This window comes from Chelon labrosus (genome assembly GCF_963514085.1).
Source record: "Chelon labrosus genome assembly, chromosome: 15".
In the NCBI taxonomy this organism is placed as follows: domain Eukaryota; kingdom Metazoa; phylum Chordata; class Actinopteri; order Mugiliformes; family Mugilidae; genus Chelon; species Chelon labrosus.
Window position 1 is genome coordinate 22,449,988 of NC_140348.1, and position 143,869 is coordinate 22,593,856.

The 143,869-nt window shown below is 43.2% G+C and overlaps 8 protein-coding genes across 11 annotated transcripts in view; 5 read left to right on the plus strand and 3 right to left on the minus strand.

The window, feature by feature from the left end:
* The first annotated feature begins 3,587 nt into the window (after window positions 1-3,587).
* On the plus strand, window positions 3,588-21,708 carry ikzf1 (IKAROS family zinc finger 1 (Ikaros)). Its single transcript, XM_084562072.1, is given in 9 exon segments — window positions 3,588-3,665; window positions 3,668-3,889; window positions 8,378-8,431; window positions 8,600-8,713; window positions 15,028-15,297; window positions 16,835-17,002; window positions 18,880-19,005; window positions 19,467-19,601; window positions 20,056-21,708. Coding segments are annotated over 9 exon segments (1,845 nt in total). The 5' UTR covers window positions 3,588-3,613; the 3' UTR covers window positions 20,760-21,708.
* A 3,107-nt stretch (window positions 21,709-24,815) lies between these two features.
* Window positions 24,816-27,925, minus strand: fignl1 (fidgetin-like 1). The gene is made up of 2 exons (XM_084562378.1): window positions 27,856-27,925; window positions 24,816-27,433 (listed from the first exon to the last, which is right to left on the minus strand). Exon 2 carries the CDS (start codon window positions 27,414-27,416, stop codon window positions 25,482-25,484), a length of 1,935 nt encoding a protein of 644 aa, XP_084418504.1. The 5' UTR covers window positions 27,417-27,433; window positions 27,856-27,925; the 3' UTR covers window positions 24,816-25,481.
* An 840-nt stretch (window positions 27,926-28,765) lies between these two features.
* On the plus strand, window positions 28,766-36,267 carry ttl (tubulin tyrosine ligase). The gene is made up of 7 exons (XM_084562446.1): window positions 28,766-29,483; window positions 29,652-29,730; window positions 29,865-30,097; window positions 30,344-30,479; window positions 30,579-30,848; window positions 31,354-31,497; window positions 31,757-36,267. Exons 1-7 carry the CDS (start codon window positions 29,315-29,317, stop codon window positions 31,953-31,955), a joined length of 1,230 nt encoding a protein of 409 aa, XP_084418572.1. The 5' UTR covers window positions 28,766-29,314; the 3' UTR covers window positions 31,956-36,267.
* Window positions 36,268-40,850: 4,583 nt separating this feature from the next.
* Window positions 40,851-47,022, plus strand: polr1b (RNA polymerase I subunit B). Its single transcript, XM_084561663.1, has 14 exons — window positions 40,851-41,114; window positions 41,732-41,899; window positions 42,021-42,167; window positions 42,248-42,380; window positions 42,476-42,612; window positions 42,729-42,952; window positions 43,066-43,237; window positions 43,389-43,560; window positions 43,645-43,926; window positions 44,048-44,352; window positions 44,439-44,595; window positions 44,751-44,947; window positions 45,022-45,272; window positions 45,380-47,022. The coding sequence occupies exons 1-14, from the start codon at window positions 40,866-40,868 to the stop codon at window positions 46,260-46,262; spliced, it is 3,477 nt and encodes a 1,158-aa protein (XP_084417789.1). The 5' UTR covers window positions 40,851-40,865; the 3' UTR covers window positions 46,263-47,022.
* A 181-nt stretch (window positions 47,023-47,203) lies between these two features.
* nanp (N-acetylneuraminic acid phosphatase) lies at window positions 47,204-49,608 on the minus strand. The gene is made up of 2 exons (XM_084561664.1): window positions 49,471-49,608; window positions 47,204-48,545 (listed from the first exon to the last, which is right to left on the minus strand). The coding sequence occupies exons 1-2, from the start codon at window positions 49,558-49,560 to the stop codon at window positions 47,904-47,906; spliced, it is 732 nt and encodes a 243-aa protein (XP_084417790.1). The 5' UTR covers window positions 49,561-49,608; the 3' UTR covers window positions 47,204-47,903.
* A 30,642-nt stretch (window positions 49,609-80,250) lies between these two features.
* Window positions 80,251-87,189, plus strand: cyp1b1 (cytochrome P450, family 1, subfamily B, polypeptide 1). 3 transcript variants are annotated; one of them, XM_084561167.1, is made up of 3 exons: window positions 80,251-80,325; window positions 83,030-84,031; window positions 84,613-87,189. In XM_084561167.1, the coding sequence occupies exons 2-3, from the start codon at window positions 83,037-83,039 to the stop codon at window positions 85,217-85,219; spliced, it is 1,602 nt and encodes a 533-aa protein (XP_084417293.1). In that variant the 5' UTR covers window positions 80,251-80,325; window positions 83,030-83,036; the 3' UTR covers window positions 85,220-87,189. The 3 variants fall into 3 exon arrangements, with proteins under 3 accessions (XP_084417293.1, XP_084417292.1, XP_084417291.1); XM_084561166.1 differs by lacking the exon at window positions 80,251-80,325 and adding an exon at window positions 82,203-82,912 and having other exon boundaries at window positions 83,033-84,031; XM_084561165.1 differs by lacking the exon at window positions 80,251-80,325 and adding an exon at window positions 82,203-82,912 and having other exon boundaries at window positions 84,613-87,188.
* A 2,157-nt stretch (window positions 87,190-89,346) lies between these two features.
* rmdn2 (regulator of microtubule dynamics 2) lies at window positions 89,347-120,271 on the minus strand. Of its 2 annotated transcripts, XM_084561802.1 has the most exons (11): window positions 120,237-120,271; window positions 118,257-118,702; window positions 107,795-107,972; window positions 107,605-107,707; window positions 105,681-105,741; window positions 96,393-96,468; window positions 95,740-95,817; window positions 94,209-94,307; window positions 92,922-92,975; window positions 92,752-92,832; window positions 89,347-91,439 (listed from the first exon to the last, which is right to left on the minus strand). In XM_084561802.1, the coding sequence occupies exons 2-11, from the start codon at window positions 118,691-118,693 to the stop codon at window positions 91,386-91,388; spliced, it is 1,221 nt and encodes a 406-aa protein (XP_084417928.1). In that variant the 5' UTR covers window positions 118,694-118,702; window positions 120,237-120,271; the 3' UTR covers window positions 89,347-91,385. The 2 variants fall into 2 exon arrangements, with proteins under 2 accessions (XP_084417928.1, XP_084417927.1); XM_084561801.1 differs by lacking the exon at window positions 120,237-120,271 and having other exon boundaries at window positions 118,257-118,928.
* A 22,525-nt stretch (window positions 120,272-142,796) lies between these two features.
* The window catches only part of cdc42ep3 (CDC42 effector protein (Rho GTPase binding) 3), a 6,844-nt gene continuing 5,771 nt past the window's right edge, over window positions 142,797-143,869 (plus strand). The window contains exon 1 of the mRNA XM_084561487.1: window positions 142,797-143,478. The gene's annotated coding sequence lies outside the window, so the exon portion shown is untranslated. The remainder of the gene's footprint in view (window positions 143,479-143,869) is intronic.

The window sequence follows — 143,869 nt, forward strand, 5'->3', positions numbered from 1 at the left end:
AGTGATTGTCTCTAGACCGGATTAGGAGTTCAAATATTAACCGTGTTTCTCTGGAACGGATTTACTCACCTACCACAGATTGGGAGCTGTCAGTCTAATTTGTCCCGGAGCAAACGTCTCCATTAAACATCAAGTTAAGAACAAGTTGATTCTTAAAGTAGTTGCCAAGCAAAGCAGCTATTGCCAACATGTACACCGATCAGGCATAACATTATGACCACCTTCCTAATATTGTGTAGGTCTCCCTTGTGCCTCCGAAATGACTCATCAGAGAATGGACATGGGCCTTCTGAGGGTGTCCTATGGTGTCTGGCAACAGAATGTTGTTAGTGGGGGGGCCTTTGAGGGGAGGGGCCTCTGTGGATCATCCCGCAGATACTTGATCAGTTTGGGATCTAGTGAATTTGGAGGCCAGGTCAACACCTTGTGCTGTTCTTCATGTTTTTTTTGAGTTGTTCCTAAAGTGTTTTTGTCTATGTGTCAGGCTGCATCCTGCTGGGGATGGCTGCTGCCATCATCAAGTGTCATTGCTATGGGGTGGGGATGCCTGGTCTGGTCTAGGTGGGTGCTACTTGTCTAAGTAACATCCACATGAATGAATGCCAGGTCCAAAAGTTTCCCAGCAGAACACGATAATTGTCACAAGATGGTCGATGTTATTCACTTCTCCTGTCAGTGGTTTTAATGTTGTGGCTGATCGATGTATACTGACATATGCAGCAGATTTGTTAAGATTGGCCCTTCCTTTGTACTGAAGTCAATCCAGTGAATGTAGAGAGTGCATCCTTCCTGTTAGCCTGATATCAGCTAACAGCTCTGTTGGTGAGTGACGCCAGGATTTCTTTTAACCACAACGTCAAATGATTTAGAGAGTGTAAACTAAAACTGATTCATTAATAGTGATAATTTTTTATCTAAAAAACAAAAATCAGTCTCGTTGTCTACCTCTCCGAATACAAGCATCGGGAAAGTTCCTAGTCGCTTTGTTTGTCGTTATGTTTAAGCCCACTAAGGATGAGTAAACCCCCTCACAGCAATCATAACTCTATTTGCTAAAAAAGCACCCGCCGCCACCTCCTCCTCCTCCTCCTCCTCCTCCTCCTCCTCACATTTTCCAGCCTGTGGTCTGAATCTCATCACTGGCTCCTTTTCAAAACAGGCTCACAAACATCATGATTGATTCAGCCACTATCCTCCAGGATCTCTCAATGCCTGCCTGGGCTGGAGATTAATTTCCTTTTCCCCATCTTAATTTTTACTCATCGCCTCTCCATAAAAAGGCTAAATGTCAAGCATGCCTGACTCCTTCTAGTGACACGTCTATTCCAGCAGATAATTACCATAAGGAAATTGATGCTTTAGTGTGCAGAGGGGAATTTAATTTACTCTGACATCCTCGCAGCATAATGCATTCCTAAAGAAAGGGAGTTTTTCAGTTTGCAATTGACTTTTTAGATAAATTGGACTATTTAATGTGATTATCAGTCTTGAACGTCTTTGACTTATTAAGGTGTTAAAACCAATTAAGGGTTACATGCAGCCCGTGCTTCCAAATGTGAAACAGTGAATACTGCTTAAAGATCCATGAAATAAGAACCATCCGGGGCCCATTGTTCGCTAGTCAACCGGCTACATTACCTGATGATGTTTTGAGACTTGCGAGGTAATGATATTAATTACAGCAGCAACACGGCTTGCTTGAGGTTGTGGATTAACCTGGAGGTGCAGGGGGTTGCGTGTAGTTTGAGTTGCAGCCGTGGATTACATCAGTGTCATTTTTATAAACTGGAGAATTACAAGAATCTCATGAAAGGGGCTTTGACATGGCCGGTAACATTTTGAAGAAGTTAAATGTGAGGATAATGATCAGCAGCTGAGCTCAGTATGGATCCCGCTCGTGTGGGAACTTCTCTAAAACTTCTGCTAAACCGTTGCCCTGGAGAGCGAGTGAAGCTGCTGTGTCACTGAGCAGGACACTATCTCTGGGTCACGGAAGATCACCGTCATCACGGGACACCCTTGCGTTTAGCTTGTAACGCTGAGTCACATTTCAGTCCTTGCATTCCCTCTGCACGGCCTCAGGAGTCAAGCGTCCTGCAGCTTTATTTTTCTTTTTTTTTTCTTTTCATACCTGCGTGTCTCCGGGACGTGACCTCACTGATAAAGCAGCGTAGGCCGCGGGGCTTTGAGGAAGTCAGCGAGAGTTGCTGCAATCCATGTTATAGCCGTGAAGACACAGCAGGCCACAGTGCTCCAGCCCAGAGTTCCTCCTTTTGCAACCAACTGCCTGAAAGTTGTGCTTCTTAGGAGATAAGAGCAGCCTCCCACGAAAGGTGACTCAGCAATCCAGCACACGCAGCCTCTCCTGAGATAAGGGCCGTCTCAGGGGGCCGAGGAGGACAGCGGGATACTGGGAAGAACTGTCACAAAAAGGAGAAAAACAACTTATTTTCTAAAAACAGAGAATGAACTCCTGTAACTAAATCAGCTGTGAATTCATAGATGTCTATTGCTGGAACATTATAGTCTGAGGGTATAGCTGAAATCCAGTCAGTGGTAGAAATACAGCAATTAGAGAAAAGACATTATGAATGTCCACTCTGACAACTATTCATATGAGATAATAACGATGGGAGATATTTCAAAATGAGTTTCTTTTCTCTTTTTTTTACTCAAACCAGACGCGTAACTCATTATTTATTTAGAAATGCCATCAATATTAATCCACAATTTATATTTCTTCTAATAAATTCACACCGTGTGTATGTGTGCACGCGTCACTCTGGATTAAATATACAACTGACACCCAGATTGGCGTTACAGAGTGGTTATTGAGAATATTAACGGGGTCTGGATGGCGTCCCGTGGCCGCACGAATGAAGGAAAGGAGGTGGACGGTGCAGATGCAGACGCTGAGCTCAGTGTGTGCCGATGGTTTGCTAATTTACATTTGATGATGGGGGGTGGGGGGGTCTCAGTTTCAAGTCACTTCCAAGCAGTTTTGAATTTAGATGATGGACTCCTGCTGGAACATTTCTAATCTAATGTAAGAATAATAGTAATGGCAGCAGCTGAAACTAATAGATATCTCTGAAGGGTTTGAGGCCAGCGTCGGTTTTTAGATTCCTATGCACCAAACTAGAGGGGGAAACCACATAATACTCATTTAATGCACAGCTGCATGGTGATCTTCTGCAGGACTGAGCCAGTTGCTCACTCAGGATGCACTATATACATCTAAAAACAGAAAGTAATCAAGAGTCAAATGTTGAAAAAAAACAAGAAAAAAAAAAAACAAGCTCAGATTCAAACACAAGCCCACAGCTGCTCTGTGATAAGACAGGATGTGAGAAGGAACCAAATAGAAAGGGTAAAGTCAAATGGATGAAACATTAAAGAGAGAGAAAAAAAACTCATTATATAGGAAAGAAAACACTTGGGTTAATTTCATGGACTACTTCAGCGTGCCAAAACAGGTGACAGAAGGGGAGCTGTCCAATATGCAAGTGAGGAGACCCCCCCATCAGCTTCCTCGGTGTGAATGAAATAAATAAACAATGAATGGTCCACTCTCCTCTCTCGCCTCATCCCATCTCATGCATGGCTGCCAGTAATGGTCTACTGGGTGTCAGCTTTTATTGGCACGGCACAAAGCAAGTGCCAGGGGTTCGGTGGCTCGACTCCCCGCCGCAGACTGTGGATAAAAGCAAGCAAAATGCCTCAGCCGAGCTCAGAGACATAGTCATGTTGGGCTGGAACGAGGAAGTGCAGTGGAGAGGGGAGGGACTCAGGGCGCAGCTCCATGGGGCCGCCGCGGCGCTGCGACCTTCTGCACATGGAGCCGGGGAGAGTTGGAAGAACTTCATACTGCAAACTCAAGGAATAGCAGGTAAAGTGACTTCCACCGCGCTTTTCAGCTCGACACTGCTCTCAAAGGCTAGCGCAAGACCTCTAAACTCAGCTCGTTCGCTCTGAAGCTTTTTAGGAAACATTTGCACCTGACTGGAAAAAAAAAGACTCTCCTTATAGTTTCGATGCAGGTGCGCCGCACCATCAGATCCCGTTTGGTGCGCGTAATGTTCTGCTGCTCCAGGGCATATAACTAATTAACAATGAGAAGTATATTTAAACATTAATTACAAGGAAATAGATTCATGTTGTTTCTACATAGCCAGCAGAGCAAATTACGGGAAGTAGTGGAAATGTTCCCCATTTTCCATGTGTCTTTTTTTCTTTTGGGAACATATGGATAACTTATTTCCCAATCACTTACATTTATATAAAAATCCAACTTCTCAGCTGTGACTCTAATTACGCGTGTGTGTGCCATTTTATCCCGTTTAACGGTTTTTGCTCTCCTGTTATGGCACCTGTTGCAACAGATGTGCGCTCTCGGTGAAGTTCAGATAGTCCCGCAGTACAAGAAGTTTAATAAAACCTAATTTAAAAAAAATAAATAAATAAAACGCGTTTTAATAAATACTAACTTTTCTTTTTTTGGTTTGTTTTTGCCAAGACATAAATTTGTCACGGGGCAAAAAGAAAATCAGCCCGTACGTGCAAATACTTTAGCGCTGCTTAAACAGGAAATCATGAGCTTTACGCACCGAGCAACGCTGCGCCTAAACACGCTTCTCTTAAATTAATAATCGATAAATCCGATAATCTCCCATACCGTTAAGCTTTGTGTTCACCTGTTTGAAACCGAGCCACAGTCTCAGTTAGTCGTTACACGTCTGTAACGTGTGAAGGCACGAAAAAAAAAGAAAAAGGAAAAAGACATATGTAGGCAGGACTGATGAAACTTTTTACACTGCTGACACCGAGGTGGAAAGTTGCTCAGTTGCTCATCAACGCCCAGACAAGAAACCAGAAAGATTCACCATCAAACTGCTGAGGAAATAAAGTGTGTTTCTTTTTTAACACGTTACAAAACCCAAAGTTCCTGGTTGTAGAGGACGAGTTTCCGCATAACAATATTTTTACGCCTCACTATTATTATTATTATTTTTTTAAATCATATTTTACAAGAATATTTACAAAGAATATTTTTGAAAATATTTTTACCCATTATTGATCTTTAATTGTGTGTGTGTGTCATTAATTTGCTCAAATCTGCTGCATCTTAACTTCATGACATTTGATTCTTTGCTCTAACAAGAGAGAAACGTTTAAAATATCAAGATCCAGTCGAGTGAAATGCTATTTTTAATTAGTGTGAAGCATTTAAATTAAGTTTTAAGTTACTTTTAAAGTCGACGCACTCAAATCAGACTAAAATCTAAACACACAAAGAGTAGAAAGCTAGAGAGAAATAAACTGGATTTGAAGATGTTAAAACTCAGACCCCCTACAGTACCTGCACAAATAGGACTTTTTCATATCTCAGTTGGAAAGAGAAGTGCTGCAAATCTGTCTGCAGATACATCATCGTTTCTTGTCAGTATAGAAACACAAGTAGGAGGGTGTGGGGTGTGTGTGTGTGTGTGTGGTGTGTGTGTGTGCTTGGGGGGGTGAGGTGCAGAGGAAGACAGACAGTTATTAAAATGATTGTACTGTCTGAATAGCAGAGTAGCGAAGTGTGTCAGATGCAAATGAAGGAAACTTCTCCTCAGCGCACCTTGACTCTCCCCCTCACCCCCTTCGACAGGCTCCCCGAACACATCTGCTAACTCTGTCTACCCACTTCCACCCATACATTTCATGAATTACTGATGAGAGTCTTCTCCATGTTGCATGTGAACAAAAAAAAAAAAAAAGGTGACCATGCACGGCCCGGCTTGCTTGGTAGCGCACGAGCACCTCTCTTCCTATAATGGCTGATGAAGAAGGCGCCCACGGCTTCATTACTTCATGACAAAACCCACAGACAGAGAGAGAGAGGAAGGGGGGGATTGTTAATTCTGATAATTTCATTCATTGTCAGAGAGATTGTTTCAGTAACTCCCCAATGTGGAAACTTTTAGTGGAGTTTGTGAATAGTGGTTTGTATTGTTTGTGAATCAGAGTGAGGTCAGCCTTAATGAACTCATGTAGTCGTGATAGAGAGCTGCTATTTAGATACTGATGTATTTAAAAGCTTTAACAGCTCTTAAATTAGTCTTTTAATGTTTAAACGTCCGGAAAAAAGTGTGTAAGAAACTCTCTCTTTTTGAAATAATCCTCTCCCCGTTTTTTAATCTTGCGCGTTGCTTCTTGTATTTCCAGTTAGTTTTAAATGTGCTTCATTTATATCTAAATACACACACACACACACACATGCACGCACACACAGCAGCAGCGTAGAAGCTTTCTTTCTCCTGGGTATCCAAGCTTTGCTGGTGTGGTCCTCAGTATCTGTTAACGGTTTCGTTGTTTCTCATCTCCACCCTGCTCCCTGGTGTAGCTTTGCACCTCGCTATGAGCAGACGCCTCTAAACCTCCTCCCTCCCCCCCCAACTTCGACACACCACCGCCATCCACCAAACACACACACACACACACACACACACACACAGGAGGAAGACCGAGAATTCTGTCAACCCACAAGCCTCTTCCTGCCTCTCCTCACTTGACGTACTCCGACCAAAACTGTTCCAGTCCCCCCCGTCTCTGTGTCAGAAGTCTTCTCTGTGACTTCCATTTCACTGGCTGAAAGATTCCACCTGCCCCCATGTCTGTACGCTCGTATACATTGACACTCACACAGCGCCGCGCTTCCTACACACTTCACTTTGATAGTCGAGGAAGTTAAGACAGGTTGATAATGTTTTTAATTTCACAAGTAAGTAAGTAAGACTTAACTTTGTGGCGAGGACAATTCCAGTTTGGATTATCAAGCTGAAGTTCAAATATAAGCAGTAGGCCTGTAACTTGTGGAAAATTAAAACAGCACTGAAAACTTTGTGCCTGAACAGAACAGCTACTTCCTGAATATTCTACTCGCACCTTACTTTCCACAGGCCTACGCAAAGTGGGTTGTGGCTGAGTGTAGGAACTCTCTTCTTTATTTCTGTCGAAGCCCCGCCACCAACACATCCGTGTTTCCCCTCGCACCATCTGCCCAGAAAAAAAAGGGCACATGAGAATATACCTCCCTCTGCCCCCGACCTCCAAACTCCAGATGCTGAAGAGCGCTGCTGTGGAGTCGTAGCTCGGCAGATTAACACGCAACACCCTCGTGTTTGCGCCGAGCAATTCATCTGCACCAGTGACCTTTGCCCCCCCCCCCCTCCTTCTTCCTCCTCCCTTCACACTTGCATCCTGGGTGTCTATAGGCCATCGAGCTCCTGACTTGACTCCGCAGAATATTGTGCGTTGCGACAGAGCGGCCCGGCCGCTTCCCACTATTTGTTCCAAGTGTGTGGAGCCATCTGTCAGTAAAACAGGAAGGCCTAGGTTCCCCTTTTCCCTTGGGCTTGTTTCGCTATTTTCGGGAGCTTCACTTCTCCCTGTGTGGCTGCTTGGACTGGGCAGCGGCCCCACCAAGGGCTTCTTGAAGTGGCGGAGCTGGGGCTGAGGCTGTCGGGCCCATCTGCTGCAGGCTTGAGGGCCATCCATTATTAATGGGGCCACGAGCATTGGTGACTCCTCAGATATTCAGTCCTGGCCGAAGGATCGCTTCTGGACTCGACTGCCTCTTCTCACTAAAAAAAAAAAAAAAAAAAAAGATAAATTAATAAATAAAGAGAACTTCTCTGTCCTTCCGGCCTGCTTTTCTGTCTCTTTTCTTTTTCTGTACCTTCCTGTTGCATTTGCTCTTCTGACATCTAGCCCTCTGGTCGCTATCTACCTCTCTGCCTCCATATCTTACCGCCTCTTTTTCTTTTTCTTCTTCTTCTTCTTCTCTGCTCTCTCTCTCTCTCACTCCCTCTCTTTGTTTCTGACTGTGGCTTGCTTGTGTCTGTGCTCGGGCCGCGGGCTCAGCGATGCATGTTCAGCAAATTAGAGAGAACACGAGCGCCGATCAGCTGGGCCACGGCAAACACCCGCATCCTCGGTGACCTGGGGGCCAGTTAATTTTCTGCTTAATTTTGCGGCAGTCAGTTTGCATTTTTGGATGATTACGTGGCAGGAAATTAACAATAAATAACAAATGTGGTCTGAAAGCCCATTCCCGGCGACCCCGCGCCACCAGCGGGCTCCATCAGCCCGAGCCAAGCCACTCTCCGATTCAGTCTCTCTGTCAGACTTGTAATGAAAATGTCTGTAATTCTTTGTAATGAAATGCGGGGGACAGTGGTATGTCTGCGGCTGTGACAAGAGTGATCTCGCTGAGGTGACTGAGTCACACCGAGAAGTACACGCTTTACTCCACTCTAGCTTTTTATAATGTTGTTTCTCATCCTGCACTTGATTAAACCTAGATGCATCTAAATCTCCATCTCCCTCCCATTAGAGTACCTGCACCGCATGGAGACAGAGGAGGCCCAGGAAATGGCCCAGATGCCAGGTAAAAGCTTACCTACTGCATGATTGAGCTGTAGAGTGCACAAAGTAGATACAATAGGCCACAAACAGGGTCTCACAACACCCGGAGGTAATTTTGCTTCCCCCGAATGAGTCGCATCTTGGGGTTGCGCGGTGAGTGATGGGTGTTTGCTGGTGTGTGTCTCCCCAGGCAGGGACAGCCCCCCTGCCAATGAAGCGTCCGAGGAGGCAGAGGAGCCCATGGCGGTCCCTGAGGACCTGTCAGCCAGCTCCACCCACCAGCAGAACAACAGAGGGGACAAAGGTACGAGGCGACTTCTCACCAAGCGCACCCACAGCCACTCACATCACCACACATGCTTGAGTAAATCCAAAAATTAAATAAACAAATTAAGTGCTACGTTAATCAAAATGAGTCCAAACCACTGAAGCGCCTTAGTGTGTTCATTCCCAAAGCATCCAAATCAGGGTAAAAGAGTTAAGTGAAGGTTATGTCAGGATCAAAAGAGCAACATATATATGTATTAGGAGAAAAAAAAGAAGCATCAAAGTGTTTTTATAACTTAATCCCATGAACATCCAGAGGGAGATGTTTTCAAATCCCTTGGAAAAATTAATTTAAAGCTGCAAAGAGACACATTTAGGTCATTGGCAGGAAAGGTGAAAGAAAAAAAAAAAAACTTTGATCCATGGCATGTCATTAATAAGCCGAATCTTAAGGAATAGCTAATGTGGCCTTGATTCGAGTTTGTGAACAGCAAGCCAGGGAATATCATGGTGAAAATAAGGATGAAGCACCAGTGAGAGAGGGAGGGAGAGAGGGGACTCACACCAGTGGCGTATATTTATCTCCTAAGATGGACGGTTTGTAATAAAAAAAAAACAGGGCTGCTCGGTTTTCATGTGACATTTAGTTTTTATAAGATCAATAACGCGGGCGTAGCTTGTTAACGCTGTGAAGCAGACTGTGGCCCCTGAACGTTCCCAAAAATGTTAGCCCACATGAAAGTGAAGCTCGTTTATTGAACTAATTTGGTAAAAATCTTCAACAGATGGCACGTAAGGAAGCTAGGGATGAACAGAAACAGTTAGAGATGCAAGAAGACTTGGAAGAGGTGATGAGAAAAACAATTGTTTTCGTTGTGAAAGAAAAACCAGCGCGATGGCTCAAATTTGACCGCCCCCCCCCTCCTCGCGCCCTCCTTTTTTGTCAGCGTCTTTTCGCTCCTCCAGATAACGGCAAAGATTGGCAGCGCACGGTCAAAAATAAGATGCGAGAGGAAACTGAAATAGGATGTGTAAGAGTTTCCTAAGAAGAACTTGCCATCAGACAGTTTCAACACTCCTGGAGATAAAGAGTTCAGGAACACGGCCAAGCCAAGAGAGAGTGAGAGAGAAAGAGAGAGAGATCAGCACATCACTGCACCACATAGGTCACACACCTGCACACACACACACACACATGTTTACTCACAAAGGCCCTATCTACTCACAGATAGGGCCCAAGTCAACGCAGGCTGCTGAACATGCGATGACATCGGAACAATTAAGAAACCCTCGAGTCAGGAAGTGTGTGCGGAGTTTTAAAATGTCTGTGTTCATCTCAACTAAAAATAAATAAATATCAGTCAAAATCAGTAGATGTTTGAATTCTACAGGCAGCACATAAAGAAAGAGGGCAGAGGTGGCGGGCTGGATGTCTGTATGACCTTATGCATGAGTTTCTGTTCATTCCCTTCACAGGCGTGTGTGTCTATATAGGGACAGAGAGAAAGAAGGGAAGTGCAAGTATCTGGTACATCTATGCATCGCTGCCTCTGTGATAAAAGCCCGAACGAGTTATAATTATCACCCAGGATCATGCGCTGCTCAGTTCTCTTTAGTGAAAATAGGCAAAAACAGGGGGACTATATGTGGGACACGGGACCTCAAAGTATCGAAAGCTCTAAACCTCAAAACCAGGGTAGTTTCCTGTTGCAAATAAGCTTTCACAGCCTGGGATCGTTGTCGCACATTCACAGTTCACAGTTCACAGTTTGCGCAGCTCGGTTTTCTACTGAGTTAATCAGAAATGCCAATCATTTTATCGCACGGTGTGGCTTGAACGAAATAATAATAATAAAAAAAAATAACCGCAGAGACGTTTTTGGTCAAAGTCACAAGGCAGTGACATGACCCCCGCACAACGTCCCAGTGAAACGATTTCTCTTTCACTTTCAGTGATTCAGACGGAGCCTCTGCTATTTCAGACACATGAGACATGATATGTCTAGTTCCCGAAAACATGGAGGCAATGTCAGAAAAAAGAAAAAGAAAAGAAACCGTGCAGAGGAGGAAAAGCAAGCTGTTTTTGGTGTTCCTGCAAGTTGTGTCGAGTGTGTTGCTGGGGTGGTTTAACACATGTGGTTCCTCTACCTTGCACACAGGGTTATTTTCAGGCAGTGAGAACAGCACAAGTCAGTAACAGGAACCTCCAGCAGGCTCCCTGCGTTTCCCCGCTGCAGAACTAACACGTTTGCTAGCTTGCTAATCTACCATTAATCCTTTGCCAATATGGCTTGTTTATTTCCACTTTACACGCCGTGCTAATACTCAGACGTTTTTATTCGTTTGCCACATCTCTCTCTCTCTCCCTCTCTCTCTTGTCATTTTTCCATCCTCTGCTGCAGCATGTGCTCTCCCCAGTCTGCAGATTAGCTCCACGTCAGGTCGTAACCAATTCACCGAGCTCTGTTTGTCTGCCGCGCGACCTGACACCTGCTTCCCAAAACGAGCAAATCAGGATGTGTGATCATGACAAACATGATGGTATAAAGTAAAAGCCTTCTTCCTATTCCCAATTTAGTCACAACTTCCCCATATCCATGAGAAGTAGGTGTCAGCCCAGCGTTCATGGTTCCCTTCTGTCTGTCTTCAGCCGCCTGATAACCTGAAAGCTTTGCTGGTGTATAAAATGACATCAGATACAGGTTTCAGCCACGCTGTTTCCTGAAAGCATACAGCTGCTTTAGTGTTATTCTTGGATCGGTTCTGCATTTCCACGGGCAGAAAAAAAAAACTAGTTTAGAAAGATGCATTTTTATTCATTAATAGAATTTTATAGCATCCATTGATATTTAAAAAAAACCCTAAATTAAATAAAGGGTGGTTAAAGTGGTGCAGTTATCAAGTTTTGCTTTCGAGCTCTATGCAAATAGATGGAACTTTATCATTTGAAAAAAAAAAAAAACCTCCCCTTCTCTCACTTACATCATCAATGAAGATCCCTGAAGTTAGTGGTTCAAGTGAGAACTTCGTAAACATGCGAGGCAACATGTGCAACGTAGCCCGACAGAAAGCTGACTGTGAACGTGCAGGTTTTATTTCTCTTTCACATTTGCAACAGAAACATGTCAGGTACTTTCTTCAGGAAGTTCTTCTCTTTTCTTTCTTTCAAGCGTGCACAGATTTTTGGACTAGCTAACACTATTAACATTAAAGCAGTTAGCTAAAAGTCAGGGATGAGTAGTTAAAATAGTAAACAAGCTTAGACATGGCTGTCATGACTTCTGCCATTAGCTTGTAGACTAGCTTTTTGAAACCTCAGCCCAAAACCAATGTTGGTTTTTTGTTGTTGTTTTTTTTTCAAATGGGACGTGACCACATTTGAAAAATGACTCAGAACCGGGGGACTACTTGAGCCTAGTCATTCAAAACCATAAACTAATTAGAAAAACGTTTAATGCGATAATAGAGCAAGGCTACTTTAGCCTGATGTAACCCAATTTTTATCAGAATGCCCTTGGGATTTTATTATGGGACGTCTTTCTATCACATTTGGATAGTCCTACAACCAATCAGAGCAAAGAAGGATGTGACAAATACCTTAATTGCTGTTAATTGCTCGTCCTTTAAAGTTAAGGACTCTGAGCTGCTCGCTTTTCCAATGACAACCATTTTGTTGTAAGCAAATCCAACTCCACAGCGCACAGAAAACATGTACGACTATGTGGCTAGCTCATAAAGTCCTCCAACATGATTTTATCGGAACGACACATCGTTGCAGGAGCATAATAAATTCCCAACGGAGCCACTCCAGATCAACTTTCAGGCCACAAAAACAAAAGAAAATTGTAGGCTCTGGCTTCGAGGCTAACACGACCTTCGCAGCTGAATAATATTGTGAATAAAGCGTCGCCCCCTGGTGGCCATTAGAAATAATGCAGCTTTAAATTACTTCCAGACCAGGAGGACTCGTCCACAACTTTTATATATTATTATATTTAAATTGATCAAATTAGCCAAAAGTAACAGATAAATGGTTAACGGGTTAGCTAAAAGTCGTGGATACAGCAAATGTTTGTAAAAATGGTTAAATGTACTAGTTAAAAATAACAGATTACTGTTAAAAGACTGTGGTTAAATAGTTAAAAAAAAGATAGTGGCAGGAATTTTTTGAAAAAATATTATAAATAACAAATAAAAGAGGAAATAGTTGAAAGCCTCAATTCAAAAAATAGAGAAATATCAAAAAGGAAAAGAATAAACTGGTTAAAATGTATAAATAGTAGTAAATGTAGTAGTAGTAAAATGATTGCTTTAGGAGTTGAATTAGTTTGCTTAAATTTATGGATAAATGGTTTAAATTAATTAATGGTGTTAGTATCCACTGTGAGTTATAACACCTAAAACCAGGGAACTTGTAGGTGAAACTAAAAGTATTATGTCAGAGTGTGTTGACACAGTAAATCCCCGCTTACATACACTGATCATTGTCGCAATGCAGAGACATTTTGGATGCACATGTCCCATGTTAACCTATTCAAACACACATCTGTAACGTAGCTATTCCTCCGTATAGAAAAGCGAATCCTGTCCGTTGCGTGCACGGCCGGTGCCTCTCTTATCTCATCTGCACTGCAAAACGACAAGAGTTTCTCCACACGAATTCAACAGTTAAAACGTGTCGTGCAAAAGAAAAAAAAAAAAAAAGAGTTGCATGGAGATGGACGGTCGGATTATGTGGCTTTGATCGGAAAGGCTTTTATCGACAAATCCTGCACAGTTCTCGTGTTTCTCTCCACCTCCGGCCTCGTATGGGAGATACGTACTTTATGGAACCTGCAGTGACTCTTGGTGAAAGCAGGACTCCTGCAAAACAGAAAAAATAAAACAAAACCTGTTACAGTTACAGGCTGTTTTACAATTCCTTTCCCATGCTTCCCTTTCTGTCACTTCTCCATAATTCTTAGTATTTCAGTTAGACAGGCCCTCTTTCTGAAGCTTCCCCTTTTCCATAGATTCCTATATTTCATGATTTCCACTTCTTCCTCTTCTGTTGTACAAACAGAGGTAGAGGCATGGGGAAATCAGGCTGCCACCGTGACATGCAAACCACAGGTTGGTAGCTGTGGGACTTACTTGATCTGTCAGTTCTCTTAAAATATTGCTAAACCAGTCTGGTGGGAAAAGAAGGAGCCGGTTATTCTTCGGACACTTCTCCTTTCTGATCACTTTGGGAACACCAGACAACAAATAGACACTGCAGTTCCACAAATAACAGCTGGCTTTTGTTGCATTTTCCCTTTTGTGCTTTTTTAAAAAAAGCTGTAAAATATTTAAATTAGACCCCTGTAAATGTACAAGATTGCGAGAAGGCCATGTGTGAGTCTGCCGGAGTGTGTTTGCCTGAGCTCATGCTCACTCCGCTGCTCTCATAGACACCGCGCTCGTCCTTAGTTTCACACTGCTTCCTGTGTCTCTGTTTCCTGTTTATCTTGCTGTCAATTCTTTCACCAAAGTGTGATGGTGTGAGATGATCGGCGCCTCTCTTCGTCTCATCGCCGACATCCCCACTCAGTAGACATGCTATCCACCTGTAAATAGTATGCGCAGTTTTATCAGAGAGAAACCGACGAGCTTAGGCTGGTCTCGGCTTGATCCTCGCTTTTCTGAGTTTTCTCAGGCTCGACTCGCGACAAAATTAAAATAAGAAAGGGGGGAGTTTTTAACGAAGTTTTGATGCAGCATCCCGCTCCACATGAAAATGTCACAACGTGCACTAAGAAGGAGGCTTGTCATTGCGAAACCGCTGCTGCCCTAGTTTGATCGCAGTGCAGTTCCTGTGTTTTCACATGCAGTTTCTATTCCAACAGTAGAAATAGGGAATGAGCAGAGCCACACTGACTAAAATACCAAACTAAATGAGTCCAAATAAAAGCCATGAGGCCATATTTAATCATAGTGACAAAATTAAAAGGTCAGTTTCACTGCTGCAAATCATGTGATCAATGAGCAGCTTCTCATGTCATTTAAATATACATACTTAATGTAGAACTACCTTATTATAAATTGTGCAGATATTTTAAAACAAAGACAATTAAATGCCACAATTAGAAACAATACTTAGTGATAATGAAGAAAGGTTAGAACAAGCACTTTTAGAGATGATGAAATATTTCTTAATTTAGTGAGGAAAGTCAAACAGCTTCAGAAAAGGCTTCAACACAGTGTTAGTGTAAACAGCTCTCTGTTCTCATGTCACACTGGTTAAAAAATCTCTAGTATTTAACATCATGACAGAACCAAATGCTCGTGTTCTAAACCGTGGCCCCCCCACTCCCTTGCCCTCTTTTCCAGCCTGTAACATTAAAGTTGAGGCTCGCAGTGATGAGGAGAATGGGCTGGCCTGTGACATGAATGGCGTGGAGGAGGAGGAGTGCGCGGAAGACTTGCGCGTGATCGATGCCTCGGGGGCCAAGGTGAACGGCTCACAGCCGAGCCCCGAAGCCAAGGCCTTCTCCTCGGCCGGCGGTATCCGGCTGCCCAACGGGAAGCTCAAGTGCGATATCTGTGGGATAGTTTGCATTGGCCCCAATGTGTTGATGGTGCACAAGCGAAGCCACACCGGTAAGCCCTACCTTTGCACCCATGCTCACTGCTCCTCCTCTTATTTAGAGCAGGTCTTTAGACTTAAAAAAAAAAAAAAAAAGCCAAAAAGGAAGATCTTAGAGTAGTTGTCTCCTACGTAGCTTAGTATCTTCTTCAAATACAGACAAACATCAGTGATAAGAGTCTTTAGAAATAAACTTCATGTGTTTGCAGTCCCCCTTATACTCACTTGTAGCTGCAGTTAATGGCATGCTTGCGTTTGGCTGTATGCGTGTAGACACTCCTTTCGTGCGTGAAATAGGCTTGAAGCATACCATTAGCGTTCATTACTGTTCATCTAAAGGTCTCTGAATTACCACATGACAATCAGCACTGACTGATCAAGTTATTGCGCGATAAAGTAGCAGAAACAAACTTGGTCCAAGAAAAATAAATAAAAAAAAATTTACAAAAAAAAGGAAACAGTCGAGAAAAAGGATATCTGCAGCAATTAAATGGAAATCTCCACGACGTGACAATTATCTGGCTATTAAAAGTTTTTCAAATTTCAAAATTGATATTCTATTGTAATGGAGCCAAACCAGTGGTGGGGAACATTTGTGAAAAAGGCACTTAACTGTCAAGCTTTAGAAACTAATGAAACTCAAAATGGAAGAAAGGAACACTAGACTAATGTAAATGCAAAAGAAAGTACAATAAAAGATATAATGAAGTGCCTCCTATTTAAATAGAAAATATTCTGTGGCGAGTCTTTGCTCCTGAAATGCATTTTTAATGAATTTCCTTTTTTATATATTTTTGCTGCTTCACTGGTGACTCTTATTTTATGTGGGGCCTTTGAGAAAAAAAAAAAAAAAAAAGCCATATTAAAACGTTCTCACAGAATGCCACAACACTCGGAGAGGCTGGATATTGGTTTATTCCAGAGGCGCTGATCAGGAAGACTGGCTCTCAACACAAAGTGTTTCCTCCGCTTTATTCAAATGAGGCTGAATTTGCATTGTGATGTGCCGCTCTTATTTTAGAGACGAAGAAGAGGAAAAAATGAGATTTTCAGATCAAATTGACCTAGGCAATGGTGCATTACGGAACTGGCAGGCTGAGTCTGAAAGGCTCTTGTTCGATCAGAGCGCCAGAAGTCGGTGGGGCAGGGGGGAGCATGGAGAGATGGAGTGTCACTCTGCTGTGAAACCCTCCCACAGGCTGCTGGATCGCTCTCCGCCCCGGAGACGCTCCATCATCCAGCTTGTTCTGGCGCTCGGCGTGCTTGTAGTGCAGTGACCTCGCATTCCCGCTGCAGCTTCACAGTAGTCGCAGAGAAAAGACAAAGACTTTGCGCTTTTATTGTTGTCAGTGGAGGGATCAGACTAGTCTAGATTAGTCAGATTAGTTAAATCCACAAAAACACAACAAAATTACAAACTGCCTGATCAAATACTTATAAACATATGTGTGCCAGTACATTGACATTCAAGTTATTCTTGTTTTCCAGTGCGTTTTTTTTCTTCCGCTTTGCAGTAACGTGTGTCTGTTCTGTGTCTGCTCTCGTCCTCAGGAGAACGTCCGTTCCAGTGCAGCCAGTGCGGTGCCTCTTTCACCCAGAAGGGCAACCTGCTGCGTCACATCAAGCTTCATTCGGGGGAGAAGCCCTTCAAGTGTCACCTGTGCAGCTACGCCTGTCGCAGGAGGGACGCCCTCACCGGCCATCTACGCACCCACTCGGGTGAGTATGCAAAAGGTCACCCGTACTGAAAACTTCTGCTCTCATGGTAATTCTAGGCACGCTGGGTGGAAGCCTTTACAAAAGGGATGGCAACTTCTGCAGCGCACACAGCGAGACCTCCGGACTATATAAGGGGAAGTTGACAGGGTGTAGATATGGTGTCACTTTTTTTTTTTTTTTTTTCTTTGCAAATGTTTTGCAGAAGTATGTGTTAATGAAATTTGGCTGTAAACAGTGCGGTTGTTAAGGATAGTTTAACAGAGCGCTGGAGGAATAGCCTGCAGGACTGCTGTTGCATTACATTTGTGGTCAGAATGTGACAGAACATAAGTGACAAAAATGAAAGCATTGTGATGATGGCCGGCTTGCACAGACTGCTAAGCCCGATTAAATTAAAAGGCTGCACAGAAAGCACCAAAGGCAAACTGTGGAGGGCTGTACCTATGATATTAAGCATGAGAATAATATTATAATGATAGTATTATGTAATAAATCACAAAAGCTTCCTGTCTGTGGGACTCCACTCTTTGGTACCTATTGTACACATGAGTAGCAGACATATAAAGAAAAGTCTGAATAATTTCTTTTACATTTTTGCAAACAGGACTAAGCATTGCCTTTGCATTTACCTACTTTTAGCTGCAGAGTAATTCGTATCAGGTCTTCACGACACCCGGATGATGTACGACAAACTGATTCACAATGATGCGACTGAAAGGACGTTTTATGCCTCTGTGACGTATAAGCTGTGGCAGTGATTCATGCCCACGGCTGTAGCCAGAAAAAGTCTCCCTCCCCCTCCTTCCCCCAAGATTTGTTTTTGTTATCATTCATATTTGTCACATTTCATTCATTCAGTTGCATTACCACCAGCCGTCAGTGCAGGATCAAACGTAAGCCACAGTGCTGAAACAGCCACTCTTTATTTTACTGTGCTGGTGCAAGACAGAGGAAATTACTCACCATGATTTAGTTTTTATTCGCAGAACAAAAGTCCCTCGAAACTTCTTCCTGAATTCCCCGTAAATATAGAGGATGTGACCCGCAGTCTGACCCTGAGCAGTATTTATATAACAGCAGCAGCCTGGGAAATATAGAACGCACGTAGCATACGCAGTAAATAAAAAGTTGACGCGACGGTTTCAGAACCATGGACAGTGCTGACGTAGATGAGAGGGTTAATGTGTAAATTGATTATGATGATGGGTGTTTTTTTTAACCAAAGAATTATCTTAAGTGGGCGGCACAGTGGAGTGGTGGTTAGCACTGATCCCTCAAAGTATCTTTTGCTTATCCTGTAGAGGTTTGCAGGTGGTCTGGAGTCTATACCAGCTGTCATAGGGCAAGAGGCAACCTGGACAGGACCTGGACTTGTCATTCATGACTATTAATAAATTATTTGACTACATGGTCTACCTCTTTGAAATGGTGGAAATACAAAAATTTTAAAGTCTACTTGTGAACTGTTACTGCCGGGTCTGTTGCTTGGTTTTTCTGTTTTTTTCTGTCTTTTCTTTCTCCGACCACAGTTCATGCCAAACACCTAGTCTGTCCTTTTCTTCTTCTTCTACTTGCTCAAAGTGGAAGTGTAACACTCATCCCGTCCTGTGCTCTTCCAGGAAGGAGTTTAGAACAACACGCTCGGTTAAACCTGTCTCAGTGTTGGTATATGGTCTACTACTGGTACTCAAAGCCCTTTACAGTCACAATGACACATCTTCCCATTTGTTCACAAAAGCGCTCAGAAATTCACACGCAACTGCCTCCAACTTGGAGCATCTCAGAGTCCAGTGTCTTGCTCAAGGACACTTTACTCAGCAATAGTTGTCACTCGTACAGTTTTCACTGATGTAATGTTGTTGTTTTTTTTTTCACAGTTGGAAAACCCCACAAATGCGCTTACTGCGGACGAAGTTACAAGCAGCGCAGTTCTCTCGAGGAGCACAAGGAGCGGTGTCACAACTACCTGCAGTGCATGGGCCTGCAAAATAGCATCTACTCAGGTTTGTGCCGCACGAGGCGCTCTCTTAACTTTCACCCAGATCTAATGACCTACTTAACCTCGGGCACGGGACTTCTCTAGGCACGCGGCAGTGTACCTTGCTGACTGTGTTGATGTTGCTAAATGTGCAGACGTTTGCAACCGTTCTTTGGGTGTCCAAAACAACTGCAGAGCTAATTAAGACCGTTTAACCACCGCGTTTGTCCATGTGTATTTATGAATTATCGTGCAACTCCATCTTAAAGTCTAGCAACCCATCTGTCATCATCAGTGCGCATGAAGAAAACCTATATTTTTAAACCAAGTGCTTCACACGTGTCAGTATAGTCCGCTCTGTGCTCTTGGGGAGGGGAAAATAAAAAGCAAAAACCTTCAGGCATGTGTTATCAGGCACCTGTTCATCACTTTAAACAGGACAAGTTACTTTGACTCTGAAATCTACTTCTCTGTCTTGCTTTCCAGTAGTAAAGGAAGAAAGCAACCAGAATGAGCAGAGGGAAGACTTAAGCCAGACGGGATCTGACAGAGCCTTGGTGCTAGACAGACTAGCTAATAATGTAGCTAAGCGTAAGAGCACTATGCCACAGAAGTTTGTGGGTAAGGGCTGAATATCTGCTTCCTTTGTGTGAATACAATGCTACGCTACTCTTGCTGAAAAATAAATAAATAAATAAATAACTGCTGCACCTACAAAAAGCTGCATTAGGTGAAGCTGCAATGTGTTTTGTGTTCGTTAGGTTTTTCTGAGCCAACCCTGGTTTCTGCACAGTGCATGGAGTACAGCCTGAGCCTTTAAATCTGTTCACTAGATAAAGCTTTAACATGTCTGATCTGTTTCATTCTTTATGTTCATTTTAAATAATAACAATAGTATTTTAAGACGCAGAGGGATGTGCTAGTATCACGCTAGAAATAAGACCAGTGACAGCAAGTCAGTTTCAAAGCCAGCTAGTGAAGTGCAGGCTCAGCATGAAGATGGTGAGATGACAGGATGTAGGTGAAAGTTTCAGTTTAACCTTCACGTTACACTTGTCTCCTTTTGGCCCCTCAGGAGACAAACGTCTGTCAGACCTCTCTTACGACGGAGGAGCAGGCGAGATGATTCAGCCCCACGTCATCGACCAGGCCATCAACAGCGCCATCAGCTACCTGGGGGCCGAGTCGCTGCGGCCTCTGGTCCAGACCTCCCCTGCCTCCTCTTCTGATGTGGCTCTCGGGTCCATGTACTCCCTCCACAAGCCAGGCACAGAGGGCCACTCGGGGACGGGCTTGTCAGCTAAAGACAGTGCGGCTGAGAACCTGCTGCTGCTCTCAAACTCCAAGTCCGCGTCCAGCGAGAAGGACGGCTCGCCCAGCCACAGCGGCCAGGACTCCACGGACACCGAGAGCAACAACGAGGATCGCCCAGGCGGCACGGCCCCCGGCCTCATCTACCTGACCAACCACATCACCTCGGGGGTGAGGAACGGCGTGCTGCCCCTGGTGAAAGAAGAGCAGCAGAGGCAGTACGACGCCATCCGGGCCAGCATGGAGATGGCCTCCGAGGGCTTCAAAGTGGTGACGGCGGACGGGGAGCAGGTGAGGGCGTACCGGTGCGAACACTGCCGCGTCCTCTTCCTGGACCACGTCATGTACACCATTCACATGGGCTGCCACGGCTTCAGAGACCCCTTCGAGTGCAACCTCTGCGGCCACCGGAGCCAGGATCGATACGAGTTCTCCTCCCACATAACGCGGGGCGAGCACCGCTACTGAGCCCCTCCGACCAGAGAACACACACACAGACAGAGAGGATTGGAAAATACGCCACACTCACTCCCTCACAGACAAACTCCTGCAATAAATGCATAGAAATACATCATGTAAAATACACTGTTGATGTCTATATGTTGTGTTGTTGTTTTTTTTTGTTTTTTTTTTAAACAAGGTATGCATGTTTATTGACAGATTAATGTATACAACTATTAAAAAAAAGTATTTTCATTACAGTAGGACTGGCTCATGTAAAGAAACAAAACCCTGAAAACATTACAGAGTTACTGTGCCACATTCTTCATGAATCCAGTATTTATCGTTGCCAGAAATATATACGTGTGCAGACGTGTCCTTTCTTTTGGGAAACAATTTTTTTTTTTTTTAGAGAGATTTAAAATACATATTAAATAAAATACAAAAAAATTAAAAAAGAACAAGATATGCATCTTCACACTGGTATTAAATACAATCAGTAAAAAAACCTAACAATCGATGTAGATAAAGCCGCAGTTCTTTACCAGGTTTGACCCGTTCTTGTGTTTGTAATAACCTACATATTATTTATGAAACATTTACACGCCTGTCTGTTTTTTTGTTTTTTTTTGTATTTATTACAGTGATCGATGTTTGTCTTATAGAGTAGTAAAAGATGCATCTTTTCGACTGTGCTATAGGTGTGTTTAAGGTGTTTAAGGTGACACATGACTGCTGCTGGAAGCCATTTTTAGTTTTATCCAAAAAAAGAAAACAGAAAAAAGAAACATGTTACCCTGGACTTGTTGTTTTATACCTGACGATAGAGTCGTAAAATGAAAATAACCTCATTTGAAGGAAACTTTCTGCTTGCAAAAATATCAATAAAGGATATTTTATATATGCACACAGAGCTGGGAAGTGTTTTATTTATTTAAATTATGCCTGTACAAATAAAGATGCCATTATTAATGTGTTTTTTTTTGCAGATATTTTTTTGTGGCAGATGCTTAAAGGGAGTATTTTGTATTGGAAACACTGGCCAATAATAAACACTTGTCAGAGGATATGGAAATGTCCACTTTAAAATGTTTGAAGCCTTTCATAAATTAGGGTCGAGAACAATAATTCCTGTATTTAATGGACGGACTTGACGCTCCTTTTTCCCCCTCTCACACTCAAACTTTCTGAAATCATTAAGTTCAGACGTCATTCAGGATGCCGCTCGCTTCTACCTGTCAAGCAAGAATGAGTGAATGAATGACTGGCATTTGTGTAAAAAACACACTGCCAGACAATTAGTGTGTGCCTTCAAAATGCAGTCTGCAAATAACAACAGAATGAAATACTGTTCTATTCTTCTGTGTTTTGCATAAAGCATTTTACTTCATTTTATTTAGTAAACTAGCAAAAGGCCAAATGACAGGTACCGCTAGCCTGACACATCACAATGGCATCTGTCTGCACAGCACAGGGACCCTTGTGTTAACAGAGTGGTGGCAGAACAAGCAGCACACACACAAAAGCATGCCGACGTATGCCTCGTCCACGACCTGAAGAGCCTCAGCCTCCGAGGAGCGGCGGCGGCAGCGGAGAGCAGGGACAGAGAGGATCAGCCACTGGAGCAGAAGGCAGGGGCCGGGGCTCTGAGGGCCAGGCCCGTCTGGAGAGGCTCGCCGAGGGCCGGCGGAGGAGCTCGGCAGCGGCGTGTGGAGACAGCCTCGTCCAGATGGCTGCTGTGTGATTTAGCAGAAACGGGAAGCAGCTGTGGCCAGCGCCGAGTCCCCCACGCTTGACTGGGACCCAGCAGTGGGAGGGGTGGGGTGGGGTATTTGCATGAGAGGGATAATCTGGCCAACCCGGTGTGGCCCTGCCAGAATCCCAAATCTCACTTGCCCTTTCAGCCCAGCTGACTGAAATACTCCTTCAAGAACCAGATTTACCAAAAGCTGTTGAGGGGATCCAACAAGACGACAGCACTCAAGATTATTTTTAATGTGGAATTATATCTTTTTAATGGATGAAGATAAAGGAACATTTCCTATCAGAGTTTCTCAACATACACAGTTAAATTATATTTCATTGTCTCTCTTGGCATTTCATCACATGGGTGTCTATTTAGGAATGCAAATGACAAAACGACAATATTTTTGCATTTTCTTTTCACTTTACTGCATTTATTTAAATCTTTCATTCATTTTCAGGTCGAGATTTTGCATTAAATACATTGGATTATATAGTTAGAAATGAAATCCACTCTTATGACTTGGTGCTTCTTGTACCGTGGTCGGAGCCCCTGTCACATTTTAGATGCCTTTAAATTAGTTTGTCCACCTCTCTTGGAACCTATTATATGGTTTAATTTGAAAAACTGGTCCTTCATTCATTCAATCATCTTCTGTAACCGCTTGTCGTGTGAAGGGTCGCGGAGAGGGGGGCTGGAGCCTATCCCAGCTGTCATCGGGCGACTCACATGAACACCTACGGCCAATTTAGAATCACCAATTAACCCAACGAGCATGTCTTTGGACAGTGGGAGGAAGCCACAGTACCTGGAGACAACCCACGCCAGTCACGACAGTCGGCCTGGCGATGTCAAACTATTTTGAGAAACAAATGGACAAAAATAATACATCACTAACTTTTAAGTAACAGCGTCGATAGTAAAACATGTAGGTGTGATTTTTTTTTTAGCTACTCGGAGCAGGTTTTCTTCAGATATGTTACAATCCTAAAGATTTCCGACACGGTGGGTTTGGCGACACCTGTGGCCACAGGTGGTAACAGCAGGGGTGGGTAACACGAAACATGAAAACAAATCTTATTTCAAATTATCTTATTTTTGTATGAGTTTATTATGAATGTGAAGGGAATTTGAACTGTCACGAACAATCAAACCAACAACTGTTGAAAGAAATGCTGACTGTAAATATTATAAATATCACAACGAGGTATTATTTTATGGAAATCGACTTTAAATAATTATTTTTGATAATATACCCAATTTAAATTTTTTCATCACACAGATTATTTTATTTGAGTAAACTCTATGTGAAAGTATGGGAACGGTGCAATATTCATTCAACATTAAGCTAATTAAATAAATCATCTCAAAGTTAAAATTTTAATCACCACTATCCAACCTCTAATTTTGTTTTCTCCATTAAACGCACTGTTTTTATGACCACCCCGCCCCAGATGCGACCGCCGCTACACAGCCGCACTCAAACTGAGCTACAAGCCGAGACCATATGGCTCAGTTCTCAGTCCGTACTCGATGGACTCTATAGATCCCGTCAGCACCAGAGGAATTCTGCACATCTGTCCCGGTCCAGCTGTGAGGAGTCCCCGTCTTCGGAGAAGCCCGCGGGGGGGAGGAGGAGGGGTGGGGGCGGTAGAGGTTGTGTGACTACTTCTGGCTAATTCAACAAAGTTTCAACACAGTGGCCAAACGCACGGGTCTGAAATATTTATCAGGGACTTGACAAAAAGATGAAAAATAAATGAAAGTCTTTTTTCATGGTCTTCCAGATTTTCAAAGATTTGCTCATTAAAATTACATGAGAATTTCATTTCATGTGTGCACAATCTATAATGGTGTCCGTCCAGGCCAGTGAGCCGTTCAGCTTGAAAGAAAAAAGAAAAATTAAAAATGTGTTGACCAGAACGACAACAGTGTGCTGGACACTGACGGAAGAGAAATCAACTGGATAAATAGTTTGAAGTGTATGAAAACCAGTCATGGGCTGCATGGATGAGGATCACTGCTACATAACGGTGCATACGTTGTCTAATAAAAGGGATGTATTGCAGTAACAGATTTTCCTGTTGAGTCCACTGCTGTCTTGAGACATGAGACCCAGGATAGCGTCAGTGTTGCCCAACTTCCGTGGATACGATTGGCACATCTGGCATCAGGAACATTTCAGGACAACTTCACTCAAACTGCCGGAACACTAAAGATAGACTCTTGGTGCTTGGTTTCAGATCCGAGACATAAATAGACATGAGCGGATATTAAGGGTACAATTTAACTTTATTAGGACCAAAATACACCATGGCAAAAAAAAAAAAAAAAAGATGTACCGTGTATGAAAAAGGTGGGATTAACTCAATATCACAGCTTCATCTGGAACAAAGTCCATGCACACGTCATGGAGCCTAATGCGTACACCAAATAACAAAACAACAGGAGAATTAGTATCTGAACAAACCAGCATCTAACACAAACACCTGAAAATCATCTGAATGCAAAATGCAAATTCTCTCAGCACAAACCGTCAGAGCAATTACACCGATCAGGCATTGATTGATTGGGATCAAGTGAATTTGGAAGCCAAGTTTTTGTGTATGTGCTTGTGTCAGGCTGCATCCTGCTGGGGATGTCTGCTGCCATCAAAGAGTGTCATTGCTATGGGGTGGGGGTGCCTGGTCTGTAGGTGTTGGCACTGAACTGTCACAAGAGGGTCAATGTTATTTACTTCTCCTGTCAGCGGTTTTAATGTTGTGACTGATCGGTGTATGTGTCTCCTTAGTGAGTTACAGCCTGAACATATGGATTAATGTTAATAGATCACAAGACAACAGCTTGAACAGAATAACAGAAAAATAATAGAAACCCCTGCTTAAATAGTGTAACCCACGTCTCTGGACTATCTTTTTTGCATTTAAATCTTTTTCTAAACTTAGTTCCAAATATTGTCCAGAGCTTGAACAGAGGTAGATGATAATCAAGCAGAAGAAACAAGTTTAACGTCCACATCCGAAAGTCTTATTCCACTCCTCGTACAGCTCCAAGTCCTTCGTTGAGACACTCGGTCGTACAGTCTTCAGGGCCTCCTGGAAGTCGCCGTACAGGATCGGTCGCACCTGATCTGCGGTGATAGTGGCGATGTCACTGAGCTGGATGCTGCGTATGGGCCCCAGCGCTGCCTCCCGACACAGCTGAGTCATGTCGGCTCCGGAGAAGCCCTGTGTGGCTGCCACCACGCTCTCCAGCTCTTGCTCTCTCAGCTGATTCTTCTCTCGAGCCATGAGGTTTGCCACTATCTGCCGTCGGGCAGCAGCTTCAGGCAGGGGGATGTACAGCCGCTTTGCCAGGCGTCGACGGGCAGCCTCGTCGATCTCCTGGGGCCGGTTGGTGGCACCCACCACCAGGATGCGGTCCTCAGCTGCCGTGGCCGCCCCGTCCAGCTGAACCAAGAACTCGGTCTTTATCCTGCGCGATGAGTCGTGCTCCCCGTCTGTCCGCTGGGACAGCAACGAGTCGATTTCATCAATGAAGATGACAGCGGGCTGGTGGCAGCGGGCGATAGCAAACAGGGCTCGCACCATTTTTTCTCCCTCGCCCACCCACTTGGATGTGAGCGATGAAGCGCTGATGCTAAAGAAGGTGGCGCCTGATTGACAAGCAATACATTTTCCTATCAGTGTTTTTCCCGTCCCCGGGGGCCCAAACAACAGGATGCCCTTGGGTGGACCGCGGAGGCCGGTGAAGATGTCGGGTCGCAGCATGGGCCAAACCACAATCTCCTTTATGGTGGTCTTGGCAAACTCCAGGCCTGCTATGTCATCCCAGGCTACAGGAGGCCCGTGGTCCATGATCTCACTCATGATCAGCTCAACTATCTTCGGCTCAAAGTTTTTCAGACGCTCGTCCAAGATTTGAGGTTCCTGATTGGAATCATGCCTCGACGCACTTTCTTCCTCCTCCTGTCTTGGGATGGGAGACACAAACTTAGAAAATGTCCCTCGAGGTCTGTTAGCACCCAGAGATTTCTTCACAATTGCTGCCATCCCAGGGGGCTGACCTCTCTGGGGCTGATGGGAATGTTTTTTCTGCTGGTCGACGACGAACTGCTCGCGAGCCGTTTTGAAGTTGCATCCAGGTCGTGGGTCAGCGCCACCTTGAGCTCTGTGTTGCCCCCTGCCACCATCGCCACCATCTGGGTTGTAGAAATTCTTCCGCTTTGATGGGTTTGAGGTGGGGAAGAAGGTGGACTGATGGTTCTGAGCGCTCACTGCGGGGCCGGGGTTTACCTGAACTGAAGGATGATTAAACACAGACTGTGGTCGGGCTGGAGGTCGGGGGAATGAATTTAAATTACCCGAGATCCAATCAGAGGCTCCTGGCCTCTCAGCTGAAGTATAAGCAGGATTACTGGCAGTGATGTTAACCTCTGATTTAGGCTGTGGTGGTCCTGTAGGTTTGAACAATGCAGTCTCTGCCCTGACACCGGTAAAGGGAGCAGAGAGGAGGTTGCCTCTGCTTTGCTGTCCCACGGGTATGTTAACATCTGCTGGTGCAACAAGGAACCCTTCGCCCCCTGTCCTGGCCTGAATCATCTTCTGCACGCAAGGCAACTCCATCACACTCTCCTCGGTGAGGGACGACTCCCATTTGTCGCTGTAGTTCCTCTGACTGCGAGCCAGATGGAGCGCGCTCTCTGCATAGTTGTTAAGCCCAGTGCGGGGGTCATCCGAGTCCAGCACTGAGGCGTAACGCTCCGAGTAGGTCCTGAGCAGGCTGGCCGCGCCGGCCTGAGAGAGCTGGGAGCTTGCCCATGCATACTGAATGGAGAGGATGTGGGCCCGGTAGGCATCGGCCGTCTGTTCAGGTGTGCAGGTGCCAGATGAAATGTCAAAGGACCTCCTCTGCCATTCGTCCAGGTGCGCGCCACTCATGCCTGGTCTGCTCCAGCCTGGTGAAGGAGAAGGGGACGAAACTGATTAAAAATGCATGACCCCAGTAAAAGCCAAGGCACACGTCACCCCTTGACCCAAACGAACAATAAGTTGCATGCAGTGTAATACCGTTTAATTTAGAATTGCTTTTCTATATTGATCACAGATTAAACAAAATCCCAGCCACTTCCATTCACAACGCAGAAGGTGAATTATTTAGATTTTTAGTCATTAGTGGCATAAGTAGCAGGGATAAACTCTAAACAAACATACAACAGCCTTTACAGCATGAATAGCTTTGACATAAATGTGCCAAAAACAAATTTGGACAGTTCATAAGAAGTTCTTTTAATCCACCTAAAACTCATTCAACCTCCATTAAATAAAAAAATAACCCACAAAAAGACACAACACTACGAGTAATAGGGACTCCACTTACTATTAGTTATATCTTCTTACGTAATTATGACAAATTAAAGAGGAGCTACGGAACAACGGTTATACTACCAGTGCACTGAAAGCTGTTGTTTACATCTGTGGATGTTCCCGCCACCTGTTTCTTCTTCCTCTACAACTTCCTGCCTCGTTCCAATTCGGTGTCAGCCAGAAACTACACCAGTGTTTCCAGCATCGTTTTTTAATAAATACAGGAAACCAGAGCAAATCGTGTCGGATTATAGATTTATAAATTGACAAAACGTCGACTTAAGTTGAAAAGACAGCAAAAAACAGTGATACCGCGAGGCAAATAACTTTTTCTAAAAGTATTGGAACGGGGCCCGTAACTTGTCACAACTAGGGAGTGCTCCATTTATCCCCCAGTTCGGCCCAGCTGACTAGACAACATCTATTAATACATTATTATACCGCTTTAATATATCACACGTGAATAATTTCTATAGCTTTTAGTTAGTTGTGAAGTTTGAGGCATATACTGAGAATATTATCCCGAGTTTAAAAACTTTTTCAGCAATACTTTTTTTTTTCAACCCCGCACAGACCCTGCTGACTTGAGGTCTACAGCGACATCTTGTGGCCACAACACGCTAACAGCAAACGGGTCGCTTTGCCGCGTTGCATTCTGGGAAATGTTGTACGTTTGTTGTTGAAATTAATTGTCCGGCAGTGAATATGACATAAATTATATTAAAAGAAAGTATATTTGCACATAGATTATAACACAATATGTATTAATTTGATTTTGTATTGTATTAAAAAAATAAATATAATTTAATTGTTATATTAACGTAGAGGTAAACTACATCAACCACAATTGTGTTGCTTTGTGTTTATTGTGTCGACAGTGGATGACAGAGACCACTGCTGAGCATCAGAGAATAAAGCACACGCCGCTAGTGGGAGGAAAAAATACTGTTGTTGTGGCGTTGTGTAGCTAGCTGTTCAGTTTGTGCATTTTTTTTTTTTACTGTATTTATGTTTGAGGAAGGATACCGGAAGAGTTTCCCCGCATAACTGGTCACAGTGGGCGCAGACCGTTAGCTATAACGTTAGCTTCACCGGAGACAGGATGTAAATTAATCCAGACGGGACCAACCCCAGGAGCCGGTAGCAGGAATCAGTCAGTCACACCCTGTCTGGGGACACTGAAAGAACCCTGTGCGCTTTGCAGCATGAACTTTTCCTCCTTTACATGTTGCGGTGTTTCATACAAACGCACGTTAGCCTCAGACCTTTGAATTTGCACCAGTTTTGAGTTTGAACTGGGAAGTGTGGACTGGATTATGACTGACTCATCATCATGGCACGAACAGAGGAGATAACCCTGAACAGTCTGTCTGCTGCAGTGTCAACTAGATAGACAGCTAAGTTACTTACACACTTTATCGTTTTATTTGTTTATTTTTTTTATGTTTTATTAGTGATATTAACGTGGCATTATGAACGCACCGATGTACACATTCGTTACCCGGGACGACAACAGCACTGTTTACGCAGAAGTTTCCAAAATCCTCCTCTCCACTGGACAATGGAAGAGGCTGAAAAGAGACAATCCCAGATTCAACTTGATGCTTGGAGAACGGAACAGATTACCCTTTGGGCGTCTGGGTAAGCGATTCGCTGCGGTCTCGTAAGAATTGAGTTTGTTTGTGCTATTTTGGTGTCCACCCGTGAGGATGAGACAGCAGCCGTGGCTGTGCAGAGCTGCATCCTGTGGAAAGTCTTATTCATATTTGAGAAAAAGACTTCAAAAATGTCCTCACTTTGACTTTGCAGGCCATGAACCTGGACTGGTGCAGCTGGTGAATTACTACAGAGGCGCTGACAAGCTCTGCAGGAAGGCATCCTTGGTGAAGTGTGTACCTCTCTTCTTGAATGAACCATCTGTGTATTTAGTTTGCCGTTATATTACTAATGCACTTGTCCACATGTAAATTATTCAGGGGGCAGGGGTTACATCAGCTGATCATCTTCCCTCTTTGCCATTAGGCTGATAAAGACCAGTCCAGAGCTGTCGGACTCCAGTAACTGGTTTCCTGAGTCCTACATCATCTATCCTACTAACCTCAACACCCCTGTTGCTCCAGCTACAAATGGCATTAGCCATCTGAAGAACAACCCTAAGACTGATGAGCGGGAAGTTTTCCTGGCCTCCTATAACGCTAAAAAGGAGAGTGGGGAGGGCACAGTGTGGATAGCCAAGTCCTCTGCTGGAGCTAAAGGTCAAATCTATTATTTATGTTTGATTGGTTTAAATGTGGGATACTAGTAAGCCTGGGTCAGTTTTCCCTTTAATGCATGCTTAATACATCCAGTGTCGTTACGTACTTGATCATTTTTATATGCTAAAGGTCATATGTTCCACAATCAATACCCTTTACTGCAATCTACTGCTTGTATTGTTTACAGGTCTGAAACTGAGGATGCCGTAGCAGCTTGATAAAATATCTTTTTTATTATTGCAACAGGTGCTGGTATTTTGATATCCCATGATGCTAATCAGCTGCTGGAGTATATTGATAATCAGGGACAGGTTCATGTTATTCAGAAGTACCTGGAGAAGCCCCTGCTTCTGCAGCCAGGACACCGGAAATTTGACATCAGGCAGGTTTTCTTTTTTTAATCCATACCACGAACACACACAAAAGTCCAAACGCATTGACACGTTTTCTAACTTAGCTCTTTGTGTTATATTGCTGCTAGGAGCTGGGTGCTAGTGGACCATCAGTACAACATCTATTTATACCGGGAGGGCGTGCTGCGGACTTCATCGGAGCCCTACAACAGCTCTGACCTCCAGGACATGACCAGCCACCTGACCAACCACTGCATCCAGAAGGAGCACTCCCAGAACTACGGACGCTACGAGGAGGGCAACGAGATGTTCTTCGACGAGTTCAGGGTGTACCTGCTGAACACTCACAACGTCACCCTGGAGACCACCATATTACCTCAGATCAAGCAGATCATAAAGTAGGTGCCGTCTTGCTTTGCTTCTGTTTTTACTTTTCAGCTTCATCTAAAGCCAAATACTAAAGAAGTGTTTGTAATGAACTCTGGGCCGCTGACTATATAAAATGATGGACAAGTCTGCCTCTGTGAAGCTCAGTTTGGGTGGTACCGGTTGTCACCATCTTGGCAGTGCCGGACTCCTCGTAACTCCCAGCTAATTTAAAAATGAGCAAAGAGGTGGAATGTGAGTGGAGCTGAGGCTGGCGGGTGACCCCTAAGGAGACAGCTGGCAGCCTGACCGGGCACCCACCTGTCACTCAAAGCCACCACCCTAATCCTAAATTATGCAAGTCTTAAAGTCTTCTCTAAAACAAAAGTAGCTGGGTGTGCTTGTGGGAAACACAGAGTCTTCACATGGGACTCCTCATGTGTAAACAGAGTTTGTTTGTGGAGGTAGTCTCAAGTTGACAGCATTTATTATTAATGTTCAAACAATCTGAAATGATTTTTGTTTCTGCTTTAACAGGAGCTGTCTGTCATGTATTGAGCCTGCCATCAGCACCAAGCACCTGTCCTACCAGAGCTTCCAGCTCTTTGGTTTTGATTTCATGGTGGACGAGAGCTTCAAAGTGTGGCTCATTGAGATCAATGGAGCTCCAGCCTGTGCACAGTCAGTAACATTTATGTTAAAATGTCCCTTCTTTGCATCCCAATCAGTTGCGTCATTCTTTTTAATCGACAAATCACTGAACGTTCACATGTGTTCCTCCTGTCTACACATTTAGGCACATTTCTAGCCTCTTCGTACAGTTTTAAATGTTTACTAAAAGTGTCATGTGATTGGATTTTCTGTCCTAGATTTTCTTCGAGTCACAAATAGTTATTTAGTCTCACAAATGTCACACCTCTGCTCCCCTTTTGTCCTCCAGGAAACTCTACCCAGAACTATGTCAAGGCATTGTGGATGTTGCCATTTCCAGCGTCTTCACCCTAAACAGCGGCAGCGACCCGTCATCTGCTTCCTCTTCACCGTACTCCTCCTCCCCGTCCTCAATGTTCACCACCAACTCCTGCTCCTCTCCCAAACTGAGAGGGCCTCTCCACGTGGGTCCTTTCACTCGGCTGTAAGCACACACACACACACGCCCCAATATGCCCCCCACCCCCCTTCCGTCTGTCCTCTGCTAGAAGCTTCTTCCATGCTCTGTCCTCACTCCTAAGCTGTACCTGAGAAGTAGCACACGCCACCAAGTCAGGCCATCCGTTGTAACTTGCCTGTCTCGGCTGGAGGGGAGATTTCTTCTTGAGGAGTTCACTGAACCGGCAGAAATAATCATGCGCGTTATGAATGTGAGGGTGGCAACGACGTGTTCACGAGATGTTCTGGGAGTTTCCGAATGAGGACCGACACCCTTCAAACTCAGTTCCGCCGCCAGATTCTCCCCAAGCAGGTTAAAGGAGGTGTGAAGGATGCAGAGACGCTCCAACTGAGACTGTAGTGCCTTACATTTCCAACCATGCTCCCTTAAAAAGACTGCCAGTTAGCTTGCTCTGTCACAGTGACTTGTACTTGTTCTATCTCGTCCTATAAGCCTTTGCACTGTTGCGCTTGTAAAATCTGAATGGTCAAGATCAGTCCACAGGCAAAATTGTAAAACAGGTTCCTTCATATTTGAGATCTTTGGAAGTTTTGAATTTTGAGTGTTTTTTTTCCTCATCAGGCACTTTCTTGTTTTTTTGTTTTTTTTTTGTTACCCATTAATTGTCAGAGATAACAATGATCATGAAGACGCAGAGATCAATATGTTTATACTGATAAGAACTGTTTTATATTACTTCTACTAGCCCCATGTGTCTGATGAGCTAAATACTCAAGATGTCAAGGTTTGCCTTGAACAGTAACATTCACCATAACTTAATCATGTGGACACTATATACACCGATCAGGCATAACATTATGACCACCTTCCTAATACTGTGTAGGTCTCCCTTGTGCCTCCAAAACAGTTGTGACTCATCAGAGAATGGACATGGACCTTCTGAGGGTGTCCTGTGGTGTCTGGCAACAAAATGTTGTTAATGGGGGGGCCTTTGAGGGGAGGGGCCTCTGTTGATCATCCCACTGATACTTGATCAGTTTGGGATCTAGTGAATTTGGAGGCCAGGTCAACACCTTGTGCTGTTTTTTTTTATGTTTTTTTGAGTTGTTCCTAAAGCGTTTTTTTTTTTGTGTGTGTGCCTGTGTCAGGCTACATCCTGCTAGTGTCATTGCTATGGGGTGGGGGTGCCTGGTCTGGTCTAGGTGGGTGCTACATGTCTAAGTAACATCCACACCAATGAATACCAGGTCCAAAAGTTTCCCTGCAAAACACTGAATTGTCACAAGATGGTCATAATGTTACTCACTTCTCCTGTCAGTGGTTTTAATGTTGTGGCTGATCGGTGTATTATTTACATTCAGGTCAGCTGGGTAGCATTACTGAGCAGAGACGGAGAGAACCCTCAAAGACAAAACCCAGGTTAAAGTCCGTCCCTACTGACTCTATTTAAGTGTCCCTGAACTCTCAGTTGCTGCATTTACATGGACGACATTTCTTCAGCCCTGACTAAAATTGTTTTGATCAGAGATTCCAGCTTAACTCTTTACTTGGACACTAAATAAAAATAGATGCCCCACTCCCACATGGTGCAAACGTGCACAGACAGAATGTGTTTCTTCCAGAAAGAAATGATTGATGATTAGGCGCAAATACTTTATTTTTGAACAGCTCAGAGGTCAAAGGTTGTCACCACCCCTCTTTTTTTAGATTGGACCAGTCTGTTCTGACTGAAGTGGTTTCATGAGGCATTTTTTAGCCTTTTATTCAGATTTTTAGTTGTATACTTGTGTCCATGTAAATACAGCAAGTGACAGAGAGTGCAAAGGGACAAGAGGATGTCCAAAAGTATACATTTTTCTTTTAGGAACAAACTCTTTATGAAATATTTCAGACAGTTTGTTTTCTGTTTGAAGAGAGCATGTTTGTGTGATAGCATGTAGCATACAAGCCCCTACAGCACATTTCTAGCTGTAGAACTAAGAACTGCCCTGATGTCTGTTATATTTCTTATGTACGAAGACTGTCGTTGTAAAGTGTTGTGTGGATTATGTTTTTGAACCGTTGAAATGAAAGTAGAGTAGTTTGTACAGAGTCTCATTGATTATTTAAGAAATCATGTTTTAGTCATGGTTTTAGTTTGGTTTCGTTCTTTTAAATATTTTGTTGTTTTTTTGTTTTTTTTTTCATTTGAGAAAAATCTTTTTGTGAGTAGACAAAACCTACATGTGTAACTGTCCCAAGATGACTTGTGTCAAATATGTTTTCTGTTATTATTTGGTAGAAGTTAGATGTTCCTGGGGCTCATCTGAATGTCAAAATAAGTCATTAGGGTCCAAGCAACAAAGCTCAAATTTCTTTCTTGTCAGTGTCAGTCTCTCTGCTTTAAACCTTTTTCTCAAAAGAATATTTAGGATTTCCTGTCAGAAACTACAACAGTTTCCCCAATTGTCCCAAAACTGCGTCTAAATCATCTATAGACAGTTTCAAACATTTGCAATAACTTGTTAAATGCATTGAGATTTCAACGAGAAGTTTTTTTACCAGTACGAAAAGTTTAAATCTGCAAAATCCAACAGTCGCCCAGATTTGCATGTGTGTCATCGCCTCAATTTGTGCGATGGTGCGTGGAATAAATCGCCTTCTCTCGGGATGCGGTGGTCCGGGGTTTATATGCTCTGGTGACCAAGTCCTACTTACCAACATCGCAGCGGTTCATGCATCTCTTGAGGCAATCTCTTATTGAGGTTGTAACAGCTCCGAGGTTGTCTTCCCTAACCCTAACCTCATGAAAATGTATTCTCATTTTTCTTATTTTTCTCTGCTGGAACCGCTTGTTGGGTTGGAGCCTATCCCAGCTGTCATCGGGCGAGAGGCGGGGTACACCCTGGACAGGTCTCCAGTCTATCACAGGGCTAACACAGAGAGACAGACAACCATTCACATTCACACCTACGGCCAATTTAGAATCACCAATTAACCTAACGAGCATGTCTTTGGACGGTGGGAGGAAGCCGGAGTACCTGGAGAGAACCCACGCAGACGCAGGGAGAACATGCAAACTCCACAAAGAAAGCTGCAGGTATTTGGGAAACAAAAAATTCCACTCTCCACTCATAGACACATATAATGACACTAACTGACCTCAAGGTGGTGCTGTAGTAATCAAGTTTCAGGTTTATGTTTGCGCTACTGGTCTTCTACCCTAAAAACGTCCAATTATGCAATTCTTTTTTTTTTCTGTAATTCAAATGTTCACAGTCTGCTTGGACCCCGATGCTGTTTGCAGCTGGTTTTAGTTGGTGTGACTTCCCTGCTCTTTAACCTGTGCTCAAAAAGGCTTTGCTTCCTATGTTGCATGTGACCTAAGGGACACCACAAGAGCATTTATTTGTGTTTTTTTAACCACTGTGTATTTATTTTGTGTTTTTTTACAAGATGACTCTTAAGAATGAAGGATTTGTACGTGACCGAATGACGGAAAGATGGAAGGGCAGGTGACACTGGGGGTGTAGTACACTAATCCCAGTAACTCAGTACAGATGATTAAAAGAAAATGAATGTTTGGAACGAAATGAATGGAAGTGTTGGAAGAATTAGCGATGACTTGTGATTTTGGTAATATCAAAAGCATGTATCAGTATTGTTTTTAAATGTGTGGGGAAATTTCCATCAAAGGGAAGGGTGCCTTAGAGGGAGTTGCATATTCATTCATTCAAAAAAAAAGAAGCAATCGACCTCCAGCGTTTAAATGCACCTTCATTCCTTGTAGTGAGGTAAATTCGCCTCTTTCATTGTACAACCTTTGTCAGAGTCAGTGATGTAATATCCTCTTATTTAGAGTTTCTTTGCACATATTATCGTGTTTTTCCTCATGTGTTTTATAAATTTTCTTTCCTCATCTTTACCAAAGATAAAATCCCGTCCGTATCTTCAGTGTGAAATAATGTTTTGTAGCTTTTAGATTCTGGACATCATCGCATCGATTGGCCCGACGTGATCTGAAATCATATTCAGAGGGATGTGTGCCGTGTCTTTGTTGGGAGGATATTTTGTCCAAAATCTTGCATGAACGTTTGTGTTTATGAGAAGCAATATTATTAGAATAAAGGATATTACTATCATCAAGCTTCTGTTGTGTGACTATATTTGTACTGGACAAACACAAAAAAAGATTATTCTTAGTGTTTCCTTTAATAAGCCATGTTCTGGTTTGAAAGCAAAACACTGAACGGTAAGGTAAGCCTGAACTGTAAATGCAGCTTTTGGGTAAAAAATTAAGGTACGAGGAGATTAATCTGATAAAATAATAAAGTACTAACAGTGTTTTTGGCTCATTTATTTGGTATTTACTGGCTTCTTGCATCTGTGTCACAAGCCTATGGGTAACCATTATTTTGATTAATTATTATTCAATTAACAGTTAAAAAGACCATAACCATTCTCTAAAGGCCAATATGACAGATTTTCTGAAAAAGATCCACATACTGTGTATTCTGTTTCCCTCAGACAAAGACAAGGGAATTAAACAAGTTTTTTTTCTACATTAAAAAAAGAAATCGACTTAATAATAAAATCTGAATTTACACATCCATACATACTTTTGTCAAAATACAATTTCAGACAATTTAATCCTCGAAAACATTGCTTTCGAGTTCTCCTTTTGCTTTAGACGTAGCTGTCTGCAGCTCTAACAGTCAAGAGCAGATCTTCACTTTGATGGAGCCCACTGTGATGGATCAGCTGGACACTGCAAGAGAGCTGAAAACTCCATAATAAACAGTTGAGGTCATAAATTACTGATCAGCTGCAGTTTCTCCTTTCGTCACCAGATGTCGCTGCAGCGTGCTGCGTGATGACGTCACCTGAGGAAAAGCCCAAATCTTGAATGAATGAAGGAAACTCTCGCCGGGTGCGGTGGCGCGCGCCTGTAATCCAAGCTACCGGGAGGCTGAGGCTGGCGGATCGTTTGAGCTCAGGGGTTCTGAGCTGCAGCGGACTATGTCGATCGGGTGTCCGCACTAAGCTCGGTGTCGATATGGTGCTCCTGGGGGAGCCCGGGATCACCAGGTCGTCTAAGGAGGGGTGCACCGGCCCAGGTCGGAAACGGAGCAGGTCAAAGCCCCCGTGCCGCTCAGTAGTGGGATCGCGCCTGTGAATAGACGCTGTAGTGCAGCCTGAGTAATACAGCGGGACCCAGTCTTTTTAACACTCTACGTACTAGTACATAAACTATTATCACATCACACACCATCAAACATCAGCTTTTACATCTTAAAACACCTTCACTACTCATTCTTCATCTTCTCTTCTCCATTTAAAACCACTGCTGCTTCTTGCTGCAACACCGCCTCCACCTGGAGGACAGAGGTGGTCATTCCTCTGTCCTCCAGGTGGAGGACAAGTCAACATTGAACACAAAAGGTGAAAAGCCGCCTCCACCTGGAGGAGAGGAGCAATGAACACAACAACAGTCAGACCAAATGGGGCAAAGTAGAAAAGAAAGATACAGCAGAGATGATAAATTATTCTGAATGGTGATTATTTCAGATAGAGACACAATCAAGTGAAATGCATCCAGCTTTACTATTCACATTATTATAAATAGAGTGTCAGATAGGGCCTACAGACTTAGAGCTTTAGATTTAACTACAGGTTGAAAGTGATTTTCAAGTTATTTTTGTTGTTTATATGAAAAAGTAACCAGGAGATACATTTTTAATTCTTATTTATAATGTCTGTCTTTAAAGATTTAAGTCGTGTTTATTGTCACTTACACAGTATGTTGAAAACATACAGAGGAGTGAGATTTTTTTATGTCCAACTGTTTTACTTGTGGTTCTTAAGAGTTGTTATTTTTTTTATGTGCAACTAAGCTACTGTGACCAAGCAGTTTCCCTTGTGGATCAATAAAGTTGATCTAAGTCTACGATAGGCCTGTAATCAAGAGGCTGCAAGTTTTGGTTTTATTTGTTGAGGTTTGGTTTAAAGATGTTTGATTCTCAGATTTCGGCATCTGAATAAATACAAGATACATGAGTGAAAGACCTTCCAGTGGGCAGCTTTACAGAGGAACTATTTAACACTAAACAGTGGTCACAGTGAAACTATAAACAGTGTAATGTGTGGGTTCTCCTTTCATATTCATCATGCTGGTCACTGGTTCTATACAGAAAATGCAGTTACTTTTAAAATGTCAGTTTTCAAACTTGTACAAACCAAGTTTTATGACTCAGATGTATCTGTGTCTGCAGCATTGACCAGTCCCTGCGTTAAAGACTTGTTCTCTACTCTGTGGCATCATTGTGTGACAGCTGGCTACTGCAAGAAAACAAACTGCAGATATAAACTGATTTAAAGGAACATCTAAATAAATAAACTAACACTTTATCACTGAACAGGCCTGATCTTTGAACACTACATCTATTAACGATCAACTGCAGTTTCTCCTTTTCGTCACCAGATGTCGCTGCAGCGTGCTGCGTGATGACGTCACACGAGTAAAAGCCCAAATCTTGAATGAATGAAGGAAACTCTCGCCGGGTGCGGTGGCGCGCGCCTGTAATCCAAGTTACCGGGAGGCTGAGGCTGGCGGATCGTTTGAGCTCAGGGGTTCTGAGCTGCAGCGGACTATGTCGATCGGGTGTCCGCACTAAGTTCGGTGTCGATATGGTGCTCCTGGGGGAGCCCGGGACCACCAGGTCGCCTAAGGAGGGGTGCACCGGCCCAGGTCGGAAACGGAGCAGGTCAAAGCCCCCGTGCCGCTCAGTAGTGGGATCGCGCCTGTGAATAGACGCTGTAGTGCAGCCTGAGTAATACAGCGGGACCCAGTCTTTTTAACCGACACTCTACGTACTAGTACACAAACTATTATCACAATATACACCATCAAACATCAGCTTTTACATCTTACAACATCTTCACCACTCATTCTTCATCTTCTCTTCTCCTTTTAAAACCACTGCTGCTTCTTGATGCAACATCGCCTCCACCTGGAGGAGAGGAAGAGGATCAACCAATCGTACATAGATGTTGGCTGTTTGGCCTTTATGTTGTCTAACAGTAGAGCAATTCAGATTCAGATTCAAAACACTTTACTTGTTTCCGGGAGAAATTTTAAGGCACAAGTAAGCAGCACACTTTTAAGGAGCAGTACAATGAATAAAACAAAATAGAACAATACAAAGTATTCCTCTTCTATACCCGCTTATTCCTGTTAAGGGTCGCGGGGGTCTGCTGGAGCTTATCCCAGCTGTCATCGGGTGAGAGGCAGGGGCACACCCTGGACAGGTCGCCAGTCCATCGCAGGGCCAAAATAGAGACAGACAACCATTCACACTCAATAGAAAGTATTATACAAGAAAAAACAAACAAACAAAAAATGATGCCATAAATGTATTAACTATTCAAACTGTCCATGGAGGATGTAAACATGACTATAAGAGTAAAGTGAATACAGTGCAAATGTAAACAGTCAGTGTCTGTTTGTGTTTCTTATAATTACTGTGCACTGGTGGAAAGTGTTACATACAAATTATCAGCCTATATGCCTCAAGTGTTTGTAAGGACCATCACCAGATTGTGTGTGTCATTTATAAATTAACAATAAACTGACCAACAAACATGTTGTGTTAGTTTCATGGAGCCTTTCAGAGCACCCTTCATTAATTCTCTGTCTGTTTCTGTTGCAGATCAACGACAGTCTATACTGCTTTTAGCCATGACATCCAGACTCTTGGACTCGCCGTATCCTTGTTTCAGTGTGACAGAGACTGGTTTTATTTAACACAACCCCATTTAGACATACACAGAGTCCAGTATAAACTAAAAGGCAGGGCACAATTAGACTGTACAGTGAATTGCTTTTGCTTGGCTTGTACTAGCACAGCATGTTAATATTTCACTGCAAACCATCTGTTATCGGCATTTTCTATGCATTTAGTCATTTCCTTCACTTAGTTTATGTTAGTTGTTTATTTTATTTGTGTGTACATGACAATACACTTATTGAATTTGGAATTACAAGAGAGAAGCACAGATATTTGTGCAAAAACACACAAAGTGACTAATGTTGCACATTTCTGTTCCTCTGCAAAGTCTTTCCATATTTTGTAAATTGAGACTGAAAGCAGAGCACACAGAAAAATGGGACAGTGATGCTGAATTTCATAAGGAACACTAGATGTCGCTGCAGCGTGACGACACCGGAGGAAAAAAAAAGGCCAAATCGTGAATGAATGAAGAAAACTATCGCCGGGTGCGGTGGCGCGCGCCTGTAATCCAAGCTACCGGGAGGCTGAGGCTGGCGGATCGCTTGAGCTCAGGAGTTCTGAGCTGCAGCGGACTATGTCGATCGGGTGTCCGCACTAAGTTCGGTATCGATATGGTGCTCCTGGGGGAGCCCGGGACCACCAGGTCGTCTAAGGAGGGGTGCACCGGCCCAGGTCGGAAACGGAGCAGGTCAAAGCCCCCGTGCCGCTCAGTAGTGGGATCGCGCCTGTGAATAGACGCTGTAGTGCAGCCTGAGTAATACAGCGGGACCCAGTCTTTTTAACACTCTACATACTAGTACATAAACTATTATCACAATACACACCATCAAACATCAGCTTTTACATCTTAAAACACCTTCATCACTCATTCTACATCTTCTCTCCTCCTTTTAAATCAACTGCTGCTTCTTGCTGCAACACCGCCTCCACCTGGTGGAGAGGAGCAATGACATGATTTATGAAGCTACAGTTAGCTTCATAAATATAATTTTACACACGAATAAAATACTCATGTAGAATATTGTTTTATAATTTTACATTTTTAATTTTTAAAAGCTTAAATCACCGGATAAGTACTGGACAAGATATGCAGCAACAAATCTAACCGCAAGATGGCGCCTTGTCATACAACTTCAGTAAAGACGAAGAAGAAGACTTACTTCCGGTTCATGAGGAATGTACTTCCTGTGTCCGTGTGCACATGTGGTAAACAAGCGTATGTATTCCCCGGGAGTGCAAGCATGGACTTTTCAACCAAGTGGAGTAATTTGCCCAAAGGTCCGAGTTTAAAAAATCTGACAGAGGGAAGATTTGGTGAGCTGAAGGACACACAACACGCCGCTGTTCAGGATCTGACTAAAGCTCACATCGAGTCTTTTGACCAGGCTGTCACTGAAGGACTCAACCGCGTTGTGCAGGTCAGTTGAAATGTCTTTACACAAAGTTGTACACATTATAGCACAGTACTGTTTAAAGACCGACAGTAAACCTTTACTATCGGTCGTAGAGACTCATTTAAGATTTTATGAAACTAAGTCACTATTAGCTGGTTATGCTAGCATTCGTTCAGAAAAGCTGTTTAACTAAGTTTATTTAAATTCGCTGTTTGAAGAATGCACACATTATAAGCCACCTACAACACATTATAGTATATCTGAAATTGTCAAAGCTGAAAACATTGTTAAATATAATTTTAATGTGAAGTGAGCTACTGTAAGCCACCACGGTACCCTGCTTATCAACAAAGTGAAGAATGTGGTTTGCTTGTCTACCAACATCTATATTCAGTGAAAACTATAAACAGAATTTACCTTGATCTCTGTGTGAAAAGAACTATTTACTGCAGACATGTTGACTTGAAGTAAAAAAACTGCAGTAGAAGGTTTAGTTGATGATCATTCAGGTGTCACAGAAAGCCTTGACAGTGACATGGTTGCAGCCATGTTCAGCTACTTCTTTTCACTTTTCTCCTACATGAAAGCGTCTCTGCTACGGTTTATCAGTTTCATGCAATGTGATGTGATGTGTTTCTCAGGCGATCCCCCCCTTGGAGTTCACATTCAAAAATGACAGGATCAGCCTTGTGTTTGTCGAAGCCACCATGCACAACCCGGTGGTCGCCAAAGGCAGCATCTGCAGGGAAATGAAGGTGTTTCCAGCGGAGTGTCGGGGAAGAAGATGTTCCTACAGAGGAAAGCTGGTGGTAAGACACGCGTTCTAACGGCGAGATTAACAGTTATCATGTCAACCTTTTCAGCTTCACCCCTGAAAAATGACATGCAAGGTGTGCGATCTTTGATTCGAGTGTTTTGTCGTAATCTCAGGCAGACGTCAGCTGGTCGATCAACGGGATCCCCAAAGGCATCATCAAGCAGTCCCTGGGTCACGTGCCAGTCATGGTGAAGTCCAAGCGGTGTAACCTGTACGGCATGTCCCCTAAAGAGCTTGTAGAACATCATGAAGAATCAGAGGTAGGCTTTGGTAATTAGTTTAGTATACTCAGAAAAACTTAATGTGTCCCAGTTAATCGATATAGAACAAACTTTGACAGGAAATGGGAGGTTATTTCATCGTGAATGGAATTGAGAAGGTAATCAGGATGCTGATAATGCCGAGGAGAAACTATCCTATCGCCATGTCAAGACCTAAGTGGAAGAGCAGGGGTCAGGGATACACTCAGTTTGGTAAATATAAGCTTTCAGACTATGGTCAAAATAATTCTAACCTGAACGATTCGAGCTGCATGTCCCTCAATATGGATATCTTTTCCTACTCACAGGTATTTCGATGCGCTCTGTGAAAGATGAGCACACAGCCGTCAACATGAATCTACATTATCTGGAAAATGGGACAGTGATGCTGAACTTCATCTACCAGAAAGAGCTCTTTTTCCTCCCTCTAGGCTTTGCACTCAAGGTATTAATTAGGGTTTATGTAATTTTTTTAAACTAACGAGACTGCAGCGTTCATTACACAACAAACTGTGATATAGATATAATAAATATAAACTCATTTTCTCTCTTGTTTTTCAGGCCTTGGTGGACTTCACAGACTTCCAGATCTACCAGGAGCTGATCAAAGGCCGCGAGGACAATTCTTTCTACAAGACCTGCGCGTCAGAGATGCTGCGCTTGGTGACGGAGGAGGGCTGCACCACCCGCAGCAAGGTGCTCAATTACCTTGGAGAGCGCTTCAGGGTGAAGATGAGTCTTCCTGAGTGGTACACAAACGAGCAGTGTGCCAACTTCCTGTTAGAGTAAGCTCTTTTTTTTTTTCCCTTCTTAATTTTACAACCTTATGAAAACAACACAATCTGTTTTAGGGTTTACTGTGTATTTACTAAAACTACCTGTGCTCTGTTTTGATCAGTGAGTGCATCTGCATCCACCTGAAAACCGACATCGAGAAGTTCTACCTGCTGTGTCTAATGAACAGGAAGCTTTTCACGTTTGCCAAGCAGGAGTGCATGGAGGAAAACCCTGACAGCATTATGTGTCAGGAAGTGCTCACTCCTGGTCAGCTTTACCTCATGTTTCTGAAGGCAAGTGTTTTTTTGAGCAATGCATCAACGATTTATGTTGCGAAGCACAAAAGGTGCCCAGCAGCAATATTGTGATTGCGTTTCAGTATAACGAACCAGGTTTTATTTTCTGTCTTAAGTCATAACTGTATCCTGTAAAATATTTTCCCAGGAGAGAATGACTGCATGGTTGGTGTCTGTGAAGCTGGCCTTAGCCAAAAGAGGCAGCAAAATGTCTGGGGAATGGAGTGCTGAAAATATGATGAAGATTTTCAACATGGGCACCGACCTGACCAAGCCTTTCGAATATCTGTTGGCCACTGGAAACCTCACCTCTAAGACAGGTATATATCCACAGGAGTATGAATGAATATATGCTGCGGTTTAAAAACTCGGCTCATCTACGTATGTGTTCCCTCTTTTCACAGGTCTCGGCATGCTGCAGAACACGGGCCTGTGTGTCGTGGCTGACAAGCTCAACTTCATCCGCTACCTGTCCCACTTCCGCTGCGTCCACAGAGGAGCGGCGTTCGCCAAGATGAGGACCACTTCTGTCCGTAAACTGCTGCCAGAGTCCTGGGGCTTCCTCTGTCCCGTCCACACTCCAGACGGGGAGCCTTGTGGACTCATGAACCATATGACGGCCAGCTGTGAAATTGTGGCACCAACTGTTTCCACCACAACCCTGCCTGCTCTTCTGTGTTCCCTCGGTGAGACAACAATTCTACAAACACACAATGGACCAAAAGTTAATCTGTGCTTAAACTGCTTCAGTTTTGTGAAGTGCATTGATATTAGTTTAAAATATTTCCTGTCTCTGGTGTCTGTCAGGTGTTACTCCACTGGATGGAACTCCTGGCCAGGCCTTTTCAGACTGCTACCCAGTGGTCCTGGATGGGGCTGTTGTAGGCTGGGTGGAATCGGATTTAGCTCAAGCTGTGGCTGACTCACTGCGCAGTTTCAAGGTTCTAAGAGAAAAGAAGATCCCTCCCTGGACTGAGATTGTCCTGGTGCCTAAAACGGGAAAGGCCAGCTTATATCCTGGCCTGTTCCTCTTCACGACACCTTGCCGCATGGTGCGACCTGTCCGCAACTTGGCTCTCGGCAAGCAAGAGTTGATTGGTACATTTGAACAGGTACGTGTTAAATTGTAAAGGCCTACATCAGAAGCACGCTCCTGAAACTTTTATCTAATCACCTTTTCTTTTTTGCCCTGCTGCAGCTTTACATCAATGTAGGAATCATGGAGGATGAGGTTGAGACGGGAGTAACGACACATCAGGAGCTTTTCCCCCACAGCATGCTCAGTGTAGTGGCTAACTTTATCCCTTACTCCGACCACAACCAGAGTCCTAGGAACATGTACCAGTGTCAGATGGGTAAGTCAGATGCCACCACTAAAAAACCCACACAACATACAATATGTACAAACCTTAAATAATCACATATTCAAATATTTTTATTAACATCTTTAGTTTCTTGTAGAATCATAAAACACTGGATTAATCAGATATTAAACTCGCTCTCTATTCAGGTAAACAGACGATGGGTTTCCCCCTGCAGTCATTTCAAGACCGCTCCGATAACAAGCTGTATCGGCTCCAGACCCCACAGAGCCCACTGGTCAGGCCCTATATGTACGACCACTACAACCTGGACAACTACCCCAGCGGCACCAACGCCATCGTGGCCGTTATATCCTACACAGGCTACGACATGGAAGATGCCATGGTGCGTAAAGTATGCTAGTTATTTTTTGTTTGCCCTCATGGGAATGAACTCCTCACCCAGTTTGGTCTTTCTAGATTCTGAACAAGTCATCATGGGAGAGAGGCTTTGCTCATGGGAGTATCTACAAGACGGAGCTGGTGGACCTGGCAGACAAGGTGAAGGGAGACGACGGGGTGGTGTTTGGCACCAAGCCAGGTGACCCTAAAGTAAATGAAAAACTGGATGCTGATGGACTGCCTTTCATTGGATCAACACTTCAGTACGGCGACCCTTTCTACAGCTACATCAACCTCAACACAGGACAGACCTTCATCACCTACTACAAGTAAGAGTCAACCTTCTGTAGTGAAGTTTTTAACACTTTCTTATTCTGAAATTAAGAAGTTGAGTCCAGTAGATTTAATTTAGCATCTAAACGACTCCTCTTTGCAGGAGCCAAGAGGCGTGTGTTGTGGACAATATAAAGGTCTGCAGCAACGACAACGGCTCAGGCCGTTTCAAACGCGTCTGCATCACTGTACGAGTGCCACGAAACCCCACCATCGGTGACAAGTTTGCCAGCCGCCACGGTCAGAAGGGCATCCTGAGCCGCCTGTGGCCGGCTGAGGACATGCCCTTTACAGAGAGTGGCATGAGTCCGGACATCTTATTCAACCCTCACGGCTTCCCTTCTCGTATGACAATCGGCATGCTGATCGAGAGCATGGCCGGTAAGTCCGGCGCCCTGCACGGCCTGAGCCACGATGCCACCCCCTTCACCTTCTCCGAAGAGAACTCTGCGCTCGAGTACTTTGGCAAAATGCTCCGGGCGGGTGGCTACAACTACTACGGCACGGAGCGGCTCTACAGTGGAATGAGCGGCCTGGAGCTAGAGGCAGACATCTTCATCGGCGTCGTCTACTACCAGCGACTACGTCACATGGTCTCTGACAAATTCCAAGTTAGGACCACAGGAGCACGAGACAAGGTGACCAACCAGCCTGTGGGAGGAAGGAACATCCAGGGAGGCATCCGATTTGGAGAGATGGAGCGAGATGCCCTGCTGGCTCACGGCTCTTCGTTCCTGCTCCACGATCGCCTCTTCAACTGCTCGGACCGGTCAGTGGCTCAGGTGTGTGTTGACTGTGGCAGCCTTCTGTCCCCTCTATTGGAGAAACCGCCGCCCTACTGGTCGGCCATGCGCCACCGACAGACTGTCTGCACCCTGTGTGGCAAAAGTGACTCTATTGACTCTGTGTCTGTTCCTTACGTCTTCCGCTACTTTGTGGCTGAGCTCGCAGCGATGAACATCAAAGTTAAATTAGATGTCAAGTGAATTTTGCAAGAGGGTGGGTAGAGACACGTGCCTTAAAGATCCAGTGTGTAGGGTATAGGGGGAAATATTCATAACTGTACTGTGCCCATCTCAATATTCTAAATAAAAATGACTCAAAACATTAATGGGTTTTCATGAAAGTAGACAGAGAAACTATTAAACATATGAAACAGACATTTATTTATTCAAGAAAATGAATCATTTGTGCATATCTGTACATAGAGAGGTAGCAAGTCCTCCTATATGGAGCCAGCCAACGTTCACTGACATGTTTCTACAGTAGCTCACATCAGACAAACCAAAGATCATGTTTTTTAAGATCTCTAACTGGATGTGGAGACGACGGTTGCCCACTTGGCTGCAGTCTGCAACTCCACCACTAGATGTCGCCAAACTTCACATACTGAATCTTTAAATTCAAGTGAGAATCAGAAGGTGAAAAAAAATTGGTCTTGGTAAAGCTGCTAGAATTATCTGTGCACCCTAAACCCGCAATTTAAGAGTAGCCATGTGCCTGAAAAGTTGTTTATCTTTGTGTCAATTTTTTTTTATTAGCCAAGAAATGACTGTGAATATGAAATGAAAGTGCTAAATCTGTCATAAATGATGAATAAATGATATACTGTAGCACTGCTCTTTTCTTAAAGATATTTCTTATAATGCAGTAGAATTGAACAGAGTATGACTATAATCCATTACAAGTAGCTTATTTTCCTAAAAAAAAGAAAGTGTCTGCATTAAATTGCCCCCTATGAGTGATATTATTAGAATAGTGGTACCAGTAGCATATTACTGTGGTGGAATTGGCTTTAACGCCACTTAACTTCTATAAATGTACTTTTTTTTAGTTTTGTTTTTTACTGGGAGTCTCGCCATAGCCAATATTTTTAACAACATCCAGACCGGCTGGCGTGATTATGCAAGCAGCGGCCAACGTGCGCATTGTTTACAGGAGGGAACAGCTGATCGCCCTGCGTAGCGCTGTAGTGTTCCCTACGGACAGACATGAGATCCCCACGGAGATACTTCGTATGACCCGCCGTGGATGCAGAGCAGGAAAACAACATTGAGAAAAGAAAAGACGCTTCACTTCTTCAAGAAGTTGGATAAGATCATCAGGAAGTCCAGCTCTGTCTCTCTGGGCTGCCCCTTTGGACTCGGTGGGGGAGGTGGGTGACGGGAGAGTTCTGGCTGAACTGTCCTCCATGCTGTACGATGAGTCCCACTCCCTGCACGGTGGCCTGGCGGAGCTGAGGAGCAGCTTCAGTGACAGACCTTATTCACCCTCGATGTGTGAAGGAAAGATATAGAACGTCTTTCCTTCCTGCTGCTGTGTCTATCATCTGTTCTATCTATCATTTCTGCATGCTGTTGCAAACGGCAATTTCCCCATTGTGGGACAAATAAAGGTATTCTTATTCTTACTTCCCAGATTCTGAGTGGCCACACTTGTTTTTACCAAATCTTCCCACAGAAACCATGTAGTTAAAAATTTCAATGGGAGTGTAAAAATTCCCAAGTATCCCCTGAAACCATAGAAACCCAAAGTCTCATAGTTGGAAAAACATTCATGGTAATCATCCTTAAATATATCCATAATTGACATAACTGTTCTCATCATTCACCCATCAACAGTTGTCCTCATTGTAGTTGTGCCAGAACATCTGGCAGGTCCAGCACAGTAGCGATAGTGTAGTCTGGTTTCACTGAACCATCTGACACAGCAGCTTTTGCTCTGTTAATCCAAACTGTGGCTCGTACTCCCACATTAAAGCCCCCCTGAATATCTGTGTCCAGAGAGTCTCCGACCATTACACAGTCCCGGGCGTCAACCTTCAGCATCTTGAAACACAGCTCAAAGATGGAGGGATGTGGTTTCTGCTCTGGATGGTCTCCCCCAATCACGACTTCATCAAAGAACTCTTCACATCTGACTGCCTCCACTTTCTCTCTCTGGGTCTGACTGTCTCCGTTGGTCAGCAGCAGCAGCTTGTATGTTGTGCGCAGTTGTTTCAGGAGGTCGCACACTTCAGGGGAAAGACAGAGCGCCTCCAAACGACTATTTTTCCACGTGTAGTAGCACTGAGCTCCCAGGGAGGGCACGGAGCAATCACCCACGGTCTCCTTGATGCTTTCCTCCCAGTGACACACACGTACCTCGTCTATGGACCTGCCAGCCGAGGGGTCAAAGTTCTCGTGGAGAAGCTTTTGCTTGAACTTCGCACAGATGCTGGAGATGGCGCCGTCATCAAGGCCCAGTGTGGTCTTCAAAAGGTCACTGCACTGTAAGAATCACACACAGTAAAATTAAAACATAACTATGCAATTCAGAAATAGACAAGAGGTCAGCCTCAAGACTGTTTTAGTGGTTGAGGCAGAACTATTCTTTACTGTTCTGTGAGTGCAATAATTGTAGAGCAATACCTGTATGTGCAATAACCACTGTGTATTTTTATACATTTTTAAGTGTGTACATTTTAAATATTGTGTGTATTTAGTAATTATTCTGTTTTAATAATTTTTTATATATAAAAAAGCTGACTGAGAGAACTTTGCACAAGAGTTACCTGTACTTTCTTGTACCCGTATATTCTATTTTAATTGTTATTATATAATATATAAACCAAATAAATAAACAGATTCTTGTTTTACACAAGTACAGGAGTTTAGTCTTTTTTAATTAAATGTTAATTTGTAAAGTTGGTTAGGTTCATTAAGTAATTTAAATTGCCTCAGACATGTACTTAAATTACTTTTTACCACTTATTCTTTGGGATCCTTGTATGCAATGGGCGCCCAAAACCTCTGAGGAGGTTTATTTACTCGTGTGACTGGATTAAATACTTACAAATATAATGCAATACAATATTTACACCATTATATAAACTGAGACTTTAAACAATTAGCTGAATAATGGCGATTATAAGCGCTCAGTGAGCATGACCCCTCCCGGCCCCCGTACTACGGCAAACGAGCCAATCAGAAAATGGTCGAACACCGGCTACAATATCACTTAACGTAGACTTTAAAGTAGTCGGAATTAAACACTTATTATAATTATTCAAGTACATGTATCGTCCGGTTGTGAGAAACAGCTCAGTTGTAATCTACGTCCTTTTAATGAAACGCACAGACTTGGCAGACGTTACGTTACAGTCAGCCTACGGAAGTTTAAAATGCTCCACGAAGAATATCCAGACTTTATTACCTTTTGTATCGCCCCTACACCCGCCAGACTCGTTTCAATGAGCGTGTTGTCCAAGTCGAACAACACTGCCTTCACAGCTTTTCCGTCCATTGCCAGTAATGAGCTATCGTTCAACGTTTACAAAAAAAGTCCTGTTCGTTTGCGGAAGTACTTCCGGGTACACTGATTCACGGGAGTTGTAGTTCTAATTGATACTAAATGCATGCCGCATTTTACCTCGCGATGGCGCAATTAAATCAAGATATTAACATTGACTGCGGGTATAAAGAACTTTTTACAGTTGTGGTGACATTAATTTTCAGCTGCCACACTTAATATGAATTAATTAATTCGATTTAAATGGATGTGTGTCTTACTTAAAGGAAAAAGCCTGCCATGTACACAAATGTTAGCAATGCTACAAGTGTCGAAATGTTAATGTATAAAAAAAACAAAACAAACAAAAACAACTATTTACTTAATGGTTTAATCGTCCTGTAAGGTGAATATTCACTAATAGACGTTTTCTTATTTAAACAAATAAACAAATAAAAAAATCAAGTATTAAGGAATTCAGCTATACACACTAAACACAAAAAAACAAATAAACAAAAATCAGGAATATTAAAATAATATGGCCACAATGGAGCCGTTTGCCTTATTTGCCTTATTTGACTTCACTGTTACGCTGCGTTTCAGACACCATGCACCATTTTCCACTGGCTAGTTTTCCACTTGGTGGCTGCACCGTGGCCGGAGCCTGCTCACTGTATCCATCAAAATTATTTTTAGAAAGGCGCTGATAATGCGATTGAAACCGTCGGCGCTGTCACTCATCTAAATGAATGCCCTACGTGACTCTTGACCACACATATCGCCAACTTAAAAACCTATTCCGTGACAGACACTATTTCAAAAATAAAAACATGCCTCAAATCTTATGCAACCTGTCCTTTAACTCGTCTCTTATCTGGCAGAGGGCCAGAGGTTCACACGCAACAGTGTGTAGGCTTGTTGCACTACTGTACCAAACCCCATCTGAAATCACGACAATTCTTTCTCACATTACGTGAGGTGCTTGTGTCTTTAAAAACTTGGCCTCATTACCTTGGTTGAAAAATGCCAAAGATAAACTATAAAGTAAGAAATGTTTTGAGAGGCCTAACCTACATTTATCTACCAGAGCCACAACACCTGCTGCTTGCATGCGAAGGATAGGCTTGTTTAAATGACAGACATGCAAATGATTTCAAAACCGTTTTTTATTACCCTTAATTTAAAAAGGGAAGCGAAACATAAATAGTTGATGCGTGAAGAGCAAAGTTACAAGTGTAAAGATGGAATTTCCCATATCATATGGAGGGAGGGGGTGGAAGACGATTTCCTTTACAGTTCATTTGCTACTCTTCCAAGAAAGTTCAGGCATCTTAAGAACTAGTGAGCCCGGGTTGTCTGCACAACACCATTCCTCTTTTATCTGTGTGGGTGGCTGAGAGTTACACGCTATCTCTCAGCTGGGCACGAATCCCCTGCAAAGACCAATTTGTTAAGGACGTCACTCCTCTGGACACCTCATGACCCCTTCAAAGCACGAATATAACACCTGAGTATATTTGATCTGTTTTATTGTCCCAGTAGTTCTTAGAATTTACCGATTATGTTCTTGTGACCTTCTCTTGGTTCACTAGATATGGGGTGTTCATCTGTTCATCAGATCTACAGGTGCCTATGAGTGTGCAAGCATGCACCTCTTTCATGACTAATTCCGGGTCATGCTTAGATGGGACAAATGTAAGCCACAGGGACAGGTGAGTCTTTAAGCCGTCAGAGGAAGTAGGTTATTACTTGGGCTTCAGAGGATTTGGCAGGTTCTCCTCATAATTAATGACAGGTGATCTGCAGAGACAGGAAGCCTGGTATTATTGGCATGTCCCGAACTCTACGTGACACCAGCCATGTAAAATATGAAGTATCACAAGGTACAAAGGATTCCCTCACACAGATATAGCTCATCCCCCATGTCACGCTTGACCAGGTGACCCCATATTCATATTTGAAGGTTTCCTCAATCCTGAAAGATTTGGATCAAATATGCCTGCGATGCTGCTGCGATAGACGCTGAAGCGATAACTGGAACGCAGGTCTCCTTCCTTTGTCAAGGTGCTCCCATCTAACCTTGCCTCTGATACTGAGACAAACTGCGGCCACACACACACATAGATGCAAGATTTTATCGAGGCCAGGGGAATGTATGAACTACAGTCTAAATAGAGAAACACTGTTGTGCCAAATGGCACTTTTCATGGTAACGGGGGGGAGTCTGGCAACCTGCACGTACACACAAACAAAAACAACATGATCTGGGCCAGGATGGTGCCTCTTTACGCTGTTATGTAACGCTCTCCATGATCAAGGAGCGATATGCTTTTTCTGCAAAGTTTATGTAAATTGCGTGTTGAGGCCTTCTGTAGACTCCTGCTCATAGCTTTCTGCAACTTCATGTGTAAGTAAATATTTTGCATCTGAAAAACGTACAGTGACAGTGGGTTTTGTGTGGATGCTGTGAGCGTTCCCGCTTCTGAGAAGACAGGACCTCCCGCAGGTTTTCTGGTTGGTTGCCAAGGCTTCCTGTAGCCCCTGTCTCTGTGCGGATACACCTGAGTTCTCCTGACCGGCCACTGAACCAGCTCAGCAGCAGGGATGGAGGCAAACTAAAAGGAGTATAGCACTGACAGCCAGGATGAAGAAGATCGTCCCCTCCAGATCCAACTCGGCCTGGGACAGCGGCAAAGTCAGCGTGCAGAGGGAAGCGTTTTAACATGTATTACTCACACAATCCTTTCACGTCCCTTAAAAATTTGGTCCCCACAAAAATGAAGGGTGAAACTTATTGTGTGGTGCTGGGATCTAGAATTTGACTGCATGTTGTTCATTTACCAAAACTACGGACTGTATTATACATATGAAGCATTCAAAATTGAAGAAAAAGTGAAATTAGAAAGTGCTGCTGCTGCTTTGTTATTAATGGTATGACAGAAGAATATCCTCCAGCTTCCCCTTTTCTGTAAAAGGTAAAATGCTAATGAATGTTGAAGAAAAAACTAAATCTAAACTAGAGCAGCAGCAGCAACTAGGGTATGTTTACTCCAGAAACACTGCTGCAGTGTTCATAATGCAACTCTATATTTTAATACACGCTCTATGCTTTAAAATGCATGCAGGTTTTCTTTTGACTTCTATTTTTAGTCCTGTAAGCCTGAGCTTAATGATATAATTATCAGTGTATGCCATGTAATTTCAAGATCAAATGTGCCATATGATAAGAATAAGATACGAAGAACTGCAGTGTAATATATGCATAATTGTGCTTATGATTGTCACAGTATGTGCTTTTTTGTATTATATGTTAATAATATATGTTGTTTATTTGTTTGCTACTTGTTACTAACATGGTGGCAGTTACATGTTCTGTCCATGAAAGAAATAGGTAACGTTTTGTGTATTGTATGGTTATGTATTGCATGGCATTATTGTGTATCGCATCGTACCGTATCGTATCATATCGTTATGTTTTGTATCGTATCATTATGTATCGTATCTCATCGTATCATTATGTATCATAGTGTATCATTATGTATCGCATCGTACTGTATCTTACCGTATCGTACCGTATCGTATCGTATCGTATCGTATCGTATCGTATAGACGGGTTTCCTGTTTACAAACATTACTGGGTGCGCGCGCATCCAGGGGGCAGAAAGCCAGACTGACTTATTGGTCCCCTACGACAACAATCTTAAGTATTGAAGTATTGAAGCTTTTTTGTTTTGTTTGTATATAAATGCACAACTGCAGACTCAATAAAACGTGATTTTAGTTGGATCTGTTTGTCCATCTTTAATTTTGCAATGTTACTGTATATGTATGGCTATAATTATCATGTTAGGCGGGTAATGTAAAACGTAGCCAATTTTAACAGCGGCATCAATCGGACAGCCCGATTTTACTTTTAAATTAAAGTTAAGAACCCTTCGTTTTTCTTTAGTCACAGAGCTTACCTGGCTTGCTCACATATCTTGAACATTTAACTGAATTTACCTTTTTGTAGATTTCGAGCTCTTTGTCATTTGACGTGCAGGCTATGCTAAGATATGTTGACGTGCAGGCTACTTGCTAAGATATGTTGGCTAATGTTTACGTATTTCGTGTTTTAAGTATTAAAATACAACCTGTAGTTAAGTTGAAAGGGGATATCTCAGAAGTAATGATCCAACCGGCATGCTATAACAACATTAGCACTCGCAAACGTGATATCAGTTAGCTAGCGCTAGCTGCTAGCCTGCTACGAACAGATTTACTGAACGCAACGTCTTTTGTTTACAACTTTGTTAAACTTTAACATGAATAAACGTGAACATGGACGAGCATGCAGTGCTAACTTAAACTCATAGATAGAGAATTAAGATAGCTCTAAAACAAAACACCATCTGGACCCCAATCTGCCCTTTTTATGGCCTGAAGCCATAACCTCCTCCGGTTTTTTGCAAAAGTATGATTCCCCCTAGGAATATTAAACATCTGGCACTCATCACTGGCTCTTTTAGCGCAGCCAACCACACAACAACTCCTTGGCATTTTGACTGTACTACTACTACTACTAAACGAAACACGCAAAGATTCAGTCCTCCTCCGTTATCAGCATTCTCTGAAAAGACGTCTTTCTGCCCCCTGTCTGCGCGCGCAAACACTTGTGATGTTGCCAAGAAATCCATGTATCGTATCGTATCGTATCATTATGTATCGTATCGTATCATATCGTTATGTTAGGTATCATATCATTATGTATCGTATCGTTATGTATCATAGTGTATCATTATGTATCGTATCGTACCGTATCGTATCATATTGTATCATATCGTTTTGCATCGTATCGTTATGTATCGTATCGTTATGTATCACATCGTATCGTTATGTATCATATTGTATCATTATGTATCGCATCGTATGTATCGTTATGTATCATTTCGTATCGTTGAGTACTGTACCATATAGTAGCATAATATCTAGTAGGTTTATTTGAACTCTGTTACCTAACAATGTTGTTTTTACAACCAACTGACATTATTACAAAATAGGAAACATTTTTATGGAAACATTTGTTTGTTATTGCCTGTTTTATTGATCTCCTGTTACCGAGAGGGAATCCCCTGTCCCAGATTTACAGACGAGCACGCCTGATAACGAAACTGCAGTTGACGCTCAAACTGATCTTGTATTGGCTGACACTCTCGATTGATCAAATCCTTTCCTCGTTTCGGTTTCGACGGGAAACATGCCACACGAATCAGTCAAAGGGGTAAACCCCGGTTATAAAAATGCTGTGTAATTGTGACTTTAAATAATGTATGTTTCTTGATTTCTTCCTCTGGCAGTGCTCTACTGCTGTATTAATCTAATGTTATCGCTCATTTTACGCTAAAAAAACAGTTTTGGCTACAGTCTGAGATGATGACCTACCCCAATACACAGTGAAATAATATAATGTAACATTCTTTTTGAGACTCATCATAAGGTGTGACTAGCCTGGAGTAAATCAATAACAGGATGCGTGTGATGGAGAACCACTAACCCGGAGGAGTTATGCTACAAATTCTGCATCACATCACTGTATCCCAAAGGTGCAATTTTCAGGCTGGCTGGACGAGGACGAGATGGGACAGGCTGAGACAGGTGACTGGGTGAAGTGGATCAGAGGCTTTGATGCTTCTCTCTGACACACGCAAGGAAAACCACAACACAGACACAACCCGGTTGTACTGCAGCCTGTGAAAAGCAATGTAATCCCTTATCAAAACACTTTATGTAATGTTTCTGCTATCCAACATGGCTGCATTGACAATGCAAAAAAAAAAAAAAACTTCAATTCTGGGTCATGTTTTTAAAGTTTTTTTTAATTTATATATATGGTGGGAACTAAAAGAATACTGTACTTTTTTTAGTACACAGCAGCTCCAAGTCAGACTGAAAGAAAAAGGGTGAAAACATCACACAACATTAAAACAAACAGAAACAAAGTCGACACTGCGGCCAAGACGTCAGCTGACTTTTTTTAAAAGTGATCTGCATCTCATATTTTCCTGTGTAAACTTGAAACTCTGACATCATGGGTTTGCACGCATGCAATTACCTTGGAAAAACCCTAGTGCGACAGTTTCAAAGTGTCAATTGACAATCAATTGAAAGCACTTTTTCTTACCAAGAAGCCACATCAGACTCAGACTGACTCAGACTTAGATTGATAAGACAAAGGTTTACAAAGTTGTAGCACTCTTAAAATGCTTCAGTTTTAATAATGGTTGTTAACATGTAAATCTCTGATTTTGATTTGTGTTGCAACACAAACCTGAGGGAGGCAGAATGATGACAGACGGGTTAGGGTGCAATCCAATAGCTTCTAGGCAATTCAGAACTCTGTTTATGTGTTCATGCTTTCCTTAATTATTACACATTTTCACTATTGAGTTTTTATTGAACTGTTTTATGCATTTGGTAATAACGTATTTGAAATAGTGTGTTCCTTTCAGCAATTCAGTACATATATAAACTGATCAGGCATAACATTATGACCACTGACAGGAGAAGTAAATAACATTGATCATCTTGTGACAATTCAATGTTCTGCTGGGAAACTTTTGAACCTGGCATTCACTGGTGTGGATGTTACTTAGACATGTAGCACCCACCTAGACCAGACCAGGCACCCCCACCCCAAAGCAATGACACTCCTTGATGGCAGCAGCCACCCCCGGGAGGATGCAGCCTGACACAGGCACACACACAAAAATTGTTTAAGAACAACTTAAAAAAAACATGAACAACAGCACAAGGTGTTGACCTGGCTTCCAAATTCACTTGATCCCAAATATCTGTGGCCCCTCCCCTCAACCCATAGGACTCAAAGGCCCCACTAACAACATTCTGTAGCCAGACACCACAGGACACCCTCAGAAGGCCCATGTCCATTCTCTGATGAGTCATGCCTAATCAGTGTATGCACATTAGCAACTTGGTTTTGAGTCTTATCACATTTTTTGGGTTCTTATTGGTGATATGAGGTGTTTACATTGAGCATGAGAAACCTGGCTATAGGGCACTCAAGTTTCTTATCGTGTGTGTGCCATTTAATTCTCTGCCAACAAGCAACGTTCAAGATACGGTAAGATATTAACACGTATTAACACGGAACTTGGTTTCTTAAGTACTCCTGCTATCATAATCAGATTACTCAAATCCCAGTCTGGGAACCCACGGGCTACTCCCACAACGAGACAGTTTACACCTAACACTCTCAAATCCCTACAGGAGATTTGTTTAAGGTACTTTTAGCATGCCTTGCCGAAAGGATTTGACTGAGCGTTCTGCATCTTTTGCTCTTTGCTTTCCTGCATGCAACCAAAAGCCATCTTAAACAATTTACAAATGGAAACCTGAAAACATCCAGTAATAATCCTGATCCTGAATACGGTTCCAGAAACCAGAATGTTTACGGACACAACACTGTCTCCTCATGTCTGTCTCAGGCGGCACAGTGGCGTAGCGGTTAGCACTGACACCTCACAGCAAGAAGGTGGGTGGCTTCTGTGTGGAGTTATATGCTGTCCCTGTGGCTGCTCTGGCTTCCCCCCACACATTCATCCAAACACATGCTTGTTAGGTCAACTGGTGATTACAAATTGGTCACTGATGTGCATGTGAGGTTCTCGCCTCTCGCTCCAATGACAGCTGGAATAGGCTCCAGCCCCCTTGCGACCCTCCAGAGGACAAGGTGATAGCAATTGAGTGAATTCCAAATGTCTATCTCGAGCAGCTGGTTAGCTTAACATCGAACACAGACAGGAAATGTACAAACAGCTAGTCTGGCTCTGTTCAACTAAGCAATAGCTTCCACCTAGCAGCATCTCTAAAGCTCACGGATTAATATCTTATCTTCCTTGCTTTACTACATTAGTGTTTGCCAGTTTTTAATTTGGTCTGAACGGCCACATGAATAGAAGTTTTCTCATGTTAAACCTGTCTCGCACTACGCCCTCTTTGTTTATACCCTGCCATCTGCCCCTGGTTTACACTGGATATTTCTGTGGTGCTCCGCTCAAGGATGAGAAAACAAACCCAGTCTCAGGTCTCTCTTTCCTTGCACTCCCTGATTGGATCATCGTGCTGAAGTACAGGGAGTGGAGGGAACAGATGGCGCGTAGCTGCTTGACACTTTCCATTTGAAGGTTTTTTCCTTCATCAGGGAGGAGTGTTGATGACATGACATGCCCAGTGTCAATCGCAGAGGGTTTAAACGAAGCATCCAGATGGAGGGTCTGGCGCTGACGTGGAGGAGACGCGACTCCATATGTATTCTGTGTGTCATTCCCGCCTGTCCTTGTGTGTGGAGTTCACAGAGAGATCATTCACCCGTCACCTCGGACACATGACTTTGGCATGAGAGTCGAGACAGAGGTAATTGTTTCCTCGTCCCTTATGGAATAAAACAGTGCTTCACAACAAACTTTTCTTTTTACAGGAATCTGAAGACACACGTGTTGCTTTCTACCACCATATCACGTTATGAAAATCCCCTTCGCCTGCCTGCAGATATGACCCACCTTCAGTTACATAAATATTTCCAGGTGCAGCTCAGTTACAGTAGTAATTCCCATGCCAATACACTTCCTGTATCTAATAAAGTTCTCAGTTTCTGTTCATGGTGCCAAACTTTCGTGACTTTGGACGCTACGCTGCTAACAGTCACAGACAGAGTGCCAGGGTTGGTCTGAGCTGTTCCTTAGTAGAAATAAAACGAAACACAATGACATTACACCCACATAGCACCTGCTCACACGCATAAGCAAACAAACACGCAGGTGTTTAATATTCCACTGTTACACAACATTAATTAACAGAGAGAGCAGCTCTGTGCAGACGAGTTGTATCTGAGCGGTATAACACCTAATGATTGCTCTTCCCCCGCATTTCAGATCTCTGAAACATCTTGAGATTGTTGTAATTGACCCGATTTTGGATTTATGATCGGTCTGCTGACCACCATCCAGAGGTCCCAACTTCCTGCGTTCCTAGACAAACAACAGCAATGTGGGGTTGTGTTCCCAGAAAAACATTGAGAACTTGTAGACTTAGTATTAAAACATACAGTCGAACTATAAAACTTTTCTCCGCATTTCCCGTCCACAGCGAGGAACGTGTATGTATATAACGTTATATATAGGTGTATATGTTTTTATTTGTGTGTAAAGCACTTTGTAACCGTGTTTTTTTAAAAACTGCTAACTTCTAAAGTTAAATAAAGCCTTAATTACTCGAGGAACTTACCGTTATGTCGGACTTTTCTCTCGCACTATCGTCTGCTTGCGCTTGCTGTCACACGTAACAGTCGAATTGTTTGAGTACAATGACAAAAAAGAATCAAATTGGTTTAGTACTATATACTTTAATTCAAAAATCCGTTACGATAACTTAGAACATTTGTGGTAAAATAGCTTTTTTAAAAATTCGAGTTAATACAACCCGTTTTCTTTAACAGACTTGTACTGTTCGGGTTTACAGTGTAGTATTTTGTCTAATTATTTGCCAATGTCAGAATGTCTGGTAACATTAGCTGTCTGGTCTCCACCTCTAGACTCTATTTCTGAGGGAGTTGACCCATGCATTAACATTACTTGTCTAACTGAGTAGTAGTAACATTGGATATCAGGGCAGGGAGCCTCTGCTTGATGGTCAAAGGCTAATTAAAAGGCCAGTTTAAATATTTTCAAGGTGTTTCAGAGATCTGAAATGTTTCTGTGTGGAGTTTGCATGTTCTCCATGTGTCTGTGTAGGTTCTCTCCAGGTACTCCAGCTTCCTCCCACTGTCCTAACCTTAGACGGGGTAGGAAGCCAGAAGGACAAGCGGTTACAAAAAATGAATGAAAGAATATGTGTGTTACATGACATGACACGATTCTCATTATCTAAGCTGTCTTGATCCTGTGCTATGATGAATATTGACGCAACATGAATAAGTTGAAAATAAAACGTAAGTGCATTTAAAGCTTCTGTCATGGAGAATCCTCCTGTCAAGCAATTCATTCACCCTTTGACTTGTTTCCTCATGTTTACATTTGGGGTTGAATTATGTCTAAATGATGTAATGGCAGACATGAGATGCACGCTCGTATGATGCAAAGAAAGTGGTTGTGATAATTAAGATTACACGTGGAGTCGCGTTTCCCGTGCGTCCTTCGCCTGGGGGAGTTGGAAAAGTCTGCAAAGGTTTCTTCTCTCAGCGGTGACTTTATGTCTTATGTCATTACATAATTGGATCAAGTGGATTTTGTTTCCAGGGCAGTGGAAGCAAGCATGCTCCATTGACACACAACTGCGAACACTGTACAAGTACATGATGAGAATGTGTTAATTACACAGAGTCTCGGTCTACAGCACATAAAGGGAAGACAAATAAACATTTCATGGTAATTTTAAAGATCGGATGTCTCTGTGGATATAATCAGAAAAAGACGGTGGATTGAATTCCACACTGAACATCCTGGAGTTTTTTTTTTTTTTTACGAGGCGCTCTCGCATGGAGCAGGGATACCCGATGCTGATAAGGGCTGGTGACAGATGGCCTCTGGGGAGATTGATAGCCGGGCCCTTCTTTTATCTCAGCAGGTTGAAAAGAGCAGGGGCCTCCGACCTGGCTAACAGAAGCTCAAGAGAACCTTTGTTGTCAGCACATGGCACGGCAGCACAGATGGACAACAAAGAAGCTCTTCTCCGTCTGGCTTCTCGTCAGAAACTTCTGCCCTGACGACAGTTACACCTGCGTCTCTGTGTAGTCTGTCCACGCTGTGGGTACAGCTGCAGTGTTTATCTGAGGTAGATCAAGTGAGCAGCCCTGCTATGGCCCACTAAGTTTGCACCGCACAGTATGCTAATAATAATAAACTATAGCGTGCAGCCATGAGATATAAGGGATATATATATCCCTAAGCAGTTGGTAGAAAAGTCACTTTACAGTTATTTGGAGTCAAATTAACTTTTTGACAACTAAAAGATCACAGCTAAAAGAAAATTATATAGAAGTGTACATTAGTGGACATGAAAGATAAAAAAGCGTAAGCGTAACGTAAAAATCTTAGCGTTTTCATAGGAGCTCTTATTTCTGTTGCGCTAATAGCAAACAAAATGGGCTCAGGATGCGTTACAGGACTCCTAAAAACTTCCCTTTTAACAAGAAGTAACCTCAGGCATGATATGAGGGGGCCGATCTGCTTGAGGTCGGACGTGTAGAGCAGATATGTCAAACTCGTGGCAGAAACACCAGTCGGTTAACATATATACTAATATACAGACACACTGAAAGTGTCCGTTAGCCAAATAGCAGGAGCATGTTTAACGCGACTTTAGCATGCTAACGTAGCTCCACTCTCCACCATACAGTAACCACCACGTTTTATTCTGGCGTCAATTCATGGCGTACTTTCCATACTGCAGACTGTTAATCTCACAATGTCTTATGAAAAATAGCATCGTATTAGCCCCAGCTGGTATAATAGTCCGGGGAAAGGTTTTTGGAAGACAACTTTTATTCTATATTCTTTATTATAGCTCGGAAAAAGTTAAATTCATATTTCTGTATGAATAATTTCTGATAATACATCTGAAAAGACAAACAAAAGAAACAAACTGTGGCTCATTTTAAATAAATATCCATTCTGGTTGGCCCATGAGTCGGTTTTTAACACACACACACACACACAAAGCGATCTGGGACAGAAGACGAGGAGGAGAGGATAGAGATTCGTTGCTAACAATATTAACAGCATTTTGTTAAAGATTTCACTTTAAGCTACAGTAGAGGCTCATTTATTTAATCCAGAGAACACATCAGTTTTTAAAAATGACCAATTACAGAACTGTTTTATAAAAAAATTGCTGTCTTTAAGATAATAAAATATAACTTTTTGGTTATTTTTTAGTTTAAAAGTTAATAAAAGTGTGTAATTTTGTTGTTTTATATGAATATATGTAAAATATATATATAAAGCATTTTGCCTGCATCAACAGTAGCAGTGGCTGTAATTTCCGAGAACTTCTGCCGGTGTTGTAAATGATCCATAACCTGAGGGAACGTAAAGCTGAAAATGATTTTAAGACTTAGATCATTTTTCCATGACTAAGAAGTGATGAGTAGGCTGGTAATGATGTGTTGGGACTTGGGCTGCTATGGTGTGTGCTAGTGAGCTAATAATGACGACCCAGACCGTGGTTGCATTCCTGGAATGATGTTACTGTGAGTCAAAATGGCTCTGCAGAGGAACATCATGTTTAGAGTACAGATAATTGCTGGGTCTTATTGCCTAATCCCACCACTGGATTAGGTTTCTCATGACACGTCTCTGTGTTACGTAGTAAATATGTATAATGAATCTGCATTGCTCTGTTTGTGTCACTGCACCTGCAGACTTGCAGTACGAGAGAATTTCAACACACCAATAGTTGCTTAATACTGACCTTATTTGCAGAGGAAACTGTATCTACAACAGGGGTGATCTCTTTGTATTGGTTTTGCAAAATAATATGAGTAATATGAATGGTTCCTTTGTGGCTCTGAGACTTTTTCGTCTTCAAATTTCTCAGTTTAGGTCCAACTTCTTCTCCAGTATATTGCAGCCTTTCTTTTCTGGTCAGTCACAGATGCACACACAATCCCTCGATGCATTCCACCTCGTCGTTGAACTGTAAATCGTAACAGAACTGGCGTAGATTGAAGCGCAAAAGATTTTCTTTTTTTAAACCAGGAAGCTGTAAATTGTTTGATAATAAGAGTCAGACAAAATGGCACCACATTGTTGTTGTCTGTACCTGGCCTGATGGTTATTTCCAGCACGACATCAAAGCGTCAGACCCGAGCCAACTGTGCAAACACAATGGCAGCCACCAGCGTTAAAAATAAACATGTGGCAATATCACGTACTGCACAGGTAGACAATCACTTTTAGGGAAATATGCATACTGGTGCAGGGGGTTGGGCGGGGACGCGAAGACCGTGACGCGTACTTTAATTTTATCGCCCTTCCCTACTCGGTTTCATACCAGGTTCCAGATGAGATACACTACGTTTCTGGGTGGGACAGAGATCTCTTTAATACGCTTAGGTGCTTCTTAAAACATTCTATCCATAGTGGTGACAGTGATGTACAAAAGTAGAATCACGTCATACTTAAGTGTACTCCACTCAAACCCACTGGTATTAAAAGATAATGGAAAATAGGACAGGGATGGGAATATTACACGTGTATATTATTCTATTTGATGATTCATGCATCGTTTTAATAATGGCTCATCTTTACGTGTTGCATGTGCTCATGGGGCTTCTGGATTACATTTACGCTGCAGGCGGTGGGGGAATGAAAGTGGCAGATGTTGACATGAATTAGCAACGCGTAAACATGAGAAAACAAAGGTGTGTCTCTCTAAGTTCTGTGGAAAGTGTTAAATTTGGCACATGCATGTGAACAGTAGTACGATGAGAAGCTGTCAGGCTCCGCACTTCCACAATTACCAGACTCGTCTTGCAGTTGGACTGGTGGAGGAGGCCTGGCTCAAGATTCACTGAAAAGGCCTCGACTACAGAGATGAGTCTGTGATTATTAACTTATGGTACATGTCTGCTGTGAAAAAGCGCCAGACCAAGATACCAAAATCTGCAAGATTAAGCAAAATGACTTAACAATGGATCCCTGCTTCCTCTCCTGCTGCGCACAAAAGTTCATGAAATGACCAAGAGACCTGAAAACTGGGGTTATGAGCAGCAACATGACTACCAAGAAGTGCAAACCAACAAGACACAAAAAGACTGGACACACCAAACTGACATCCAAGACAACAAAGGCCAACTGTGACGTCGCCCAGCAGATGTCAGTAATTTGCATTCTTCATTCAATAAGGGGAAACCAGAGGAGTTAGCATTAGCTAAGAAGCTAATCATACTGAGTCTTCTGAGACCAAAGTTGGTCTTTGTTTCATTCATTCAGGACCATGATGTTGTAAAAACAATTTGCAGATCAAAATGTTCATATGAGAGGAAGATGAGTCGTCCGTGAACGCGCTCTTGGCGTTGTCGTTTGCTTACTCACATCATTTCTTGCGTTAACATCCGTTCCGGGGAACTGGAGCACCGGTCACGCACTGAAGATGCACTTGAGTGACTCGATCTCTGACACATACATAATAATTAATAACTTATGTGTGGTTCTCTCCGGGTACATACCATTTCTCTTGTACATACCGTTTCTGTTAAATATTCCTTCTGTACTATGAGCCATTGTACCGAAATTTATTTTTGATGAAAATCAAAATGACAAATAAAGTCTGTCTAAGTCTAAGTCTAAGGGTACTCTGGCTTCCTCTCACCATCCAAAGACATGCTCGTTAGGTTAATTGGTGATTCTAAATTGGCCGTAGGTGTGAATGTGAGTGTGAATGGTTGTCTGTCTCTCTGTGTTAGCCCTGAGATAGACTGGAGACCTGTCCAGGGTGTACCCCGCCTCTCGCCCGATGACAGCTGGGACAGGCTCCAGCAGACCCCGCGACCATAACAGGACAAGAGGTTACAGAAGATGAATGAATGAACTTAACGTGTGTGCTATCAGTGACAGAGAAACTTTGCAGCTTGTTTCAAAATATATATATGTCATGACACACACACAAGAAACAGAAATTGATTTAATATTCTACTATTTAAAGCTGGGCAATGCGACTGAATTCAGAAATTGGATGTTAAAGCAAAGTCTGGAAGGATGCCTCTTTGCTTTCTCTTTTGGAGCACTGGTTTGCTAAGATGAACAGAGTGATCTGTCTCACCGACATCCTACATCGGAGATTTACCTGAAAAGAACGTGTGAAAGGTCCGACTAGTGCAGGACACACTGGCAAAACTAGAGGTCACCGATGCTCACCGATGGCCCAATACCAGTCACACCATCAGCTTGCTCACCGATGGCCCGATACCAGTCACACCATCAGCTTGGCGTGTCAGGTGTGCCTGAGAGAAAACCAACAACAAGAAAAAGATGCAAAATAACCACGGAGATAAAGACGACCACAAAGCCACTGACCACACACTAAGGGTACTGACTAAAGAGATGCAAATTGAACACAAATGGATGCAAAGAAAGTCAAAAGGGCTGGAAAACATGCAATTTTGCCTCTTGTGTGTCTGTGCAGCCTGTTCTCTTCCCAGGGTAGAGCAGAGGTTCTTCGTAGGTTTTCTCTCTGTTTATCCTACGCCCTCATTCTGTTTCTCGGTAGCGTAACAAGAGAAACTGTACACCGTTGCTCTTTTTTTTCTCCGTCGGTTATGTTTCTTTGGTTTCCCTGCAGTATACAGATTCTGAAACTCTTTGACACGGTGTTTTGTCAGTTTAGTCTAGAAAGAAAACTGGCGTAACCTTTGAGGAACCGTAACCACAAAGGTTTCACTGTGAGGCACTTTTAATTCTGCTTGAAGCTCAGTATATTTTGCAGGAAAACATTGTCATTTAAAGTCTAATTGTTACAAATTAGGCTCGGCAGGCGAATTTTGTGACTCATGACGCGAATGTTCTCTATGTGGTTGTGTTGTGTTGTGTTTTTGGTTATGCTCTCTGTATTTTCAGTGCATTTTTTTCTAAACGTTTTCATCTTCTGTAGTTTTTCTATTTGTATGTATTTTCTCAAGCACATTGCACTGTGTTCTGTCAAGACACCATTTAATGGATCATTAAATGCAGCAGGTCTGTGGTATTTAAAAACATAACACTGTCCCACTGGGGCTAAACTTGGACTTTCTGATAATACATACTGTGTGCAACTTTTTTTCCCCCTACTATTTTGGAAGCAAGTCTTTTACATGTCACAGAGTATTTTTTTAAATCATAGGTGATCATAACAACTTTTGCTACTGCTGTTCCTTGGAAGCTGTTCATTGGGATGATGGGTGGACTCCTTAGAAATTGGCAAATTATCTTGCATTTATGTATTGCCTTTGTACCCACTGGTTGTCAAAGCGCTTTTGCAGTCACAGTGACACATCTAGCCACTTGTTTACACAAAAGCACACAGCAGCTTGGGGTTTAGTGTTTGGCTTAAGGATTCTTTGGTAATGTGGTCAATGCACTGGGGAGCAGACTCTGGTTCGTGGACAACCTGCTTTACTGAGCCACAGTCGGGTAATTTGGGATTCCAAGAGTTTGTGCCCGTGGATTCTGGGTTACTGGGGATCAAATGACATTCAGACATGTATAAAAGTGTCAGATAAAACTGTATGAAACCTCCTCAAATTACCCTTTTGTCTGTGGTTGCTCAGTTCGTGTCTCTTTAAGCCTCCCCCACCCCCCCATCTCTAAAAGCATAATTTTCTTCTGGCAGCCTGCAGAGCTGCGACACTCAGTGCTTGTGAGCTGTTCAACTTAGTACCGTGGGTGTTCTGTGCCTGAATCAGGTGTAAGATTAAAGAAATTTGCAATGATGTGAATTTTTTCTGGGTCTTCGGATTAGTCTGAAGATTGTTTTTTTGTCAGTCTTTGTACACATGAACATCCTGTAAGCACTGTAACATTATATGTGGGACAGAGAATAAGGGAAAGCATAATGGGTCCCCTTAACATGTCTTTATTTTTAATATAAAGTGCAGAAGCTGTTGATTCTTGTGTTGTAGTAGTATTGTGTTTGAGTTCTTTTGCAAAACCCTTAACTAGGTGATAGGTCTCTCTCTTTGTAAGCATTTTTTTTTTTTCCTCATCGTCCTGAGATTTCCCCTCCGGAGTCTGTCCCAGCTAAATCTTGATATCCACGCAGACTTTCCATTTATCTGATGTCACAGACTCCTAATAGCTGCTTCTGAAAGATTCTTCATTAGATATTGCACTGCTCTGCAAATCCTCCCCTCCCTCACGCGATCTTGTCGTGAGAAGACGGTGCACCAGAGAGTTGTCAGGGCAGAGCCGCCGCACGTGATGGTTGCAGTGTAACAATAACTCGTCGACAGCTCATCTTACCACTGAACACCCTCATGTGCTCCCATTTACTACTGTCCACAAATCACACACGGTCTAGGAGCATTTGGAAAACAGGCAGTTCCAATTGTTATAAGAATAAATCTCAAGGGAACAATGAATGCATTTACAATTTTTTTCTTTTTATCTCTAAATCAATCCAACGACAAATGTGCACGCTACTTTCAGATGCATTTTGAAAACGTGCGCTGCTGCAGGAAAAAAACTTCCTCGGTGCGGGTTCGCGTGCATACATGTGTGCTTCTGCTGCTGCAACCTTGTCCGTCCAGTTTGGTGTGTTCCACTCACCCTGACACACATTCAATTACCTGGATACAAACAGGAATGTAAACTACAAAGAATGTCAATGACAAAAAAAAGGAAAAAAGAAAAACTCAGCACGCAGGGCAGAACACAGAGACTTTTATGAATGGAAAAAGCTGTACCATTCATAAAATCGCCTGAATGCACTGTACATACAGAATAAACTGAGCCTGGGCTGTAGAGAAGAACACAGAACACACGTTGCACAGCTCACTGGTAACAAACTTCAATTGCAATGGCTATTTATTCCTCTTTAAAAAAACACAATACGTGATTATGTGCCCTGCGTTCTGCAGGATGAATCTTAACACAGAGAGGAAGTGTATGTTCTTCCAGCTTGCAAAAGTTATCTGAGGCTGTCAGCGCACATCAAAGCCTTGCTCAGACAGAAGTAATCCAGAGTGACAGGAGAGCCTTTCACCTCCCTGCTAGAGTACCAAAGCCATGACAACACTTCTTTTTTTGCCCTGATCTCAAGTCAGAGAAACAAACAGTCCCAGCAGTGCTTTGTGCACCTTCTTAGCACCTTGGCAACCACAGCACCCAACGCTAAACTTAGAGCAGAGTCAGCGTAGGAAACATGAAGCAGAGGATTCCAAAATTATATTTATGCAATTCTGTTCAACAGGTCTGTGTCACGCTGCAAAAGGAGGATTGAGAGTTGCATCTGTACGCCTCAGTGGAAATAGAATGCAAGTTGTCAGTGTATGCTCGTTCTGCAAGCCGTTGGGGACAAACAAAAAAACGGTGGGACTCACTATGACCAAGTGAAAAGCCGGGAACGCTAGGATTTAATTAGAGTTCAGTCTGGGTTATTAGAGCATGTCGACCGTTACACGCACCCAAACAGTGACGATTTGGCCTCAATTAGACTTGAACAATTAGACGTCAACACTGGTATTGTACGTTCATCTGCGCCGTAGGTGCCGTCATACACATGCACTTTGTAAATTAGCCCGAGATGTAAACATGGATTTTGAGAAGAAAGGAAAGTTATTTGGGAGATGTGGCGCTAATTCACCCCCAGACAAGAACTAAACATTAAAATTTGACTGGAACCATCTACTTTAAAAAAACAAAAAAAAAATATTCATGCACATTTGTATCGTTGATTAAAGACAAACATTTATTTTAACAGAACATTTAGTTAATGCAGTATCCATTATTTTTATTTTCTACCATCTACAAATAGTGATTAGCATACGTGTCAAACATACAGCCCAGGGGCCAAAACCAGCCCGCCAGAGGGTCTAATCTGGCCCGTGGGATGAATTTGCGAAGTGCAAAAATTACATTGAAGACATTAACTGCAATTTTTCCAATAAAAGTAACTGCTATTCCAGGGATTCACACAGATTTAGTAGGAGTTGTGGACATAACACAACACTGAGACCGGAAATTGTACTTCTTTTTCTTCATTCATTCATTCATTAAAGGAAAACATTTTCATAATTTACTTCTTTGCACTAAAACAAAGGGAAACATTTGGAGTTGTCGTTATTTATAGGTAAATATGTTATCGTGTTACTGGTCCAGCCCCCTTTACATCAAACTGGGCTTTACGTGGCCCCTGAACTAAAATGAGTTTGACACCCCTGCTCTAGCTAACATACTGTATTTTAGATTCTAACTCATTTACACCTATCTATCTACCCGAGATAACTTCTGTTTCTGGCCACCGGACAAATATGATACGTATTTTAGCTCTGTTTTGGTCTCCACCAGTTTAGAGGAAATTTTTTACCAGCTAAATGCTTTATATGTCCAACAGTAACATGCTAGCTAGCTTTGTGGGGTTGCTAATAGTAAACCTGATGAGAACTGTGATAATAAACCAAAACATTAAAATATGTGTGTTAAAAAATCAAAAGAGAGTGCAGAAAGATGCTAAAAGAGTTTGCAGAGCTGGGTTGGGTGATGTTTCTTTGAAGCTTTATTTCCATGCACGACTTCTTCCACGTTCTTTCTGCTCATATCGTTTGATCAGATGTCAACGTAAAAATGTATAAGCGCAGCCTATTTCTCTTCTTCCACTTAAATTAAACTCTTAAAGAGTCTTTCGGAGCGACCGTTGATGGAACGGTTCACTGCTCCCTCTCCCATTCCCCCCCCGAAATCCTTCGCCACTTTTCAGATTGATTGCTCAAGTGTGCCCGGACCCCCTGCGTCACCTTTATCTGCAACATTTGAGGAGCTGTGACATTCTGACAATGTTGTGGCAACATGATGAGAACGTCATGCTTGAGAGATCCGTCGCCACTGTCTCACAGTCAGCTTGGAGACTTTTTTTTTTCTCGAGTGTGAGAACGCTTCCTCCGGACACAATAGGGTCTCTTTTGTTACTATAGGGGCCAAACCGCGTTAACTCCCGGAGCCATCCCGTGCCTGGAGGCTGAGATTTCAGAGCTCAGCCTTATCACAAATACGACTCATCAAATTGGATTTTGAACGCTTGTCGCTTTGTTTGTTGAAGCTGCGGATAATGTAGAGTCAGCCCAAATCTAAACACAACCAAGACCGGACAAGCACCCGTCAGACAAGTTTAAAAGCTGCACCTTGTGCCTCTTTATTTTTATCCAAGTAATTTCTTAAAGTATTCATTAGAGAAAGTGTGCCATCCAAAATAAACACAAGAGAACAACTTTATGGAGAGAGCTGAATCACGCTGGCCTGTTGGACGTAAGCCTGCACACACAGTACGCAGCCTCTGCAACCGGTGATAATGAGAAATCTTATCTTGAGATCTGAAGAATTGGAACCGATTCCTAGGCGGAAGTTGTTTGTTGCTCGAATCACGACAAATCTAAGTGCTAATGTCAAGACGACACTGCCCGTTTAGCGAATTAACATCTCCCCTTTTGATCGCACGGTGCAAATGAATTCAGTACGTGCGTGCGTGCGTGGCCCGGTTGTCAGCTCAGATGATAAGGTATGTTTTGCTGTGTTGCTCTTTCATTATTCCTCCGCCCTTCCTTCTCTCAATAGACTCCGATCCACTGGGACTGGGATTTTATTTGTGTCAGGGGTTTTTTAGTCTTTAGGAGGGAAAGGGGATGTGGGTGGAGAGGAAGTAGCTTGTTTTCAGTGTAGGTCGTAGCAACACATTACAGAGTGGAATTTATTTCTCTTCCTTTTTTCTTTTTTTTTTCTTTTGTACATTACACCAGCCACATATTCAGATAACATTAAACTAAATAAAACAAAGGATGCAATCACTGAGAGATTTGACATATCTTAAAGCAATAAATAAAAATAAGTATAGCTCTTTGCAAAGGGAAGGCATTATTACCCTATTAAAGTGACAATTACGAGACAGCAAATCAAATGGTAAGAACAAAGAGCAATGCGCACATTTATTTTTTCCACAAATGCATGTACAGACAGATGCATACTGCACATAAGCAGACACCAACACGCACACATATCCTTTCATGCATGTCTGCCGGATTAAAAATCAACATGCCATTTTTTGTAAATAAAAAATAAATAAAAAAGTTTAAGACTAAAAGACACTCGTAATCTCCTTTTTACTTTGTCCTAATCTGCTTTCTTGCTTTTATTCTTCTACTTGTTGTTGTTGTGACTGCACTGAATCCTGTTGCTCTACACAAAAAAAAAATACCTCAACAGAAATTTAAAAGAACATATCTGATGATTATTATGTTTAAAATCAGGGTAATGCATAGCTGTCACTAAAGTGTGTGCAATCATGTAATAATATCAGAAAATAATACATATTTTTTTTTAAAATATTTGTATTTAGTTCGGTGTAGTTTTTGAGATCGATCTCCTTTATTTTTCCCAGACAAATGTTTTTCCGCGAAGAATCCGTCTACATGACCTAATCTGCCTCCCTCTGTCTGATGGACCATGAATGCTGTATCAGCAGCAGCCACAGGCTCAGAGGAAATACCAATCCCCCAGTGAAACAATAAGCTAAGAATATACAGTCCACAGCACTGAATGGACTGTTACAGAGGATCTCATGCGGGCGGCTTCCTCCTCGAAACCTCAAAACACCCATGCCCACGCAACGCCCTTCATGACCTGCACACAACGGCGTGCAAAGTGCTTGCATCAGTTAATTAATTAATTTTAAAAAAGACAATATTATCTGTAAAATAACCTGGATTACTTTACTTACCCAGGCACATGTCAAGACTCTTCCATTACAGTTAGAAGTCATTTCCTGTTTAGTTAAAAGCACAGAAATATTAGCAGTAAAATATAGCGAAAGCATTCACGTAAAAGTACTGATACTCCTTTTATATGTGGCATAAATACTTCAGTGATACTGAAGGATCAGTGTGTATGCAGTATGTTACAGTGGTAGCTGATGTGAACTACTTTATATCTGGTTTTAGAGACAGCAGATAAATCTGAGGGGTTGTGAAATGATTAGAGGAGAGGAAAAAATACAGTTCTGGTTCACAATTTGTTTTTTCAGCTACTGGATTTCTTTCTATAGTCTTTGTTTTTTGTTCTCGGATGTTGGATCGTTTGAACATTTACCTAAATGTAAGAAGTTCAGGGGCTTAAAATCACTTTTTGTTGGAGCTGTCAACATCTCATAGACGTCTGAAATATTACCTGACCACACAAAGAGAAAATGTTTTTAATCTTTAACAATGGGCTGCAATTTAAAAGCTTGTTAAAAGCAGTCGTCCGTATTCAGACTTACAGCATCAAACTGAAAAATAGAGGATGAATTTATGAGGGGATCTGATTTATTTTGCAGCGATTCAAGGATTCAAGGATCCAAGGAGTTTTATCGTCATTTCAACACATGTTGGTACATGAGGTGGAACGAAATTAGTTATCCTGGTCCCAGAAACAGTATAGGTAGAAATAGAATAAAATTAGCTAACTAAGTATAAAAAAAGTAAGTAATATAAATATAGAAAATAGAAAGCACAACAATATACAGCTGAGCAATGTACTGGAAAATTAAAGTGACAATTGTGCACTACTAGAATCTGTGCAAAATGTATCTGTGGTTGGCTTTTGGGGTGGAGGCTACAGGGGCTACAGGGGTCCTCAACGTTTGAAGCCACTGTTTTTATCTTTAACAATGAGTTGTATTTTAACAGCTTCTCATAGTTAACTTTTAGATGTAAGCAAAATAAAGAAAGTAGCTTAGAAATTATGGTATTTTCGCTCTGAGTGGAATATAAAACAAGAACAGTCCAGTAAAGTGCAAGTGCAAACACCTCGACAGTGTGCAGCACTTAAGCAAATGTTCTTCCACCACTAAATTTGTTTTTTAACTTAAAAAAAAAAAAAAGCACAAGCACAATCCTGGATAAATGCAAAATACAAGGTTTAGTAATTTATTATATAATCCACACTTCTCTGATCACTTTTCAAGCCCAATTCCCCAACTTTAACAAATCCAGTACAGTCAGACAACCTTACTTCCAACAGACATCGTTCCAGGCTTTATTTCATGTAGCTAACTTCCTGCATCTCCACGGTGCCTCTGCACAGTCTGCTTCAAACCACGACACAGACGCTGCAGCAGATTCTCCGTCTATTTCTTTCCACTGCTATTATCCAGGACGCCAGAGTCATCAGACGGAAACCTCGGGTGAGCGTGAGCGGTCCGAGGAGTTGTGGAAAACTTGAGGACAGCTGCGGAGCATCTCTGGAGGTAGAGCCAAGGCTGTCTGGAAAATACAGAATGCAGCTGTAGACCTGTGGACCTGTGAGTCCTCGGGGAGATGTTCCGCTAAAAACCCAGTCCTTGTTTCTTTGACACTGACATCGAACATTAAAAAAAAAAAAGAAAAAAAAAGTCCATGCAAACAAATGCTCTGCCTGTAACTCTCACTTTCCAGCGCACCAGGATCGGATCGCTTTATAGCCGTGGCTGGGCGGTTTATACACAACTTGTTTACACATGACCGGCAAAATAAGTCACAGTTTAATGCTTCAGAGGACTGATGCTGGGTTTGTTTGGGGTTTACCAGCTATGACACAGACATAAGACAACAATCTGTAGTGTGATACAAAGGCTGGGGCATCTGTGTCCTTTACTTCCGAAAACTAGCCTGAATTATAACTCCAGGTTTAGTTGTTTGTTGTTTAGATTTGATCTTAAACACACAGCAGGACTGATAACCTGGATAAGGTCTGCCGTGGCTCTGGAGGAAGATATTCAACTTATGAGAAAGTAACAGCGATGAATTTATTGGTTTGGCTCCGACATAGTCACAAAAGACTCTGAGATGCGTCGGGAGAGTTTGAAAGAATTTGGCATCACGAGGGAGCTGAAATGAAAAGATGCTGTTGCGTTACGGGTAATATGTTTTCCAAACTTGGCCCATACTTAGAACTTAAAGTGGGTCCATTGATTCGGGAGGCTTCCTCACAGGAAAGTTTCATCTGCACGTTGCAAGACATTCAGGTTGCATAGCTTTCAGCTGGGGCTAATCGCCGCTCATCACAGCTGCCACGCTCCCCCCTTCTTGGTAGATAGGAGCCCCGCGTGAGACAAGAGGCCGCATTTCACGTGACTTCCACCTCCGCAGGTTTCAACCCATCGTGCGTGACTGTCGGTCATCATTACTTTCTTGTAAAAACACCAAAGACAGGCCCGGGGAGGGGGTCGCCGAGGAGAGGCTTAGCTTCCCTTTGAGCGCTGCTTCACCTTTGACCTCTCACAGTGGGGAAGAGATAAACACAAGGGGGGAGACAACTAAGCTTCAGTGACTTTTAATGAAAGACCTGGTTCGGGTTAGAATAGCAACTATGTCTTCACGCTGAGACTAGATAAGTTGAGGCCTCATCAGGCACGGGAAGGAGAGGTGGCAGCCTTTAGTCCTCTGTTTGCAAGTGAAGCCGAATGTGCATTCACATGCACATTATACATCATCATCATCATCATCATTATCATCATGTGGATTGTGTCTCACACCGTTTCCTGCAGGAAGCCACCATTTCCAAACGCACCACTGCTTGGAGCAGAAATTACCAGACGGGCTTTGGGACACAACTCACTGAGAGCAAAAGTGAGTCTTCATCTATTTTTACATCTGAGCTTCCGATCAAACTTGTCATCCGCCGTTGACTTCATCATTCCTTTTACAGAGTAATCTGCAAAAACAAAAACACCTCCGCCGTCATTAGAAGCTATTCACATTCTATTCTTGTCAGTCTCTTCAATTAGGCCAATAAAAACAATGACTGACGACAACAGTTGCGAGCATGGAAGCGGGCACGGCTGTTTTTAGTTGGCGCGGATCTGAGAAGCGCAGTCATGCGGCTGAACGCGCAATAAGCCTCCCATTCTTCCCAAAGGAAGCGCCAACAGTTCATCCGGACCCTGCGGACCCCTGAAAAGATTTTCCTCGAATAAGACAAGACCGATTCAGAATTCAGGGGGAAAATGCCCTTTTAGTGTGAGAATGGAGGGGAGACGCCTTCACGGGCTGCTGACTACGCTTTGGCAAGGGCCTCCAGAGCACTTGGCCGGACAAAAAAAGACCATACAGATAGAGGTACCTCAATGAGCGCTCAGTTAATCTGCAAGGTCATTAGGATACTTGAAAGACTCATTAGCATCATTCTCATGAACTTACATGGAAAGAGCATTTTTTTTTTTTCTTCCTAGCATCCGTAAAGAAAAGAAAAACGGGATTTGTGGACTTCTGGGAAATATCGCGGTGGGAGTCGGTGGGGGAAGTTGTTGTGGGACAGTTTGACATTTGGAGTCACCGGGGTCATTCAGTCGTAATGAGGCGCTCGCGGTCAGACCAAAGTAAAAGAGTTTGCCCCGGCGCTCAACTCTCCCTGACTCATCGCCAAGCCACATGACCGTTTGGTTTGGTGGTAGTCCGACCGATCACACGGCGGCAGGTCGATTCATCTCTAATGGAAAATAATTAACAAGACGGGGGCCGTACGGACAACCCTGATGTGTGTGTGTGTGTGTGTGAGTCCACTCATTGCACATACCTCCCTGTCTGTTAAAGCTTACAGATGGTTAAAGTGGACAAGTGGTCGACAGAATAATGTAAACATCTCATTAAAAAGGACCTCAGCCTTGAAGTGCAGTCGTACGGTGGGTCACATCAGAATCAGAATCAGAATCAGAATCAGAAAAGACTTTATTGCCAAGCATGATCGTACATACAAGGAATTTGCTTTGGTGTTGTTACGCCTAAAATAAAATAAAATAAAATATAGAAACTATATTATAGAATAAATATAGAAACTTCCTCTCAGATATATAAAATATAAAAATACAACAAAATACAAAAATATATACACAGTATATGTATGTATATTCCACCAGAACATTTACTGTGGGATGGTAGTGGGTTTGATGTGTTCATGGGGGGGGCTTGGCATTGTTCAGCAGACGGACTGCGGATGGAAAAAAACTGTTCGCCATGCGAGTGGTCCTACACTCGCTGGATCGCAGCCGTCTGCCAGAGGGGAGTCTGTTAAATAGTCCGTGTCCAGGATGAGAGGGATCAGCCACAATCTTAGCTGCACGCTTCAGAGTCCTGGAAGCGTACAGCTCGTCGAGAGACTTCAGACTGCAGCCAGTCACCTTCTCTGCAGAGCGAATGACACGCTGCAGTCTGCTCTTGTCCTTAGCAGAGGCTGCAGCATACCAGGTGGTGATGGAGTTGGTGAGGATGGACTCAATGATGGCAGTGTAGAAGTGAACCATCATTGTCTTTGGCAGGTTGAATTTCTTCAGCTGCCGCAGGAAGTACATCCTCTGCTGTGCTTTTTTAATTAGGGCGCTGATGTTCAGCTCCCATTTGAGGTCCTGGGAGATGATGGTGCCCAGGAAACGGAGGGACTCCACAGTGTTGACTGTAGAGTCACACAGGATGATGGGGAGGAGTGGGGCTGTGTTCTTCCTGTAGTCCACGATCATCTCCACTGTCTTGGAGGCGTTCAGCTCCAGGTTGTGGCGGCTGCACCAAGTCACCAAGCGGTCAATCTCCAATCTGTAAGCACTCTCATCTCCACCTGAGATGAGCCCGATGAGGGTGGTGTCATCCGCAAACTTCAGGAGCTTGACAGACTCGTGACTGGAGGTGCAGCTGTTGGTGTACAGGGAGAAGAGCAGAGGAGAAAGGACACAGCCTTGAGGGGAACCCGTGCTGATGGTACGGGAGTCTGAGATGTGTTTTCCCAGCCTTACTCCTGTCAGACAGGAAGTCTGTGATCCACCTGCACATGGAGTCAGGCACGGTCAGCTGGGAGAGTTTGTCCTGTAGTAGAGACGGAACGACCGTGTTGAAGGCCGAGCTGAAATCCACAAACAGGACCCTGGCATATGATCTGGGGGAGTCCAGGTGCTGGAGGATGAGGTGGAGGGACAGGTTGACGGCGTCATCCACAGATCTGTTTGATCTGTAGGCGAACTGCAGGGGGTCCAGGAATGGGTCTGTTAAATCCTTGAGGTGAGAAAGCACAAGGCGTTCAAAAGACTTCATCACAACCGATGTCAGGGCAACAGGGCGGTAGTCATGGAGTCCAGTAGTCCTTGGCTTTTTGGGGACTGGGATGATGGTGGAGGCCTTGAAGCAAGCTGGCACGTGACATGACTTCAGTGAGATGTTGAATATATTCGTGAACACTGAAGACAGCTGATCAGCACAGTGCTTCAAGGTGGATAGAGACACAGCGTCTGGTCCAGCAGCCTTGCGGGGGTTCTGCCTCGTTGACTGTGTCTCTTGTCCCTTGTTTGAATAAGCTACTACTATGCGCCTTTTTAAATTGCCCCTTGGGGACAAATGAAGTGCTTTGAATTGAATTGAATTGAATTTAATTACACAGCCTCTTCACGTCCTTCTCCAGGATGGTGAGAGGTGAGATGGAGGAGGGAGGCTCTGAGCCCACCGGCTGTGAGGGAGCCTTGGCCATTGTTGTTGTCGGGGAGGAGGGGGGCACTGGTGTGAGGGCCTGTGAGGTTTCACAGATACCAGTGCTGGTGGGAGAGGTGTCACCGTGGGGGGTGGTGGTCGTGGTACTGTCCCATTGTCTTTCAAAGCGGCAGAAGTATTCATTCAGGTTGTTGGCCAGGCGTGAGTCGTTCACAGAGTGGGGGGGTTTGAGCTTGTAGTTGGTGATGTTCTTGAAGCCCCTCCAGACAGAGCTTGAGTCGTTGGCTGCAAGCTGACTTTGCAGCTTTTCTGAGTACTGTCGTTTAGCTTCCCTCACTGCTTTGCTAAACTTGTACTTTGACTCTTTGAATTTCTCTCTGTCTCCACTCCTGAATGCCTTCTCCTTCTCCAACCTGAGGTGCCTGAGTTTGGCTGTGAACCAGGGTTTGTCATTGTTATAACTCACCCTGGTGCGTGTTGGAATACAGCAGTCCTCACAGAAGCTGATGTATGACGTCACTGCTTCTGTGTACTCATCCAAACTGTTTGTTGCCGCCTTGAAAGTGTCCCAATCAGTACAGTCCAAACATGCCCTTAAGCGGTCCACAGCTTCACTGGTCCACATCTTACATGTCCTCACAGCAGGTTTACAGAGTTTAAGTTTCTGTCTATATGCTGGAATCAGGTGGATCATGACATGGTCCGATTCTCCCAGTGGCGCACGGGGGACAGCGTGAAAGGCATCTTTGACTGTGGTGTAGCAGTGGTCCAAAGTTCTGTCTTCCCCTGGTGGGACAGCTAAAGGCTAAATGCCAAGTCAGGAGTTTATATGTGTGTAGCACTCCTGTTTGAGTTTGCTTTGACGTGGATTGCTGTTGTTGCATGGGTTGTTTTGCATATTAAAGCAATATTAATTGATTATTTGGCCACCTGGGGTCAGCAAATCAAACTGCATGCGCTATTGGCCTGTGTAGGATGATGGGATATTGGTGTTAGCACGCTACATCTGCTGGTTCAGGGGTTTTTAAGGACATTTGTTTACTGATGTTTGTGGCAATGCCTCTGCAGAAGAACAATTTGTGCACGCACCATTAAAATCAAAACTGTGTCGTAGTCTCAAAATAGGTAAAGGATGGTTTCTGTTGCTTTGTCACTTCAAATAACCCCCTTCACATTCAGCCCAGTCAACCCAGTAAGCCAGTGTCAACATAAAATGCATGATTTGTGCAGCTTTGATTTACCTTTAGTTCTCTAAGATGTGCGGCCTTGTTGCACTAAAAACATACACTGATCAGGCATAACATTATGACTTGAAGTTTTGGACCTGGCATTCTTTCATGTGGATGTTACTTAGACATGTAGCACCCCCTTAGACCAGACCAGGCACCCCCACCCCATAGCAATGACACTCCTTGATGTTCAGCAGCCATCCCCAGCAGGATGCAGCCTGACAAAGACACACACACAAAAACGGATGGTTTAACAAAAAGGTGTTGACCTGGCCTCCAAATTCACTAGATCCCAAACTGATCAAGTATCTGTGGGATGATCCACAGAGGCCCCTCCCCTCAAACTAACAAACCTCCCCCCCACTAACAACATCCTGTTGCCAGACACCACAGGACACCCTCAGAAGCCCACCCATGTCCATTCTCTGATGAGTTACAACTGTTTCGGAGGCAACAAGGGAGACCTACACAATATTAGGAAGGTGGTCGTAATGTTACGCCTGATCGGCATATATTTGACCATTCATGTCCTTACAATAGACTTTAATGCAACAATAAAAGAGAAAATGTTTAAATCAGAACACACTGAGCAGAGATTCACACTTTTAAATAGTTTTGTTTAAATAGTTTTTTTTTGACGAGTAAGATATTGTTGCAAACATCTCCTCTCCTAGATTTACGTCGTTTAAATGCATGCATGATTAATTAAACCTCTCTGGCATGTCCAGATCTGCGTAAATTTCTTGAAATCTATCAGATCTATTCTGTGTTGGAGAATAAATGAGGGAGACAGAGGGAAACCTATGTTTAGTGAAGCTGTCAGCGGCTTTCCCTTCAAGTGTCACCCCCATGATGAAGCACATGTGCGTGACTGCTCGGCACCTTTAGAATAGCCCTGGGCAGTCCCCTCTGTTCCTCTGTTTTCCCACAAGTTCACAGCATTGATTCAAAAAATAAGATAAGTCCCGCAAGTGCTGTTAGAGGCGTGTTTGTCTTCCGAGGTCTTGCGTATGCTTCCACAAATACAAGCCATAAATCAACGTAATGGCCTGTGTCATTTGTCATTCTTGTTCACAGATTATGTAACTTCCTGATATGACCTACTTTGATTTCTCTCGTACCAAACTATGCTCTGAATGTGAGCAATGCTCCTGGAATTAGACTTGCCCGCTGCCCTGCCAGGCTGGTACTTTACAATGCAACTGTACCTTTTTTTCTGTGAGAGCAAAGCCTCAGCTGCACGCACCTCGCCGAGCTCCTCCCTGGCCTCCATGCTCACTCACACGCAATGAGCAATTGAGCTGTCAGTCAAGTGGGAAGGGAAACTTGTGTTGAAACTGCTAGCAGCAGTGGAGCTGCGGGGGCCCAAGGCGGAGGTTTGTTGTGCGGCTGAAGTCACCTCACTGCACCTTTTGGAGGAAGTACTCTGAGTCCAAGTAGTAACACATGTAGGGATTTAAGGGCATTTAAAAGTCGCACAAAGATTAATGATATCTCTGCAACTCCAGTGACACATAGAAATTAATGGTTGTTTATTTAATTATAAAAAAAAAAAAAAAAGATCTTGGCAACCTCGTGCAAATATGTGTGATTGAGGCCAACCTGCACGTAGCAGTCTCAAGCTTTAACTAGACTGGGACAGAAAAAAAAAAACACTTCATGGATCAAGTTTAAACATAATATAATGAACACTACAGGTAATTTTTATTCATGCACGCATTTCCAATAGGAGAAAGAAGTTGACCCAAGCAGCCACTGCACTATTTTGTATTTTAGCAATGATGAAAAATAACTGACTAATCTCCTGGAGTAATGAAATGAATATAAAGGAATATAGCTTACACTTTATTCACCGTCCAAGAATGGGCATGGGCCTCTTTAACAAAACAAAGTTAAGCCAAAGACCTGCTGAGCAGATCAGTCTTAGGAACGGGGGATGTTCAGGATCACTAGTTTGACCACCGACCACACACACACTCACACACACACAGACAGACATTGTGTGTCTTGTGTGTGCAAGTCAGAGCAGATAGCGCATCCGACAATAATTTTGTGGTTTCTTAAAAACGTTCAAATGAAATTTCCAATAGTGAATGCGTAGCTACAGTTCTGCTTCAGTAATTCCAGTTTTGCAAAAATGCACTTAAGACGAGACACAAGAGGATTAGACCATGATAGCTACTGAAATACCTTGAGGAGTAAAAAGGCAGGGGGACCTGCCGGGGTTGGGTCTAACAGCTGGGTCCTGGAAGTGAAAGAGGCTGGGACCAGCTCATTAGCTTGTCTCCACCCTTGCTGATATCGGTGCACTGGTGGAATAAAAGAAAATCCAACCGTCACCTTGTGAGAGGTTCATCAGGAGCAGGAGCACAACTGGACGGCCTCGACTCAGTAAGTACTAAATATATATTACATTCTCTTTTAGAAATCAGTGGTGATTTGACTTTAATTTATCATTTTAGTAAAAAAAAAAATATATATATATATATATAATTTGTTGCATTGAAAAATAACATTATTGGAAAAGCCAATTAGGTGAATTTTTAAAAATTTTATTTATTTATTTATTTTTGGATTCAAACAAACAATTATTTTAGGACATGTGATAATCTAATTTTCCTCAATAAACACAGATTTCTTTTTTTTTAATATTTTTATTCATCCAATAATTTTTTCTGTCTATCCTATAATAATATTGTTAAAATATCTTTAAAGGAGCATTTTTTTTATTTTTTTTTTAAATGTATGATTCCAATATAGGCCTACGTTTTGGTGATATTATCATTAGAAGAACAAATATTCTATTTAGCATGTCACTGTTTTACGTTCTGCCAAAAAACAGTACATTTTATTTAATTTAATTTAATTTAAACAAATGATCGGGTCAGTGGTATCAAACGTGCGTAAAAGATGAGTTCGGGGTCGGAGGACACCGTCAGCGGGTTGGTCTGGGCCGCTGTCCGCGGTGCTGAAGCGGATTTCCCGAATCTACTCATCAGCGAGCTGGTCAGACCTGCTCGTCAGCCGGAAGGCCCGAGCAGAGGCCCCAGACCCAAACATCACATATACTAACCAGATAAGGAATCCAACAAAGCAGTAGAAACACATAAAAATGCAAAACTCCTCCAACGAAAGGCGGACCATCCTATATTTGTTTTTTCTTTTCTTTCTTTCTTTTTTTTAATTATTTTTGAGGGGAAGGGGGTCCTAACCCGGCAGGAGTGAACAGATATGAGAAAAGAATGAATCTTTTTAACCTTTCGGTAATGAGGGGCTTCAGAAAACACATGATCACCAATCTGCCTCCATTTAATTTTAGATAAATAAAGCGTTTCCATCCTTCCTCATGCATTGCTGAACGTGAACGTTAAATGAGGACAAGAGGCTGCTGCAGCATCCTGCAGGTCATCTCTGATGCAGTCTACGTTGGTTAATTAAGTGAATTAATAAATTACAACACGGGGTTCGCCTCCTCCTGGTGGCTCCACGGGAAAACGCACCCTCAGATGAGGTTTCTGGCACTGACAAGCTCAACAGCAACCACCACCTGTTCAGCGCAGCCGTGTAAACGGTAAATAAAATAAAACGAATTATGTTACGTGCAACAACTGAAATTGCAGAAGTTATTCATGCGATTGACCAAAGTAAATCAGAAAAGGCTCTCCCACTATGTGTTTGCATTTTTTTTTTTTTTACATCTCTCATGCTCAACCTGCAAACCAAAATAAATTTTTATGTAATTACAGTTTAATTTAAAAGAGCTGTCATGTGTCTAGATTTACAAGCTGCATGCTTAAACAAATCATCCTCCTGTATTTATTTCAAAAAGAAAAAAAAAGGAGCGCAAAGGTAACACTTTAATAGACATATACGACGTAGACAAACACATCTAAGTAAAATTAGTCATAATAACGTCATGTTTACGCTAGGTTTGGGCTGAATGATTTATTTTAAAAGTCTGAACTCCGTTGACTTGTGTCGTGCGTTACATAACTCCCTCAGGCGTAGTCAGACACTTTCTCGCTTTACCACGGCAGCTGACGATAGTTTTTACTAATTTTATGGCTCATAAAAAGAGCAAACAAAAGGTTATTTTTATTAGTATAATTATTTTTAATGTTAACAATAATAATAGTAATGGAAATAATAATTTTTCTCTTTATAATGATTGTAACTGTATGCGCAATAGAACTTCTCGTAATGAATCAGGATAGGGTTACATATAATAATAATGTTAATAATAATAATAATAATAATGTTAATAATAATAATTTATATTCTATATTCCATATGATGGTAAAATCTGGTTACCCGGCTCTTCTGTTCTGTCTCAAAGAATATCCACCCACCTAGTTTATTTATTAACTTTACACGGCTGCCTCTGAGTTTCAAAGCTCCCATTTCCAACAACAGCGAGCAAGTAACACTAAGAGAGGCAGCCGGAGCGAGAAAGAGAGAGAGTTGGGAGGGGAAGGCGGAGGAGGAGGAGGAGGAGGTGGATGGGGTGCTTGCTCGGCAGCACATATGATAAACTGGAATCGATGATTAGCATGGCCCCCGCGAAAGGATGACACGCAAATTCGTGACACCCATTGCAACAAACCTGCCCACTGTAGCAACACGCGCCGACGCTGAGTGGGGGCCGGGATGCTGCGCTGTTTAAATGACTTCACTCAGAGCTGCAGGGCTTCACAGCATGGAAGGCTGCGGACCGGGAGCGGGGAGAAGCGCACACACTCTGTGGATGCACGGCGGGCTGCACTCTCTGTCAATGGCTCTGCGTCCGGCTGCTGGGGGGAGATGCCGACCAATAACCTAAAACTTTTTCAGGTTAAACATTTAGTCTTTTCAGTCAGCTCACAGAAACGCAACTTGATCGGGGTCCTCGGGCTTTTTGGGACAGATTTAAATCTTTTTTTTGTTTTGGATAAATCACAGAGGTTGGCATTTTTTTCAAAGAATCAATGGACACAGCCAGGTACTTTATGAGCTCCTTATTCCACTGACAAACACCGTGTCATAGGCCTGTTTCAAACCGTTCCTTTATAACAATATGTGCTTCTACTAATCAATGCCTGTGATCATATTACCCCAGCAGGATCATGGATGTGACACTTGATGGGATTAACCCAGCGACTCCAAGAGCTCTGCTAGTGGCATGTGTGACTCTGCTGTTCTCCCTCCACCTGTGTCGATGGCTCCGGCAGCGCTCGTTCTCCTTCCCCCCGGGTCCCTTCCCCTGGCCGGTCATCGGGAACGCTGCGCAGATGGGCAGCAAGCCGCACCTGTATTTGGCGCGCATGGCGAAGAAATACGGCGCCGTCTTCCAGATCAAACTGGGCAGCCGGGCCGTGGTGGTGCTGAACGGGGACTCCATTAAACAGGCGCTGGTCAAGCAGGGACTCGACTTTGCCGGCAGACCGGACTTCACCTCATTCAGGTTCATCTCCAACGGGAACAGCCTCGCGTTCGGCACCGTCTCCGACTGGTGGAAGGTGCACCGCAAAGTGGCCCAGTCCACCGTCCGGATGTTTTCCACCGGGAACCCGCACACCAAAATGGCATTTGAGCGACACGTCCGCTGTGAGATCAAAGAGCTGCTGCAGCTGTTCGTGGAGAAGACGAAGGAGGGCCGACACTTCCAGCCCATGACCTATCTGGTCGTGTCCATCGCCAACATAATGAGCGCAGTGTGCTTCGGGAAGAGGTACTCCTACGAGGACGAGGAGTTTCAGCAGGTGGTGGGCAGGAACGACCAGTTCACCCAAACTGTGGGCGCAGGGAGCATAGTGGACGTGATGCCGTGGCTCCAGTACTTCCCCAACCCCATCAAAACCATCTTTGATAACTTCAAGAGACTCAACCTGGAGTTCGGCGAATTCATTCGAGACAAAGTCATTGAACACAGAAAAACAATCGAGTCAGGCGCCATCAGGGACATGACGGATGCTTTTATAGTGGCTCTGGACCAAATAAGAGATAAAACTGGAAGCTCACAGGAGAAAGACTATGTGACCCCCACAGTTGGGGATATATTTGGAGCCAGTCAAGACACACTGTCAACCGCCCTGCAGTGGATCATCCTCATTCTTGTCAAGTAAGCATCATTTAACAGAAATCCTTAAGATGCAACAATAGTAAATGCTGCTAATAAGACTAGATAATAAATCAGAGCGGGTCCTCTGTGTGCTGCAGCTGAAGTTACAGTCTCGAGGAAGTTCAGCAGGGTTTGAGTTTCACAAGAGGATAGCGCAGCAGCTGAGGCACAGACAGGTAGTGGCAGCATAACACAAAGAGCTGAAACTGCACACCAGTGAAAGTGAATGAAATGCCCAGTCAGCATTTTACTGCAGAAGATTGTTGGCAGATTTCACATGAGCTCATTGTCTAATCTTTCCTACTGGTTGATCCAGTCTGTGCCCGGCGCCTTGATCAGTATGCCGGTGTATTATAAGACAAAGAGGCACTTTTACTTTTAGAAGGAGATATCTGGTTATTTGCTCAAACGGTGGGAAAACAACAGTGGGTTGGGTTCAACAAATGTGCATGTTATGATATCTATGGTGCTAAATTTATACGGAGATGGATGCTCTTTGATTATTTTATTGAGAAAACTGTGAGATGTGTGATGTCTGTGAGTTAGTCACCTAAAGTGTGCGCTCCTTTCTGTCAATGCAGGTATCCTGAGATGCAGGTGCGTCTCCAGCAGGAGGTGGGCAAAGTGGTGGACCGCAGCCGCATCCCCTCCATCGAGGACCAGCCGCAGCTGCCCTACGTCATGGCCTTCATCTACGAGGTGATGCGCTTCACGAGCTTCGTCCCCCTCACCATCCCCCACTCCACCACCACAGACACCTCCATCATGGGCTACGACGTGCCAAAGAACACAGTCATCTTCATCAACCAGTGGTCCATGAACCACAACCCGGACATGTGGTCCCACCCGGAGACCTTTGACCCCGAGCGCTTCCTGGACCAGAACGGCGCGCTGAACAAGGACCTGACCAGCAACGTGCTCATCTTCTCCCTGGGTAAGCGGCGGTGCATCGGCGAGGAGCTGTCCAAGCTGCAGCTGTTCCTCTTCACGGCCATCTTAGCGCATCAGTGCAACATCGCCGCGGACCCGGAGAGGCCGCCCACGCTGGACTACGAGTACGGCCTGACTCTCAAGCCTCACGCTTTCTCCATAGCGGTGTCTATGCGTGAGGACATGGCGCTGCTGGAGGCGGCCACCAGCCAGACATTCCCTGAGGGCAGTGAAGGCAAAAACACAGAACGACTGTAGCTCATGTTTGCGGCTGCAAAGTGTATTTATAATCCGAAGCTCTTATCCTGTACACATTGTTTTAAATGCTTAACATGGCAGAGCTGAGAATGATTAAACAGCTGCGATCACTGTTTACTGACTTATTTCTAATTAGTGCCAGACAGAAACGGATGTGGCATCGGTTCCACAGGAGACGCGGGTATGTGTGTGCACGTCACATCCCCCCGGTGACCTTTGTGTGAACGCCACTGCTGCAATAATATATTGAAAGGACGTGTCAAGCTTTGTACGCAGAGACATATCACAGCGTCGCCATGTTTTCTGTGAATAGTTTTGGTGTCAGCTTAAATTTTTCCACCTCTTTTTCCTCTTGTGACATTTGAAGGTTAAAAATCAAACTGAAATGATATTTAAGTGACTAAAGCAATGTGCTAACATCAGTCTCCTGAATGATGAACGGGTGAATAAGCTCACGGAGCGCATGAACCCTCAAGACCTCGCGTATGCTAACATGAATTCAGCGCTGACGTATATATAGTTTTTGATGCACATGTAAAAGTGTAGAAACTCAGGAATAAGGCTCAGAAGGAGCCGAATGCTATTTTAACTAGGACGCTTTTGAGAGTCTGCTAATATATAATGAAACCTACTGTAGATGCTGTTTGAAAAGGATGACGAGCGGAAGGGGTTCATGTAGCAGATCTGTCCGGTGCATGTATGAAAATATTAAATCAGTGTTATTCTGACATTTATTTGCTCTTTTGGTTCAACTCTGAATGTTCTGTTCTTAATTTCCATGCTCAAAACAAATGATGTTTAACTTATCTTCATGCAATGAAAATTAGATTAATTTATCTCAGCATGGGAGACTAATGCACTGACTGCAAAGGCTTGGTTTTACTTTATTTTTCCCTTCTTCTTAGCTTCTTGCTGAAGCATTTTTGAGCAATATAATTCAGAAAAACAGGTGACTTTAGGTGATTGGTTGTTTGTTTGACTCAGAAAAATCACAATTTCTGGAGGTGGAAGGATAATGTTTGATAAACAGTTTAAAATTATAGGCACAGGCCACATTAAGGGCAAAAGTGGCTTACGTGCAACGGAAATAAAAGTAATAAGAAAAAGCCACATCTGCTTCCGCTTAGACAATTTAATTTGGCTTTGGTTTGCCAACATTTAAAGTCTAATATAATCAGCGTAAAGTCAGCCAAGAAATACCTTAACAATCAAAAAGAATCTACAGTAAATTAATTTCAAAATCTCTTAGAAAAATAGAAAAAAAAATGTGTTAAAATTGCCACTTCTCTGACACTTCTTTAATCTGCTAGCCTGAAAATGATTTTGAATGATATTGTACGATTTCATAATAAACAGACCCTGCTGTTATGCATCACACTGGTGTGGCTTTCTATGTTTTGAACAAGTCATATATGTGCAAAGATTAAAAACTGAATTGGCAATAAGGCTGATTATGAGTCAGGGCTGGTTAATAAGTCATATCAAACATCCTCACAGTGAACGCAAACTCCTCCTGGCCTGTCGCCACGTCAGGTGGGACCAGAAAGGAAGCGTTTGGGAGATCCCATTCCCTGAACAGCGTTTTTATCTCGCCCTGCCAGAACATCCTGTGCTCGATCAGCGGGAGGCTTATAGCCAGCCAGCCAGAGCGTGACAAATTCAGACAGTAGATGGCTGCTGATAGGGCGCTCCCCACGCTCCCTTTCTCCATTTTTTCGCACATACAAAATTGAACCTGGGAGACTAAATAGTGCCAGTGGAGTCATGTGTGGCAACTCTCCAAGTATAATCTTTGCAAACAGGAAGGAAACCATTTCTCCAGTCAGAGTGAGATGATAGATTATCAAACGTGAATGAGCTGAAAGGTACAGAGAAGCTGACAATGTCAATAACGCCCAGTTCAGGTGAATGTAAAAGAAACAAACTTGACATATAACTGCAGACTGAAATAAAGCAATGAACCCTAAAGGCTCACATTGTCTGCCTTTCACGAAGCTGCAGCAGGTAGCACTGATTCCTGACATGCTTTCAAACACCAGAACTGTGTCATTCTGCAGATTACAGAAACAAAACACACACCATGTCTAAGGGGGTGCACGCTGCCAGAAATAAAGAGGGCTATGGATGCATTATGCCGCTGAGAAACTTGAAATATTGCATGAAGTGGAGGTAACACAAAGCCTATGTCACAACAGATTAGACCTGTCAAGAGTGCATTAACAAGATTACCACAAACGTCTCCGTTCAAAGTTTGTATCCCGGACCGGCTGGAGATACAGCACGTACGCATGCGGCACAAAATCCCTCTGTCTCTAAGCTGTGTAACTTAGACGTCACCGAGCCCCGATTGTCAATGGAGGGATATACGGAGATCTGAATGAACGTTAGCGAGATTGTGACAGATGCGGTGTTCAGACAGAAGGCTGCTAACCGTCGAAGCAGACCGATAGGAGCTCAGGAATGTTACGACAGCACCGCAGGGCCAGAGTTAAGATTATCTTCACTGAGTGATAAGCAATGTCAACCGCAGATCAGGGCCAGCGGGGGTCAGGACCTGCCCCAGGTGAGTTGAGTCCAGGTCAAGCCCAGAGCAGATCTAGAGTTAGGATGAACAGGACAGGAACGGAGAAATCTCTCACATCACTGTGCTGTGCAGATGTTAGTCTGTGTGACTCGTAAGATTCTCAGTCATCCAGGTCACGGTTCATCTACGACCAACGCTAAAATGAAGGCATCTTCTGTGGAGGGTTCATTTTTAGGACCTTAATTTAAGTTTAAATTGGGCTCACGTGGCATTTATACATGGGTAAACTGGTGGATAAAGAAGTCATTTACTAAAACTATCAAAAATACTGCATATAAACCGCATACACCGCTCAGCCACAACATTATGACCACTGACAGGTGAAGTAAATAACATAAACCATCTTGTGACAATCCAGTGTTCTGCTGGGAAACTTTTCGACCTGACATTCATTCATGTGGATGTTACTTAGACATGTAGCACCCACCTAGACCAGACCAGGCACCCCCACCCCATAGCAATGACACTCCTTGATGGCAGCAGCCATCCCCAGCAGGATGCAGCCTGACACAGGAACACACACACAAACAGTTTAGGGAAAAACAGCACAAGGTGTTGACCTGGGCTTCAAATTCACTAGATCCCAAACTGATCAAGTATCTGTGGGATGATCCACAGAGGCCCCTCCCCTCAAAGACCCCCCCACTAACAACATCCTGTTGCCAGACACCACAGGACACCCTCAGAAGGCCCATGTCCATTCTCTGATGAGTCAGAACTGTTTTGGAGGAAAACAAGGGAGACCTACACAATATTAGGAAGGTGGTCGTAATGTTATGTCTGATCGGTGTATGGCATACCAAGATAGCCATCTGAGGACATCCCTCCTCTTTCTCTTTTCCACGGGGCCCATATAAGGCTACAACCAGCCGTCTCTTCGCTTAATATAAATAGCTTAGTTTGGTGTTTGGTTAGGATTCAATTCCTATAAAGTCCTAAAGTCACTGTTTCTGACAAAGTGTAAAAATAAAAACTCATCAAAGCGTCTTAGTCTGACACTACCCATAGTTTAGACCTCGCATGGATTAAAGTCACAGATTTAATCAAGTAATGTTTGAGAAGTCAAGAATACTTTATGGTGTTTCCTGAATCCTCCAGTCCACAAGTTACCTGAATAAAAAAAAAAGAGGGAGTTGCACCAAGAGACATGTCTTCATTGTCGTGCAGCAGACTGTAGAAGCAGAAAGATGCAGCATCTAAATTTACGCAACAGCTGGCCTTTTAGGTTGATTGCTGCAGCTCTCTCCACTGAGGCCTTTGATTAAAGTCCACAGGAGGCTCATAAAACCAGTCAGGAAAGGTGAAGTTTTCAATGCTGTGCAAACAAACACCTGTGCTCATTTGGGAAGGACCCATTAAGAGTCGTTCCACCCTGAAAAAAATAAAAAATAAAATAAATAATAAAGCTGAAACATGACTAGACCGGCGTGAAGTTGGCCTGACTCTGAAACTCCCTGTTGGCCTGGCACAAAAAATGAAAGAGATGCATTAAAATACCACAATCACTTGTACTACCTGCAGGAGCTTACTTGTTGAACTCTTTGTTGATTTGGAATTAAGATCGATTTAGTTTGTAAGAAAAATCAGAGCACATTTTAATTATACGCCACAGCTCGCTCCTCGACACCAGCAATAAAACTGACGAGAACACAAGCAAGGCCAATGAAAAACTGACTACTGCCATCAGGATTGCACAGGTTTTAATGACAGACTCCAGTACCATTAATCATTCAGTACACAACGTCTATGATAATGAACAGTATAATCTCTATCGGGGGAATATAGATCTCACTTTGGCATCTGAAAAAAACAAAAGAAAGACAAAAAAGCAAATACATTCGTGTTGCTGATAGGACAAAAATCTTTCAAACGATTTTTGTTGTAGTTCTTTTACATCTTGGGTAGAATTCACATAACATAAAATTAAATTATAACCCGGCTGACAAAATAAAATCCCCCTGGATAAAACTTTACAATACATAAAATATGCATATTTTAAACACGTCAGACCGAGCTGAGATGATCAGGAATGTATTACACAGACGTGAAATGAAGCATTCGGATATTACCTCCATCTGATTGGGCTACATTATCGTGGTATTATGTAAACTGGAATGCCAAAGCAAAGGACTCTCCTGCTTTGTACGTGTGTTTGAACAGAGAGCCATTAGTGCACACACAAAAATGCCCTTAGTTTCATTGTCATGCTATTTTTTTTAAAAACACATCTTTAACTTTTATTCATCTTTCCGGGCACTGATGAATTTTTCACATGAACTACAACCTGAGCAAACCCTGAATAAATTAACTAGATGTTGTATACAGTATAAGTAGTGTAATGAGTACTTTATAAAAACATTAAAACGTTTTAATTTAGATGGACATCCCTTTTTCTTTTAATATTGGAAAAAAAAAAAAGAGTAAAAAATAAAAAATAAACGTGATTTTCTAACGACCTCCCGGCTAATGAAACATAAAAATCTCTGTGTACGAGTTCAAAAATGAACATGTAGGAAAATCCGAGGCCTCAGGTCAACCACAGGTAGTGGAGCCCTCCTGGAAGATTCCATCATAAATAAATGAAAGGGGGTTTTGCTACCTGCACAGGTGCTTCATACAACCCCCTCAGGTGGAAACCATTACATTGGTTTTTTCTTTTTTATCCATGATCTGACAAATATGCAAAATTGCGCACTGGCCATGAGACTTCAGGTGCGCCGTCGCATGCGAATGTGTGGGACGACGAGTTAAAATGTCACATAAGAAATGAAAGACTTGATTGAGAGTCATGATGCTACCGTCACAGCGGCTGAATAGAAAAAGGGCAACTGAACGATGGACCGGTGCCAAAGTCAACAACGGCAGTTAATCAGATCTAAAAAAAAAAAAAAAACTGATCATCAAATGCATCATCAAAGAACATATTCATTTCGTGTTTACGGCGCGTTGAAAACCTTTCACAACCAAAGTCTGCGAGCGCTAACGCTGATCTGTGCGACGGTCAGGGCAGGGCAAGGGGGTCGTCCAGTGGTCACGGCATTCCATGATGTTTGGGTTGCGCCATTGTCTGATGTCGCTTTTGTTATTTCCACGTGTGGCGGGTGACATAACAGAAGACAGGACGGAACAGGAAGGAACAACAGGTCCTCTGGGTCACCTCCCCGAAAAAGTGACAGGTCTTTGTTGTCTGTGAAACCTAGTATCCTCCAACACCACCGGAGCTTCAATCACTATCAGAGCAATCAGACCTGTGAGAGAATCTCTGCTACGCACTGCTATATAAATAGAATATATACAGATGTATATAATCTTAACAATCAAACAGAATTCATTAAAATTCTTTTGAGAGGGAAATCTATCTATCTTGCTGATTTGCTACAACCAGGCACCAAATGTTTTCTTAAAGATACAAGTCTGAATGTAGTGGCCTATTGCTCCCATTAATTATATCACGCCACGACATACGGTAGCTCCCTTCAGTCACGATGGCCCGCCAATATAAAGTTTATCCACACACACCCTCACACAAACACACACACTGCAACCTGCAGTGCATTTAAAATAAAAACTATTCAAGTGTCGTCACAACCCGAGCGCAGGGCAGAGTATGTCCAGCTCCTTTTGTGCCTCTTCACCCTGAGAAAATAAATAAAAAACATGATTTTAGATAAATAAATGTGACAACGTGTTCATTTGGCTTCATGCACGGCGGTCTGTGATCACACTGAACGGCTCTTCTTTGTTAAGGAGGAAGAAGCTTATCGAGCAGTCTCTTAAGACACCGTAGAGTTTTGACCCCCTTAATCTCGTCGCTCCTTCGCTAAACGGCTCCGTTTACACCTCGGTCACTTTTTAATCAGCTTGAAAACCTTTAAACCTTTGGTAATCTGATAAAATGACAGTATTAGCACGTGACAACCATGCAAACGCCACATTTGATTAGTTTCGTTCACGGGCCGGGTGTGGTTAGGTGTGGTCAGAAATGCGCAAGTCGCCCCCCGGTAACCACACCCAACGACCGATGCATCGCTGCAGCAAAGTGACACCACAGGAGGTCAGTTAAAGACGTCGACAACTCTTCAACAACTTGAAAAAGGTGACTGGAGTTTCTCAGATCTTGCTGAGGCACATAAATGAGAAGTATTGAGATGTTTATTTAACGTGGAGGTTTCTCTTTTAAAGCAATGACATCAGTGAAATAAAGTGCTTTAACAGTTCTAATGAAAAGTAACGTAATGCATTTTGTGGGTGTGCGTTTGTGGGAATAAATACCCACAACATTTCCTAACAGGATCGGTTGCACAACTTTTGCCAGTAATTTCCTGTGACTTTTCCAGCTCCTCAGCCTGTGCACTGAGACAGAAGATGATAGAGGCCAGCAGGAGCCTGGGTCAAACATGTTATGTTCCTGCCTCGCACCATTCACCGCAGCAGCGTCTAATTGCAGGTGTAGCATTGCTCTCTGGCGTCATCGCGGGCTCCTTTCAAACAGAACCGCCGGCCGAATGCAAACACTAGATTGTTTGCTTGTTTTTTTTGTTTTTTTTTCTCGGGTTGTAATAAATACATTCTCTCTGTGCGAGGTTTGTGCAGGGTAAACATCTTGTAGGAGGCGTAGAAACGTGTGTGTAGCAAAGTGAGGTGTATGAAAGGATGAACGAACCAGGAGTTGCTGATTAAGAATCTTAAAAATCTTCTTGAATTAGTTCAGTTTTGTCCATAAAATTAAGACAAAACTTCAAGTTTCCGGCACATTCAGTGCCCCACAGTGAGTCCTGAGTCCTTAATCTCATCATCACCCTTTGTCATTATAAAGTGACCTTAGCGCAACAACAAACTTTAGAACAGGACTTGAGGTGATTTCCCCAACAATAGCCTGCAAGATGAGACCAGCCAGAAGCAAACGGACTTGAATACGGGATTGCAAATGGCTGGTAATCAAATCTACCTCCTTGGAGTCGGCATTCATTGAACAAGCAGCTTCACACATCTCCCTGGCCTTGTCCCTCTGCGCCAGGTCTTTGTAGCACTGCCAAAGAAAAGAGCAAATGCCGTCAAGGACTTGTTTAGTCCCGGTGAGATCCTGCAGAACGTAAACCCGGTGTTTCCAGTACTGACCTTAGCTAGGTACACGTAGTTGAGTTTGGAATACGCTGGCTGAAGCTCCTCAACCTGGATAAGAACGGACAAAAAGGGTTGCTTCAGTTTTCAGAGGCAAACTTTATCATTCTAGCTAACATTTTCCTCGTCTAAACCATTAAGATTTCATTGAGCTGCATTTGAATGAAGACGCTGATCTTCATGTAGGGATAGCTACAGGTTATGTCTGCAACTTTAAAAGGAGCAAGAGCAGGAGCCATTTGTACTGATTTATGCCAACAACACGATTAGTCACGTACAGATACTTTGCACCTGTACAACACTGGAGCACGTATTTGTACAACTTCCAAGTCATGAGTGACATGCTGCAACCTGGGCCACTTAAATCAAATTGATGGGTGGGATGCACCACGTCTTGTGTAGCTCACCCGTCAATTTGAGGAAAAGGCATGCGCAGGAATACTGGCCAGGAGCGAAAGTAATTCCTCTACTATATAAACATTTGAGAAGGGAGAACAACGATTATGTCTCTCTAAATACGAAAAGGTTGGGCTTTAAAAACTGGGTACAAGAGAGACCTGGAGGCAAATTGCGTCGGCGCACTAAGTAAACACAGTTGCAAGATGCGTGTTTTAAAACTAGGGGCGGCTCAGGAGAGAGCATGCAATCGGTTCAACGAAAAACATAAGAAATTAGACAAACAGGCGCAGATTGAGTGGCCGCGTGCTCGTACGGTCGTCTGAAACCCTGTCATATCGACATACTTTATGATCGCATCAAAGCCACCAGACTCTATTGACAAAAACTGTCGTTTTAAATTGCAGAACGCAGAGTTGCTGCTCTACCACCGCCTCGATCAGCTAGTTTGCTTGTTAACGTCTTACTTGGATTTGAATTAACAACTCTCACCGTTCTCTAAAATAACAGTTTTCATCAATGGAGTCTGGTGGGTTTGACAAGAGAGATACAACGGCTTCAGTTCCCCATCGAAAAAAAAGGATGACTGATTGCAAGAGCCTTGTTTTAGGTGGCTATAATGTGTGTCGCTAATCCTCTCTGCTTCTCCAAACTTGGGGGCATGTCGACCACCCTCTACTGTCGGTAACGCGCCGAGTACGGAGAAGTACTTTACACAAGCCCACTTAAAAAACAGCTACCCCTTTAAATCTGCTCCATAAAAACCCTCAGGTGCTGCTCGTATTTGTAGTCTCTGACTGTTGACATTGTAAGATCTACTTCATTTGGAGCAAACTGCAGTCTTAAGTAAATAAAAGTACAGAGCTACTGTACGATGAGTCACGGCACCTTTAGAAAATTCTTCAGTGCATCTTCAATGGTGGAGCTGGGCGGTTCACCGAACAGACTCGCAGCGACTTTCCTCTCAATCCACGATAACTGAGCCACCTGCAAAGCAACACAAAGATCCAGGTTGAGAAGGTAATTGTGAACATTAAGAGTAAACTAACAGAAGGGCAAAGAGACGGTGCATCGCTGCCCTCTCTGGCTCCTCTCTGGAAGGTTTCTACGCTAGTTTCACAGGTCGGGTGTGGTAAGGTGCGGTCAGAAATGCTCCAGTTGCCCCCTGTAACCACACCCGACGGCCCATGCATTGCTGCAGGAAAGTGAAACCACATGAGGTCAGAAAAAACAACAACTCACATTCCCCAATTACAACGACAATTTGTCATCAATATGACAAAGTTCATTGGAATTTCTCAGACCTTGCTGGGGCACATTAATGCAGCGTATTGAGATGTTTTCCATTCTGACATCTGTGAAATTAAGTGCTTTAACAGTTCTAATGAAAAGTAACGTAATGCATTTTGTGGGTGTGTGTTTATGTGAATAAATACCCACAACATTTCCTAACAGGATTGGTTACATATCATTATTCTTAACTTCTGCAGGCAATTTCCTGTGACTTTTCCAGCTCCTGAGCCTGTGCACTGAGACTTTTTTTTTTTTTCTACTGACACTTTTTAATTGCAGAAAATGATACTGGCCAGCAGGAGCCTGGGTCAAACATGTTATGTTCCTGCCTCACACCATTCACCAAAGCAGCGTCTAATTGCAGGTGTAGCATTGCTCTCTGGCGTCATCGCGGGCTCCTTTCAAACAGAACCGCCGGCCGAATGCAAACACTAGATCATTGTTAACATGAGTTTACCACAGGCAGCCCATAAAACTCAATCCCCGAAAACATCAGGTGTTGCTTCTCTATTAAACGTGCACAGGCCCTCAGTGTGTGTCTCTCTCTAGCGCCGGCAGCCTAGGTGAGCGTTATATAATTTAATCAGCGCAATCCATGTAATAGCTTCCTTCCTTTCAGGCAGTCAGCTCGACAATTGGCACCAGGTTACACGATAAATAGCTCATGAGACAACGGGGACACTCAGCCGCAGAATGCCTGTAATTCTTTGTGTAATTCTCAGTAATTCATCATCGCACATTATTTTCAGATACACCGGTAGAGACTAAATGACAAGACATGATGGCCATAAAAACAATCGGAGGTCCGCATCAAAAACAGCTGTCTGCACTGGGAGAACTTGAGCAGAACAGAAACAGGATGAAATTATCTAACCCGGCGAAATCTGATTTGAAGCTAACAATGGCTGGTGTCAACCTCCCAGAGCGCTTTCAGTGAATATCACGGAGGGAAAAACAAACCTTCGGGGAAACCTAAACAGTGGAAATGAATGAGGGGAAACCGTGGGTGGGTTAGCAAAAAGAGGCGGGAGGCCACGCAGCCGTGTCAGCCCCAGTAAATTCACAGTTTGTGGATGTGAGGAGAGATGGGTGTGCGTGGCGAGGCGCGTCCGCCGGGGTCACATACACTGTAGCACCAGCGTCCCAGCATGTAGTAGGAGGTGGGGTCCTGCGGCTTCAGCTCAATGGCTTTATCCAGATGATCCTGGAAGGGGAGGCAGGCAGACAGACAGACGGTTTTCACTGTTGATTCATGACACGGCTGCTATTTCCACTGCCTTCTGTTCTGACCTGATCTGTCCTGCTTCACCAACCCACAAGTATTTCACAAACACCTCTCACACACGCGATCTCGCCGAGCCACCACACACTCCTGACTGTCACGCACACTCCCTCCCGCCCGCCCGCCCGCCCTCGTTCTTTTCCATTATCCTTCTCTCTGATGAGTTTTTCTTTTTTTTCTCCTCATATCTTCCCTCTCCAGCTCTCTATCTCTCTCTCTCTCTCTCTCCCTTTCACCTGTCAAGAGTTTTGTTTGGGGGAAGCTGCTGACAGAAGATAAAAAGCTACGTGCAGTTCTTCCACACTCGCAGCTTATGCAACTGAATCGCAGTAGGAGTGGCTTACTGGCTTAAGTGAAATGAGTAGCCGTTCCCCTTTAGTCTACATGCAAGGGAGAAACAGTAGAGTCCTATGTATGTGAAACATGCATGCACGCAATGGTGCATTTCGTTTCAGAACGTGCACAGACACAAGTGGGACACTGTGTGCGTGTCTTACCTTAAAGATGTATCCGTTCTTTATCTTGTTTTGTATTGTGTCATATTCTGTCATAACACCACACATAATGGCATACCTGTGGAGAGATAACAATAAGAGTATATGCATATATAACTATATATTTTTAATAAAAAAGGAAATTATATGTGAGAGTTGTGATTAGGCGGTGTAAACCTTGGACCCTGAGGCTTTCTTTATTTACTCTAGCAGCTTGAAAGGAGAGTGATTTATTGAAGGAGTCAGATTAAAAAAAAAAAAAAAAAAGCTTGCGTGCTTAAAGCAAAAACTTTGTTTGATGGTCCAACTGGGGGAACAAAAAAATTCTCTCTCGTTCTACGGCTTTACGACAACTGAAAAGGACCCGTCACGACCAATTTTTGCAAAACTGAAAACCTCAAAAGCCAGGATTGCCTAACGCAGCAATGGGCCACATCCCCTGAATTAGAAAGGAAGTGGAACAGATGTTCTTTCTGGCACCTTCTTTTTATGCCTTTAGACAGGTGCCTCGTTGTGTGCCTTCTCCGACCCACACTCCTCTCTACCTCAGCGAGCCTCTCACCGAACTTATGTGGTTGCACTGCATATTATATACATGTTTTTCATTCGAGCGTACTTTCAGAAAGTTGTGGATTAAGCGTCTTGCATAAGGGCACCAGCACACAAATAAAATGCAGCTGAAGTGCGTTTGAGGGGAATTCCCTGGACTGAAATCAAAATCTCCTACAGAAGACAGGAACTGTACCGTTGCTATGACAATGCCATCTCCCGTTAGCGGCTTTTCTGGTTGCCTGGTCCTGACAGTGCAGAGGAGCAGCAGAGAAAAGTTTGCACGCATAAGTGGGAGAAGCAGAGAGACGTTCTGCCTCGGCTGCACCTCAGAGTCACACCACCTTTTGTCTGGGTCACTAACAATGAGCCACCAAAAAAAAAAAACCCACAACATTCAGCAAGTCTTCAGCAAGGCTCCTCATTAGACGACATCAGCGGAGATAAGCCGCTTCACCTTCGCTACCCCTCACTCCCTAATTAATACACCGTCCTGGGCCACTGGGCAGGTGGAAGGGAAACAAAGGGGCGATTTCAGCTTTGGAATCTGTAAGTCGGCGTGACGCTGAGGGCTCGGAGAGGAGAGGAGGGAGATGATCAAAGACTTTTCACTGCGAGGCTGCTTTAATCCTGCTGGTACTCTGTCAAACACCACCGAGCGACATAAACACCTTTTTTATGTGAAGGATCGGCGGGTACAAAGGTCACCTGACAGCGTCGCCCGACACGGTGGTGCTGGTGCTAGATGGAATCAACAACTGTACGTGTGTGCTGAGGTGTCTGGTATGCGTGAACAGATATACAGTGGGGAAAATAAGTATTTGATACACCGCCGATTTTGCAAGTTTCCCCCCTTATAAAGAATGGAGAGGTCTGTAATTTTCATCATAGGTACACTTCAACTGTGAGAGACAGAATCTAAAATAAAAATCCAGAAAATCACATTGTATGATTTTTAAATAATTAATTTGCATTATATTGCATGAAATAAGTATTTGATACACTAGAAAAACAGAACTTAATATTTAGTACAGATCCAATTACAGAGATCAAACGTTTCCTATAGTTCTTGACCAGGTTTGCGCACACTGCAGCAGGGATTTTGGCCCACTCCTCCATACAGATCTCCTCCAGATCCTTCAAGTTTCGAGGCTGTAGCTGGGCAACACAGAGTTTCATCTCCCTCCAAAGATTTTCTATTGGGTTTAAGTCTAGAGACTGACCAGACCACTCCAGGACCTTGAAATGCTTCTTACGGAGCCGCTCCTTAGTTGCCATGGCTGTGTGTTTCAGGTCATGGTCATGCTGGAAGACTCAGCCACGACCCATCTTCAATGCTCTTACTGAGAGAAGGAGGTTGTTACCCAAAATCTCGCAATACATGGCCCCATCCATCCTCTCCTCCATACGGTGCACTCGTCCTGGTCCTTTTGCAGAAAACTACCCCCAAAGCATTATGTTTTTACCCCCATGCTTCACAGTTGGGATGGTGTTCTTGGGATTGTACTCATCCTTCTTTTTCCTCCAAACACGGCGAGTGGAGTTTATACCAAAAAGTTAACTTTTGGTCTCATCTGACCACATGACCTTCTCCCATGCCTCCTCTGGATCATCCAGATGGCCATTGGCAAACTTCAGATGGGCCTGGACATGTGCTGGCTTGAGCAGGAGGACCTTCCATGTGCTGCAGTATTTTAATCCATGGCAGCGTAGTGCGTTACTAATGGTAACCATTGAGACTGTGGTCCCAGCTCTCTTCAGGTCATAGACCAGGTCCTCCTTTGTAGTTCTGGGCTGATCCCTTACCTTTCTCATGATCACTGACACTCCACGAGGCGAGATCTTGCATGGAGCCCCAGTCCGAGGGAGACTGACAGTCATCTTGAGTCCATTCCATTTTCTAATAATTGCACCAACAGTTGTTGCCTTCTCACCAAGCTGCTTGCCTATTGTCCTGTAGCCTATCCCAACCATGTGCAGGTCTACAATTTTGTCTCTGGTGTCCTTAAACAGCTCTATGGTCTTGGCCATGGTGGAGCGGTTTGAGTGTGATCAATTATGTGTGTGGACAGGTGTCTTTTACACAGATAACGAGTTCAAACTGGTGCAATTAATACAGGTAACGAGTGGAGGATAGGAGGGCTTCTTAAAGACAAACTAACAGGTCTGTGAGAGCCAGAATCCTTGCTGGTTGGTAGGTGATCAAATACTTATTTCATGCAATAAAATACAAATTAATTATTTAAAAATCATACAATGTGATTTTCTGGATTTTTATTTTAGATTCTGTCTCTCACAGTTGAAGTGTACCTATGATGAAAATTACAGACCTCTCCATTCTTTATAAGGGGGGAAACTTGCAAAATCGGCAGTGTATCAAATACTTATTTTCCCCACTGTATATATATATATTTTTTTAACAGGGCATGATGTGGTGGTAGGCTTTGGATTGATGGCGCACAGCAGGAAGACTCAGATCACAACACCCACACACAACAAAAAGAAAATAGGTGAGAAAAAGTAAGATGAGGCAAATTGCACAACACGATAAGCAGGTAATTGTTTAATTAAGATGATGCAGAGACACTGAGTAATCTCTCTGATAATCTACCAACCAGTCACCCTATAAATCTTCACGCTAACCATCAATACTCCCACCTACTGGGAAATTACACACATGACTTCAAAGTGCTGTAGATATCGTCTAAAAAGCAAGGCATTTGAAGTGTGATGCAACTGTAACCAAAAAGGTCTGTGTTTATTTTCTCAAGGTAGCGCAGGGTGCGCCCACACAGCCACTGGTTGGCGCTCGATGAGTGGAGAGCTTCAGAGGAGCAGAGGTGCTTTCTGCCGGGTGTTGCGCTGCCTGGCTTCCAATGAAAACAAGACGGCTGGATGTAAAGGCTTCGAGCAAGTGTCTCAACCTGTGACTAAATATCTGCTGAGGAGAATCGACGCCAGGACACAGTTAATTTGCACTTGTGTCCAGTTTTCTGCTCTTGTCTTACAAGTAGTAGCCACCGGCTCTGCAATCCGGCTGCGTGATACAATTTGAACACAGCGACGAGGAAAAAGCAACAGCGGTTTGCAGCCGTTGCACTGGAAGAGCACTTTATCAAAAAACGCTCAACAGCTTGGGGAACGTCTGCTTGAGTTTAAGTTTTAGCCAAGTTCTTTGATTGCAGCAAATTATTACCACAAATATTTAAAGGATGCCGCTCACTAAGGCGCTTGCTTGCCTTTCCTCTAGTGTCACTATGAAGCTGACATTTAGGATCTTGTGTGAAATGTTTTAGAGACGGATTAGTGTGACATTTCCTTATTAAACTTCCACCATAAGGCCAAACTTTCACTTTGTCCAATTTGTTTTTAACACTGAGCCTCTGTTATACTGCACGTTTAATACAAACTGGTGATTGTTAGCATGCTAAATCAAGACAGTGATTTGTAAGATAGCACAACATTAGCATTGAGCTGAAAGCACTGCTGCATCTACAAACAGAGCTCTTAGCAAAAAAGCTACAGACTCTCAGTCTTACAGGATTGTAGCTGAAAATAATCTACTCAGTAAATCATTTGTTGGTCTGATTCACTCATTTATTACTTGCTTGTAAACTGGGAGATAGAAAAATAGTCAAAAAAGCTTTGGCATGAGCCTCTCGTACGGGGATTTCTTGCTTTTTCATTTACACTGTTAAATGAATTCAAATTAATTTGAAACTTCTTTTTTAATCTTTTTAGATTTTAACAATTATTAAAAAAAAAAATCCACGCACAAAACTAATCAGAAGTTGTAACCTCGTGTACTATGCTATCCAATTAAACGAGAAGCAATCCTGGCTACCCCTTGAATTCCCGCACAATCCTTTGTGTATGTTTTTTAAAAAAAAAATAACCAAAAAAAAACAAATGAGCTAAGTTAACAGCAATTTTCCTGAAGGAGTTATGCTAGCAATTTCTGGAGCATGTTGTAATACGCTGATGTGATTAAATGTAATAAATCTAAGTAGTGCGGAGACCGACTAGAACAGCATACCAGAGAGCAATAGTAATCGTAATTCACAATCAGGGATTGCCCAGGTGAGGGTTGTGGGAAAGATTGCTCAACATCCAGGCTACCGCAAGACATAGTTGTATTTGCCACTGATTGGCTAGCCCTAGCATTATTCAGCATGCAGCAAATCTGGCAGTGTTTAGGGAGAAGCATGTGGGTCTAAGAGTAATAAACTGGACCAGCACATAATGGTGTTGGCTTGTATCAGCAGTTGGACTGTGTGGTGGGAGGGGGAGGGGGAAGTACGCAACTGTCATCCTCATTATTAGCCTGTGTCCTCCATGTAGTATCAGTTCCAAGTGTGAACATTTAAACCTCAAACTCCACTGAACCAGGAAAGAGAAGCATGTGTTTAGAGTTATGCAACACATCTATTGTGTGAAACTGCACCGCCGGGGAGGTAGAGGTAGGGGCGTAGAAAAACAGGGGAAGGGAGCGTATGAAGAGACGTGGTTGTGAAGGTGTACGGGGGTGTGTCTCGCCTCGGGGGCCTACCTGCTGCTGTTCATCCTTTCCTTTCTACTGCCAGTTGAAATACTATCTCTCCGCAGCCGCCGAAGACAAGAGAACAGAAATATCAGGAGGGGGAAGATAAAGGTGGGCGGCACCACAACATGACGGGGGGGGGGGGGGGGGGGGGGGATGAGAGGAGGACGGAGAACTTAATTGCGCAAGGTTAGTTCGTGTTGTTATCGCAGCTCAATGAAATCCCCTACTCTACTGGGCAAAAACAAAAGGCCCTAAGTGTCAGCTGCTGAGCGGAAACAGCAGATTGATTTCATTCGTCAAATCCAAACATAGAGAGCGCATTCAGTGACAGAGAGTGCCTGGCAAGGCTCCAGGCCAAAACCTGCACAGAAACAGGAGGAGGAACTGGAGGAATCCAAGGCCAACCTGTTCGAGACAATGTGTGGGAGTACTCGCCGATATACTTAGTTCATGACAAAATTGCCTGTTTTCTTTGCATGCTAGATTTGCGGTTGCGTGCCGCGTTCCCACAGTGATGAGACAGTCGGGGTTTACAAACACATACGCAACTACCGGGAACAGAACACAATGACTATGCCCCGAACAACGAAGCACGTGTTGGAAATTAAAGTTGTAATTGCGGAGGTCAACACAACTCCACCTCACCTCACCCACACCCCTCCCTTCTCTGACACTGCCACATTCTCCCTGCTTAATCCACGAGTCTTTGCACCATCAGCGAGGCCCTATAGTCAGGGATTTAAATGGGCTGAATTCACACAGCGGGATCATTGAAAACTCACCTATAAACAAAGCCGTTGACACAAGAACGCAATCACATCTCCCAGGCGTCAGCTTGCAGAGATTATACAAATAGGCTTCATGCTTGCTGTCACGAAAGGCCCCGGTGTAACCCCGCGTATGCATATGCTTGTGCACAAAAACACGCATTACACTGTTCTCCACTAGTTTTCCACACTTCAGCTCTCTTTAGAAGTGGTTTACTAGAAGGTTCAGGAGCAGACATGAAGGCTACACACTACCAGAGAGCTTTTGAAGAATGAAATCTGAGAGGTGTATGTAGAATTAAAAACTATCAGAGCTCAGTGTGAAGTACACCGGCATCATCTATCTCAGTGGTGTCTTTGAGTAAGTGTATGCCTGCATGCGCGTTCCACTTCAAAAGACTCATCATCCACCTCTCCTGGGCACAGAGTACAGAGATCTGGCGCATGACAAGGGGGGGAAGTATGTGTAATCTCTTGTAAAGCGATGACTGTTTCATTGACATTGCATCCATTCATCACCTCAGGTCTTCAATCAGTCAGTGTGCAAGCTCAGAAAGGATGCCACATGTTTTATTTGACTGTGTAAAGGTTCACAAATGTCTGGCAACTTGTAGCTGCACATCAACAGTTTTCAATGGGAGAAGTTTTGGGCTGCTTAGTGTAATCCCGGGTTCTATGAAAACAGTCTAGATCTTTCACTGCGGGCATTATGACGGCATAATGGAAGCAGAGCCATGGCAAGAGCTTCATGAACTGCACTGAGTGTCAGTTATTAATGTTTTTCTACAGAATTGTATATAAAAAAATATACATATTATGAATCTCTTAAGTTTTGCAACTTCTAACTTGCACACATAGTGGGTCCTGATACCAATCCATTCATGATGTTAAATAAAAATGCAGCGTATACTGATTTTAACATTCGACGATGCTGGCTGCAAAGATTATACCGGTTGTGTACACCACATATAAGATATATTTGGTCTAGACCAGGGTTTTCAAACTAATTCAGGGGCGACATACAGCATCATTTTATTTAAAGGCGGGCAGACCGGTAACATAATAGCTTAAAAACCAATAAATGACGACAACTCCAAATGTTTCCCTTTGTTTTAGTGCAAAGAAGAGCACGTAGATTATGGTTTACATTCAATGAACTACCCTTTCACAAAACATTTTATGAACAACCTGAAATTTCTCAAGAAAAATAAGTGCAACTTGTGCACATTGCTGCCACGTAGAGTTTAGTTCTGGGTCTCAGTGTCGTGTTATGTCCATAATAACTCTTACTAAATTTGGAATTGCATTTACGTTTATTGAGAAATTGCAGTTCATGTCCTCAGTGAAATTCTTTGCACTTTATAACTTCATCCCGCAGGCCAGGCCGGACCCTCCTACGGGACGCTTTTTGCCCGCAGGCTGTAAGTTTGACACACCTTGTCTAGACTATTTGGAAGAGCTGTACTTTTCACACGGACATATGTCACTATAGCATGTCAAACAAGCTATACATATATATATATGTATAGTGTGTAGCATGCACTATTCAGCTTTCTGTAAATAACAGTAATAAAAAGTCACTTAAAAATAATTTGCAGATCTGTCACATTCAGACAAGCAGTAAATATTTATTTGAACACTTCAGGGTTCATTGCGGTTCATGCAGTGGGAAGTTTCAAGAAGCCATCCAATCACTGGACTCTGTAAAGTAGTCTCTATAAGCAGCTGCGGTGACAACTCGTCTAAATAACATCTGCCAAACTGTGACAGGCTGGGCGGCATTCAGGAAAGCAGGTGACAAGTTTTCTCACGGCATCGGTAGACTAAGTAAACAGTTACCTCAAACATAAACTTCCTTGCAACACTGCCTGGCACCGTCCCCAGTCCCTGCCTCCTCCCCCTCTCAATGTGCGGCTTTACCTACTTTGCCCTGTCCATTCAACTTAGACAATGTTTCTGCTTGGTTTAAGAATCTTACAAATTCCATTAGTGGATACAGGATTAAGCATTAAGCTTTTTTTAAAGCTGTTGCTCTTAATTAACTAAACAAACACAGCCTTCTATTTCACTTGACGTCTCGGGTGCTGCGGTATGTGAATGAGCTAATGCTAATTATTCCTTAATGAACGGGGCTGCTAGCTCGAGCGGCCAGTTTCGGTCAGTTTTCCATGAGAAAACCTCGTATGCGTGCGTACGAAAAGTAACCACACCATCTCAATTACACAGGGCACTAATTCACGGAGTGTAATTAACTGTATCATATACTTATGGGGAAAATATTCACTGTATGGAATTTATATTACAGTAAGCTTACTGCCCGATGCTGAAGTTTAGTTAAAAGCTAAATAAACAGTGCTCTGCATCATTCTGCTGGAGGCGTGTCAGAAGCAGACTTTGAGCAGAGCAGCATCTGGTGCAGTCCTCATCTCTCTACTCAAGCCGTGGATTCCACGTATGATCGTCAGTCAAGTTTTGACAAGAGCAGTGTTTCAGATGAGGAATGCACTGCTGCCTGCACAAAAACAATCGGGATTCATGCCATCAGATACACTCAGCACAGCTAATTAAAAGCACGGGGATTTCTGCCTGAGTAATAGAGCGACTGGGGTGGTATACGACGGAAGAAGGGCAATTCCTTGTTTGATTTAATCAAAATTGACCTACGACCAGAAATAACCCCTTATCTATTGTATACGAAGTACAGAAGAGAATTACTAGCTATTTTGAAATGTCCTCTAGCATCAGACAGATGCAACAAATTTCATATTTCTTTGTAACGTCTGCATCTGTGTGATGCAGCGACAGGACATTTCTCATCAGCACGAACACAGTGCTAAACGATGAATAGCATACTATAGCACACCATTAATCATAAGTTATTCCAGGTTAACGGTCAGTCTACATACGTTAATAAAGGCCACGTTTACATGGGGGTGGTGTGATGGATGGAGACGTTTGGGGCTACAGTATTATCTCTCAAACATGCATGTCTGCAATGAATGCAGATATGCTCCGCTGAAAGACACCGTTTCACTCTAAATACCAGTATCCAGAGTATTCGGTCCAAAGCGTAAATCAACAAAATACACATTCACGCTGCTCTGTCATCTACCCCTGTGGGCTTTCTTAAAGTTTCCTCTTGATTGGTTCGTGTCAAACAGCTCCAGGGAAGCACGTCACTCAACAGCTCTCATCAGGGGAAAGTACCTATTTTTATTTCAGTATGTGTCACAGTGTTTAGTTTAAAATTTTAACAGGATTAGAAGTCAGCTATTAAGTAATTCTCACATAATGGAGCTTGGTGACAGCAAGCCATCGTCTATCGAGCCCTATGTGCTGGTATTCTTGACAGATTTGCTTTATTGGATGGGGAAAAAAGCAGCTTTTAAATGATGACATGCCGAAGCAAGGAAGGAAACGGATCAAACCTACCACTGATGACTTTCAGCACATGTCGGATTCAAGGCCACCGCCTCCTCACCAACTTTCTTCCCTAAGAGGAAAGAGAAAAACAGACGAGAGATAATAATCCCCTACTGAAACACAAACCCATCACTGTGCACCCTGGACATTCTTGTTCACACGACAAAAGATGAGAAGGATTAGGGGAATCAAGGGGTCTGTTGACTGAGAAAACATAACAGGACACTCGTAAATCAAGTAACATCACTGGGCACCAGATTAAAGCAATAAAAAATGGAGTTATATGAAATGCAATCCAGGAAGACAGCTCAGTTTTAAATCATTCACCACTCAGTGGAAGCTGTTTCATTCCATTCGCTCTATTAATATCTAAGTGAATGTCAAATATGATGCTCTGTTGCTCTTAATATCCACGCCTCTCTCAGTGTCAAACGCTTTGACACAGGTGTCTCTGCAGGAAGCACCTGGCCGGATCTCAATATAGACACATTGATGAGGAAGGATTAAAGAGAAACAGGCCAATCCAGTCTGAACTGAACAGAGGAATCACAAAACAGCCTACTGCACAGGTGTCACAAAAACAGATGACAGAAAAAAAGTGCTCTGTCATCGTGAAAGAGTGATAATCAGAAACAATAGGACTTTTACAGCGTCCTCTTTGTCGCGTGTATAACCAATTTTCAGAAGACAATGGTGGGAAACACAGCAGCAATTTACAAAGTATATTTGAGATGAATATATTATGAATGTTTTAACTGCAAACATATGTGAGGTTTCAACAAAAACATACAGTTGAAGTTGGTAGTTAAATACATACGTACTTCATGCACGGAAGTCATTTTTAATTTTTTTTTGGTTACACATAGATTTTTATCTATTTATAATTCATTATATCACAATTCCACCATGTCACACAGAAGTTTACATATACTATGAACGCGAACAGTGCCTTTAAACAACTTGGAAAATTACAGAAGATGATGTCTGATGAGTTAATCGATATTTGAGTCCATTAGAGGTGTACCGGGCTTGCAAGCTAAAGAACACCATCCTGACTATGAAGCACAGAGGTGGCAGCATGATGTTGTGGCTGTGCTTTGTTGCAGGAGGGACTGTTGCACACTACAGACAATATACACGGATCAGGTATAACATTATGACCTAATATTGTGTAGGTCTCTATTGTGCCTCCAACAGTGGGGGCCTTTTGGTCCTATGGGTTGAGGGGAGGGGCCTCTGTGGATCATCCCACAGATTCTTGATCAGTTTGGGATCTAGTGAGTTTGGTGGCCAGGTCAACACCTTGTGCTGTTCTTCATGTTTTTTTTTTTTAGTTGTCCCTAAAGCGTTTTTGTGTGTGTGCCTGTGTCAGGCTGCATCCTGCTGGGGATGGCTGCTGCCATCAAGGAGTGTCATTGCTATGGGGTGGGGGTACCTGGTCTGGTCTAGGTGGGTGCTACATGTCTAAGTAAAATCCACATGAATGAATGTCAGGTCCAAAGGTTTCCCAGCAGAATACTGTATTGTCACAAGATGGTCAATGTTATTTAGTCTTGTGAGTGGTTTTAATGTCGTGGCTGATTGGTGTATCAAAAGAAGGACAACAAAGTTGAGGTATTGGAGTCGCCATCATAGAACTGAGAAAGTGCGTGCGAGCAAGGTGACCTACAGACCTGACCTACAGAGGAGGAGTGGGCTAGAATACCCACTCACTGTAAGAAGCTTGTATAAGGCCACGCAAATGTTTGACCCAAAACCCAAACAATTTAAAGGCACTGGTACTAAATACTAACAAAGAGTATGTAAACTTCTGACCCGCTGGGAACGTGATGAAAGAAATAAAATGTATTTGGCTGAGGTGTGTGTAAACGTCTGTCTTCAACTGTATACTGTTAGTATGGAGGACAACATAGAATAGGGGTTTGTAAATTACCAGCTTCTGCATGGGCCTTCTTCTCGTCCACGGTGGTGCTGATGTCATGGAGATCGGAATAAGCTCGGATTAACCGCCAAAGGAAACTTGAGTTCTGTCCAAACTGGAGAAGGATATGAAAATGTAAAGCGGCGCTGTTCTGTGTTTAGCTACGGGGACACAAACACCGGTACGCTCAATGTATATACACCTCCTCTCTCTGCTGCAAAATGATTTCGAGACTTTCCCTTTTGTCGGACTCGCTGCCCCGATGTAAACGGTCAATCCTCTCGAGGAGGATGGATAACGCATCCGCAGGCCGTTCTTCGTCCTGCTGTTCCGCATCACTTGGTAGTTCGTCATCTGAGTCTGTCAGTGCAGTCATATACCTGAAAACAACAAATGACAAATAGAAAGGTTTGCTGTCACTGACGTGGATTAGAAAGTTGTATTGTTTATTTATGGGCAGTTTGACCACAAATGTTGCCTCAAATGTTTCTCTAAATCGCAACACAACGGCCTGTGTCTTGCCATCTCAGAGCATCGTCTACTTGTGAGGTAGAATGAACTCATCTCCCCTGAGTAGCTTTTCAGATTAATCCTGTCTTACCGAGACTTTTATGAGCCTCCTCCTGCCAGGCGCTGATTATAAAAGATCAATCTTCACTGCTCGTTTACACACAAATGGCACCAGGTCTGTTTACATAAATTGGGCACCTAATTGTTTATAAAAATGCTTGCTGTAAAGAAACGTCTAAATGCGGACACCTGAAGGCTTTTCCACAAATACGGGGGAGGCTTGTTTTGCCGGGTGAGGCACGCAACACTTAGAAGTTTTATGATGCCTTTTGAACGACATGCAAGCATGCACCGACACCCTAAGCTAACACTTAAGAAGCAGGGCAAAAAAAATAGCTATATTAACGGTATAGACAGAAATGAAAGACACAGACAAAGGTAAAAATATGAAAAGCCCCAATTAAGTGTTGGCAGCGGCTGCATTTGCGTCATTGGTGGTTTAGAGAATAATTTCGGCTGTGAGCCAAGGTTCTATAGGGATGTGTCAGAGCCCGCCACAGACAGAAACACCAAGGACCCAACAGGTGCCTCGTGCCAGAGGCTGCCTGCTAACTCCACCCCATAACACACACCTTCAACCCTGAGAGCCATGATTGCAAGAGTAACATGAGGACATTCGAGCGGCAGAGACTTTGCTCGGTAAAAAAAAAAAAAAAAAAAAAGTGAAGGCCAACAACATAAATGGAGACACAACAGTGCAATAAAGGATAAAATGTTTTCTAACTAAGAGCATGTCCCAGTTAAATCAGCAGGTTTTTGTGATGAAACACAGATAAATCAACTAAGAACTTGTCGGTATATTTTGAAATCAATGCCACTGAAAGCCAGAAAAGATTTAAAGAGAACAACTAAAAAAAACCTAGCCGCAAAAGTGTGTGCAATCTTTTATAATTGTGTCTGTGGCTGCGTTCAGAATTAAGCTTGCATGTAGTTCGTGTGAAATACTACACATATATCTTCATTTGAAGTGACCCCAAATAAATCTCAGCTGTTCTTGTAGGATATTTTCCTGACTTGGTTGCAGGCTAATACAAGACCTCACAAAGGGTCTCGTTGAGGAGAGGGCTACAAAAATTGATATATCAAGTTCATCGCCTACGACTGGAGAAACGGTGGAACAATGGAGACAATATCAAAAACAGGAAGTCTTTAGAAAATTTCACAAGAAGACAAAAGTAAAACTAGTCGAGGAAGCTGTCCAGAGGCTGCCGCTTTTTCTGGAAAGTACTAGTTGCTCCCCATGCATTACAGCTATTTCTTTATTCTTCATCTGACCTGCCTCCCTTAACAGGAAGGGGGTAGCGTGGCAAAACCCAAGCTGTGTCTGACGAGAAACACACCCAAGCCTTAACTCTAATCTTTGCAAAAACACAGAGTAATTCTCCCCAAACCGCAAGGGTAGATGCGCATTGGTCTGATTGGACCACGATTGAACTTTTTGACCCAAATTCCAAGAAGTACATATGCTGCAAAAACAACACAACACAGCAACAAAAGAACACCACGCCCAGGTTGAAGCACGGTGGTCTCGGCATCATATTAAGAAGCTGCTTTTCCTTAGCTGGAAGTGGAACTGGGGATTTAGTGATGAACAAGGGAATCAAAGCATTCTTGCAAATCAACAAAAGCAATGCTTCCGTAAAAAAAAGATGAATGTTTTGCATTGACCTAGTCAGAGTCACGACCTGAATTCTGCAGATAAGTTGTAGGGCATCCGGAAGAGGGTTGCGCACAGATGACACCATCCAAAATTAATAGATGTAATTGTTTGGGATTTATGGCTTTCCATCTACCTTTTGCTTAATTCTCACCACTGTCATAACAGCTGAAAAGAAGAATGAATTTTGGATTAATGTTTACCAGATGGACAGCAACACAACCGTAAATTAAAAGAGAATGATATCAGTGCTGTGTTTTAGTTGCTGTATTCAATATACTGTACATGTACATATACACTGTCTGGCCAAAAAAAAAGTCACCACCTGGATTTAAGTAAGCAAATAGGTACGAGCCTCCTATTGGATATTTACTGCATGGGTGATTATCTTTCGGCTGGCAACAAGTTATTTAACCCCAACTGGCGCAGTGAGGGTCAAATCATTGGCATGCATCAAGCAGAGAAAACATCTAAGGAGATTGCAGAAACTACTAAAATTGAACACATTATTAAAAACTTGAAGGATAGTGGAGAACCATCGCATCAGGGTAAGAAGAGAGGCAAATGAAGTGATGCAACCATCATGCCTAGTGTCTACTGTACAAGCATGTGGGGGCAGTGCTATGATCTGGGGTTGCTGCAGTTGGTCAGGTCTAGGTTCAGCAACATTATGTGCTCAGAGAATGAGGTCAGCTGACCACCTGAATATACTGAATGACCAGGTTATTCCATCAATCAATGGATTTTTTCCCTGATGACACAGGGATATTCCAAGATGACAATGCCAGGATTCATGGGGCTAAGATTGTGAAAGAGTGGTTCAGGGAGCATGAGACATCATTTCCACACATGGATTGGCCACCACAGAGTCCAGACCTTAACCCCATTGAGAATCTTTGGGATGTGCTGGAGAAGGCTTTGTGCAGTGGTCAGACTCTCCCATCATCAATACAAGATCTTGGTGAAAAATGAATGCAACACTGGATGGAAATAAATCTGGTGACATTGCAGGAGCTTATTGAAACAATGCCACAGTGAATGTGTGCTGTAATCAAAGCTAAAGGAGGTCCAACGAAATATTCAAGAGTGTTTTTTTTGGTGGCAACTTTTTTTTTGGCCAGGCAGTGTATTTTAATAATGGATCAAAACACATGTTTTTACTGCCCCCTCAAGTGGCAGAAACTTTTGTTGATACCCAGGAGTGTATTCAATTGACCAATTGTGCAATACAACATTTTATTTGTAAAAGGAAGACAGAGTTATCTTAAGTTACATAGTCCCACGCTTTTCAAGGTTGACGTTTTCCACCCAAATAATTGCTGGTAGTATCAGAGAATAGCTGACACATTCATTAGTTTATTGAGAAACAAAGACTCATTGTAACTACAAAAAGAGCTAGACTTTGCATTAACTTTATTTTAATCTCCATCTCTTTTTATACCATCATTTTGGGATAGTGTACCAAAGCCTTCCTACAATCTCCCTCTCTACTCTAACCCCTGAGCAAACCCTAAAATCTACAGCCAAGGATCATATCACTTATTGGCCAATACACCCCAGCTTAAAAAATCTGAATGGGTGCGCTTTTGTGTTTACCTAGACTGTCTTTTTAGTCTGGCCGCAATGTATTAAAGCACACGCATCTCAACAAAAAGGCCTTGCATTTAGCTATAGTAAGACAGTCACGTTTTTGGACTTTCATTCATTCCCTAATTCATTCATCCCTTTGTCCTTTTATTCATTCAGCGGCCTGTTGCCCCCCCTCTCCCTCCCTGCATGCCGTTATTTGTACTTAGTGGAGCTGGAGTACTGAGTGATCAGCGAATTCCTGTCACGCCATTCCACGGCTCATGAATCACTTGAGTTGAAAGAAAAAAGAAGCTAAGTATCTATTTGCATTGCTGTGTAGGTTTATGTAACCTTCAGTATATATAGTATGCATGTACGGAACCAATATTATACATGAAATATTACTAGTACTACACGGAGGGTGTATTCACTCAAGGAGATCTGTTCCATGCCCAAGCTCCTTTCCTCCCCAAAGCCCACTTTCATTTCAGGTTTTCAAGTTTATAATGAGCATACTGGCTGAACCAGTTTATATAAATATATATATACACTGATCAGCCACAACATTAAAACTACTGACAGTAGAAGTAAATAACATTGACCATCTTGTGACAATTCAGTGTTCTGCTGGGAAACTTTTGGACCTGGCATTCACACAAACGCTTTGGGAACAACTCAAAAAACACATCCCCTCCAAATTCCCTACATCCCGAACTGATCAAGTATCTGTGGGATGATCCACAAAGGCCCCTCCCCTCAGCCCATAGGACCCAAAGCCCCCCACTAACAACATTCTGTTGCTGGACACCACAGGACACCCTCAGAAGGCCCATGGAGGCACAAGGGGGGACCTAGACAATATTAAGAAGGTGGTCAAAACGTTATGATTGGAGTATACTGTAGTTGTGAACATCAGCATAACCTGTGGGACAATTCCTTCCTGGCACATCGTGCAAAATCCACTGCAAAAGAGAAGAAATTGACTGAAATAGGTAGAAAAAGAAAAGAGAAGTGGTGATGTCCTTGAGTACAAGTGTGTCACACTTTTCCATCTATGGGAAGGCCGAAGCTTAAACTTTTATTTTCAACAGGCTGTGTGCTCCCCAGGTCAGATCGGCTGTTCAGTAAACAGACCCCAATGAGGGGATATCTCAATAGGGCTTAGTAACGGTAGTCTCCTCGGTTACCCCGTTCAAAACAAACCAGCGTTACCATCCCAACATCACCGGGCCTTGGAACACGCAGGCCAGCTTATTCAGTGTCTGGTGACAGGACCAATGAAAGGCCGCTGTGCAACAATGGCTGACTGCCTGGAGAGAGTCCAGTTGTTTATTCTCTATGTCCCCAAAAGGCTCTGGCCAGGGACGGACTCTTTAGACGTTAACTCCCACTTCCCCTGTTCCTGGACAACCAACGTGACAACATCACGGGCTTTCTCCACTTTGTGGTAAGCAATACGGGTGGAAAAAAAAACAACAACCTGTCATTCATTTCTCGGAGACACAAGATGACATTACAAGTCAGCGATGAATGCAACGATTCATCCCATGTGTTTACGTCGTCACGCCAGTTTCATCTCCAGTGCGCAACCATAAATAGTACGACTAGGATGTGGTTAAACGTTGGTCCTAAAATAGCAGGAGGAAGAAAACAAGCATGGAAACTAGGGGTTGTACACAGTTGTACACAAATTACTTACAGCTTGTAATTTGTCCAAATAGTAAACAGGCAATTAATACATATAAAGAGATGAAAGGAAAGAGGGAAAGAAGGAAAGAAAGTAATTTATAATTTACCACTGAAAGGATTCTGTTACAAACAAAAGTCACGAGGCTCTGTGTATCCCAGAGAAATCTTTTATCTTATTTATCATTTTTAAATTATGAGTACAAAGAGCATATATAAGATGTCATATTTTCCTCCAGATCACTGTCAATGTATATTACAACTATCTGCGTGTGGATACGTTGCACAAACATTTTAGTCTCTGACAGTCAGATGACTTGACAACAGGCTGGCAGTAGATGACACAGCTGATCATATGAGAACCGCAATTGTTCTGTTACGAAACTAAAATGAATGTCAACCAGCACCTTGCGCTCCACTAAAAGCTTTTCAGAGAAGTTGGCACTGAAACTAAAAAAAGTAGAAAACCCCCGATGACATCCTGGATGTAAAGAAGTGTAGGACTGTAGAGTTCACAGAGAGAACAGGGGAAGAAGACAACCCTATAGAATATGTAAACATTACATACTATATATGAGTACATGTGTCAACTCTCAGCATCAATGTTTCAGCATTGATGCTTTCAGCACTCACTCGTCATTCATAAAGCTGCTAACTGGGGAAGTACGTTTTTTTTATAGTTTAAAATACTGTACTGCTCTTGATTTGAGCAATATTAGTGATAAAAGAGTTTCAGCTACAATTCTATAAGGAAAGAATTGTTGCGGCTATTGGCCAGCTGCAAAAAAAAAAAAAACCTTCTTCTAATGTATGGTAGAAAAAGTAGGCCTAAATTAAAACATATAACAGATTTCTGCCCAGTTATGTTATAAATAAAATCTGTGGGAGACGTTGAGGGTCACAGTCTCTATAGATGCAGTTCAGAAGAAGGCCTGGATGACTGAGGAAGCTCTCAAACAATGCATGGTATACACTGCACTCTCAAAGTCAGTATTCGTGTGCGTTTGGCTAAAAGCCTTTCACGGAGGAATGAATCTGAGTATATAGATGTGAATGTCTTGGATACAAACAGCTGCGGTACAACATCCACGTGACGTCACGGAGAAGCCAGATTAAAGCTTTTAATCACAAAGCAGACAATGAGCTCCCTCTTCTCCTTCTAAACATTTCTGTGCGTGTTGATCAGGCTTGCCCGCCACTACACAAAACTCCTGCTTAAATCTGCTTAAATCAACAACTATCCAATGTCATAAATGTAATTTTTTTGGAAAAGGAAAAAAAGAAGTGGGAATATCCTTGAGCTACATCGACGGGATGTGAATAAACTCAGTGGGAACTGTTCAGGGAATTACAAGTTCCTACAAGACACCTTTAAATGAGGCCTCTGACAGCTTGGCACGCAGATAGCGTGATTGATGGGACTCCTTAGCTGCAGAAAGGTAGCTTTGAGGAAGTCATTGTGACACATGAGGAGTGAATAAACTTAACAGCTGGAACTTTCAACCTTGAACCCTGTTTTGATCGACACTACCCTGATCCATAATTCTGACACTATGTCAGACTAATTGTTGTTGTTGTTTTTTGGTTTTTTTTGCAGAAGTAATATGCACTGCTCTAGTCTCCCGGATACTGGAGCTATCTTGGCAGCTCTGGTCACACTTGAAGTATCTGTGTAAACACGCAGGACAACGTTGATTTGTAAAAAAATAATCATTTCGGTGTACGTCCTTTATCAAGCAATTGCAATTGTGCAAGTTGGAAAAACATTTTAACGCAAACGCTAGAAATCATTAAGCTTGTAAAAGCAATCATCTCCACAAAGGTGTGAAAAATGCGCCTTTGCCTAATTATACGCGCGTCTGTCATGTTCTGCAGCAGAGCTCCCAGCAGGATTTGTTGACGGCCCTGTTCATACTTGCATGATGCCCCCTGTTGGAGCGCCGCTTCCACACTAATGCTGTTATTTGCAGTAGCCTAATTTCTGGACAGCAAGTATGCTATATGCAAACAAATGTTGAAGTGGGATGTCTGCAAACTTACATTGTGCACCAAGCAACAAATGCACTAATCTGGCTAATCCTAAATGCATTCTTTCAGTGAACTTGTAATGACTTATCCCCAATGCTTAAAATCTGGGCTCTTAAGGGGATATTGTGTAGTGATACCGCGCTCCAGAAACAAGCCAGCTAAACAGACACAAAGAGTCCTTTAAATCGATGCGAGGATTAAGGACGTTAACCGGCTGCTCTGGGGGAACGTTACTCACCCCCTAAAGGGCTGGAATTTCTTCTCTGCCCCATTCCCACTAACCCCCACAGCCTCTGCTCATACAAATAACAAAGCGGCAGAAAAAAAGGCTCTTTAATTATACAAGGTGCGTGTGTGCATGGGGTGATTTCTTTTTAAGTATAATAACCTGATCTGTTATTAGGAGCATTTGATGCGGCCGACGGCTGTCACTCAAAGCCTGTGAACCACATCTGCTAGAGGGCAGTCTTACGCTTCCATCGGCTCCTCCAGCCAATGAGGACGGTGCTGGTTATTTAAGTAGAAGGAGGGGGTGATCAGAAATGTTTAATCATCATGAGTCATGACTTTTCACATAGGTTCTGTGTCACTGCTGGGAGGAAATAGATCAGAAGGGTGTAAATACTGACAAACATTGCAACCCAATTAGCTTAAAATTTCTTAAAAAACATATAACACAACCTCGACAAGGAACGCGGGCATGGTAGACACAGAGAAACACAACACTGATTTATTATTAAGGGTGCGCTGGGTGTTCAGGTGGATTGTTTTATGTTGTCAGTGGTTGTAAAAAAAAAAAAAAAAAAATGCTGCAAGGCAGTTGATTAATCATTGCGAGGACAGTAACAATCATACAGCTCTGATCTAAGGCACACTGCAGCTAAAAGCTGTGGTTAAGATGTCAAGCACAGCTGCACCCAGTGTTGTGATGACTTTTTGGCACTTTACATGCTCTACTTCCTCCACATACGAAGCAGGGGTCAATCCGGGTTAAGCAGGCGAGTGACAGACAAAATCTCCGTCCAGATCTTAGCGGAGATCTCAACTTAATGAAATATTCATTATAAAGTAGCCGCTCTCTGATTTATTGGCCGGATTTGACGCAGTTATGAGGATTTTGCGTGTTGAGACCGAATCCGCTCGCGCACAAGCAAAAGTACCGTGGGCCCTAGAGACTGAGTGAGTGCTGAAAATATTAAGGCCTCAGATTAATCATATTTTTAACTCCTGATATTTGCTTTCTTAAGATGAGATTTCAACTGGTAGCCCATTCAAAAGAAACACATCTGTTGTTTATGTTATTCAAATTTGGCCTGAGTTCAAGGCGTTTGGCTGTGGATGGAGGTGGATGACTGGGCATGCGGTACTTGATTAGTCTGGTATTCTCCGCAGCACCTGAGGCAAATGTACATACTGTCAAAACTATAATTTAGTGCATAAAAATGTGCAGGCAAGTTTAACTGGTAAGGTAGGAGGGCCAGAACCTTCTTAACTCACGTACTGATCAACAGATAAAATTGTTAAAGTGGAAATGCACCTGAGATTAACTGTCAATTTGTCACCTGTTGACATATTTATATGCTGTCTATTTTTCTTGTGTTTATTGACTGGAATTCTTTTCACTGAGAAACGACTAGATCCCAGTTATTTGTTTGGTTGAAGCACATATTGATGACTTGCAGAAAAACCGTGTTAACCAGTATTAATAAAACTACATATGAAGTTATACACCGATCAGGCATAACATTATGACCACCTTCCTAATATTGTGTAGGTCTCCCCTGTGCCTCCAAAACAGTTGTGACTCAACAGAGAATGGACAGGCGCCTTCTGAGGGTGTCCTGTGGTGTCTGGCAACAGGATGTTGTTTGTGGGGGCCTTTGAGACCTATGGGTTGAGGAGAGGGGCCTCTGTGGATCAGGCTACTTCGAGTGCATCCCACAGATACTCGATCAGTTTTGGATCTAGTGAATTTGGAGATTTTTCATGTTTTTTTTGGTTGTTCCTAAACCGTTTTTATGTGTTTTCTGCTGAGGATGGCTGCTGCCATCAAAGACTGCACTGTCACAAGATGATCAGTGTTATTTACTTCTCCTGTCAGCGGTCATAACCTTGTGGCTGATCGGTATATAGCAGGTGGGTATTTACAGCTATTTTAAAACCTTTTACACTAAAAACTGCTGAGCAGTTTTACTCCGACAACTCACGAACTACAGCAAAGCATTGCAAACAGTGGAGTCTGCTGGACAAACTGTGTAATGATGACACTGACTGTAAATTATTACAAGCGTCTCTGGAGGACGACCTGTTAATTTAATACCAGCATTCATATGCATGTGTCCATATAACATGTGGGAAAACAGACTAAAAAATGTAATGCTATTTTAGAAGTCATCACTCTTCGAAGATCTAGTACATTTAAGCTTTGGCCTAGTTTCACAAAGTTTTACATAGTCCTGCCTATCAATCCCTTTCTCAGATAGGTATGAAACAGTAATTAGTTTGAGAAATGTCCTGCTTCACTCTTCATAAAAAGTACCCCTTTTTTTATTCTCGTTTTTCTTCATCCACACACGTACCACAGATCAAGTTCTGTGATAACGTTATTCTTTAACAAATGCACTGACTGCATCCGTTACCAGCACTATGCTGTGCTGCCGTTCTGTCACGACATTGTGGTATCATGCAGAACTGAAAAAATGCATTTGTGTATTCCATGGAACGGTGTGAGTTTGGTGAACGCCTAGACGGGGGAGAGTGTAAACAAGAGACTGCTCTTTCAGCACAAGGTGATGTGGCAAATCAATAATTATCAAGGGCCTCGGGCCACGATCCAAACATGCTGGTTGTGATCAAAGGTTCAAGTCTGCTGTCCTGGACAATTAATATTTGATTTGAAAGTTAGCTGTGCACAGTGCATGAGTGTGTGTCTGTTCAGTTTGACAAACGCTAACATTTGGTATTGTGTTGCGTATTGTGTTTAAATTCAACTGTATAAAAGTGGGTGGGTTAAAATAAAGTATATAAGAGTGTGTTATTGTGGGTGAGCAACCTATGTGGCGGTGGTGGAGTGGTGAGACCTGCTGTATGTGGTCACACAGTCTTAAAAAATGTCTTATTATTGATTATACTAAGGCATCATTAAAGTACTCACCCTCCTTCACTCTCTGCTTCCTCTGAGCTCCGACCTGTAGGCCTTGCCCCGGCGACGGCGGCTGCTGCCCTTTTCCTTCGCGTCGGCGTGGTCCTGTAGTGGGGGCTGGCTCGACGTGCCCCATCACGTCCCCTCAACTCCTCCTTGACTTGTTCCTGCAGTGTCGGCAGAGTGTCCTTCAGCGCCTTCATCTCATCCTTCAGCTCAGACACACACTGGAGCAGGGCTTCGAGGCGCTCCAGCACCTCAGTGTGGCCCCCGCCCCCAGGACTATCCACCACCATGAGGCCAGACCCATGTTCATTAGTGCGGTAGAACACTGGCCATGAGCCTCTTCGCCTGGACTTAAAACCCTGGTAACACGCGACAGCCAAGCCGATGCCCGCCACTCCAGCCAACGCTCCCAGAAGCAGCGCCTTGTTGTCTGCCTGGGCCATCCTGCAGGCCTGCACAAAATTCATGAAGGAAACAAGTTATCGGTTACCAAAGCTACCAACATTTTGCTGAACATGCATGGATTTGGTTATATATATTAAGCTAGGGCATGCTACAAAGAAACAAAGGCGCCTTTCTCGGATTCTGGGTCCTCCTCATATGTCACTTGCTTTGGAAGTCTGGTATATAAACCAAATAGAGACAGCAGTTCCCATCCTGCTGCTATTTTCATAATATAAACGCTAACCCCAAGGCAAAGACAACATCCTCATTTTTTAACAAATACATCGAAGTACTGAATACGGGGTTAGCTGACGGATGTTTGACTAGTTACCATGTGCTGTATGTTATATTAACAAGTCAAATGGAGTCCATAATAAGTAACCTAACTTAACATACTCTGATCAGCCATTAAAGCTCAATGACAGGAGAAGTTAATAACATAGATCATCTTGTGACAACACAGTGTTCTGCTGGGAAACCTTTGGACCTGGGATGTTACTTAGACATGTAGCACCCATCTAGACCAGACCAGGCACCCCCACCCCATAGCAATCACACTCCTTGATGGCAGCAGCCATCCCCAGCAGGATGCAGCCTGACACAGACACGCACACACAAAAACACTTTAGGAACAACTAAAAAAAAAACATTAAAAGGTGTTGACCTGGCCTCCAAATACACTAGATCCCAAACTGATCAAGTATCTGTAGGATGATCCACAGAGGCCCTTCCCCCATAGACACCACAGGACACCCTCAGAAGGCCCATGATCAGGTCCATTGTGAGCTAAAGCTAGATGCAACACTTCAATGGTCATTAATTCATAATTACAGTAAATTATGTCGAGTGTTCACGCCTGTAACTCGTCGATTCGCCCTTGATTTCTCAGGGGATGACTGGAACATTGTATGTTTTCCTCGGTTGATTTCACAAGTACAGATTCAACACTGTCTCTCAGGATTTAATCCTCACAGTAAACTGTAAAGGGTGTCTCTAGAGCTTTCCTTTCACCTTTAACTCTACATTTGCGACTTTTGAGCTCTTGTTGCCCAAGGAAAGAGAGATATCACACAAAAGAGTCACAGTCGAGAAGGGTACCACTCTTGAAAGTGTCCGTTGTTTACAACTACGTTAAGAATGGCTGGCTAACTAGCTTATATAGCGTATATAATTGGATCAACACGTAATGGCCAAGGGAGCGTGTCAGCCAGGGGTCAAACAGCAACAACTCGTACAGTCTGGACGCATTGGGAAATTTAAAGTCTGCTTCAAGCATCCCTTAACCCATGCGGCATCACGGTTTAAAGATTTAAGTTTAAACAAGCTGTGCCATTTAGCTGTCAATGACAATGTCCAGCTGCTAGCTAAAATCGCCAGGTTTCAAACGTTGTGCTAACACCGAAAACAAACTACCTCGACAAGGTTGTCCCGTCAAAACGCATTAAACCGCTCACTTTAGGTATTAAAGACACTCACAGCGAGCCATAACACTGATATTCTGTGTCTAAATATGAATAAATGTCAAATTATTAGAGATCTTACTGTCCTGGTACAGCAGGAGGCACTTCTGTTGATATGACAGCTCCGCGGTGTAACGGTCAAAACATTCCGTGCGGACTCTTGCGCCGCAAAGAAAGGTTCCGCATTTAATCGTTTAAAAAAAATGCGCCTATAGTTTGGTGCAAATACATGCGCAGCAAACATCAGTGGTTGGAATTTTAATATTATTAAACGCAGTACCAAAGTTGTTCCTATCTTTCTGACTGGAGTGAGTCGTTACGCTGTTCTCGCCCCTCCCTCAATTAAACCTAATGCATATGAAATGAGAAGACAACTTCATTACCATTAGGTGTGGTCGGCCTGATGCGTTTTGTGAAAGCGTGTCCCCTTATTCTATTGCACAAGAAACTTAGTAAACTTAACTTAAAATTGGGATATTGCTTCTTTCTTAATATCATGCTGAGCAACAACTTAACTGACTGTATGATATCCAAGACACTGCTCAGAGATTTGTCTTGTTGTTCCTCAGGCTCCCTATAGAGTCATCCATCTTGGATTAGATTAACTGTAGGATACACCGTTTACAGTAATCTTCTCTGCCACTTCTGCTCATAACAACCTCACTATTAATCTATTAGCTACGCAGTATGCTTATTTATGAGGAATAAATTCCATCATTGTCCTTACAACAGAGTCACATGGATGGAGTTGTCGTCTGAGCCCGCAGGCCTACTAGTCTATAGTAATTATAGCGCATAGACTGCGTGTATGCAGTGGTGTCAAACTCAATCAGAGAGGAGGCCAAAACTAAGAACTGACTCCAAATAATAACCAATAATTCATACGGATATATGAATTTAACTTTTTCCAAGCCATAATAAAGAATTTAGAATAAAGCCAACCAAAGCTCACTGATTAAACAAGCTTTTTCTACATTTAGTGGGACACGCAGCATATCTGCCAGCTCAGAAAAGCTGATAAAAAGCCATGCATGTGAAAATGTGTCCATCAGCGAGTTGTTTCAAATTTGGGTCATTTGTGACGTAACAGCAGTTTCCTTACGTTATCTGTATGTTGCATGAATTCGGCGAAGGATACCTGTGGGCCAATTCTGATAGATATAAAATATTATCTTGCAGATGTGGCCCGGATGTAGGCGCAGACAATTTTATCAGGGGCCTTGAGTCTGACATGTCTGGGCTAAGCAGTATACCACTTAAAATAGAGCCTGTCTTTCTGCATTTATGAAATTACAACCTTATAACGGCAGTGGATCAAACCTTCAAAAAATTCCACAGGTTCTGATCCGAAATTACTTTACATGCATGTCTTTCAGATGATTAAAGTTGAATTTGATATATATATATAAAAAAGATTTATCTTTGTGCACAATATCATAAGAAGGGCTAAAGGATTAGATTATTTGACATTCGACTTGCAGGAAGTCTTTGCTATTAAAAACAGCTGGCCTACTGTCAACACAAGTAAAGAAAATCACCAAATGAACAAAGTTCGCGACAGCAGCAGCTATGTTGGAAGTGTGTCGCATAAAACCAGAATTTAAATGTTAAATGTTTTCGCATGCTTCATTTCGGATTCAACATTTCTAGTAATTTGCTCCTCTACCACATACAAATATACCATCATCATCTACTTGAGCATTCATTTTATGCTGCTAGTAGGAATTATTCTATGATAAGAAGTTCAAAAAAGGACTTACCTGCTCCTCTTCCAAGCGTGCCCCCGCAGTGAACCCTCGACTGAATGTGCAACGGGATTTAAAAAGTTACTGAACACACGTATTATCAAATCAACCTTGGACTGTGGTCAGTGAACAGAGAGCTGTCCTTGCTGCATCTGATCCAAGTAGTATCTGCTGTGGGGGAGAAGTAGAATTATAAGCCTTGCTTTGTCCATATCTGTAAGGCTTAAACACATTCATAATAACATTTAATAATAGTAATTTACTTGACATTGTCTGACAAAGTGTATTAAGTCATTCATGCTGTAGTGCAAATTCAATCTTCTTAAAGGTAATTTTAAAACATGGTCACTAACAGGATAGTTCTTTATTACCTGTGCCCATCAGTCATCAATACTTAAGAGATCCTGTGATATTAATTTAATTATTCATTTCTAATTACGGCTTATCTTGAAGTTCCTTGAATCTAGAAATATCACTCCTACCGCAAATATCACACCGCGTAAAGATGCCTTTGGGCTTTGGAAGACCAGGAATTATTGTAATTGTCTGAATAATCTCCTAGTATTTATAGTTTTTCCTCAAATTATTTTTATTATCCCCTTCATTTGCTCACATTAGATCAGTTTTTTGTCTCTTTGACGTCTTGTCAGGTGCTTATGTTATTTCTTCTTTTTTATCTTTTTCATCTGCGCATGATGACAAGTACATGATTAATGCCGTGGGAAGCTTTCCATCAGGAAAAAACAACAAACATTGGCACTGACGACCTTTAGGAGTTAGTTCACTGCATAAATGGTTTCTCTCTGGGATCACTGTGTTTATTTGATTTGGCCGAGGGACATTGACTCTCTAAATAGGTGTTTCTTTTAGCCTATACAGAGGCAGGAAGGCATACTTGCTTGAAAACACAGGTAACTAGGAGTTCCCTTGCATAATGTGATGTGGGGGGGATCGCTACGTGCAGTTTCTTCGACGCTCTGTGAACAGAGCATTGTTCCTGCGCCCACAGCCTGCATTCGGCTTGCACAGGGAACAAAAAGCCCACCTGAAACCCAGAGGCAGAAAGCTTGGCCAGTGGCTCTGGGTTGGCCCTGCAGACGCAGATATGGCGATAAGAGAGACGCGTCAAGCAGTGGCCTTGTTCCCACCGGGTCAAAGCCAGCAGATGAGTAGATATTGTCAACAGTTTTGTTTTATCCACCCACCGCACTCTCATGCCACAGAGGGAGCAATAAAAGCAGCCTCAGATTTGCCTTTGTGCACAAACCCATTCCAGCTGTCAAACAATATATGGGAAAGGAATCCTGGTGAAACAAGGCATCACTATCAGAGCTCTACTGAGTAACCACAGAGTGGGAAGGCCCATTATTCCCTGTCAGTCTTGAGTGTTTGCTGCTCATGTGCATGAAATGCCTACCTGAATGGAAGGAGAACTGCTTCTGTATCAGTTGCGTGCCGTGTTCACAGATAGTTTAAAGATTCATCCAGCCGTAAAGATGTGGCGAGCATTGTGTAACAGAAGGAACAATATCACTCAGCTACTGCCTCCACGAGGAACTGGGGAAGTCCACCTCATAGGCCTGCACTTGCTCCACTCATGTCTATCTCCGCTCCAAGCACTCGCTGTTCTTTTCTTTAGAGACTTTCTAGTTACAGGGTGTGTCACCTAGGGAAAGGAAAAATCAAAGATCAGAGTAAAATCGTGAGAACCCCTTGGCAGTGATAGTTATTCCTGAAAGCTCTTGATGTATTTGATAGCTGCCCTTTAACTGCTTGCATGCAAAAATGTAGAGCAACTGTACTGAGGAAAAACACAGGGCTTACTGAAAGAAGTTCCTAGAAACCAGTCTGAAAGTCCAGCTCTGTTGGTGGAGTGGCCTCTAATACCCTGAAACTACTGTAACTCGCTTGCACGGCTCAACAACTCGACCTCAGTGCCTGTTCCCAGGATTGTTTTTCAGGCTTCAAACATGGAGGTCAACCTGGGATAGAAATGTATGACCAGGATGAAACCTATTCTCCACCTATTCTTCTGAACAGTGATCACAGTATAATACGCTTTATCTGCAACAGTAGTGGTGGTCACAACACAGGGGAAGCTAAATGGAGCGATGTAAAACTTTATTGCAAAATGATTCAACACTTCGAACGGCGGTTTTGCATGCTTGTGTTGTGAGATTAATGTTGTGAGACAACATTAATGATGGAAAACACACACAAAGTACTATTAAGGCAAGTCATCTCAAATAATATTATTTGTACGGAATGACACGATTAGTAATGTCAAGTCCAAGTATTTGTTGTGACGAAGGTCTGTGCTTTATTTTGCTTGGTTTCAGATAGTGTAGTGGGGGTGGGGGTGCCAGGGACAGACATGCAGCAAAACTTGTTATGTGCCCCTCATGCCCCCTCATCCTGCACAAAGAGCTTGCTAATCTCCCATCAGCAGATAAAGAAAATGTATAACAAGCCCCAAGATGAGATGAAAAGAAATGTTTGCACATGTGAAAAACACTGAAAACAAAAAAAAAAAATTCCAAAATGGCAATTTGTGTTAGGCTTGTGGTTTACAGCATATGGCCAGTTATTTATATTCTTTAAACCAGGCTTTACCTCTTGGGTTCATTGAGCATGATCGTGTTAACTAAGTCGTAGAGCACCTTAAAGGATTTAAATAGCTGTATCATTAACAACCCTGCAGCAGCTCACATGTGTCAATAGAACTACTGTAGTTTGTTAGCACCTTTAAATACTGCCTTGACAGAAAAAAAGAAGCTAAACAAGAAATGAATGAAAGGAAAACTCATTAGCTCACTTGCCTTATTAAAACAAAATCCTGTTTCCCCTGTCTGACAGTCACTTATCCACGTGTGGTAAAAAAAAAAAAAAGTCTTTTTTAACTCAACTCTTGGTTGTGGCCTTGTTACACTGACTTCTTCCTCACTTGAATACCAAGAGTACCTAGGGGTCCACATCACTGAGGACCTCACCTAGACCTGAGGAAGCTGAGGAAGTTCTGCGTGTCGCCTAAGATCCTCAGCAACTTCAACAACTGCACAGTTCGGAGCATCTTGACCAGCTGCATCATCGCGTGGGACGGCAGCACTACGGCCGTGGACTGCAAGGGCTTGCAGAGAGTGGTGAAGACTGCCGAGAAGATCACCAGGACTCCACTGCCCTCTCTGCAGAGCATATACAAGCATAGAGTCCACAGGAGAGCTGCCACCAAGGACCCCACCAGTGAACATCCAGGGATTGGACATTGACATCGTGGATGGATACAAATACCTGGGTGTTCACCAGAACAATAAACTGGACTGGTCAGACAACATCTATATGTCCTATACAAGAAGGGCCAAAGTCTGCTAAGGAGACTGAGGTCCTTTGGGGTGTGTAGGACACCACTCAGGACTTTTTATGACACCGTGGTTGCATTGGGAACCTTCTACACTGTGGTCTGCTGGTGTGGCGGAGTCAAACTGATCAAGAGGGCCAACTCCATCCTGGGCTGTCCTCTGGACTCAGTGGAGCAGGTGGGGGAGAGGAGGAGGTTGGCCAAATTGCCAAACATCAGGAACAACCCCTCTCCTCCCACCGTCCAAAGACATGCTCGTTAGGTTCATTGGTGATTCTAAATTGGCCGTAGGTGTGAATGTGAGTGTGAATGGTTGTCTGTCTGTCTGTGTTAGCCCTGTGATAGACTGGAGACCTGTCCAGGGTGTACCCCGCCTCTCGCCCGATGACAGCCGGGATAGGCTCCAGCCCCCCTGTGACCTGTGAAGCTCCATACTACATCTGTTGTCGTGGTCTCATCAACCTGCCCAGTCTTCATGACTTCATACCCACTCCTACCTGAATGAACAATTCTCCAACCTGCCTGTGATTCCTCTTATATCCTCTTATACATAACTGTCCTGTAACATCATCAGCTATATCTTGTATTTGTATCATCATCAGATTTTACATGTACGCTTTAGTCAGATGTATGTTTATCTTGTTTTTCTTCTCCTCTCTCTTCTCTCTCTTTTCTGTCTCTACCCGGCCTCAGGCATATGAGCTTAAGGTTCTGCTCAAGGTTTCTTCCTGTTAAAAGGGAGTTTTTCCTTGCCACCGTTGCCTGAATTGAATTTATGTAATGAAAACCTAAGAAATGTTAGAAAAACCTGTGTCATGCACAGGATTCGGGTAATTTAGTTTTTAGGGTGCAGGCTCCAATATAATACTACTACCTAAACTGCAACCAACAGTAGCTCAAAGAAAAAAAAAAAAAAAACACACGTTCTTTCTGCATTACGACTGATGAATGCTGAGGAGAATCTGCAGTGGCCAGATTGCATCAGGGACCTCTGGGTGACTTTTGACGGTGCAGTTTAATTATTTCTTCCTTCCTGTCTTCGCCCTCCTCCTCTTCAGGGACAATCAGTCGTGCCATCAGACATCATGGTGGGTTCCTCAGAAAGCTGATAGACATCGCTCGAGCAACGTTGTGTCAGATTTCTCTAGGAGATCTTTCTCCCTCACAATAAAAGAAAATAAAAGTTGTTTTTCTTCTCACATTAAGAGATGGAGTAGTTGGTAAAGGGAGACATGCTTCCCCCTCATTGAAAAAAAAACAAACAAAAAAAAACATTCAGACGTAACATCAACACATTCCTGGCCCTGAACTTTGATCAACCCTCCCTGTTCTCTCCCCTCACAGAGTAAACACACACTCTTCTAATAGATTCATGAGCTTTATCGCCAGACTTTAGTTTCAACAGTCAACTTTTACATTGCCTTATAAAGTTCAGGCTCTGCAGTGTTAATGCAGTTTAAGGCAAATTAATGAGGCGACTGCTTCTCATGATGAGGGCACAGTGCGTCCAGCAGGTGGCGCCTAAAGAATTATCATTGACACTCACCTGAGGGGACGAGTAGATGAGGAGCACAGGTAACACCGGATGCCCAGATGTTGCCCATCCTCGGCAAGTTCTTTCTTTTGAAAGACTAAATGAGTTGCATCGCTTAGTCTGCGCCGACTGAGACACAACAGCTCTTTGTGGTTCAGGTGGGAATAAGCCAAAGATCGAGATAATCTGCTCTCAAACACAGCCTGCGCCTTAAACCGAGAGCTCCAGACACGTTGCTCCAGTCTGGATCAGAGCATGTGAAGGTGAGGAGAGTCTGAGTCATGTCTCTTGGGGTTGTTGCATTATGTCTGCTCTCCTCAGGTAGACCACAACAGGATAATTAGATATGATCCAATCCCAAACAGGGCTTAACTCACTAAGACATCAGTGCATTTGTAATGTGTTTTTGCAAATCGGTCCATCTTTGTTGGATTATTTTGCCTTCAACCTTCACTGATATGAATGAAGTAGACAGCACAGAAAATTATAACAGAATAACACCATACAGTCTGACCACAATGTTATGCAGCTCTGTTGTATTACACTTATTTATTTTAATTAGATGCGCCAAATAAGGAACTGAGTATATATTGTTACTCTCTTCTCAAGTTAACATCATCATTTAAATATGCTGACCTGCTGATGTTGAGCTGGTATAATTTTTTGCTACAGTCTTAGTTTTAGCCTGTTAGCATTGTACAACAGTAGCTATTTAATTAGCTTTGCAGGTGTTTTGAATTTCAAATATCTTGTTCTTTTAGGAAATTTTACTTACACCGATCGTGAATAACATTATGACCACTGACAGGTGAAGTAAATAACATCTTGTGACAATTCCATGTTCTGCTGGGAAACATTTGGACCTGGTGTGGATGTTACCTAGACATGGAGCACCCACCTAGACCAGACCAGGCACCCCCACCCCATAGCAATGACACTCCTTGATGGCAGCAGCCATCTCCAGCAGGATTCAGCCTGACACAGGGAATAACTAAAAAAAAAACATGAAGAACAGCACAAGGTGTTGACCTAGCCTCAAAATTCACTAGATCCCAAACTGATCAAGTATCTGTGGGATGATCCACAGAGGCCCATCCCCTCAAAGGCCCCCCACTAACAACATTCTGTTGCCAGACACCACAGGACACCCTCAGAAGGCCCACGTCCATTTTCTAATGAGCCACAACTGTTTTGGAGGCACAAGGGAGACCTGCACAATATTAGGTCATAATGTTATGGCTGATCGGTGTATGAACTTGTAGGCAACATTTCAAAAAGCATAAAATAGTGTTTCGTGGTGAACCAACAGACATCTATAAGAAATGGCAATGCCAGAGAATGATAATAATTCAGCATCAGTAGTAGTCCCTGGAGGCACTGTTGTAGAACATCAATCAGCCTCAAAGAGCAACACGCGTCGTTGGCCTTTTCTTTGTTTTCTTTTGATCAATGTTTAATGATTACTCAAAGAGAGGAACAGTGAGCGCGCTACAAATGAATGTGACTTCACTGGTAAGAAATAACGGCGAGAGTGAGTCGGCCATCTCCTTTTTCACGGGAGCAATATAGGACGTCGCACGATTCACAGCTATTAATGATTACAGTCGACGTGGAATGTCTTTTTCATTCTGATGTGAAATTCAGCTGCAGTTAAAAAAGGTCATTTACATTTAAATTAGCCGCAAACTGCACCAAGTCACAGCGAGTTCAGAAGGTGGCAGAGAAGATGGGTTGCTGTCCGAGACACTGGCCCGGGATCAATCACAGCCCAGTGAGGAAATCTTTGTGTTATTTCTAGAACGTGAGCTTTTTGCTCTGATGGCATACAGTATTTCATGGTTATGTGGCTTACAATATATACGTTCATGAACCGCAATAAAAAACATAATAAATAAATCCATTCATTGTTACCCTTTGTCAGTTAATGCTACCTAAGCTGATATCCATGACCAACAGTTAAAATAACCATAGGCCCACTCCAATATAACCAGAAGTGTCACGCACATAATTTGCATTATTTCGTCAAAGAAAAGAACAAAACTACCTGAGGTTCTTTGTGCTAGTCCTATCAGACTTTTAGTATTCATCCCTCCACTCCTGCTGCAGCGGTGACCAGAAACATTACGCTTGGAAAAGAAACTAACCCTTCTGTGTTTTTAGTAGCTGCCATAATTTCACCTACACACTTGGGAGGAGGTTGTCTGTCTCTCTGTGTTAGCCCTGCGATAGACTGCCGACCTGTATAGTGTGTACCCCGCTTCTCGCCCGATGACAGCTGGGATAGACTCCAGCACCCCCTGCGACCTTTCACAGGACAAGATTACAAAAGATGAATGAATGACACTTGGGAGGAGCAATGATTCAGGGATATTCATGTTGTTGCATTCTGCGGTCTCACCACTAGATGCCACTAAACCCTCCTACACACTGGACCTTTAAACAAAAAAAAACTCCGCAAACATTATATTCAGATTGTGATCGTGGTCACACTATGATCACTTGAGAGAATACTGCAAATTGATGAATATTCTTTTACAGCATCACAAATATCCGAATGATAAAAAGATTTAATTTTGCGCAGTGAGGCGGAGAAGACCCTCGTGTCGGTGACATATTTTTTAACTTATAATAACTAATGAGAATGAATGAATGACATACAGTATTCATTTCTCATAGTTTATTCACGGTGCATCGTTTGGAGATTTTATTCTACTCATCGTGAAAAATACCTGATTTCCTCATTCCCCCGTGGGAGGATGGGCGAGCACATCGCAGACCAGAATTCAAGTTACGTTATCAGTATGGGTGGTGGAAGAATTTAAATAACCACATTACATAATGTACCTTTAACTTGGGCGGTTCTTGCTCAAGGGATCATTCTGGGTCTTATTTTCATTCCTTTAAGTTTTAATAACACCGTACACACCAAGCTAATTGTTGACATCTGGGAATGTGGTGACGCTGCTAAAAAAAGACGTCCAACGCAACGAGAAACAGAGAAACATACGAAACATGACCGCACAGGTTTCAAACAAACCCATCTGATTAATTAGGCAAATGTATATTCACATGGAAGAGAAAACAAGAAATCGTCCATTGTCATTCAGGGTCGCCCACCCTACCTTCTAGTTTAACTTTGACCTAACATAGTATCCCAGTAGACACCCACTTAGAATAATGTTAGCGTAAAAATAAGACTGAAGCTGCTGAAGAAAAACAAGATTTATCATTTAAACAAGGGGGCTGGTGATTCTATGGCCAGCGTATTGTAAACTCCTGCCGGATGTCTTTGTTCTGGGGATGCCGCAGTCCCGTAAATCAGCTCACTAACCATATGATGGCAAGTGGTAGTAAAACAAAAAAAACCCAAACATTAAACAATGCATCTCCTCCCCTAGTCGCCCTGATCCTTCAGTTTCTCATGTTTTTCTCGCTCAGGCTTTATTTGTGTGGTTGCTGAGTGAAAGCCACCACAGTGGCAGAGAAGGCCCAGAATAGCCGAGGGTGGGGAAGGCCAGCGGGCTTGCATGTGGGCTGCTGAGCTGTGCGCTCTGTAGCGTCTCTAAACCATCCGCTGGCCTGTGGAATGGAACCTGCTTCCTCATGCATGCCAGTGGTCAGAGCCGGGCCTACACGCCCTCAACTATTTCTGTCCTCTTCTCTTACTCCTTTTCAGTTGCTCTCTTCCTCTTTCTTCTCTCCCTTTTTTCACACACAGCTGCCTTTAGGAGTCCTGCAGTATCTGGAAATGCACTGGGAGCAGAGAGATAAAGTCAGTTTGAGAGGGGAAAATAGCCATAGCTGTTTGATTATGCTCCTGCCAAAAGAAAAAATAAATAGATACACATATTTTTCTACTCTTGTCTTCCCACTATTCATATTCTGTGATTTATTATGAGTTGAGTAACATTTTGGCAAATATACTTGAGTTATTTATTCCACATACTGTCTATCGTTAACGTCATACTTTTGGCTACTATTTTGCAATATAATATGGACGACATAGGGACATTTATCTGTTTTTTTTCCCAGTCATAAACTGCTCAGTTGAGAAGAATGCTTCAATGCAAATGGAAGCAAAAAAAAAATGCAGTCCGTTAAATGCTTGATGCTATTTTTGGGCAAAAACAATAGAAGCAGTACGGGAAAAAGGATAAACACACAACCCCGTAATGTTGTTTATCACAGCATCAGTCATCGGAGTTTATGGTAACGCCGTCATTCCTGAAGCGTTAATATCGCTGATCACACAGTTATGTGGAGCTGATTAAATCTGATTCAGCGACTAATGAATGTTTAGCTACCGCGAGGCAGAAAGGAAGAAATGCTTAACATTCCTCTCGTTTGGAATCCAAATGTGTCGGTGAGCGGTGCCGCTGGGAAATATAAATTTAAAACCATGTAATGGCAGGCTGCTGGGGAATTCTTTAGCCGTACAGAGAGCGGTATTGTTTTAGGGAGACCTTAGGTTAACATTTGTTATCCTCCGGCTTTCTTTGCTGACTTAAATGTGCTGTACTCAGCAACACAAAAGACCTTATGAGTGAAATATTGCCTGTTTGTCCAGATGCATTCCGGGCACCTAGTGAGGCACAAACACACACACTCACTGCGGAAATATGTGTCCCCTGAAAACTGTATAAAACTCGAACCTATTTCCCACTCAAATACTTGTCATGCCCCTTTTGTCTCGCCCAGCCTGGAAACGTGCCCACTGCTGCATTTCTACCTCTGCTACTGCTGTTCATTACAAGCATGACTGTTGAGGCCCACTGTTTATGGTAAAGTGACCTAAACTGCCCATGCTGTCAAACCCAACACATTTCAACCATAAGATGTAAAGAAACACCCCCCTCCCTCCCTCATCATAACCTTTCCCCACAATGCACCCCGGCGTTGTCCTCACATCTCACCTCAGACACTTCTGTCTGCATCAGCGGCTGAAGACTGATTGACGGCTAGCCCTGGCTCCAGAAAGGGAGAGATAAGCAGGGCCAGATGAGTCAAGTCGGATGTGTCTGCCCGCATGATTTAGCCCCGAGTCTGGGACAATGAGGGGGACCAGCGGCGAGCCCGTGCCCCCACCCGCGTCCTATGTGAAATACATACCACATGGGAGAGGCGTAGATCTCTGTTTGATCTGCCCTGCGGGGGGATCGGGACTTCCAGATGGGGCTGACGTGTTTGCCTGTCCCCCAGCCTCTGTGTGACCCACGCTACCACGGGCAAGAGAGGTCGGGATTAAAAAAAGAGAGATAGCGGCTTGGTCTTGAACTCCTCATCTTACTTAGTCGTCCTCTCCGTCTGTGACCCCGCCGACTGGTAAGGTTAGGAGGTTGCTGAAAAATGGCTGCTAATCACGGCGCAGAATATGAGCGATGGTCCGTTATTAGGGGCAGATGCTATCGCGTAAAAATTTATCTTTCTGTCTGACCCGGCAGAGTGAAAGGTCAGGAGATTATCATCCATTACTCTGTAGTTAAGTATGATGAATGGATTTTATCAGCACACTTTGAAACATATCCCAGATTGTATTATATGTCTGCATATAGTACAAAGATTTCCATTCTCTTCCTTGGATGCCTTTGAATTGACTACATCATTCATTTCTTCCTAAATTAATACGCAATTAAGTGCTGCATATTACAGAGGCCTCCCAGATAAGCCTACACTATTGGAGCCAAACACCATCTATCATTTAAATCCAACCTCAATAGCTCCGTCCTGGTCCAAAAGCATTTTACTCCCCCGCTACCTTTCAATTTAAGTGATGTTTAAGGAGTTTGTGCCAAAATCGCTGCATGCTACCATTATGGGTTACAGTGATTTAGCACAGTTTTAACCTGTGGGCGGCTCAAAGGTGGAAAGAGTACTAAAAAAAGACATATTTAAGGAGAAGTGCAACTTCTAGCCAAAGAAGGTGAAATCAAGCATTATTAAAATTATTTATCTTATTATTGTTGTTGTTTTAGTTGCTGCTGCCACTGGTGCTTTCGGCTAAATGCTAACAGTGCTAACTTGCATATTTTCAGTCCACAAGTTGTAGCATCTAACACATTTTCAGATATTTAGGTCAAAATATTGTCACATAGTGTTTTCCTTGTAATTAAAAAAAAAAAAATGAAATTCCCAGTAGCCTCATTCTTTCACCATGCCCATTTCCTGCGTTAGCATTAGCTCGCTAATCCGTTAGTTTTGTGCTCTTGACATATCTCCATGTGTTAGCATGATTGTACTTGCTAACTGGCACCAATGCAAAGAAGGGAAGAGGCTAATGGGAATTAATTTTGGAAATAATTGTTGTATTGGACAAAAGAAAATCCTTACTTGCTGCTGTTACTAAATAAAAAGTAAAAACACGGGCATTGTCATCCACGAAACAAATGGGTAGTGAAGCCAAAAATGGACAAGTTGGTCACACATATATAAGTTTAATATTAATTGTTCTGAAAAAAAAAGAACATGCGTTAGTAAATCAAAAGAATCAAATTAAAAGGATTCAATTATTGAGCTGGTGACTTTTCACTTTCACCTTAATAACAATTGCCAAGAACTGCAAATACAAAACCCGCATTAGTAGAACACCACAACATAAAGAGTTCTATTTATGTTAGAACTGAGGACTCTGAGCTTTCCAGGACTTTCATTAACTAAACCTTTAATCCAGGCTATTGAATGCTTACAGGCAACATTAGATCATAACCTCGGTCAAATGGTTCTGGAACTACTAATTTGTCAACCTGAAATATCCCATTAATCATCAGCACGGCCTCCAATCAGCGTCCTCTTTGATGGTCTCCTTGCCAATGCCACGCGCAGTTTGATTCCAACCTATTGAACGCCCTTCCTCTCACCTGATCGACTCTTTCATGGCCTCCTCATGCCTCGGCCGTGGCTGCTGGCACACGCTCAGTTTCACAGCTCAGCTCTGAATACAACAAAGGCCGAGGTATCCCTGGCATTCACGCAACCCCCGCAGCAGCTCCCCTTGCCTGTGATGCACGCTGGAGCTCCTGAGGACCAAGCCATCATTACAGGCCTCCGCACAATCCTTTCACAGCTAATCTCTATGTTTGAGTTGAGAAATGCAGAGTTTGATGCTGCGTGTGGCATGTATTGTTACATCAAATGAAGGGTCACTTTGTGAAGTTGAGCAGAGGCGGAGAGGAATGTCAGGGTCAGTGGAGTTCATTTATTTAGACGGAGAGTAGCTGAAGGGGGTGTCAAGTTAAAATACCTGCAGTGTTCTTCCTTTCTGTTGACAGGTTTGGACAGGCCACCACCAAAATACCACTGTCAGCTCTGAAACTACACTGTCAGCTTTAGTTAACTGTCAAGGCAGGTAGTAGTAGCTTTATGCAACTTTGATCCAGGCAGGGAGGTAAATATCTTAGATATACAGCATGGCCATCACTAATTGTCTCCTCCGTCAACCAAGATATTTAGACATTTGGATTAATTTGGAAAAGTTATATGTAAGACACGTGGTGTGGTTAGCACTGACGCCTCAAAGCAAGAAGGTTCTGGGTTTGAATCCCTTGGCCGACTGGGACCTTTCTGTGTGGAGTTTGCATGTTCTCCCTGTGTCTGCATGGGTTCTTTCCGAGTACTCCAGCTTCCTCCCACCGTCCATATTTGTTAGGTTAATTGGTGATTCTAAATTGGCCGTAGGTGTGTGTGAATGGTTGTCTGTCTCTCTGTGTTAGCCCTGCGATAGACCAGCAACCTGTCCAGGGTGTATCCCGCCTCTTGCCCAAAGACAACTAGGATAGGCTCCAGGCACCCCAGCGACCCTCCAGGGGACGCAGTTACAGAAAACGAATGAATGAATGAATGAATGCATGTGATCATAACATGCAGCACAATACAAGACTTTATCCCTCGAAAAAACAAGAACGGCAACAAAGGAAAAGATTAATTGGATCCATTTCGGAAAAGAGAGCAGTTTCACGCCGAGTTAGATTTGCCATTTAAGGACGAAATTAAAACTGTTGACATAACAAGCAGAGCAGATGCCGTCCGCGTATCTTTAAAAAGCCTCGGTTCAAACCTTTCCGTGCCTTTCTGCCTTTCCGTGCTCAGCGCTGTTTTGGAACCAATCGTATGCATTACTGTGGGATGCGTGCCATCCATAGAGCTGCCACTACAATGAGGAGCAATGCCACAAGAATCCCCAAGAATGCGTTTCTTATTTCAAATAAGTCAATTAAGCAATTTTAGAAGAAGCATGAACGCAATCAACTTAATCAAAGAGTTTCTGAGTCGGCAGCTGGAAAACTCCAACGCCTCTAATGAACGGAGCTTTTGGAGATAATCTCACCAGATGTTGCGGAGCACGTTGCTGCTGCTATTGTTGGAAATAAAAAAAATATCTAAAGCTGATGAATAGTAGCCAACACACACTTGCTCTGACAATGTACAGAGCTGCATAACACACCCGGATATCATAAATAGTCATTATTGTTATTGGCATTGTCAGTTCCCCTAAATTAAATCAGAAGCATAATCTTGTGTCAGTGATTCATCTCTCCTGCCAGTGCTTCCAGGAACAACAGTGTGTGTGCTTTCTAATGGACACACAAGAAAATGTACCGTGTCAGCTACGAAAACGAAACCTATTTTGCTCCAACCGTGGAATGTTGTTTACTTACCCGACAGATGGGATTAAACCAAATTGGGGCCACACATGGATTCCCAGTGGACATCCAAGTAGGTACGAAGATAAACAGGAAGTAATCATTTGATCAGATTAGAGGTAACGCAACAATGATGGGCTTCAGTTGATGCAATTCCCTCTCAAAGCTGTTGTGTAATGACCAACTTGAGGTTCAAAAGTAGAACGGAGAAGATATTCAGCTGGTATCTCACTTGGTATCTCACGAGAACACTAAATATTTCTTTTTCTGGTCCCCTTGTGACCTGTAAGATACACCAATGAAAACTTTACTGTCTGCGTTGTTGCCCCATAATTGCATCCAAACATCAGTTTACTCACATTATCTGCTCACAAGAAAATTACATAACCACCGCTGTGTACATACTGCACATTCCAACATGGTGGAGCATGTTCCCAGAGCCTGAAACGCATCTTTAATGAGGAACAGACTCTGCCAAATGGCCCAAAGAGTAAATCAAATATCTGCTGTATATAGAGTACACCGTGTCCCCCAACTTATCCCCAAGAAGATCTCCACCAGCAGCAACATCAGATGTCCAATAACTGACGCTGCTGCTGATATCCTCCTCGCAGCTAATCATGTGAACGCTGGCCTCAGCTTGACTCTAGCTGGTATCCTGCTCTATGATATGGGCAAGGGCAGCCCGCCAGTTCTCATACTTTAAGACACAATAGAGCTTTGGTAGCGGATGGAGCAGGATGTCGGGCTGGTGGATACGGACAACCGCAAGCTGATTGCAAGAGGTCGGCCTGTGGCACAGCTACTGGAATTCCTCTGGGAAGACTCCCTTCTTACCATGTGATGTATCACTTGCTCTCTTTCCCGAGGTTGTGAGCCAGACATCGACGCACTGGCGTGGATGTGGTCAGCTAGTCTAATTGTGGAAGAGATAATTTGTCTCTGCAAGGTTAAGGGGAGGAAAAAAAATCCCCCCTGAGATACTCACTATCATCAGCGTTGAAATAACGTAATGCATTCCAGGAGTGATTTTGCGATGAAGTGTTAAATGAAGTTACAATTGCTCTCGCATTTACCCCAAGACCCTTTTCCTGACTCCGTCGCCCAGAGGGAAAGCCGCAATCCGCCGCGATCAGCTGCGGTCTCTGCCTGGACGTCATGTCAGAGGATACATGAGAGTAATATTAGGACAAAATAGCTTTAGTGCGCGAGCGCTAGCAGGTTTTCCCATTAGGAAAATGAAAGAGTTATGCCCTTTGCTCCAAATTCAGCATGACTGCGGTTGCATTGCATTCTGGTCTATTGAGGCAGTCAGCGAAGTTGACATTGGATTCGTTATGGTAAACTGTATGGTAAATTGCTTGTTAAAACTCAACGTGAAGGAGCAGAATTCTTTAAAGTTGTGTTTCTGTCCACCTGATGGAAACATGTCAGATATTCACTCTCATTTAACCCTATTTTGTTTTCCCTTAACTACCTTCTGCTGTTTTGCTCTCCCATCAGTCACTACCTTTGCTGTCGTTCTGTGTCAGACCAGTCTTGTGTCAGAGTTCATTTGCTGAAAAGAGCATCCAGAAAAACAACAGCAGGGCGGCACAGTGGTGTGGTGGTTAGCTTAGTTTGCATGTCCTCCCTGTGTCTGCGTGGGTTCTCTCCAGGTACTCCAGCTTCCTCCCACCGTCCAAAGAGATGCTCATTAGGTTAATTAGTGATTCTAAATTGGCCGTAGGTGTGAGTGTGAATGGTTGTCTGTCTCTCTGTGTTAGCCCTGTGATAGACTGGAGACCTGTCCAGGGTGTACTCGCCTCTCGCCTGATGACAGCTGGGATAGGCTCCAGCACCACCCGTGACCCTTCACAGGACAAGCGGTTACAGAAGATGAATGAATGAATGAACACAAAAAAGCTTGTGCTCATCATAACGTTGACTTTAGTACCCCTTCTTATCCAGTTCATGTTCCCTGTATTTCCAGTTTGACTTTGTCTTTGGTCATCTCTTTGCATTGTGGTTTGTTTTACTTCCTGTCTTTTCCCTCTCACGTGTCTGGTCTGTTTGCTCCTCCCGTCATTAGTTCCACCTGTGTTGCATTGTTGCCAGATACATAATACTTTAACCCCCCAGGTTGGTTATACTAGAGTAGCCTGTCATAAAAAAAAACAGTCAAAACATGGGAGTCATCCAGCAACAAACTGCAGCAGCCAACCACCACAACTACTCACATGAATCTACTACAAAGACACTGATGACGCATGGTCTACTGACAGGCTACTGGCGCGTCTCTACTCTTTAGAAAGGGGCACAAGCGGTGCACTTTCAGTACTCTCACACAGTCTCGGGAGGAGGTGAAGCACTTTGGTTTGGTTTCAAATCGGCATTAAAAAGCACAACATGATCCCAAACCAGCCCAAAACTTCGTTCACCAACCCGTCTCTATTCTTTTACACGCAAGATAAAATTCAAACCCTTGTGAAACCACCTGATCTTGCAAAACTGTTCTGTTGATTTCAGTATGTCAATCACAGTGTTTCCCTGCTGGTTGTAGTTGTGATTTTAGAGCCGTTGCCAGGTTGTTAGCAATTTTGACTTTCTAGTGTTTTTGGATTATTATTCTGCATCATGTTGCATTAGATTACTATTTTGTTTTTACGTGTCAGTGCTTTATGTCACTGCCTGAAGTAACTGCAAAAATGAGCAACATTTCAGATAAACATATATTCTTATCTAAATAAATCCTCTGTATTTATCCAGTTTTACATTATATTCAGTTTCTTTTATCACCCCTGAAGCATTGTAGGGAGTTTTTTTGTCCAAATTCCAAACCTTGACCTCTGGCTACTCTCGCTCATCTACTCCACCTTTCACCTTGTTTGTTCAGTTGCTAAAATAGGCACAAAAGGCCGAGGTGCTACCTCTGGTGTGTGTGGTCCCGCTGTAATTCAGGATGGTGCGTCGCCCACGCTCACGCAGAAACACATTTTGGGATACGGCCACAGAGCAAGACAGTGTTTAGACTGCCCACAATCCCCTCCTCTCCTCCGCTCGGATGCACATCTCCTGCTCTCAGAACGTTGGCCAATGCCCTCAGCGACGGGTCCCTCCCTGTGTGCTGGCTGCCTGCGGGGCCGAGAGGCGTTGTGAAATACTCGCTGTCGGGGTGAAAATAAATGTGCACGAGGACCTTAAGTGCAAAAACAACGATGGAAAAGAAACAGTTGTAGATGTGGCGTTCAAGGCCTCCAGCTGTTTACGGTGTATGTGAGATGTGTGTGATGAACATGTTGTTCATGTTATTAAAAGCTCTGAGGCCCCCTTCAGAGAGTCATAGAAAGAAATGTTGTTTTAGCTTCATGTATTTATTTTAGTTTATAGCTTTTTATTGTGGCCACAATTTACACCAATCAGGCATAACATTATGACCACCTTCCTAATATTGTGCAGGTCTCCCTTGTGCCTCCAAAACAGTTGTGACTCATCAGAGAATGGACATGGGCCTTCTGAGGGTGTCCTGTGGTGTCTGGCAACAGAATATTGTTAGTGGGGGGCCTTTGAGGTGAGGGGCCTCTGTGGATCGTCCCACAGATACTTGATCAGTTTGGGATGTAGGGAATTTGGAGGCCAGGTTCCCGTGCGTATGTGCCTGTGTTAGGCTGCATCCTGCTGGGGATGGCTACTGCCATCAAGGAGTGTCATTGCTATGGGGTGGGGGTGCCTGGTCTGGTCTAGGTGGGCGCTACACGTCAAAGTAACATCCACATGGATGAATGCCAGGTCTAAAAGTTTCCCAGCAGAACACTGTATTGTCACAAGATGGTCAATGTTATTTACTTCTCCTGTCTGTCTGTGTATGTTTCCATATCTTCCCCATTTTTCTACTTTGGTCATATGATGGATTAAAGTAAGTAAAAACAGAGCACTGTTCCATAACACTATCACCACTTTCAGATAATTGTACTAAAACAAAACAGCAGAAGCAGCAACCATTTCGAAAGACAAGTGCTCTGAGTTACAGTGGTGTTTCTTTACGGCTCGTCTCAGCCACCCAGCCTCCCCCAGACAGCAAGTGATAATGATGTAGCTTACTCCATAATGGGTGTGAACACATGTGTCGTACTAGGTGGAGGAGGAAGGGTGAAGTTGGTTGCATGCGTCAGCTGAGTGAAGTGTTAACAAACTGAATCTGAGGAAGAAACTCACCACACCGAACCTCACGAGCAACAGCAACCTTAGTGAATGTTAAAAGCTGAGTGTGCCCCTTAGAAATCCTGTCTTTCCCGGTTGATTTACTCCAGTGGACAAGCACAGGCTTGTTTACCTGACCTGAGATCAGTACATGGCGTGTCAGTTAGAGAAAAGTGACATCAGTGGAACAGTTCAGACAGGACATCTAAACACTGGAGAGAAACCTCACTCACAGAGAGCCCTCTTGTTGAAGGGACCGAGACACGGGCCACGGCAGACCTACGCAAATTAGTCCTGAACTGGAATCTTTAAAAAAAAATAAATAAAAAGTCTAATTCGTCCCGTAACACAAACCAAAACATAAACCGTGATGGAAAAACAAAAATAAGATGACAAGAATATTCCTGGCAAACGGTGTGTGTATGAAGAAAGAAGACTAGAACTATTACTGAGAATATATAGCGAGGGAAACTATCACGTAAACACACAGGACACACACTTATATATATATATATATATTCAGGAAAAATAATCCAGCATCAAACATGGCAAAATGTATGAAGCTTATCTAAGATGTAACCCATAGGGCATATTAAAAGGAAGATTATTTATGACGTTGTGTTAGTGACTTGCTTACAAGTAACTAAAGGCTTGATGGCTGATATAGAAAGTGAATAAAGCCATAGAGCGTATGGGGGAAAAAAACAGAGACCACTGCTCTATCTATGCATGCTGCTTTGCTCTGCAGCAGATTCTCTGGAAGAGGAGTCTGTGGGAGAGAAATTCTTGTGAAACAGCAATCTGCAACAACTTAAAATTAGTTCCTGACTATTTGCAAGCTGTATAATCTCTTCTGATTCCAATTAGACCACCAAATAGAATGACATTTTTCCACATTTACACATGTACAAGAGTGGAATCAGTGTTTCCGTAAGAAAGCTGGGAATTTGAATAATCTGAAGCATGGTGTTTCATCCGGGAAATGTTTCAGTTTTTCAGTTTGGTGTTGATTATAGCAAAGGTAGAGATATAGTGAAAAAACAGCCAGTTTCCTTTATTTTGAATGCAGCACGTGTTCAGTAGTGTCTGTAAGTCGGAAGGTCAGCACAGCTCATTTAATGTACACTCCAGCTTTGTACAACTCAGAACAGTGCAGCAAAGAAAAGTATAACTTAATGTACAAATTGCTCGTGTAGATATATAGTCCACCTCTTATTGTATAAATGTAATTAAACTATAAAGGGCTCAGCTACAATAATCCACTAGGTCTGGCACAGTAAATAGATTACGTTGTTTTCACAATCTGGCAACCCATATTTCTCCTGAATGGAGAATGAATGGATGGATTTAAGGGATCAATTAGCAGAAACAGATTACACTTTACATACTGTAACTGTGGTTTCATTATTCTGTGTTCACCTGTTACTACCTGTTACACCCACCTAGACCAGACTAGGCACCGCCACCCCATAGCAATGACACTCCTTGATGGCAGCAGCCATCCCCAGCAGGACGCAGCCTGACACAGACACACACACACACAAAAAAAAAGAAAAACAGCACAAGGTGTTGACCTGGCCTCCAAATTCACTAGATCCCAAACTGATCAAGTATCTGTGGGATGATCCACAGAGGCCCCTCCCCTCAATGCATAGGACCCAAAGGCCCTCCACACACACCTCTCTTTTTGCTGAACAGGACACCCTCATAGTCACAACTGCTTTGGAGGCACAAGGGAGACCTACACAGTATTAGGAAGGTGGTCATAATGTTATGCCTGATCGGTGTACCTTCACATGCATTATTTTCATTTATTCTCTCCATTTACCTAGTTCATTTACAGAGTCCTTGTGTTTCTACATGCTGGCTCACTGTTACACCGACATGGTTTACAGGGAGAGTCACCTCAAAAACACTGAAGCCAGTGTTTATCCCGCTATGACAAGCCAAACCATCCGTTAAGATAAGGGCCTATTAGTTATTTGGGACTTTTTGGACATCTTGCCAAAAGACAGGCTTTCCCTTTTCCCATCTATCTACCGCTGAGTGATTTATCCTTCAGGAGGAATTACTTATTTCCCATTTGAGCTGTAGCAGTAATCTGGAGTTTCCAAGGTTTAATGGTCTTCGTAAATGAGAAGACGGGGTTGTGTGTTCTACTTACACATCATGTGCCGGCCACATGGATGCCGCGATGACATCACCCCCGGGGGCTAAGCGACGACACCGCGCTAAAAGGGCTCCATTCACAAACCGCTGTTTAACTGGTGCTAAATAACGCCTGTGTGAGTTAAATAGAGGGTGTCGTTGCGACTGTAAGCTGCTCACAAACAGACACAACCCCGCGCTGAATTCGGTGTGAGACTCTGCAGAGCGTTATGAAAGGCTAGTCATTACTGTGGTACGTCCCTCGTCTCGAAATGTGGCAGTAGGAAGAAAACAGATTAAAGAGAATGAGCTACACAGGCCAGATTTACCAGGATGTGTTGCAGTGTGCTGTTTGCAGACGGATGTGCTGCTTCGTGTGTATACAGCTCTTGAGGACATGCATTCACCTTTTTACAGCAGACACACATTGATCTAGCCCCTCCCCCCCTCCCCCGGCATATAACTTTATCCCGGTGCTCGAGACACACTGTACGAGCTGAGACACACACCTTTCTTTTTGCTGAATTTAGCGCGAACTACTGCGACATCACCTCTGAGCTGCACCGGTTACCAAGGTGATGGGGTTTTTTCCCCCCTGTGCAAGAATAGAACCAAAAAATAAGACGGAAGCACGTGTGCTATGTCCTTGACATTAAGGGCATCAAGTTAGGACCTTTCCCCGCCTCATGTCTATGCATTTATAATCATTCTAGAGAAACACAGGACGTCTGTTTTGCATCTATCTCAGTGCCTGACTGTAAATGTCCCCTGCACATGCTGCAGTGCTGCAGTATTCTGCAGCGATTAGCCCATTCACACGGTGTCGCCTCTGCAAAAACATCTCCTCTGTCCAATTCATGTCGTGCGTGGCTGTTGCAACACTGAGAGACTGTTTGCAGGGGTAGAGTTTGGGAAAGTAATGGGAGGGTATGGGTGTGCATGCGTGATGTGACAGATAAGGACGGAGGCAGCCAGAGTGAGTCCGGTCTAGAGTCTGCTGGCTGCCGGCTGCATTTACAGAATAGGTCTTATCAGATGTGGATAGTCAGACGGGGTGAGGCAGAAGAAGAAGAAGCAGGGAGGAGGGAAAGACGCACCAAGTGTACATGTCACGGAGGACTATTTTGGAGAAGTGAGACAGCCAGACATCCCGCGAGGAATCTGCCTTTCCCCCGCGCAGTGCTAATTTTTGGGGTGCTGCGAGACCGGAGCCTGTGATCACCCAACACCGCAGCACAGCCAAGGCACAGGAAGCGAGGATGATCCTCAAACACCGCAGAGCTGCTTTAAAAAAATCACAGCTCTGGGTAAGAGGGGGAACAGACATGCACAGGTGCTGCTAGAGACAGAGAGAGAGAGAAAAGAGAGAGCAAAAGAGGCAAGGAGAGAGAGACAGAGAGAGAAAGAGAGAGAGGAAGAAGGAAGGGGGGGGTTGAGAGGGGAGGTGTAGGAGGAGACTTGCTTCAGAGGGGAATAGGAGCCGGAGAGCAATTCCAAAACAGCTGTCCGGCAGACGTCCCAGTCGACAGAAGTGCAGCCCGAGGCAGAGACAAGGAGGCAGGGCAGTGTCAACAAGCCACAGGAGCAACACAGCAGCCTCTGATCTCTCTCACACACACACACACACATTCAGACACACACATCAACCTGGAGGCTGCAGCATTCAGGAGAGAACACGCCGATACCTGGGAAGGATCAAGATCCGGCTCATCATCTGAACGTCTGAGGTGAGTGAGAGCAGGGACATGTTTTATTTTAGCCTCTGCGTTGTGAATTAACCGATAGCATAATGATGCTGGAGAATTTCCCCGCAGTCACGAGAGAGAGAGAGTGCGGGGACTTTCGTCAGAGTGAACGCCTGTGTTTAGTAACAGTGAAAGCGTGCGTGGTAAGTTAAACTTGTGCGGGAGTGCTTGTCTGGATCCCATGCATGTAACACAAGAGCTGAACTGTCGAGAGCAACGTGATCTCCTCACCACTGTCAAAAAGGCAGACATTTTTAGTCCGGCTGCAGCCCTCGAGGCACGTTCTTCTGAAATGCAGAGCTGGCTTAGCCTTTATCTCTGGAGGGAAGCAGATTTTTAGGAGCTTTTTTCTTTTTTTTCTTCTTCTTTTATG

What these genes read in the sequence shown, in the direction of transcription:
- nanp (XM_084561664.1), bottom strand. Translation starts at nt 49,560, where the DNA reads ATGGACGGAAAAGCTGTGAAGGCAGTGTTGTTCGACTTGGACAACACG. An exon ending in GTGTAGGGGCGATACAAAAG is followed by an intron (nt 48,546 to 49,470) that starts GTAATAAAGTCT and finishes TGATTCTTACAG; the next exon opens with TGCAGTGACCTTTTGAAGAC.
- rmdn2 (XM_084561801.1), bottom strand. Translation starts at nt 118,717, where the DNA reads ATGAATTTTGTGCAGGCCTGCAGGATGGCCCAGGCAGACAACAAGGCG. An exon ending in AGAACGGATACATCTTTAAG is followed by an intron (nt 95,818 to 96,392) that starts GTAAGACACGCA and finishes CTCCCCTTCCAG; the next exon opens with GATCATCTGGATAAAGCCAT. An exon ending in ACTACGTGTACCTAGCTAAG is followed by an intron (nt 92,833 to 92,921) that starts GTCAGTACTGGA and finishes TTTCTTTGGCAG; the next exon opens with TGCTACAAAGACCTGGCGCA.
- polr1b (XM_084561663.1), top strand. Translation starts at nt 40,866, where the DNA reads ATGAGGAATGTACTTCCTGTGTCCGTGTGCACATGTGGTAAACAAGCG. An exon ending in CCTACAGAGGAAAGCTGGTG is followed by an intron (nt 41,900 to 42,020) that starts GTAAGACACGCG and finishes TCGTAATCTCAG; the next exon opens with GCAGACGTCAGCTGGTCGAT. An exon ending in AACATCATGAAGAATCAGAG is followed by an intron (nt 42,168 to 42,247) that starts GTAGGCTTTGGT and finishes AAACTTTGACAG; the next exon opens with GAAATGGGAGGTTATTTCAT.
- fignl1 (XM_084562378.1), bottom strand. Translation starts at nt 27,416, where the DNA reads ATGAGTGGCGCGCACCTGGACGAATGGCAGAGGAGGTCCTTTGACATT.
- ttl (XM_084562446.1), top strand. Translation starts at nt 29,315, where the DNA reads ATGAACGCACCGATGTACACATTCGTTACCCGGGACGACAACAGCACT. An exon ending in ATTACCCTTTGGGCGTCTGG is followed by an intron (nt 29,484 to 29,651) that starts GTAAGCGATTCG and finishes TTGACTTTGCAG; the next exon opens with GCCATGAACCTGGACTGGTG. An exon ending in AGGAAGGCATCCTTGGTGAA is followed by an intron (nt 29,731 to 29,864) that starts GTGTGTACCTCT and finishes CTTTGCCATTAG; the next exon opens with GCTGATAAAGACCAGTCCAG.
- cyp1b1 (XM_084561165.1), top strand. An exon ending in ATCATCCTCATTCTTGTCAA is followed by an intron (nt 84,032 to 84,612) that starts GTAAGCATCATT and finishes CTGTCAATGCAG; the next exon opens with GTATCCTGAGATGCAGGTGC.